At 42.8% G+C, this 118968-nt stretch overlaps 4 protein-coding genes and 2 long non-coding RNA genes across 6 annotated transcripts; all 6 read right to left on the bottom strand.

Moving 5' to 3' along the window:
- Positions 1-4799: 4799 nt before the first annotated feature.
- LOC144604214 (uncharacterized) lies at positions 4800-61366 on the bottom strand. Its single transcript, XM_078418427.1, has 46 exons — positions 61283-61366; positions 59945-60074; positions 58591-58781; positions 57373-57460; positions 54088-54208; positions 53335-53513; positions 51775-51921; positions 50869-50996; positions 48883-49016; positions 48577-48671; positions 47653-47812; positions 47020-47039; positions 46736-46757; positions 46575-46602; positions 44138-44219; positions 42737-42904; positions 41075-41286; positions 39924-40018; positions 38767-38885; positions 37158-37319; positions 35974-36182; positions 34853-34956; positions 33599-33717; positions 33133-33291; positions 32007-32209; positions 30236-30324; positions 29020-29150; positions 28247-28368; positions 27048-27198; positions 23826-24038; positions 22286-22456; positions 20998-21138; positions 20208-20260; positions 17993-18110; positions 16958-17043; positions 15321-15447; positions 14872-15056; positions 13584-13674; positions 12659-12779; positions 11145-11326; positions 9564-9710; positions 8590-8723; positions 6997-7130; positions 6162-6256; positions 5404-5590; positions 4800-5295 (listed from the first exon to the last, which is right to left on the bottom strand). The coding sequence occupies exons 1-46, from the start codon at positions 61357-61359 to the stop codon at positions 5192-5194; spliced, it is 5934 nt and encodes a 1977-aa protein (XP_078274553.1). The 5' UTR covers positions 61360-61366; the 3' UTR covers positions 4800-5191.
- Positions 61367-62208: 842 nt separating this feature from the next.
- LOC144604167 (uncharacterized) lies at positions 62209-89160 on the bottom strand. Its single transcript, XM_078418372.1, has 22 exons — positions 89139-89160; positions 87739-87758; positions 84742-84909; positions 83828-84039; positions 82762-82856; positions 81992-82110; positions 81048-81206; positions 79586-79788; positions 77366-77451; positions 75757-75884; positions 74970-75125; positions 73703-73902; positions 72903-72991; positions 72067-72197; positions 70902-71026; positions 69123-69270; positions 67905-68117; positions 67020-67190; positions 65516-65653; positions 63582-63631; positions 62390-62510; positions 62209-62313 (listed from the first exon to the last, which is right to left on the bottom strand). Exons 1-22 carry the CDS (start codon positions 89158-89160, stop codon positions 62209-62211), a joined length of 2859 nt encoding a protein of 952 aa, XP_078274498.1.
- An 88-nt stretch (positions 89161-89248) lies between these two features.
- Positions 89249-91250, bottom strand: LOC144603799 (uncharacterized). Its single transcript, XR_013548661.1, has 3 exons — positions 91123-91250; positions 90151-90245; positions 89249-89393 (listed from the first exon to the last, which is right to left on the bottom strand). It is a non-coding gene; the product is annotated as an uncharacterized LOC144603799 (long non-coding RNA).
- Positions 91251-92232: 982 nt separating this feature from the next.
- LOC144604166 (mesothelin-like) lies at positions 92233-109748 on the bottom strand. Its single transcript, XM_078418371.1, has 16 exons — positions 109724-109748; positions 108565-108689; positions 107481-107652; positions 107181-107393; positions 106265-106435; positions 105995-106132; positions 105543-105592; positions 104609-104729; positions 102961-103046; positions 102309-102438; positions 101201-101391; positions 98365-98455; positions 96000-96120; positions 95074-95252; positions 93444-93590; positions 92233-92364 (listed from the first exon to the last, which is right to left on the bottom strand). Exons 5-16 carry the CDS (start codon positions 106352-106354, stop codon positions 92233-92235), a joined length of 1476 nt encoding a protein of 491 aa, XP_078274497.1. The 5' UTR covers positions 106355-106435; positions 107181-107393; positions 107481-107652; positions 108565-108689; positions 109724-109748.
- Positions 109749-109758: 10 nt separating this feature from the next.
- On the bottom strand, positions 109759-113069 carry LOC144604213 (uncharacterized). The gene is made up of 3 exons (XR_013548702.1): positions 112967-113069; positions 110915-111003; positions 109759-109857 (listed from the first exon to the last, which is right to left on the bottom strand). It is a non-coding gene; the product is annotated as an uncharacterized LOC144604213 (long non-coding RNA).
- A 722-nt stretch (positions 113070-113791) lies between these two features.
- LOC144604165 (uncharacterized) lies at positions 113792-117834 on the bottom strand. The gene is made up of 7 exons (XM_078418370.1): positions 117805-117834; positions 117250-117331; positions 116461-116628; positions 115583-115794; positions 114928-115022; positions 114397-114509; positions 113792-113989 (listed from the first exon to the last, which is right to left on the bottom strand). Exons 2-7 carry the CDS (start codon positions 117322-117324, stop codon positions 113792-113794), a joined length of 861 nt encoding a protein of 286 aa, XP_078274496.1. The 5' UTR covers positions 117325-117331; positions 117805-117834.
- Between the last annotated feature and the right edge of the window lie 1134 nt (positions 117835-118968).

The raw sequence follows: 118968 nt of genomic DNA, 5'->3' as shown, positions 1-118968 counted from the left end.
AATTCACACTACCCCCCAGCTTAGTATCATCTGCAAATTTGCTAATGGTACTTTTAATCCCTTCATCTAAGTCATTAATGTATATCGTAAATAGCTGGGGTCCCAGCACCGAACCTTGCGGTACCCCACTGGTCACTGCCTGCCATTCCGAAAGGGACCCATTTATCCCCACTCTTTGCTTTCTGTCTGTCAACCAATTTTCTATCCATGTCAGTACCCTACCCCCAATACCATGTGCTCTAATTTTGCCCATTAATCTCCTATGTGGGACCTTGTCGAAGGCTTTCTGAAAGTCGAGGTACACCACATCCACTGACTCTCCCCTGTCAATTTTCCTAGTTACATCCTCAAAAAATTCCAGTAGATTTGTCAAGCATGATTTCCCCTTCGTAAATCCATGCTGACTCGGAATGATCCTGTTACTGCTATCCAAATGCTCAGCAATTTCGTCTTTTATAATTGACTCCAGCATCTTCCCCACCACTGATGTCAGACTAACTGGTCTATAATTACCCGTTTTCTCTCTCCCTCCTTTCTTAAAAAGTGGGATAACATTTGCTATCCTCCAATCCACAGGAACTGATCCTGAATCTATAGAACATTGAAAAATGATCTCCAATGCTTCCACTATTTCTAGAGCCACCTCCTTAAGTACCCTGGGATGCAGACCATCAGGCCCTGGGGATTTATCAGCCTTCAGTCCCATCAGTCTACCCAAAACCATTTCCTGCCTAATGTGGATTTCCTTCAGCTCCTCCATCACCCTAGGTTCTCCGGCCCCTAGAACATTTGGGAGATTGTGTGTATCTTCCTCAGTGAAGACAGATCCAAAGTAACGGTTTAACTCGTCTGCCATTTCTTTGTTCCCCATAATAAATTCCCCTGCTTCTGTCTTCAAGGGACCCACATTTGCCTTGACTATTTTTTTCCTCTTCATGTACCTAAAAAAACTTTTGCTATCCTCCTTTATATTATTGGCTAGTTTACCCTCGTACCTCATCTTTTCTCCCCGAATTGCCTTTTTAGTTAACTTTTGTTGCTCTTTAAAAGAGTCCCAATCCTCTGTCTTCCCTCTTCTTTGCTATGTTATACTTCCTCTCCTTAATGTTTATGCTGTCCTTGACTTCCCTTGTCAGCCACAGATGTCCCTTACTCCCCTTAGAGTCTTTCCGCCTCTTTGGGATAAATTGATCCTGCAACCTCTGCATTATTCCCAGGAATACCTGCCATTGCTGTTCTACCGTCTTCCCTGCTAGGGCCTCCTTCCAGTCAATTTTGGCCAGCTCCTGCCTCATGCCTCTGTAATCCCCTTTGACACCCGAACTAATCTTTGACACCTGAACTAATCATGAAGGTCCAAGTGCTTGGACTTGAGCATAACTTGCCCACAAACCAAGTCTGTTTTTGGTGCCTTTGGATTATTAAGTGTCTCTACAGCATCTCTCAAGTGCTGGCAGGATTGTGGAGAGAGGCTGGAGCTGAGGTCTCTCCAGGGGTCATCACATCTCAGCTTGAGCTCCCTGGGGAACAGTCACTGGCAGAGCACCTCATATTTCACTTGGGCAGCTTACACCTCAGCGGTATGAACATTGACTTCTCTAACTTCAAGTAACCCTCGCTTTCCCTCTCTCCATCTCCCTCCCCCTTCCCATTCTCCAACCAGTCTGTCTGACTCCGTCTACATTTTATCTCTGTTTGCATTGTTGTTACCTTCTCCCAGCTAACAATGATCTAATCTACATTTTCCTTGATCTCATCCCCTTTGTCCTGGTTTCACACCTTACACTTGCTAATCTATGTATCTCCCCCGCTCCTGACATCAGTCTGAAGGGTCTCGACCCGAAACGTCACCCATTCCTTCTATCCAGAGATGCTGCCTGTCCCGCTGAGTTACTCCACCTTTTTGTGTCTATCTTCGGTTTAAACCAGCATCTCCAGTTCCTTCCTACACCTTGCAGAGGTATGTGTGGGTGCTACTGAAGGAGCTAAGGCTGGCAATGATGTGTGTGTGTGTGTGTGTGTGTGTGTGTGTGTGTGTGTGTGTGTGTGTGTGTTGGAGTTCTTGTCAATGCTGTGTATGTGTTTGGGGTGCTACTGAGGGATCTGTGGTTGCCAATGGTGTATTCGTATTTGGGAACAACATAGGGAGCAGACTTGACAATGTATATGTAGACACAAAGTGCTGGAGTAACTCAGCGGGTCAGACAGCATTCCTGGAGAAAAAGGATGGGTAATATTTCGGGTGGGAACCCTTCTTCAAAATGTCACCCATCCTTTTTCTCCAGAGATGCTGCCTGTCTCGCTGAGTTACTTCAACACTTTGTGTCTACCTTTGGTTTAGTTTAGGAAAGAACTGCAGACGCTGGTTTAAATCAAAGATAAACACAAAATGCTGGAGTAACTCAGCATCTCTCAGAGAAGACAGCATCTCTGGAAAGAAGGAATGGGAGACATTTCTGGTTGAGACCCTTCTTCAGACTGATGTCAGGGGAGTAGGCGGTACAGAGATAAAATGTAGTCGGAGACGGTAAGATTGGTCGGAGAACTGGGAAGGGGGAGGGGATGGAGAGAGAGGGAAAGCAATAGACAATAGACAATAGGTGCAGGAGTAGGCCATTCGGCCCTTCGAGCCAGCACCGCCATTCAATGTGATCATGGCTGATCATTCTCAATCAGTACCCCGTTCCTGCTTTCTCCCCATACCCCCTGACTCCGCTATCCTTAAGAGCTCTATCTAGCTCTCTCTTGAATGTATTCAGAGAATTGGCCTCCACTGCCCTCTGAGGCAGAGAATTCCACAGATTCACAACTCTCTGACTAAAAAAGTTTTTCCTCATCTCTGTTCTAAATGGCCTACCCCTTATTCTTAAACTGTGGCCCCTGGTTCTGTACTCCCCCAACATTGGGAACATGTTTCCTGCCTCTAACATGTCCAACCCCTTAATAATCTTATACGTTTCGATAAGATCCCCTCTCATCCTTCTAAATTCCAGTGTATACAAACCTAGTCGCTCCAGTCTTTCAACATAGGACAGTCCCGCCATTCCAGGAATTAACCTAGTAAACCTATGCTGCACGCCCTCAATAGCAAGAATATCCTTCCTCAAATTTGGAGACCAAAACTGCACACAGTATTCCAGGTGCGGTCTCACTAGGGCCCTGTACAACTGCAGAAGGACCTCTTTGCTCCTATACTCAACTCCTCTTGTTATGAATGCCAACATTCCATTGGCTTTCTTCACTGCCTGCTGTGCGCAAGGGCTACTTGAAGTTAGAGAAGTCAATGTTCATACCGCTGGGGTGAAAGTTGCCCAAGCAAAATATGAGGTTCTGTACCTCCAATTCCCACTCTGACAATGGAGGACAGAAAGGTCAGTGTGGGAATGGGAGGGGGAGTTAAAGTGTTGAGCAACCGGGAGATGAGCTAGGTTTAGGCGGACTGAGCGGAGGTGTTCAGCGAAACGATTGCTGAGCCTGCGCTTGGTCTCGCCGATATACAGGGTTTGATACCTGGAACAATGGATACAGTAGATGAGGTTGGAGGAGGTGCACGTGAACCTCTGCCTCACCTGAAAAAACTGTTAAGGTCCTTGGATGATCAGCCATGATCACAGTGAATGGTGGTGCTGGCTCAAAGGGCCAAATGGCCTCCTCCTGCATTTATTTTCTGTGTTTCTGTGTACTATGAGTTGAGGGGGGAGGTATAGGGGCAGGTGTTGCATCTCCTGCGGTTGCAGGGGAAAGTACCTGGGGAGGGGGTGTTTTGGGTGGGAGGGGACGAGTTGACCAGGGAGTTGCGGAGGGAAAGGTCTCTGTGGAAAGGGGTGGAAATGGGAAGATGTGGCTAGTAGTGGGATCCCGTTGGAAGTGGCAAACATGTCGGAGGATTTTGTGCTGTGTGCAATGGTTGATGGAGTGGAAGATGAGGACGAGGGAGACTCTGTCCTTGTTACGAATGGGAGGGGGGCAAGAGCGGAGCTGCGGGATATCGAGGAGAACCAAGTGAGAGCCTCACCTATAATGGAAGAGGGGAACCCCGTTCCCTAAAGAATGAGGATATCTCCAATGGTTTAGTTTAGTTTATTGTCATGTGTACCGAGGTACAGGATAGTAGTTCAGCACTGCTCTCTGGTTGTGGTAGGATGATTCATTTGCCTGATAACAGCTGGGAAGAAACTGCCCCTCAATCTGGAGGTATTCGTTTTCACACCTCTATACTTTATGCCCAATGGGAGGTGGGAGAAGAGGGAGTGGTCAGGGTCCAACTGGTCCTTGATTATGCTGCTGGCCTTGCCGAGGCAGCGTGAGGTATAAATGGAGTTAATCGAAAGGAAGTTGGTTTGTGTGATGGTCTGGGCTGCGTCCGCAATTTGCTGCAGTTTCTTGCGGTATTGAATGGAGCTGTTCCCAAACCAAGCTGTGATGCATCCTGATAAAATGCTTTCTATCGGTCATCTGTCGAAGTTGGTGATTGTTGTTAGGGACATGCTGAACTTCCTAAGCCTTCTAAGGAAGTACACAATTATACAGACTTATGAGTAGTAAGTCATTAGATAACCGTAACTTAGTGCCTATATTTTGAAGAAGACAGGACACAAGTTAATATGCGGAATTCAAGTTTTATTTCATTTAAAAACACATTATTTTATTTTGGTGTAACAGATTATGAGTAGGTATTTAAAATATTGTCATATTTTCCATTCTGTTTGAGAAATTACATCCATCCTAGTTAAAGATAATTTGTTTACATATTGATTGAAAAATATATTTATTTCTTAGCTTTATTAACCAGCCCTCATGCCAAAATTTAAAAAACAAAAGTAAAAACCTAAATCAGAAAATAACATTTGACCCCGTACTGTGCATTTATTCACACAATTATATTTTAAGTATCATTTACACTTTTATCTTTATTAGCTTACATTCTAAATCACAGAACTCTGATTAAAAAGATTCTTATTTTTCTTTGTTATACATTAAATTAATGGCCTTTGACATGATTTGGTTTGCCTGGCAATTTATCTCTCTTCAATAATCATGCCATGATCATTTCTAAATTGCAAAGCCAGGTTTATAATAGAAAGTATTTATCTTGTTGGTTGAACGTTGTATACGATTAAATCTTACAGTAAATGCCAGCACTTGTCACATTTTAACTGTATTTACAACATGGAGTACATCCCAGTTTCTATCACAACCATGTTTGCAATGCATTGATTATCACACTGAGAGAGAGTGTGTGAATCATACACAGTAGGCAATTCTTGTTGATGGATGGTGATGCCGATTCTATCTCTGGGAAAGGAAACAAAAAAAAGAGTAATTTTTAATGCTTGAATTTACCTCAGATTTTATCATTTCTAATAATTATCAACATCTGTAATGGCAACAGACACCACTCACCTGGAATGACGATTACACCAGGAGGTGCCGGGATATTATTTCCCCCTGTCAGACCAATTCCCAGACGCGCCACTTCAGTTTTTGTGTGTTGTGAAATCCAGGTTTGAACTAACGTTGAATTTTCATAAGTTTTCATGGTTTCAAGATTAATTCCAAGCAGATCTTTCAAATCTCTTGTACTAAGATCCTGGAATAAAAAGAATTGGGCATGACTGCCAGGAAACCTTCTCTTGCCTCTTCACACCCAAGAACATATTTCATCAGGATTTGGTTTAGTTTAGAGATGCAGCCTGGAAACAGGCCCTTCTTGATGCGACTTTCCCATCCACTCGCTGCTGCAGAAGCCAATTAACCCACAAAGCCACACGTTTTTGGGATGTGAGAGGAAACTGGAGCACACGGAGGAAACCCACAGGGAGAATGTGTAAACTCCACAAAGACAGCACCCCAGGTTAGAATCGCGCCCAAGGTCAGGATTGAACTCAGGTCTGTGGCGGTGCGGGGTAGTGGCTCTACTAGCTGTACCGCTGGCCTGCCGCTGGTTGAACCGGACACTTGTCAGTGTGCAGGGGTCAGCAACATGACTGAAATTACATTTTGTCACTGATTGTCATTCTACACTAAAGCCAAAATATACAATTCTACAAGGTATCCATCATAGTCAACATAAATGTTATGAAAAATATTACTTGGTATTAACCATGTTAGCAACACAGACATTTTGAATGACAGAACAGAAATATTTAATGCCTTCATACTTTAAATTCGTCGGGATTCAGTGTCAGGAATACAGAGGGATCCATGCTGATTTTGCCGGATGCCAGAGTCCGCAAATGAGCTGTGATTGCACCAGCTGAAAGAAAACAAAAATAACTTGCAATATAAAAATAACTGCTGTGGCTCTTCCGTCAGTAAAATACCAGGTACTCAATAATACCTACCTACACCATTTCATCTCCATTGGACTGACCATGTCGTTTGTATGCCTAATACCGAACACTCCATTCTGAGCCCATAACCCTTGACACCCCAACCATCAAATAGGTGTACATAAGGGTGTCAGGGGTTATGGGGAGGGGGGGGGGGAGGCAGGAGAATGGGGTAGAGAGGGAAAGATAGATCAGTCATGATTGATTGGCAGAGTAGGCTTGATGGGCTGAATGGCCTAATTCTGCTCCTCTGACAAGTATCTTGATCTCCCCCTTAAAAATACCCTATGATTTGGCCTCTAAAGCCGTCTGTGGCAGGGATATTTTCCAAACAAAAAATGGAAGGCTATCTAATTCAGCACTAATTCTAATTGCATATATATTTAAAATATACTGATGTCTTGTTCTTTTGTTAATTCAATAAATCAATGGTTCCTTTATTATCACGTATACCAAGGTGCATCGAGATTCTTTTTTTGCATTCGGATCAGTAAGATTATTGCCATATATTAATTAGTACAATCTCCGGTTAATCTCATAATGCATTGAAACATATAAATATATTTTCCAGTATGTAGCCTGCAGATAATTAGTTTGTATAATACATTTTATAGAATTCAAAAGAACTTTCCTATTCTGATTTGCCAATCTCAGTTCCACTCACCAAAGTATGATTTCATCTGGCTGTAGTAGATGGCTGGATCACTATTTTGTATCTCGACTTCCCTCTTTACTTTGTTGTAAATTACGTTTATCTTCGATGGAGAGCATGAGGAAATATTCAATGGGTTTGCGTTGCTGTAGGAAAATAATTGCAAGGTAGTGAGTTAGGAAATATCTAGGAAAATATATGTTAGTGTTGAATCTATCAAAACATTATTCATTGGTGGATGTTGTACAGGAACAGTAATAATATTTCTCAGAACACTTAACAAAACTGTGAAGAGGTGTGACATTTGGCAGCACTGCGATGGAGTCTGAGGTCTGAGAATACGTTAAGAATGAAACACATGCCACAATAATCGTGTAGAAAAGGCACGGCACTGTGGCACAGCGGTAGTTGCTGCCTTACGGCTTCCATTTGGGTTGCTGCCCGGGTTCCATTTTACAGATTGAGAGGTAACTAAATTCCAGATTAGGAGCAGCCAATGAAAATGAGTGTTTCCACTATTTTATCAGTCAAATACTTGTAATATGCAAATCTGATGAACATGCTCTAGTTTCACTTCTGTCATTGGGAAGATTTCGGAGTCTGAAAACCATGTGTAGGAAGGAACTGCAGATGCTGGTTCAAACCGAAGATAGACACAAAATGCTGTAGTAATTCTGCAGGTCAGGCAGCATCTCTGGAGAAAAGGAATATGTGACCTTTCAGGTCTGAAGAAGGGTCTCGACCTGAAACTTCACCTATTCCCTTTCTCCAGAGATGCTGTCTGTCTCGCTGAGTTACTCCAGCTTTTTGTGCCTCACCATAAACATTATAGCTTCTTCCTAACAACCATCAGGCTCTTGAAGACTACACAACACTAACCTCAACTATGAACCTCTCTAGACTGTCTTTGGTTGCACTAAAGACTTTAGTTTTTTTTTGCACTTGCATGGTGGTTATTAATTTATTGATTTTTTTGTTTATTATATAGTCTATATTTACAGGCCTTTTATGCTGCTGCAAGTAAGAATTTCATTGTTATGTTGTTGGTTCATTTGACAACTAAACACTCTTGACATATGCAATTTGCACAATTGAACACAAAGTATAGGGGTAATTCGAAGATGGACACAAAAAGCTGGAGTAACTCAGCGGGTCAGACAGCAGCTACGTTACTTCAGCTTTTTGTGTCTATCTTTGGTTTAAACCAGCATCTGTAGTTCCTTCCTGCACATATAGGTAATTAGGTCAGTATCTCAGTAAATTTAGTTTAGTTTTTATTTAGTTTAGAGATACAACGCGGAAACAGGCCCTTTGCCCCATCCATGCCGACCAGCGATCCCTGCACACTAACACTACCTTGCACACACTAGGGACAATTTACATTTATACCAAGCCAATTAACGTACAAACAACCTATATGTCTTTGGAGTGTGGGAGGAAACGGAAGATCTCAGAGAAAACCCACCCAGTCATGGGGAGAACATACAAATTCCGTACAGACAGCCCCTGTAGTCGGATCGAATCCAGGTCTCTGGCGCTGTAAGGTAGCAACTCTTCCACTGTTGCTGCCCATTGATTTATTTTACTTTAAAGTAGGGCACTCACCTGATATTAGAGGGGCTGATTGACTGGATCTTGCTCTCGTCAAGAAGGCACAACACTCTACCGCCTATAATGTTCAGCGTGGCTGTATCTATTACTCCAGGTGCATTTAAGTACCTTGAAATAATGGCTTTGCTCTGAATGTTAAAAAGAACAAGTTGTTACGGAGAATATTTACAGCTCATCTTTTAAATTCACAGCAAAATAATGGCTAGATATCCCATAACAAATTTAAACTTTTACTTTGCAGTTTAAAAAAATATATAGAATTTAATTCTGCATGGGCCAACAAGTCAATTTTTGACAAGTTATTTCAGTGATTTATTTGCAGATTTAAAACCCACTCGCATCTTCAATTGTGACTCTCAAAACACCATCCTCAACTGTTTTAGAATGCCTCTGTTCATGAATGGCTCACCAGGTATGATTGGGTTAGCATATGGTGAGCATTTGACAGCACTGGACCTCTACCCGCTGGAGTTTAGATGGTTGAGGGGGGACCTCATTGAAACTCACAGAATAATGAAAGGCCTGGATAGAGTGGATGTGGAAAGGATGTTTCCACTGGTGGGACAGTCTAAGACCAGAGGTCATAGCCTCAGAATTAAAGGGCGAAGGAGGTGAGGAGGAACTTCATTAGTCAGAGTTCATTAGTTAATCTGTAGAACTCATTGCCACAGAGGGCTGTGGAGGCCAAGTCAGTGGATGTTTTTAAGGCAGAGATAACCAACTTCTTGATTAGAACGGGTGTCAAGGCTTATGGGGAGAAGGCAGGAAAATGAGTTTAGGAGGCAGAGATCAGCCATGATTGAATGCCATGATCAGCCAGTCTCGATGGGCCAAATGGTCTAATTCTACTCCTATAACTTGTGAACTTGTTTCTGTTTGAAAATCCTGGGCAGATAATGTGAGTTTCAAAGCAGGTTTTTATGAACAACAACAAATTGTCAATATATTTATTGCAAGGGCTAGTGTACCACGCCATCATTCGGGCTGTTTGGCAGAGTTGCTGAAAGGGTCTCCTGTTTGGTCACGCTCCAAGTGTTAATGTCAGTGGAGTTGAATACTGAAGTAGCGAATCCCAGTAATTGAATCTTGTCTTCTGGAATTCCATTAGGGTAAATCTACACAAGAAAGAGAGAATTAGAACATTTTGCTATATCTTTCCACATGCTTTGGGGAAAAGAAAATCACGTTTTAAAGTATTCCAGAGCCTTCGAATGTACTTGTGAATGAATAAAATTCCATTCGTGTTATCTATACGCTAAAACCCTCGTTTGTTTGTTCCTGAATTACAGCCAAAACGGTACACGATAGCGTAACGATTTTAGGTCCGCCTTACTCACCGTTGTCCCTTTAGTTCTAATGGAAGAAGTTTCATTGAAATCGGTGTTATATTTTAAAAGTTATTCACATTTTAAAGTTTAAATCTCTCCGAGGGAGGGAGGGAGGGTATGGGGGGTGGAGGGGGATCGAGTGGGGGGCGGGGAAAGGGGGGGAGGGGAGGGAGGGAATGGGGTGGAGGGGGGAAGGGAGGGGATGGGAGAAGGGGGAGAGGTGGAGAGGAGGGAGGGGGGAGAAGGAGGGGGAGGATGACGAGGTGGGGAAAGGGGAGGGGGAGGAGGGAAGAATGGGGGCAGGGGTGGGAGAGGGGTGGGGGAGGGGAGAGTGGGGTGGGAGAGGGTAGGGGGAGAGAGGGAGAAGGAGTGGGGCTGCTGCACCAATGCAGGAGAGGTTTGGGCCCAATGGGTCCACTTGGTCTAGTCCTAGTTAATATTGAAAAGCTGAGAAACAAGGTTGTCTTTGTTACAACCTAGCAGTATGAACGTGACTTTTTATTTTTGTAAACCAGCGGCTGCAGTTCCTCGTTTGTACACCCCTATTACATTGCTTTGGTTGCTGTGTGAGTAGGTTGTATAGTATTGTCCAAATTGTTTGGCTAAAAATAACCTCTTTAATAGCTTAATCATGTTATTGATGGTATTTCTCAAAGTAGCAGATGGTCGGTAAGAAAAAAACGACGGTGCATTGTTAAATAATCACACATGAGGATATAACAAGCTTCAGAGAGTAACTAAATCGGAATGGGAAGGAACTGAAGATGCTGATTTATAACGAAGTTAGATGCAGTGCATGAGTAGCTCAGCAGGTTAGGCAGCATCTCTGGAGAAAACAAATAGGTGACGTTTTGGATTGGGACCCTTCTTCAGACTGAAAGTAGGTGGTTGGAGGGGGGTGGGGGGGAAGAATTATTTTCCTCCAAAATTGTTCTTGCCTCCAGTTCTTCCCCCTGCCCTCCTCCCAGCTCAGTCTGAAGAAGGCTCTCAACCCGAAATGTCACCTTTCGTTTTTCTCCAGAGATGCTGCCTGACCTGCTGAGTTACTCCAGCACATTGTGTCTATCTGTGGTGTAAATGTGAAGTGTATGGTTGGCATGGAATCCTCTTAGACATAATTCCTCCTTCAGTAATAGGAAAATTGGATTCAGATTGTACATATACAGTGCATCCGATTTAAAAAAAAACTTGCAAAGCTTATTTTAAACTCATGCATTTTACCTGATTCAATTTTGTCTTTAAAACTCTAAGTTGCTCTTCATTGAATGCAAGGTTCCCCAGTTGAAACAGGTAATCCTTCAGGATAGTATTATTCAGACATTTCTCTAGTTCTGTTGCTCGGTATAGTGCAGGAAGCATTACGTCAAATGTCATAGATGCTGTGATTTCACCAACCGTACATCCTGCAAATGCAATAATATGGATCATTCATTTTGAGGAGCACATTTCAATATTTCTTTCTCTAGTTGCTCTCCCACCTTCCCTCATCGCCTCTGAAATCTTGTCCATGATACTTGCCTCGATCGCCAATCACTCAACCTCCCTCATGCCATCTGCAGACAGGGACAGTTTCTTCCCAGCTGTTATCAGGCAACTGAATCATCCAACCACAACCAGAGAGCAGTGCTGAACTACTATCTATCTATCTCATTGGCGATCCTTGATCTATCTTTGATCAGATTTTACTGGCTTTACTTTGCACTAAACATGTATCTATGTTTATCATGTATCTATACAATGTAACTGGCTCGATTGTAATCATGTATTGTCTTTCAGCTGACTGGTTAGCACGCAACAAAACGATTTTCACTGTACCTCGGTACACGTGACAATAAATTAAACTGAAACTGAGTTTTCTTTGAAACAATTCTTTCTCTAAAAGTACAAACACTGAAAGGCAACAGTTTGGTGAAGGAAGGGATTGTAGATGCTGGTTTAAACCGAAGATAAACACAAAAAGCTGGAGTAACTTAGCGGGTCACTCAGCATCTCTGGAGAAAAGGAAAAGGAAAGGTTTTAGGTCGAGATCGTTCAAGGTATTGCATTAGTCTTAACAAAACCCTCTTGAATCCTTCAGCCCATATCTCCAACAACCTTTTTAAAAATCTTCACACAAATTTTTATCCTTTCTATCCAGGGCGGCACAGTGGCACAGCGCCAGAGATCCAGATTCTATCCTGACTACGGGTGCTATCTGTATAGAGTTTGGTACATTCTCCCTGTGACGGCGTGGGTTTTCTCTGGGTTCTCCGGTTTCCTCCCACATTCCAAAGACGTGCAGGTTTGTAGGCTAATTGGCTGTGACAAATAATGCACTATTGAACTATTCTGTGAATTGTATTCTGTGTTCTGTAACTAGTGTATGGGTGATTGCTGGCCAGGGCGGACTTGGTGGGCTGAAGGGCCTGTTTCCACACTATACAGTATCATAAAGCTAAACTAAACCAGAACTCATTTGAACTCCTTCAATCAAGTTTAATTTCCTGTCACCATAATTAAAATGGCTCTAATAGTTACTGTTGATGTCCTAACATGAATGTCACAAATATAACTGTTCCCTCGTTTTTTTGTCTTCTTGACCTGTCTTTGTAGTTCGGCAACTTCTCAGAATTCAAGTCCAAGAAAAAAAGTGAGAGGGATGCAACAAAGGCAAGTTTTACATGGATAGAACGTTGCACAATTTTACAGGAATCCCTCCAACTAAAATTACAGACATGTAAAAAAAAACTATGTACCAGTTGCTTTTCTGAATCTTGCAGGTGATAAGAACAGTCTTTGGAGCAAATCTCTTTGTCTATTAATTTTGAACATTGATCTTCTCCCCACGTATGGTCTCAGACCTTCTAAAATAACACCCTGCAAGCAGAAAAATATCAGTTATATATCATCACTTCAAACAGACGACAGTTTTTTTAAAAAGAGCTATAAATGGAAGTTAGAAAAGTGAATAGTTTTCAGAACTGAAAGCATACTATAATCTCCTTTATTGTCAAATGAATATGGAACATTGGGTGGCAGAGTGGTAGGGCTACTGCCTCACAGCGCCAGAGACCCAGGTTCGATCCTGACTATGGGTGCTGTCTGTACGGAGTTTGTACGTTCTCCTCGTTACCACATGGGTTTTTGACATCTTCGGTTTCCTTCAACACTCCAGACGCACAGGTATGTAGGTTAATTGGCATGATATAAATGTAAAATTGTCCTTAGTGTGTGTAGGATAGTGTTAGTGTACGAAGTGTTCGCTGTTTGGTGCGGACTCAGCGGGCCTATTTCCGTGCTGTATCTCTAAACTAAACTGTACAGCCCAGGAACAGGCCCTCCGGCGCACAGAGTCAAGCTGTTTCAGAATGTATGACATTAAAACACTCTTGACTCTTGATACTGGATCTTCAGACTTTGATTACCCAGGTCTTTAGCTTTTACTTCAATATCTTTTATCCCATCCCTTAATTCCCAATTTTCAAATATTTGCTTAAAAACAAAAGGTATGTACCCATTGCTCTTCGTTAAGGACAGACTTTGCAAATGTTATATCTTCGCCACTTGACAAATCAATTAATTACTACATGAGACGCGAAACATTATTAGGCAAGGACTTAGCACACATTTGTCAAAATATTTTAATACAACACGTTCAAGGCTTGAAAAATAATGTTGTACCCTGTTGACTTTACTCCATGTAGTTCCATTCACAGCAAACACAAGTGTTTCCAGATTTTCGAGTGTGGATGTATTCCATGTGGAGGGGTTACTGAAGTCAAAAAATTATTTGTAAGGTTATAATACAGTATATAAATTATCATGCAAGCGTTTGTTTAAATACATTTACTGTAAATATTACGTGGTAATATGTAATTCAAAGGCTCTTTTTTATTTAAAGCTGAACAGTATGAAATTTAAATGTGTGTAGGAAGGAACTGCAGATGCTGGTTTAAACCGAAAATGGACACAAAAAGCTGGAGTAACTTAGCAATGACCGGCAGCATCTCTGGAGAAAAGGAATAGGTGATGTTTCGGGTCGAGACCCTTCTTCAGACTGGGTGAGTTATTTCGGGCAGGGGATGGGGATGGTGATGCAGGCCTCAGATTCTTTAGATTTGTTGGATACATTCCATTTACTACACACAGGCACTCCCCGACTTACGTAAATGCGCACTTGCATAATCAATCCTGGCAGTTTGTGATTTCCTCAACACTGTACGATCACAGATAGACATAAAATGCTGGAGTAACTCAGCGGGACAGGCAGCATCTCTGGAGAGAAGGAATGGGTGACGTTTCGGGCTGAGACCCTACGATCATTTAAATTTACATCGCCAACAAACTGGCAATGGCGGCGGTACTTACCCAGAAGGCCGCCTGCCACAGAAAGTGCCCCAACGGCGAGACAGAACTCGAGCCAGCAATCCTTTCCCAAAAGGACACACGCCGGAGAAAGTGTCCCGGATGCAGCTGGACACCACTGAGACAGTTAATACTCTCAGCGATGGACACACACTGCTGGAGTAACTCAGCGGGCCAGGCATCTCTGGAGAACATGGACAGGTGACGCTTCTGGTTGAGACCCTTCTTCAGACTCGGTGAGTTATTTTGGGGCAGGGGATGGAGATGGGAATGGGGATGCTGACTTGTGTAAAATCTGACTTGCCTAAAAGCTCATGGAATGTAATCCTTACGTAAGTTGGGGAGTGTTTGTATAAACAAAACCCTTAAATTTCACTATATAATCTGGTTCTTAAAAAATCCATAGCATCAATTTAGCCTTTTCGACCTCAATTCTCCAGAGTTACTTAAAACAAAGAAAGATCAGGAAATTAGCACAAAAAAACCCCGAAACATTACTCGATTTGAATAAAAACTGAAAACAAGAGACTGAAAGAGTACAGGCTAATTGACTGTCTCTAATAATAAAATTCAATGGGAAAGAGGTGGTGATTTAAAAACTCACCCATATCGTGTATCACGGTTAAGCTGGATATTAATTGCATATCTCTGAGTAGTTGTGTATTCGTTACAGTTTTTCAAAGCCTCTAATATGGAAATATCAGCATTTGTTATGTCTCCATCGTAGTCACAGACTAGATTATTTAGTATTAGCACTTGATCTCTTGACAGGCCTTGATTGGAAATATTCTGAAATAAAGAACAAGTATAAAAATTATAAGCGAGAAAGAAGAATTCTGCCAGATCCGGCAGATTCGTCCCCACAACTGACTTCCGCGGCCGATCGGTGGGTGGAATTTGCCCCCTGCGGCCGGGGATCAGGAACTCTGGCCCGGCCGGAGTAGGCAGATCCGTTCCGATAGCCGACTTCCACAGTCAACTTTGCGGGCCGATATCCCATATACAGGCAGACCTGTATTCGGGAATCGTTGTCAAATAGCAGTATGTACTCACCAAGCAGAGTTTAGCATTTTGCAACAGATTCTTTCTGACTTGAGATGCTGGTGATACAACGTTAATGTTGGAATGCCCAGCCGCACGGAAGAAGCTCGTACAGTTTTCAGATGGGAATGCTTCAGGTCTAAAATGTGAACATATCACAGAGTGAATCCCACTATTTGCGTTAATACATTTTTAAAAACTGCTTTAAGGAAAGAAATGCAGCGCAGGTTGAAGTGGAGACACAAGGAACTGCAGATGCTAGAATCCTGAGCAAAGCTGACAGTGCTGGAGGAACTCAGCATCGCCTCGCCATTCCTTCAACAGATGCTGCTTGACCCACTGAGTTCCTCCAGCACTGTGGTTATAACAGTTTAAATCCCACACAGTCGTGTCATTCACTTGATTCTGTTTTTGTTTTCTAGTTTGAAGCATGTTGTTTTCAATAAACTTGACAATATTTCCCCACTCCACTTTTAACAAAGGTTATCGGAAGATTGTAGAACTTGCAGAAGTTAAAGAAAGGCAGGGTGGAGGTAGAGAAATTGAACAGCAGAATGAGAATTTTATGTAGGATGTATTTGGGCATTTTGAGCAAATACAGATGTGATCGCAGAGCTATGGTAAATGAAGGTATATGTTATGAGACTAACAGTTGTATGAAAGGATAGGAACAATGAACTGCAGATGCGGGTTTACACCAAAGGACACAAAATGCTGGAATAGCTCAACGGTCAGGCAGTATCTTGGAAGAACATGGATAGGAGACACTTTGGGTCGGGACTCTTCTTCAGACCCTTTCAGGTGAAGGGGGGAAGGTGGTTGCTGGCCAGGAATGATATGAAACAGCCATGTCTTCAGGTAACATAAGTGAGGAGTGATACAAGTCAATAAATATTAAGATAGACACAAAAAGTTGGAGATATCATTTCAAATGGAGATATCATATCAAATGGATGAGATACAGGGCAAGATTAGCAAATTTGCTGATGATACAAAAGTTAGTGGTTTTGCAGATAGTGAAGATGGTTGTGAACGATTGCAGCAGGATCTGGATCGATTGGCCAGGTGGGCGGAGGAATGGTTGATGGAAATTAATACAGAGAAGTGTGAGGTGTTGCAGGTTGGGACATCGAAAAAGGGCAGGACCTACACAGTAAATGGTAGGCCTCTGGGCAGTGTTGTAGAGCAGAGGGATCTAGGAGTGCAGGTGCATGGTTCCTTGAAGGTCGAATCGCAGGTAGATAAGGTGGTCAAAAAGGCTTTTGTCACTTTGGCCTTCATCAGTCAGAGTATAGAAGTTGGGAGGTCATATTGCAGTTGTATAAGACGTCGGTAAGACCGCATTTAGAATATTGTGTTCGGTTGTGTCGGTGAGTTGGGCCGAAGGGCCTGTTTCCACACTGTATCACTCTATGACTGTGGAGATCAAGTCAATGGATACTTTTAAGGCTGAGATAGATAGATTCTTGATTAGTACAGGTGTCAGGGGTTATGAGAAGAAGGCAGGAGAATGAAATTAGGAGGGAGAGAATGATCAGCCATGATTAAATGGCAGAGTAGACTTGATGGGCCGAATGGCCTAATTCTGCTCCTATCACTTATGACCTTATGATCTACAAAAACGGGAATAAAAGTACTGGAAATCTTACGTGTAGAATATCAAGATATCTGTAGGTAGGTCAGAAATGTTTGATGGCGTTCCACTGGCATTCAGTTTTCTAAACATGCAAATCAGCTGAGGAAACAAGTTTTCATTTGTTAAATAAAATTCATAAATCGCAAAGCAAGGCTCATTTATTTTTTAGCCATTTAATTATTTTTACAGGTTACACTTCATTGGATGTTATCTTAAAATCGTATTTTCTTTACAGCAAACAAAATTAAAAGAGATGCAGGGAGACTTTGTGCGGGGGGGGGGGGGTGTACACAGATTAATTGAAGGGCACATGAAATGTAATAGGGAACAAAAGTAAAATCATCCATTTGAGTAGAAAATGTAGGCCTAGATAAAGTGGATATGGAGAAGATGTTTCCACAAGTGGGGGAGTCTAGGACGGGAGGTCATAGCCGCAGAATTAAAGGACATTCCTTTAGGAAGATGAGGAGGAATTTCTTTAGTCAGAGGGTGGTGAATCTGTGGAATTCATTGCCCCAGAAGGCTGTGGAGGCCAAGTCAATGGATATTTTTAAGGCAGAGATAGAATCTTGATCAGTGCGGGTGTCAGGGGTTATGGGGAGAAGGCAGGAGAATGGGGTTAGGAGGGAGAGATAGATCAGCCTTGATTGAATGGTGGAGGGTCCTAGACTCTCCTCAGTGAAAACATCCTCTCCACATCCTCTCTATCCAAGCCTTTCACTGGTCATCTTTCACATAGGGATGCTGGTTTGGTCTCATCACTGAAGGACGCATACACTTGTGATGGAGGAAATGCAACAAATATTTCGAAATTGAGCCCTCGAATTAAGAGGATGAAATGTATTTATAAATTTAGTGGAGAAAATACTTTCATATGTTTGCACTGCTAGTGTAGACTAGCACTTTTTAAACTAAGGGTGCAGATTGACGCTGTGCTCTTAAAAACTTCAAACATAAATCAGTCAGAAACCAGCACTCGTATCACAATAAATCACATCCTCCCATGTTATACGGGTGAACAAAGAGTTTAACTTGGATATGAGTTTACCTGATCACTGTCCAGTGAAGCTTTACCCCTTGTGGCTTTAACAAACTTTCTTAATTGTTTAATGTCCAAATTGTTTCCTGCTGCACAACTAAATCCTTGCAGAACGGAAGAAGAAGCACTGTAATGAAGATTAAAATGGTTAATCTTTTGTCTCAAATTTTTCAAAGGCTCTGCATTTAGAAATCAGCATGGATTACAATATTATCTATTAGACTTTGCATGTGGGAGCTGGAGGATGCACCGCTGGGAACAAAGGAGAAATCGTCATGGGGGAACCGCTGTGGGGGGGGGGGAACAAAGGAGGACCCGTCATGGGGGAACCGCTGTGGGGGGGGAGTCGTAGAGCTGTACAGCGCATAAACAGGCCCTTTGTGTCAACTCAACCGTGCTGAGTAAGTTGTCTAACCAAGCTAGTCCATTTGCCTGTGCCTGGCCAATATCCCTCCAAACCTTTCCTATCCACGTACCTGTCCAAATGTTTTGTTTTAGTTTAGAGATGTAGCACTGAAACAGACCCTTCGGCCCTTCGAGTCCACGCCGACCAGCGATCCCTGCACATTAACACTATCCTACACCCAGACTAGCGACAAGTTGCAATTATACCAAGCCAATTAACCTACAAACCTGTATGTCTTTAGAGTGTGCGTGGAAACCGGAACTCCCGGGGAAAACCCGCACAGATCACGGGGAGAACGTACAAACTCCACACAGACAGCACAGTCAGGATCAAACCCATATCTCGGGCGCTGTAAGTCAGAAACTCTGCAGCTGTGCCATCGTGCCGCCCAAATGTATTTTAAATGCTTTTATTGTACCTGCCTAAATTATCTCCTCTGGCAGCTCATTCCATACAAGCACCACCCTCTGTATATAGGAAAAAAGTTGGCCCTCAAGTCCTTTGTATACCTTTCCCCTCTCACAAACTTATACCATCCAGTCTAAGACTCCTCGATTCTGAGGAAAATAATGTACCTATCCACCTTATGTTGGGGGAATCCAGAACAAGGGGCCACAGTTTAAGAATAAGGGGTAGGCCATTTAGAACTGAGATGAGGAAAAACTTTTTCAGTCAGAGAGTTGTGAATCTGTGGAATTCTCTGCCTCAGAAGGCAGTGGAGGCCAATTCTCTGAATGCATTCAAGAGAGAGCTGGATAGAGCTCTTAAGGATAGCGGAGTCAGGGGGTATGGGGAGAAGGCAGGAACGGGGTACTGATTGAGAATGATCAGCCATGATCACATTGAATGGCGGTGCTGGCTCGAAGAGCCGAATGGCCTCCTCCTGCACCTATTGTCTATTGTCTATTATCTATGCCCCTTTTGATTTTATAAACCCCTAAAGTCTTCCCTCAGCCTCTTATGCTCCAGGGAGAAACAAAATATCTGAGCCCATCTAACCTCCCCTTGTAACTCAAACACTTCATACCCGGTAACCTTCTCGTAAATGTTTTTTGCACACTTTCCACATGGAAGCCAGCCTTCATATAGTATAGTATGGTGACCAGCACTGTCTGTGCACAGTATTCCAAATGTTGCCTTATTGTGCCTTTTGCAGCTGAAACATGATGTCCCAACTCCTGTACTCAATACCCTGGCCGATAAGGCAAACATGCCTGTTGTTAACATCCTGTTGTCGACACTTTCAAGGAACTAAGGACCACAAGTACACAAGTTATAGGAGAAGAATTAGGCCACTCGGCCCATCAAGTCTACTCCGCCATTCAATCATGGCTGATCCCTGCCTCCTAATCCCATTTACCTGTCTTTTCCCCATAACCCTTGACACCCATTCTAATCAAGAATTTGTCTATCTCTGCCTGAAAAATATCCACTGACTTGGCCTCCACAACCCTCTGTGGCAATGAGTTCCGCAGATTAACTACCCTCTGATGCAAGAAGTTCCTCCTCGCTTCCTTTCTAAAAGAGTGCCCTTTAATTCTGAGGCAATGTACCTGTACCCTTAGGTCTCTCTCTGTCCTACAGCTTTCCTCAGGGCCCTACCATCTACTTTAGAAGTCCTGCCCTGGTTTGTCTTACCAAAATGCAACACCTCACATTTATCGGCATTAAACTCTGTCTGCCATTCCTCAGCCCGTTGGGCCAGTTGATCAATATACAGTTGTAATGTTGGCTAACCTTCTTCACTGTGCCCAATTTCTTTTGCCATTTACGTTGAGAGAATAATTACTTCAATGCAAAGGTAAACATTATACTTACTCATCAAAATTTAAGGTAGAATTTCGTATCAAAGTCCTAAAAAACACCGCAGCCTAAAAATAAACATAAATACAATGTTGACTGCACACCAGTTTCAGGAATATTAACAACAGAAATTGCTCAACGGTTTTCATCTATTTTTGTAAATATGAATGGTCAGTTGTGGTTTTATTAACAATTTAAGTGGGAAACCCTGTTGGCTTCCAAATTAAACCAAGTAGCAGTAGTTACAGTAAGTTCTGTTTTCTTTCTCCTATTATGAAAAGATGTTAATGTATCACAACATTTTGCCTTCTGCCCTCAAGTCAATTTCTATTCCACATTGCCACTGGTCTTTCTTTTCATCCAAACTCTTCAATCTTGCTCGCCAGCCTTATTTGTGACTTTGTCCAGCATCTGAACATCAGTAGAACAAGAAACTGCAGTTTCTGGTTTACTACAAGAAAGACACGAAGCGCTGGAGTAACGTGGGGAAGGGTGTCAGGCAGAATTGAAGGAGAACATGTATAGCAACGTTTCGGGTCGGGATCCTTCATTGGACTTGAGGGTCTGAAGGGTTCTGACCCAAAACATCGCTTATCCAGGGTCTCCAGAGATGCTGCCTGATCTGCTGAGTTACTCCAGCACTTTGTGTCTTATCTGAAAATTGGGTAAGGGATGAGATGGACAGATCACCTTCATCAACCTTGGTAACTTAACGAAATACGGTAATCATGCACGGTTTACCATTAACAATTTCATTTAGTCCTCCCTCTACTAATTGACGTTGTCAAACAATTCACCAACTTACTTGGAAGGGGTTCCATTGCTTTTTGTTCACAAGATTAAGAGTGATATTTCTAGAACTCAATCGAGGCAAAGCGATTTCAGTAGCAAGTTTGGCTGGAACTCTCTGTAAAAATATACTGGAGCTACTCGAAATCTGAGAAATCTACAGAAGAATCAAACAGATGGAAATGTTTAGTGAGTAGGAAACAAAGCATCATTTTTTAAATGCAATAAATACTGCAGGTGATGGAAATCTGAAATAAAAATAAATGCTGGGGATATTTAGCAGGTCAGGAAGCATCTGTGGAGACAGAAATAGAGTTGGAGGTTCATGTCAATGACCTTTCATCCGAATGATGAGCCTCTGATGAACCCTCATTGATCTCAAACATGAATTCTCTTTCTCTCTCCCATTAGTGCTGCATGATCTGCTAAATGTCCCCAGCATTTTTTCTTATTGCACTATTTTCAAACTGGGACATTGAGATTCTTCTTAAGCCAAAGATTTAAAAATATTGAAACCCAAATGGGTGACTAAATTGGAGATTAGTTTAACATACTATTTATTATATTTGGTGCAGCCAAAGGGCCTGTTCTTGTGCTGTATTGTTTTGTGTTCAAAGAAAGTATAAACATCAGTACCCACGAGCCCAAATTCAAAAGACATATGATACCATACAATGTAAAATGGTCATTTTTAATGCCCATGGTACACAAGTTTATCAAGGACTCTTATAAACTTCAAGAGATGCACCATAGAAAGCATACTGTCATGTTGCATCACAGCTTGGTTTTGGAACAGCTCTGGCCAAGACCGCAAGAAATTGCAAAGAGTTACGGATGTAGCTCAGTCTATCACACAGATCAGACTCCCCACCTTTGACTCCACCTATACGTCACACTGCCTCAGAAAAGCAGTCACGGTATTCAAAGACTTGTCCCACCCTGGTCATTCCTTGTCCCTGCTCCTTTTGGGCAGAAGATACAGAAGCATGAAAGTGCACACCACTAGACTCAAGAACAGCTTATTCCCCTCTGTTATAAGGCTTCTGAATGGTCTTTGCATAAGCTAGGCTACTGTCCAATTCCCCTGTACCCCATTGCGGACATTGGACATTTTCTATGGAATGGGTACTCCACAATGCTGAAATCTATTCTGCACTCTCTATCCTTTGCTCCACCTTTTGTACTTGTATTTGACTTGACTGTATTTATGTATAGTATTATCTGATCTGTCTGGATTGCATGCAAAGCAAAGCTTTTTACTTTACCTCGGTACACATGGCAATAATAAACCTAAACCCACTTACCTTTTGGACCACGATTTGTTGTGAAGGTGCAAAAGCAAGCAGTATGTTGTCTACAAATGTGCTGTCATTAACAACATTGACGATCACACTGTTATTGACATTCTTCAACATGTCACTTGAAAGACCAGATACCAAGGTTCCCATTGACAATAGGTTGTTGGCATTGTTAAACTAGTAACAAAAATAAATTAAAACATAGTTAGATGTCAGATTTAGAAATTCTAGGATTTTGCTGGCTATTGGGCCTATAACCTGTTGCTCCACTTATCATATCATATCATATATACAGCCGGAAACAGGCCTTTTTCGGCCCACCAAGTCCGTGCCGCCCAGCGATCCCCGTACATTAACACTATCCTACACCCACTAGGGACAATTTTTACATTTACCCAGCCAATTAACCTACATACCTGTACGTCTTTGTAGTGTGGGAGGAAACCGAAGATCTCGGAGAAAACCCACGCAGGTCACGGGGAGAACGTACAAACTCCTTACAGTGCAGCACCCGTAGTCAGGATCGAACCTGAGTCTCCGACGCTGCATTGGCTGTAAAGCAGCAACTCTACCGCTGCGCTACCGTGCCGCCCTTGTTGGCAATATTAGGTACCAGTGATTCTAGTAATATTAGGCAATATTCTAGTAATCTTAGGCAATAGTGGTTCAAGTAATAGGGCTACTTTGCAGCTAATTTGATCTCAAATAATAAATGATAGCAATAGGCATCACTGGTATGCTGCAGCCAATTACACAGCGAGCCAGCAAATGTGAGCATCTAGAGTGGATTTTTTTAAAAGGGCCCATCCTCTCCTTCTGGAAATAAGAAATGGCTTAAATGTGGAACAACATCAGGGCAGTGTTTGATTCCCTGTCAAGTAGGAATAATTACAATTTGCACCAGATCAAGCCTTCACTATTGAGTAAAAGCCAACTCCAGCCTAGGGGGACCCGTGCCTCCAGGAAGGAAAGGGGAACACGGGGGGGGGGGGGGGGGGGGGGTGACCGAGAACGAAGGAGGGGGCGCCCCTACAGCCACATGTGGAACCAGGCCTGGATCGCCGCTGCGACCAGAAGATAAAACTGTTCGATTAACTTTTTGCAACTTTGTCCGTGCCAGAAATGTGGCGACTCTTGAGCGCTGCCACGGTGAGGTCGACTGTATGATTTTACGGGTTGTACGCAAAACAAAGCGTTTCACTGGCCGAGGTACATGTGACAATAACGTATCATTGAATCTAGGCTTACACCATTCCCAAAGCACATCTTCACTCTAGATATCACAATGCCAGAAGACATTATGCCTTGCATGTCAGTTGGCATTACTTCTGCATGTAAAATGGCCTTCATGCTCCCTGTACAAGCTACACGGTGAACCACAGTACAATTTCTTGAATACCGATTATGTTTAATGTGTTTTTTAAGATTGAATAAGTGATATAGGCCATTAAAAAGTTATATTTCTCTACAGAATCACTTGGCCAGTATTATTAAATGGAAATATGGAATTAGTTGTATTAGCACTCTCTTGATAATTAAATCTTACCTGGAAGTTTGCACTGATTAACTTTGAGACCAATGCATTGGTTGCTCCAGGAGTCCACCCTTGCACCGTGCCCAAGTTTCCCAGGGATTTCAGTACATCATTATCATTGATGGTATTGATCTGTGTTATTGAGAGGCCAACAGCCGACTGGCCCAGTGCAGCAAGATTATCCGATGATAAGACATCAATTTTACTCACAAGAGCGTCTGCAAGCTGTTTAAAAAACACACACACACACATTCAATCACCATGAACATTTTCCAATGTTCTATAGATTCAGGATCAGTTCCTGTGGATTGGAGGGTAGATAATGTTGTCCCACTCTTTAAGAAAGGAGGGAGAGAGAAAATAGGAAATTATAGACCAGTTAGTCTTACATCAGTGGTGGGAAAGATGCTGGAGTCAATTATAAAAGACGAAATTGCGGAGCATTTGGATAGCAGTAACAGGATCGTTCCGAGTCAGCATGGTTTTACGAAGGGGGAATCATGCTTGACTAATCTTCTGGAATTCTTTGAGGATGTAACTAGGAAAATTGACAGGGAAGAGCCGGTGGATGTGGTGTACCTCGACTTTCAGAAAGCCTTCGACAAGGTTCCACATAGGAGATTAGTCGGCAAAATTAGAGCACATGGTATTGGAGGAAGGGTACTGACATGCATAGAAAATTGGTTGACAGACAGAAAGCAAAGAGTGGGGATAAATGGGTCCCTTTCAGAATGGCAGGCTGTAACTAGTGGGGTACCGCAAGGCTCGGTGCTGGGACCGCAGCTATTTACAATATACATTAATGACTTGGATGAAGGGATTAAAAGTACCATTAGCAAATTTGCAGATGATACAAAGCTGGGTGGTAGTGTGAACTGTGAGGAAGATGCTATGAGGTTGCAGGGTGACTTGGACAGGTTGTGTGAGTGGGCGGATGCATGGCAGATGCAGTTTAATGTGGATAAGTGTGAGGTTATCCACTTTGGTGGCAAGAATAGGAAGGCAGAGTATTATCTGAATGGTGTCAAGTTAGGAAAAGGGGACGTACAACAAGATCTGGGTGTCCTGGTGCATCAGTCACTGAAAGGAAGCATGCAGGTACAGCAGGCAGTGAAGAAAACCAATGGAATGTTGGCCTTCATAACAAGAGGAGTTGAGTATAGGAGCAAAGAGGTCCTTCTGCAGTTGTACAGGGCCCTAGTGAGACTGCACCTGGAGTACTGTGTGCAGTTTTGGTCTCCAAATTTGAGGAAGGGTATTCTTGCTATTGAGGGCGTGCAGCGTAGGTTTACTAGGTTAATTCCCGGAATGGCGGGACTGTCATATGTTGAAAGACTGGAGCAACGAGGCTTGTATACACTGGAATTTAGAAGGATGAGAGGGGATCTTATCGAAACGTATAAGATTATTAAGGGGTTGGACACGTTAGAGGCAGGAAACATGTTCCCAATGTTGGGGGAGTCCAGAACATGGGGCCAGTTTAAGAATAAGGGGTAGGCCATTTAGAACGGAGATGAGGAAAAACTTTTTCAGTCAAAGAGTTGTGAATCTGTGGAATTCTCTGCCTCAGAAGGCAGTGGAGGCCAATTCTCTGAATGCATTCAAGAGAGAGCTAGATAGAGCTCTTAAAGATAGCGGAGTCAGGGGGTATGGGGAGAAGGCAGGAACGGGGTACTGATTGAGAATGATCAGCCATGATCACATTGAATGGCGGTGCTGGCTCGAAGGGCCGAATGGCCTCCTCCTGCACCTATTGCTATTGTCTGTTGTCTAAGGCTTGTGAAAAATTAGATGAGATCTTGCTAAATAAATTTAACATAATAAATTTAAATTTAGGGGAACTTAAACTATAGTTCAGAAGATGATATGATAAAGCTTTAAAAGCAAGGAGTGAGATGGAGAGATGAAGGTGTTCAGGTAAAGGATTCCAAACAATGACTAAGCTGCTGAAGATACAGGAGACAGAAAAACTGTAAGGGAAATCGAGCATCCCATATCGATCTCATATTGGGAAGCAAATCTCTGTGTGAAATAAGGCAAGACATTTCAATATGGGCTGACTGCACTCTAGATGAAGGCATGTTGATCCTGTACTGCCTTTGCAACTGAACGCTTCAATGACTTCAACACAGATGCAACCTATGTAGGGAGGATCTGCGGATGCTGGTTTAAACCGAAGACAGACGCAAAAAGCTGGAGTGACTCAGCGGGTCAGGCAGCATCTTTGGAGAGAAGGAAGAGGTGACGTTTCAGGTCGAGTCCCTTCTTCAGACTGAGAGTCAAGGGAAAGGGGAACGAGAGATATAGACGGTACTTAGAACAAATGAATGCAACCTATTAGTATGCAGGAGAAATATGTAGGAAGGAACTGCAGATGCTGGTTTAAACCGAAGATAGACACAAAAAGCTGGAGTAACTCAGCTGAGTTACCGGCTTTTTGTGTCTAATAGTTGGGAGGTCATGTTGCAGTTGTATAAGACGTTGGTGAGACTGCATTTAGAGTATTGTGTTAAGTTCTGGGCACCATGTAATAGGAAAGATGTTGTCAAGCTGGAAAGGGTACAGAAAAGATTTATGAGGATGTTGCCATGACTAGAAGCTATAGGAAGAGGTTGAATATGCTGGGACTCTATTCCATACGTGCAGGAGGATGAGGGGTGATCCTATAGAGGTGTATAAAATCATGAGAAGAATAGATCGGGTTGATGCCCAGAATAGGTGACTCGAGGACCAGAGGACATAGGTTTAAGTTGAAAGGGAAAAGATTTAATAGGAATCTGAGGGGTAATCTTTTCACACAAATGGTGGTGGGTGTATGGAACAAGCTGCCAGAGGAGGTAGTTAAGGCTGGGACTATCCCAAAGTTTAAGAAACAGTCAGACAGGTACATGGATTGGACAGGTTTGGAGGGATATGAACCAAACGCAGGCAGGTGGGACGAGTGTAACTGGGACATGTTGGCCGGTGTAGGTAAGTTGGGCTGAAGTGCCTGTTTCCACGCTATATCACTCTATGACTCAAACTGTTGTAATGAAATGGACAGTCAGGAACAGAACTACAAGATACACTGCAGTCAATCTTTCCCCAGTGGCACACTGTACCATCGTTATGGAAATGACACAGAGGTGAGGGATCGAGGGATATCGTGATGAATTGTGGAAGGTCTACAACAGAGACATATGAATATCTCACAAAAATGTATTAAACACCCCCTTCCATCTTGCAAATTCCTACCTGTAACTGAATGTCGGTGGGTGCAGTTCCATTTGTGCTGGGACTCAAGCAGGCACGGTTTGCCTTTTCAAGCAAAACTAGAGCCTGCTGAGCGTTTAAAGATTCAACTGCCGAGGTGCCAGCAATAAAACAGACCAAGCTGTCAGGAATGCTGTTTAAAGACAAAAGAGCAAACAATTCAGCAATCAATGTATAAACATCGGTGAGATGTAAAGCATAGAACATGGAATAGTTCAGCAGAGGAACGGGCCCATCGCCCCAGGGTGACTGCATCAAACATGATGCAATTAATCTCATCCATCTGTACATGATCCTTATCTCTCTCTCCCTTGCACTTCCATGTGTCTATCCAAAAGCCTCTGAAACAACACCTCCACCACCACCCCGTCAATGCATTCCAGGCCCCCACCAGGCTCTGCGTGAAAAGCACGCGGACCCACGCAGTCACAGGGAGAACATGCAAACTCCACACAGACAGCAACCAAGGTCTGGATCAAACCCGGGTCTCTGGCTCTGTGAGGCAGCAGCTTTACCAGCTGTGCCACTGCACTGCCATTTTCTGTTACAGATTCTTGTTTAATCGAGCTAGTTAAAACCAGTATATCTGTAAGTTTGGTTAACTTTTGTTACTTGTTCAGAAAATGCTTTTCTGACTGGAGAAGGATGAATCATTCCAGTATTTAGATTAGTTTTATTCACACTCAAAGCCAAAAGCAAATTGGAGGAACAACACCTCATATTTCGCTTGGGCAGCTTATAACCCAGCAGTATGAATATTGATTTTTTTAACTTCAAGTAACCCTTGCATCCCCTCTCTCTCCATCCCTCCACACCCTAGCCATTGTACTAATTGTACTGTGGACCTGCTGAGTTCCATTGTCTGTATAACTCACCTAGCCCACAGCAAACAATGGCCCGTTTCCTTAATCATCGTCACGTTTTTGCACCTTTCATTCATTTGTTCTATATCTCTCCACATCACTGTCTATATCTCTCATTTCCCTTTCCCCTGACTCTCAGTCTGAAGAAGGGTCTTGACCCGAAACGTCACCTATTCCTTTTCTCCAGAGATGCTGCCTGTTCCGCTGAGTTACTCCAGCATTTTGTATCTACCTTTGGTTTAAACTCCAGCACTCTTTCCTACACCTATACAAAATATTCCCTTGGCTACAAGTTTGCAAGTTGAAGGTAATACACACCCTGTGACATTAATGGCTCCATTTGCGAACAGTGCACTGGCATAAAAGCTTTGGATTTCTTTTGGAAGATTAAGATTCATCAGAAGATTCAGATTGCTCTGGTCGGCTGCAAATAGCTTCAACTGTAGAAAAGAGATAGTAAGAGTATTAGAATTTTCACAACAAATGTAATGTTTAATTAACAGTAATGTCAATTGGAACATAGGATAGTACAGAAAAGGAACAGCCCCTTTGGCCTACAAAGTCCGATTAAATTATCTCTCTGCATGGGATCTTTATCCCTTGTTCAATGCATATCGTTGTGCCATCTAAAAGAATCTTAAACGCCCCTTTGGGGCAGTACAGTGGCGCAGTGGTAGAGTTGTTGCCTTACAGGCCCGGGTTCGATTCTGACTACGGGTGCTGTCTGCACAGAGTTTGTACGTTCTCCCCGGGATCTGTGTGGGTTTTCTCTGGGTGCTCCGGTTTCCTCCCACACTCCAAAGTAGTTCAGGTTGGTAGGCTAATTGACTTCTGTAAATTGTAAATTGTCCCTAATGTGTGTAGGATAGTGTGGGACATGGTGGGCCGATGCGCCTGTTTCCGTCCGGGCTGTATCTCTAAACCAAACTAAAACTAAAGCCACTATCATATCTGACCACCAACATCCTTGGGAGCACCTTCAAAGCACTCTCTGTGTAAAAAATAAAAGCACACCCTGCACATTTTCTTTAAATTTGTTCAAGTATAGATGAAGGATGCAAAATAACTAAAGCTGAAGTAGTCGTACGTACTGTTGCATTATCAGTCAGTAAGGTCAAGTCATCTCTGCTTGTATAAACCAGAAATTTCCCAAAGTAATTGGCAAACCAGGCAGTTGAGTTCAAAGCCGGGTCGCTTGCATTATAACATCTTGTTTTGGGGCCTAAGCAAAAAATAAGCAACAATTAAAAGTGTGCAACATTGACTTTTCTTCCGAACTAGTGGCTGTCTTGTGGCCTAGATAGCCATTAGCATCTAAAAACATGCATTGAAATGGAACCACACAGGGCGAGACCCATTTTGATCCAATACCAGCAGCGATGGAGTTTTACACACAGGCTCCACTTTTCCTGAGTCATCGGTGCAGGCTCCAATTTATTCAGTACCTTTTCATACCTCTAGTTTCCCTCTCTCCCGACTCTCAGTCTGAAGAAGGGGCTCGACCCGAAATGTCACCAATTCCTTTTCCCCAGTGATGCTGCACCAGCACCTTGTTTCTACCTTCAGTCTGCTCTGGAATTCCTTTCAATTTCTCACTATGCAGAACACTCAGCGGGTCAGGCAGCATCTCTGGAGGACTTGGAGAGGTGACGATTTGGGTCGGGACCCTTCAGACACTCTCTGAAATGTCACCAATCAATTTTCTCAAGAGATGCTGCCTGAGCTACTCCAACACTTTGTGTCTTTTTTACAAAGTAAAGTGTTGTTGCTGGTAATATCACAGAATAGGTTGGCACTTGGGTGGATTTAGACATGATTAATTTCTTTGAATACCTCATCGGGATCCTTCTTCAGACTCAGACATGATCCCTATTGCCTGTTGAGTGGGAGCAATTTCATGTTGCTGGCACTTTGTCATACTTTGTCCTGCCTCTCTCTTCTTCCAATTTTCTTCTTCCCCTTCCCCCCTCACCTGACTAGTAAGGGTGTCAGAGGTTATGGAAAGAAGGCAGGAGAATGGGGTTAGGAGGGAGAGATAGATCAGCCATGATTGAATGGCAGAGTTGACTTGATGGGCCAAAAGGCCTAATTCTGTTCCTATTTCTAATGATCTCATGACCTCAAACCTATGTCCTCTGGTTCTCGATTTCCCTACTCTGGGCAAGAAACCCAGTGCATCTACCCGATTTATTCCTCTCATGATTTTGTACGCAATCATAGATTTATTCCTCTCATGATTTTGTACGCAATCATGGAGAGCAATAGAATTCCAAAACACAATGACTGAACAAAATACAAGCTGAATACCTGCTCGGAGATAATCTCTAATGCTCCTATACAGTTGTTGCTGAATCTTCCTTGGAAATTCGGAAATCCGTGCACTCAGAGTCCGTATTCTAAATGGGAAAGTCAAAAGTTGTCAGTACTCAATCTTTTACTCAGTATCATAAAGATTTTTCTTAAGGAATATTTTGACTTTGAATGTAAATGTAAAATGGCCATTATCTGTGATAGAAAGCTGAATCAAAAGTCATAAAAACATTAATCCTTCCACCATCTAATAAATCAGATCTAATAAAGATATCAAATTGAAGGATAATTCTTCACTAGCACTTGACAACATCACCTGCAAAAAACATTACTTTTCAACATTTGCCTTTAAAATGACCAGTATATTTCCCTGTCAAGTGAAAGGAAGACACAAAGAGAGAAGATTTCCCACATATATTAATATTAACAAATTTAGTTTGTCTTCATCTTATTTGTCACTCCAGATCACAGAGTCATAGAGATACAGAGCACACAAACAGCCCTTTGGCCCATCGAGTCTGTGCCAACTATCAAAGAAGCCATTCCTGCACTAATCCCAGCCTAACCCATTTTATTCTCTGCACACTCCCATCAACCCCCTCCTCTCAGATTCTACCACTCACCTACAAATTGGGAGAAATTTAGTGGCCAATTAATCTTCCTGGGTGGCACGGTGGTAGAGTTGCTGCCTTACTGCGCCAGAGACCCGGGTTCGATCCTGACTACAGATGCTGTCTATATGGAGTTTGTACGTTCTCCCTGTGACCACATGGCTTTTCCCAGGGTGCTCCAGTTTCCTCCCACATTCCAAAAACGTACACGTTTGAAGGTTAATTGGCTGTGGTAAAGGTTGTAAATTGTCCCTAGAGTATAGGATAGTGCTAGTGTACAGGGGTCGCTGGTTGGTGTGGACTCCGTGTGCCAAAGGCCTGTTTCCACGCTGTATCTCCAAACTGAACTAAACCAGCATGTCTTTGGCATGAATGGGGAAATTAGAGCACCCAAAGGTAGCCTATATGTTTTCAGGGAGAACTTGCAAACTCCATGTAGGTAGCACTGGTGGTCAGGATTGAACCTGGGTCGCTGGAGGTGTGAAGCAGTGGCTCCACTAGCCGCACCACTGTGTCTGGGGTGTAGAACTGTAATGGTTAAAAAGTGCTGAGCAGAATACCTGCTTTAATTGGCAGTGTGGAGCCTTGTGCACATGAGTTGCAGAGAAGACACAAATACCGCAGGGAAAGCAATTGTGTTTGCTGTACTTCAAATCTCAAGAGTAGGTTTTTTTTTAAACAGTCACCGACAAAACCAACTCAACATTCTTTGCAATGTCTCATTGTAATTAAATTGTCAAGAAAACAGTTCTTGAACACAGACGACACAGTGGCGCAGCTGGTAAAGCTGCTGCCTCAAAGCGCCAGAGACCCAGGTTCGATCCTGACCTTGGTTCTGTCTGTGCAGACTTTGCACGTTCTCCCTGTGACCGCATGGGTTTTCTCCGGGTGCTCCGGTTTCCTCCCCCATCACAAATGCGTGCGGGTTTGTAGGTTTATTGGCTTCTGTAAATTGAGTTCTCCACTGTGCTGGGAGTGGATGTGAAAGTGGGATAACATAGAACTGGTGTGAGTGGGTGATCGACAGTCGGCATGGACTCGGTGAGCTGAAGGACCTGTTTCTCAGCTGTATCTCTAAACTAAATGTAAACTAAACACCATACATAGTTAATACTTCAGAGAGAGGAATTACTTGAAAACCAAAACTGAGAACATACATGATCTGAGCTGCATTGCAGCTGCTGTTAGTCAGAAGTATGTTGGTCAAATTTCCATTCAGTTGTGGAATCAGGAGTTGGAGTCTAGTATCAAGCCAGACCTGAAGCTCATTTTCATCAGAAGTGGAAATGACTGGTTCAGCCCGGGTTAGAACTTCACTTAATAACCCAGTTGCCACCTCTGGAGCCAACGGTATATTGTTCTAGAAAAGTTAGTAAAACAGAATTAGAAGTACCAAGTTATGTCAAAATAAAGATGTACCGATACTAACATTTACAAGCAAACATTTCTCGATGCATACATTCTGTAAGGATTTCAGCTGTAAGGCTTTAGAGCGGCACAGCGATAGAGTTGCTGCCTCACAGCACCAGAGACCCGGGTTCAATCCTGACTATGGGTGCTGTCTGTACGTAGTTTGTACGTTCTCCCCATGACCTGCGTGGGTTTTCTCCGAGTGCTCCGGTTTCCTCCCCCACTCCAAAGACGTACAGGTTTATCGGTTAATTGGCTTGGTAAAATTGTAAATTGTACCTAGTGTGTGTAGAATAGTGTTAGTGTACAGGCATCGCTGGTCGGCACGGACTTGGTGGGCCGAAGGACCTATTTTCACTGTATCTCTCAACTAAACTTTCAGCTCATCAGCAATGTTTCCATTTACCACATTCTGTGGTACTTTATTAAATATGTCTGGCTGTGATAACAGGTTTTAGTGAAGGCACGTTGGATTTATCCTTGGAATGGTGGATGAAAAGGATAGTGAAATTATCATTGAGTAGAGATGAAGCTGACTGGGCCTATAGTTTAGATTAACCAGACACCCTTTCACTGGAACAGACGGCATTCTTACAATCTTCACAGGCTAAATGAATAACCATAAGGGGCGAGACCCTTCTTCAGACTGAGATTACTGGAGTAACATTTTGTGTCTAAATTTTCAGTGTAAACCAGCCTCTGTAGTCTCTTCCTACACATTCCCTCAGGCAGGTTATGCTCGTTAACTTTTCAAACGTTTTCAGTTACTCCAGCACTTAGTGTCCTTTTTCCCCACAAGTATATCTGGTTCTCAAAGTGAAGCTTCACTCTAGTAGACCCAGAGTTTGATTTGCTGCTGCTGATATTTCCTACCTGCCGGGCATCACGACTGAAGATGTCCATAAACTCAGTAATGTTGTCAGCTGAGATACGGTTCATGATCTTCTGTACATTAACCATACTGTTGAGAACTCCACTGCTGGCAGATAACTGTGCGAGCTGTCTGACAGTGAGCAAATCTACAACATTGACCTAGAATAGAAATAACACATTCAGTTTATCCATAGGTTTTTTTATTGTCTCCCTGAAGGATAGTCCTTCAAATGTTACTCATTGCTCATGCATTCAATTGTTGGAGGGCCAAAGGGCCTGCTCCCATGTTGTATCTCCAAAAAAATCCCATTGGAATATACAGCCGCACTGCACACCATCTCATCAGACTGCACAGTTTCTCACCCACTATACAAAGAACCCAGAAATGGCTGGTCGTGCAGATTGTTTTACAGGATACAGTATAACAAAATCCTTTATACTTTCTTAGGTGATCTAACAAACTTACTCCTGTAAAGTTGCTGTTCAGAGAGATTAGTTCACTGTATTGAGACTGCGATCGGAATTTGCCGAAGTTCAGTAGTATCCAGTCTCGGCTCTCGGGAGCATTTCCAGTGCATGCAGCACCTGCAAACAGAAGGTGGATCAGGGTTACTGCTTTTCACAATTCATTCAGTCACAGCGAAGCTCATAACTTTGCACAATAGTAGACTGGTGAACCATAGTAGGTATGGTGTAGCACTCTGGGAAAACAAAGGGTCACATTGCCCCTTGATATCTCCGTTACTTCAACCACAATGGACTTCTTTGCCCCACTCATCAAACATATGCACAGGAAGCGGGCCCCTCGGCCCACAATGTATGTGCAGAACATGATGGCAAGTTAAACTGATCATCAGTTCTTTTAGGAAGGAGATGAGGAGGAATTTCTTTAGTTAGAGGGTGGTGAATCTGTGGAATTCTTGGCCACAGAAGGCTGTGGAGGCAATCAATGGATATATCTAAGGCAGAGATAGATGGATTCTTGATTAGTATGGGTGTCAGAGGTTATGGGGAGAAGGCAAAATGGGGTTAGGAAAGAGAGATAGATCAGCCATGATTGAATGGCGGAGTAAACTTGATGGGTGGAATGTCCTAATTCTGCTCCAAACACTTATGATCTTCCTGTACATGATCCATATCCCTCGATTCCCTGCGTTTCCATGTGCCTATCTAAAAGCCTCTTAAACTCCACTATTTATCTGCCTCCACCACCACCCCTTGCAATGTGTTCCAGACCCCCACCACTCTCTGTGTAAAAAAGCTTGCCCTGCACATCTCCTTTAAACTTTCCTCTTCTCACCTTTTAGGTTTGCCCTCCAGTGTTCAACATTTCCACCCAGGAAAAAGGTTTTGAATGTCTATCCTATCTATGCCTCTGATAATTTTATATACTTCTATCGTCTCCCCTCAAGCTCTGATGTTCCAGGGAAAACAACCCAAGTCTTTCCAACTTTCTGTGGCTGAAGCCCTCTAATCCAGGTAGCGTTCTGGTAAACCTCCCCTGCACCCTCTCCAAAACCTCCACATCTTTCCTATAATGGGGTGACCAGAACTGCATGCAATACTCCAAATGGGACCTAACCAAAGTCCTATAGAGCTGTCTCATGACGTGATCTAATGAAAATTAGTTCTTTGTCCTGCAACCACCATCTACAAACACTTTTTTCATTCCCCCCTTCGTAGCAGATGTACCATAAAGCCAAGCATCAGTGCACTTTACCTGTTGAATTAAGTTGGAGGGACAGATAATTTGATGTAAACGTGTAGATGGTCCTAATCTGAGCCGGTGATAAACTTGGATAAATGTTGTCCAGTCCTTTGATTCTGCATAGATTAGAAATGATAATTAACAAAAAAATTCAATGAATTAAATAGCAATTTTGCAAAAAGATCTTAATAGTAGTATACGCCAGGTATCTCTATTTGAAGCAGAGATGGAAAGATTTACATTTGCTTTATTTTCATATTATTATTTCATATTTCATATACAGCGCGGAAACAGGCCTTTTCGGCCCACCAAGTCCGCACCGCCCAGCGATCCCCGCACATTGACACTATCCTACACACACTAGGGACAATTTTTTAACATTTACCCACTCAATTAACCTACATACCTGTACGTCTTTAGAAACAAGGAACTGCAGATGCAACCAAGACTCAAATTCCAAATAAATATGTAGGAGAAAAAAGAGATTGGTGTCCATTCTTTAACAATCTTTATCTGGAGAGAAGGAATAGGTGGCGTTTTGGGTTGAGACCCTTCTTCAGACCTGAAATGTCACCCATTCCTGCTCTCCAAAAATGCTGCCTATCCCGCTGAGTTACCTCAGCATTTTGGGTCTATCTTCGGTTTAAACCAGCATCTGCAGTTCCTTCCTACACACATTTTATATATGTTTCTTATAGAAACTAATAAAATTATAAAAGGACTGGACGAGCTAGATGCAGGAAAAATGTTCCCAATGTTGGGTAGTCCAGATCCAGGGGCCACTGTCTAAGATTAAAGGGGAAGCCATTTAAAACTGAGATGAGAAAATACACAGTACACACACACACACACATATATATATATATACTGAACTTTTTTCTTGTTTATTATATTGTTTACTATATTGTTTGGAGTACAATGTTTTGTGATACTTCTGCAAGTAAGAATTTGTTCGATCTGGGACAAAGCAAAGTAAAACACTCTTGACTCTTTTTGCACAATCAGAGTCTATTTGCCTTTGTCCATTCAGTGTGATGTCATTCCAGTATGGTTGAGGGTGAGCAATGGAAGGAGGGCGAGCAAACGGACAACAGCACCAAGATACAAGGGGTTTTGATGCCCTGAGTACTCACATAGCTTGGTTCGATTCACAAGTTCTGTTGGAATGTATGAGGGCAAGATTTTGAGATCCAATACTGGGCAGCAGAAGTGTTAATTTAGTCTGGAACCAGTCGGCATAATCCTGGGCATTAAATGCTGGAAACTGGGCTTCTAACTGTTGCATGATCCTATTGAGCATCACGTCCCTCACTGTAGTGTTCCGAATAACTTGAATATCCATCTGAAAGAAAAGAGAATTACATTTTTTTAAATTCTGACAGCCCTCTGAAAATGATTTAGCTGGTGCTAAAACAATTTCAAGGATAATTACTTATCATTTTTAATACATTTAAAATTCTTAGGATTTTAGTTTAGTTTAGCTTAGAGATAACATGCGGAAACAGGCCCTTCAGCCAACCGAGTTTGTGCCGATCAGCAAACCCCGCACACTAACACCATCCTACACACACCAGGGACAATTTATAATTATACCAAGCCCATTAACCTACAAAATTGTACGTCTTCAGGATATTGGAAACCGGAGCACCCAGAGAAAACCCATGCAGGTCACGGACAGCATGTACAAACTCCATACAGACAGCACCGGTAGTCAGGATCGAAACTGGGTCTCTGGCACTGTAAGGCAGCAGCTCTACCGCTGCCCTACAGTGCCATCACTTTATCAGAAGTATATAGGGAAAGATTTATGTTTGGGTTGATAAGGGGTTTAGAATTACTTTTACTATTGACCGAAATGACCATAAAATATTTTTGCCCGAGATATTGTACCAGCATCAACCTTTACATGACATTGCCAATGTGGGGATAATAGAGGGGATATGACTATGTAAACTTATGGGCATAAATAGGTTAGACCGCAGGAAAATTTCCAGCTTAATGTAGGTGAATAAGACTAGAGGCCGTAAATGTAGGGTAAGGGGTAAGAGGTTTCGATGGGATCCGAGGGGGTGTTTTATCACCCAGAGATTGTTTTATGAAAACCTCAACAGATTCAAACCTGTCTGTAAGGAAGAAAACTCGTATGGCTGTTGTGACCCTTGTCCTATACCAACATTTGATGCTGAACAGCTCTCTCAGATGGCCAAATACTTGAAAGGCAATTGTATAGGGCAGCTGGGATGGACAACAAATGCTGGAGTATAGTGGCAACATTTACATTCCAGGTAAAGAATGATCAAAATATCGACTGATTTACCATTTGTGTGTTGATGACAAAGTAGTTCATGTATTCCCTCAGTCCCGTGAAGTTTCTGCTAAAAACTGCATTGAGGATTTCATTGATGTCGTTAAGGTTGTTCAAAGAGCCGACGGTTAGCTGGGACAGATGTCTTGGATTGAGAATGTCCAGAACATCAAACTATGGAAATATAAAGTTAATAAAGTAGATCATTTGGTGAAATGAGCATCAGAGGACAAGATTTCCCATCGCATAAATGTCACAAATCAACATTCTCCAGAGATGCTGCCTGACCAGCTGAGTTGCTCTGGCACTTTGTGTCCTTTTGTGTAAAGCAGCATCTGCAGTGCTTGTTTCTACATTGCTGTGCTAGCCCATCAACGAGATTGCTTCACTTAACCACCCAGGAACTTTGCTCTTTTAGCTTCACGACCATAAGACATAGGAGCAGAATTAGGCCATTCAGCCCATCGAGTCCACGCGGCCATGGCTGATCTATTTCTCCCTCTCTTGCCTTTGCCGCATAACATTTAACACCAATCAGGAACCCATCAATCCCTGCATTAAAAAGTCCCAATGTCTTGGCCGCCACAGAGTGTGATGATATAAGGGAAACACTTTGTTTGACATGGAAAGTGTTATAGTTTCCATTGGTAACTGACAACGATGGAGAGGTGAACAACCCCCTTTACGAGGATTGTATTTCTAGAAAATGTGTCGCATTGCAATGTTTTGTATTGCAAACTTGCGCCCGGGTCAGGCAAAGCAAGTTAAAAAATAACAAACAATTTGATTAATTTACTTCTTTTTCACATAAACGCCTGGACAAAGTTCTGTAACACGATTAGTAGTAATGTGGGGATTGCCTGTATATCAATTGCAAGATATTTCATGATGGAGTACAAAAAGACTGGGAGACATGTATTGGAGTAACTCAGTGGGTCAGGCAGCATCTGTGGAGGGGATGGACAGACAACGTTTCAGATCAAGACCCATTCCTTCTCTCCCGAGATGCTGCCTGACCCACTGAGTTACTCCAGCATTTAGTGTGTAGTTTCAGATCAAAATCCTTCTTTAGTCCCAACTTGAAGTGTTGTCCGTGAGTCCGAAGTAGGGTCCCGATCTGAAAGGTCATCTATCTATTTCCTCCACAGATGTTGCCTGACCCACTGAGTTACTCCTGCCCTTGGGCTATTGCTCAACATTCCATCATCTGCAGTGCCTTGTATCTCTAAGAGGCATCCATCTCAAATCTATGCAAATGTTTCTGCTGTTCCTGGCTCCAATTTTGAATTTTTGACAGTATACAGTGATGGTTTAATGTCATATTATAATTTTCAGTCTAAAATAGTGCAGATCCCATCCAATGTCTTCAGTCTGAAGAAGGGTTTCCATGATGTCACCTATCCATGTTCTCCAGAGATGCTGCCTGATCTGCTGGGTTACTCCAGCACTTTGTGTCTTTTTGTGCATTAACCAGCATCTGCAGTTCTTTTGTTTCTACATAATATTTTTTAAATTGGACTGGTAAAGAGCCAAGATTGATCAATAATATATTCTGCAATTTAAAAAATACAACATGTTTTACACAGCATCACAGTTTCCATAAAAAGATTCCATGACTTACTCCACTGAAATTAGAATTCAGGTTGACAAAATCCTCTATGTTGACAAGGTCTTTGAACATTCCCCAATTTTTCATGAGCCAGTCTCTTGATCCATTTGTGTTGCTGATACATCCTGCACCTGTGATTGAAGGATAAAGGTTAGGTCTGTGGAGAGGATATAGTCCAGCCGATCATTATGCCTTACAGCACAAAAGACCCCGGTTCGATCCTGACTACGAGTGCTGCCTGAATGGAGTTTGTGCGTTCTCCCCATGACCAGCATGGGCTTTCTCTGGTAGCTCCAGTATCCTCCCAAACTTCAAAGACGTAGGCTATTGGCTTAGTAAAATTGCCCCTAGTGTGTGTAGGATAATGTCGACGCAGACTCAGTGGGTTCCACGCTGTGTCTCTAAACTAAACTAATCAGGTGTTTACAACAATTGATGTTTGTATAATAATAAACTTCTATTGAGCTCACAAGGCCGTGGAAGTTATCAACTTCATTCAAAACTGAGATGGTTGGATTTTTGGATATTAGAGGAACAAAGGTATTTTATGATGGAGCAGGAATGTATTGAGGTGCAAGATCAGCAATGGGCTAGTTGAATAGCAGAACATTTTCGAGGGGGAAAATGGCCTGTTTCTGTCTCATATGCTCTTTGTAAGAGTATGTGTTTGAATACTCAATTCAAGACCGCCTTCAATGAAAAAAAGAAAACCTTTAATCAATGGCATTGTATTTACAGATGTGCTCGGGGAGATCATAAGGTTAATCTTGTGAGAAACATGGACTTATCTCACAACAAACGTTGTAGAGTTTAGTTCTGTATAGGTTAGACATACAGCGTGGAAACACGCACTTCAGCCCAGCGAGTTCACACCAACCAGCGATCCCCACACACTTACACTATCCTACACACAATGGGGACAATCACCAACTATACCAAGCCAATTAACCTACAAACCTGTACGTCTTTGGAGTGTGGGAGCAAACTTGAGATCCTGGGGAAAACCCATGAAGGTCACGGGGAGACCATTCAAACTTTGTACAGACAGCACCCATTGTCAGGATCGAACCCTGGTCTCTGGTGCAGCAAGGCAGCACTCTACCGCTGCGCCACCGTGCCAACCTTGATATTACTTTTTTCCATGTGATAAATAGGAGGAATCATCTTACCTGTGGTGTTGAGGTAGCCAAGAATCCATATTTTTGCTACAGCCTTTCTTGTTATCGGTAGCATTTCTCCATAGGCATCGTTGAGTCCTTTTAAGCTAATATAGGAATATATTTATCATTTATTAGACAGGCTGATCTATAGTATTCATTCATCCAATGTACAATAATTTGGAGTAGTACAATAGTTTAGAGTTTAGTTTAGAGATACTGGGTGGAAGCAGGCCAATTAATCTACAAACCTGCACGTCTTTGGAACATGCGAGGAACCCAGAGCACCTGGAGGAACCCACAGTCACAGGGAGAACGTGCAAACTCCACACAGATAGCACCTGTAGTCAGGATCGAACCTGGGTCTCTGGTGCTGTGAGGCAACAAGTCGACAGCTGTGCCACTGTGCCGCCCTGATTATGTTTTATAATCTGATATGGTCCACGTATATTTGTATCCAAAGCCTGAATATGGCATCCCATTGTAATGAAACCTTTCAACAATTAGCAAAATGGCATCCTGTGTGCGCTATTGCAATCTCAGTATGATATTTAAGATGGGTCATCTTGGGACTAGTTTCGAGCTTCGTTGGTGCTACTGATTGGAGACAAATCAATGTTGTAGCTGGCCCCTAAGCAGGCGTTAGGTCTCAAAACTGACAATAAAAATAGTTACGATAGACACAAGATGCTGGAGCTACTCAGCGGAACAGGCAGCATCTCTGGAGAGAAGGAATGGGTGACGTTTCGGGTCGAGAATCTCCAGACTGTGAAACAGAGGAGAGGGAAACTAGATACATGGAAGGGTACAAAGAGCATGCAAGGTGTGAAAAGGACATTTTCTTAAGTTCATGAATTTATGAAAAGGACAGATCAAAGCAGATGCTGATCAAGGAAATGTACAATGGTTCATTGTTGGCTGAGGGGAAGGTGACAACGAGGTATACAAACAGTAAAATGAATCAGGACAGTGAAACTAGTGGGAGAACTAGGGTGGGGGAGGGACGGAAAGAGAGAGGGAAAGCAAAGGTTCCTTTAAATGAGAGAAATCAATATTCGTACCACTGGGTTCTTGGCTTTAAAATAGTTAAATGTGTGCCGAGCTTTAATTATTATTGGCATGAACCTGTTGCATCAGATAATGAAAGTGTGTCATTCTCTTACACTGCTTGGTATCCTTGGCAAGTTATATTTTGTATCAAAAGACAGTTCAGCGCTTGTTGGGAGACGGCGGCATTGAACGGTCTGAAACGCTGCTGGAACCACTTTGTCAGGACGTCAGAACTGTTTAAGTTTTCATTGGTCCTTACCACCTCCCACAGAGCATTCACAAACGTGATCTTCGACATCAGAGGAATCAATGTTGTGTTCTGAGTCTGAAACAAACCATGACATTTGCTTAAATACTGTTAGCAAGATCATTTATCGCAAAGAAAATAAATTCCCCATTTCAGAAACAAATTACAATTACTTTAAAAAAAAAATTCACCATGCAATATTAGGCAAATTTACTGAAAAGTTGAACCTCATCTAAACCTCTCTTTTGCCTATATGATAAACCGTAATTGTTAATACTATTGTTTTACCAGAAATGGCATAACAACTGTAAACCAGGCAGTATTTGTAAAGTGGGTAGGAAGGAACAGCAGATGCTGGTTTAAACTGAAGTTGCACACAAAAAGCTGGAGTAACTCAGCGGGTCAGGCAGCATCTCTGGAGAAAAGGAATAGATGATGTTTCGGGTCAAGACCTTCGGTCCTTCAGAACGTAATATATTCCTTTTCACCAGAGATGCTGCCTAACCCGCTGAGTTACTCCTGCTTTTAGTGTCTATCTTCGGTACTTTTAAAGGATCATTACTTCAAAGGCAGTTCATTTTCAGCAGAGAACACTGAAATTCAATAAAACCCATAGCAGCCTGATACAGTTTTATTGATCTTTCCAAAGAAACTGGGTTGCCTCCTGCTGAACGAAGAAAGGACAGAAGAAAGGTGACTTTTCAGGTCAGGACCTATCAAATATCCAGGTGCTTATGCTGGCAAAGTACCTTCTACTAATTCGTTTTCATTATATTTAAGTGATAAATTGTATCATCACAGTAAATTTCCAAAAAAGCAATTTTAATCCCCAAACAAAAGCAATGCAAGTCTAGGAAGTTCATTTGGGTTCTTCCACTGATGTCTTACGAATTGAGTTTAAGTTTAGTTGAGTTTAGTTTATTGTCACATGTACTGAGGTACAGTGAAAATATTTTGTTGCGTGCTATCCAGTCAACGGAAAGGCAATGTGTAGACAGGAACTGCAGATGCTGGTTTACACCGAAGATGGACATAAAATGCTGGAGTAACTCAGCGGGACAGGTAGCATCTCTGGAGAGAAGGAATGGGTGACGTTTCGGGTAGAGACCCTTCTTCAGACTGAGAGAAGGTCTCGACCCGAAACGTCACCCATTCCTTCTCTCCAGAGATGCTGCCAGTCCCACTGAGTTTCTCCAGCTTTTGGTGTCTATCTTTAGCGGAAAGACAATAGGCGATTACAATCGGGCCATCCACAGTGTACAAAATCATGATAGAAGGAGTAACGTGAATAACATTTAGTGCAAGATAAAGAATAATTCATGTTGTTGGTATTATTCAGCATTCCTTCACATTTAATATATCACAAAACTTAGGTTAGTTAGTCTTCCATATCATGATTTCTTGTAGGAATTTCAATGCAAAAAGGGTCACCATCTTTGAATACAGTAGGTACACTGAAAGTAATACTGCATGCTTAATGCAATGTATCAATAAAGATATTTCCATCCTTATGAATTATTTTTTTTACCTTGTTATTAAATTTATCCAGTGCCTCATTAAGGATGGTTTTGTCAAGCTTCTGAACAAATATACCCAGTGCAGTTTCATCTTGGCTGGAGAGAGCCCTCGTTGATGTGTAGCAATTGAATAAAGTCGTCAGATGGCCACTGGTTAGACTTCCCATAAGTTTATTACTCTGCATAGGAAAGCAATTTAGAAACATGTTTAGTTTAATTTAGTTTATTGTCACGTGCACCGAGGTACAGTCAATTTTGTTGCACGCTACCCAATCAGCGGAATGACTACACTTGATTACAATCAGGCTGTCCACAGTGAAAAGATACAGGATAAAGGGTACAACATTTAGTGCAAGATAAGTCGAGTAAAGTCTGATTAAAGATAGTCCGAGGGTCTCCAATGAGGTAATGGTAGCTCAGGACCGCTCTCTAGTTGGTGATGGCATGGATCATTTGCCTGATAACAGCTGGATAGAAACCGTCCCTGTATTTGGAGGTGTTCGTTTTCGCACTTTTGTACTCTTGCCTGATGGGAGAGGAAAGAAGAGGGAGTAACCGGGCTGAGACTGGTCCTTGATTTTTCTAGTGGCCTTGCTGAGTCAGCAACAAGTGTAGTTGAAGTCAATGGAAAGGAGGTTGGTTTGTGTGATGGTCTGGGCTGTGTCTGCAACTCTCTGCAATTTCTTGCGGTCTTGGATGGAGCTGTTCCCCAACCATGTTGTGATGCATCCCAATAAAAATTGACCTGAAGACTTTGCAACGACTGTCCAGCCTACTCAGCCACGTCATGTGCAGCAAGTATAAATCTCGAGAGTGATCTATATTGTAAACCTATTTTGTATTTCTTGGCTTGCTTGTCTTCTTTTGTGAAGTTAACACTGCCTTTCTGAGGGGAGGAAATGTCTTCAACAGGCGGATATGAAATTGGATTGCAATAAAGCCTTCATATTTGTGAAGGATTTTTCGGCACGTTATATCTCTTGAACATTAGGAAGCAGGGGCAGCGGTAGAGTTGCTGCTTTGCAGCACCGGTGACCCGGGTTCGATCCCTACTATGGGTGCTGTCTGTACAGAGTTTGTACGTTCTCCCAGTGACTGCGTGGGTTATCTCAGAGATCTTCGGTTTCCTCCCACTCCAAAAACGTACAGGTTTGCAGGTTAATTGGCTTGGTATAAATGTAAAATTGTCCCTAGTGTGTGTAGGATAATGTGAATGTGCGGGGATCACTGGTCGGTGCGGACTCAGAGGGCCGAAGGGCCTGTTTCCACGCTGTATCTCTAAACTACACTAAATTATTTCAGGAACACCTACCATCACCCTTCGCATGAAGAAGTAACGATATCTGAGCAGACGGAGTGAGGCTTTCACAAGACATTTATTCTCATGTAAAATTCTAGATAATAGAGCTTACCTGAGCACAGGCGTAGTCTGTAATGTTGAAACTGCAGAGCTGTGTCTCATTAACAGACATCAAGAAATTATTCACAGCAGAACTGTCAGAGATCGAAGGAAGGGAGATGGGGAAGAAATGTTTATTAGGAGAGAAGTTGTACTTGGATGTAATTTAAGCAAAATACGAATCAACACAGTAAAAAAAAAGACAAAATGCTGGAGTAACTTAGCAAGTCATGCAGCTTTTCTGGAGATCATGGATAGGGGACGTTTCAGGTCGGGACCTTTCTTCAGACTGATTGTGGTGGGGGTGGAGAGGAAAGATTAAGCTGGGAGAGAGAAGGGGCTGGACAAAACCTGACAACTGATAGGTGGATACAAGTAAGGAGGCAGTTTGATGGGCGGATGGTTGGACAAAGGCCAAAGATGAAAAGATAGAAGGTGTGACCAGGTCAACACCGTCTTAGGTTTATTTCTTTACATTTGGAATCACCGCATTGAGAGACTTTACTTTAACATGGTTGAAGATAATATACCAGTGTTGTGGTAGGGAGTCTCGAAGACCAGCAAAGACCTAGGTTTGGATCTTGGATTACATCAAGCCATTTCAGGTCGTTGATTATAGGGCTGATATGTTGGCCCTCAGCTAAGCAAGGCAAAAAGAATAATCTCTGAACATCTGACTGTTGATTAAACTCCATTGGTTCCATACAAGACTCATGTACAAAATCATGAGAGGAATAGAATAGTAGACACACAGAATCTCTTGCCCAGAGTAGGCGAATCAAGAACCCGAGGATATAGGTTTACAATAGACAATAGGTGCAGGAGTAGGCCATTCAGCCCTTCGAGCCAGCACCGCCATTCAATGCGATCATGGCTGATCACTCTCAATCAGTACCCCGTTCCTGCCTTCTCCCCATACCCCCTCACTCTTTTATCCTTAAGAGCTCTATCCAGCTCTCTCTTGAAAGCATCCAACGAACTGGCCTCCACTGCCTTCTGAGGCAAAGAATTCCACACCTTCACCACTCTCTGACTGAAAAAGTTCTTCCTCATCTCCGTTCTAAATGGCCTACCCCTTATTCTTAAACTGTGGCCCCTTGTTCTGGACTCCCCCAACATTGGGAACATGTTTCCTGCCTCTAATGTGTCCAATCCCCTAATTATCTTATATGTTTCAATAAGAACCCCCCTCATCCTTCTAAATTCCAGTGTATACAAGCCTAATTGCTCCAGCCTTTCAACATACGACAGTCCCGCCATTCCGGGAATTAACCTAGTGAACCTACGCTGCACGCCCTCAATAGCAAGAATATCCTTCCTCAAATTTGGAGACCAAAACTGCACACAGTACTCCAGGTGCGGTCTCACCAGGGCCCAGTACAACTGTAGAAGGACCTCTTTGCTCCTATACTCAACTCCTCTTGTTATGAAGGCCAACATTCCATTGGCTTTCTTCACTGCCTGCTGTACCTGTATGCTTCCTTTCAGTGACTGATGCACTAGGATACCCAGATCTCGTTGAACATCCCCTCTTCCTAACTTGACACCATTCAGATAATAATCTGCCTTTCTATTCTTACTTCCAAAGTGAATAACCTCACACTTATCTACATTAAACTGCATCTGCCATGTATCCGCCCACTCACACCACCTGTCCAAGTCACCCTGCAGCCTTATTGCATCTTCCTCACAATTCACACTACCCCCCAGCTTAGTATCATCTGCAAATTTGCTAATGCAGGGGGAAAGATTTAATGGGAACCTGAGAGGTAACCTTTTCACACAAAGGGTGGTGGGTTGTATAGAACAAGCTGCAGGAGGAGGAAATTGAGGCAAGTACAATGGCAATGTTTAAGAAACATTTAGACAGGTATATGAATAGGACAGGTTTAGAGGGATATGGGCCAAATTAAGGCAGGTGGGACTATTGTTGATGGGGACTTGATGGTCGGTGTGGGCAAGTTGGGCTGAAGGGCCTTTCCCCCCACTGTTTATGACTGTATGACTCGGTATCGAATTATGCAGGCAGGATTGTCCAGGGTGGCAATTCCCTACACAGATGACTGTTCTCCCATCATGGAGCCATAGAGCCATACAGCAGGGAAATAGGCCATTTGGCCCAACTCGCCCATTCCCCTGAGGCCCCATCTAAGCTAGTCCCATTTGCCAATTCTATATCATTTGTCATTCTATGCTTGTACTAAAATTGCTCCCATTTAGTTCAAAATATAAAAAATGCATACAGACCTAATTTAATGGTACTCCAAAACAAGTCAACATTGTTGGGATAGTGGGAAAATAAAAGCAATGTCGAAGATTTCTAGCCAAGGACATGATTTGACCATACATTTATTTTGAGAAGCCACAGGAACACAGGAACAAATCAATAATTTCAACAAATCAATAATTTCAGCAAATCAATAAAACGTTGATTGAACACAAATGCTTACCTGTTTATAGTTGCACAGAAAGTGGTTTCTATTTGATGAAGAAGAAAGGATATTAATAAAAATTTAACTTTAAAGAAAAATTTAAAGGATAATAATTAAAAATTTAATTTAAATTGAAAAAACTGTTCATTAAATGTTACAACATTTAAAAAAAATCTTACCATTGTATATATTGCTTCCACACTAATAAAGAAAAAACAAAACAAGTTTAACAATTTTAGTTTTCTTGTGCCAACTATTTATTGAATAGAGATTGGGAAACAGGTTCAACATTTAATACCCAACAATATGAAATAGGAAGATGAAACATATCTACAATCTCTTCAGTCAGTTTGGGTGACGGGAGTACAAACTTTGCTAAGTAAGGAAATATTAAAAGGACATTTTTTAAATTAATTCTTATAATAAAGTCATAACAAAGGAAGAAACACCATTTCCAACTTACCATAAAGTTAAGTTGGGGTTCTGAAAAAAAAGAAATATATTATTAATGGAATATACTTTAAATGCTGATTTGCCGAGCAGCAGTTTTACTTTTTAACACAAATACGTATTTATATCTGAACAAAACCATTTTGCTTTTACACAACTTGTGATGTAGCAGGTCAAATGCATTGGCTTTTAAAATAAAAGTTATAAAATATTCTGGTCAGCCTTTCATATTCCCTTCTTTTACTGTTTTAGCAGAAGAAATATTTAAACGTCAAATATGCACCGTCATCTTTAACACGCTCATCGATGGAATATAGAATAGTACAGCACAGGAACAGGCCTTTCAGCCCACAATGCCCATGCCAAACATGATGCTAAACTAAACTAATCTCCTCAACCTGTACTTGATCCACATCCTTCCATTCCCTGCATAACCTCTGGCAGCTCGTTCCATATACCCACCACCCTGTGTGTGATAACGTTACCTCACAATACATCTTGCTCCTCTCACCATAAAGCATGTGATAATGGAAGCAAAACATACAGAAATGTTACCGCTATTTTCATTTTTTTAACTTTATTTTGAATTATGCCAGTAGCAGTGATTTTTCTCTACAAGCTTCTCCGCACTAGTTAGGGTACGTACCTGGTAAAGGATCTGATATTCCTCCCCTTAACCCAAGAATCGCTACTTCAGACTCGGAGTGTGAGTTCACCCAAGCTAACACCACCGTTTCGTTCTCTCCAGCTTGAAGTCCAGGAACGTTAATCCCAAGCAAGCTTTGCAACTGATTAACATTAAGTTCCTGGAAAAAAATAGAAAATGCATTTGAAAAATGAGCTCTTTCACATTTCAGTTCAGAGACAGGTCCTTTACATCCCTTAGCTGGAGAACAATGGCTTTAGTTTAGTTTAGTTTAGAGATGCAGCGTGGGAACAGGCCACCGGGTCTGCGCTGATCAGTGATCCCCACACATTAACGCTAACACTGGGGACAATTTTTACTTTTATACCAAGCCAATTGACCTACAAATCTGCATGTCTTTGGAGTGTGGGAGGAAACCGAAGATTTCGGAGAAAACCCTCGCGGTCACAGGGAGAACGTACAAACTCCGTATAGACAGCACCCATAGTCTGGATTGAACCCGGGTCTCTGGCGCTGTAAGGCAGCAGCTCTACTGCTGCGCCACCGTGCCATGCTTGTTTCATAATCTACGAGTTATAGAGTTACCATGCATAGGAAGGACGTGTAGATGCTGGTGTACACCCAAGACAGACACAAAGTGCTGGAGTAACTCAGTGGGTCAGGCAGCATCTCTGGAGGAAAAGGATGGGGGATGTTTTGGGTCGGGACCCTTCTTCAGACGACATGGAGTTACCATCATGGATATGCTTTTTCTAACTTAGGTATTTAATTAATTTCATGGGAATGAATTTCCAGGTGGGATTCAAGTTCATGTCTAAAGATATATCAATGGTCCAGATTTTCAGATATTCCATACTCTAGTCAGTTTCCGACTTTAAATGGCTTTATTCTACTAAAACTTGTGAACTTGCAACATATACGTACCACCACCTCTTCAGGGTTCAGATTTACAAATGTTGCAAAGTCCATGTTGACACTATTATTTGCAAGTTCACTCAGAACACTTGCACTGGCACCACCTAAAGAAAATGATAAAAGAACAATGAATTATGAAATAACTGCTCTGAAATGACAGCTCACGGCACGGACAAAATTTAATTCACCAAACTCCTTGTCCCGTCACAAATGCCCAAGATGAAATCTGTCAATCACCCAAGATTAATGAATATTTCCAACATGAACAAAGATATTTTACAAATACGATCAACCTTAAAAATTCAGGTAACATACCAAGGAATGGCTTTATTAGATTGAAGTAGGCGATGGTGCTGTTTGGCTGAGATACTAATTCATTCAGCGCTAGTTTGTAAAGCAGGTTCTTCTTTGACTGAGTGCATGTAGAGATATCCAGTGTACCAGCATTCCTGTGGGATAATGGAGAATGTTGTGGTTATGAAAAACATGTATTCATTGTTATTGTTTCTAACAATGTCTTTCTACTCTCAACAGTCACATGTACACAATTACAGAATCATAGAGTCATACAGCTTTTAACCCGTCTTAAAACACTATCCATTCCCTCCACAGATGCTGCCTGACCCGCTAGGTAACTCCAACACTTTGTGTTTTGCTCAAAATTCCAGCTTTCGCAATTCCTTGCTTCTCCGTCTTTGCTTAAAATTCCAGCATCTGCAATTCCTTGTGTCTGCCTTCATCCAACAGTTGATCTTGGGTTAGTGGCAGATTGGGGTAAGTCGTGGAGATATCTGATAATAACTTCACAACCTTTGGAGTTGGAGAGGTATTATCCATCCATGTTATCTCCACAACTTGCCCCAATCTGCCACTAACCCAAAAAATCATCTGTTGGGTAAAGGCTGCCACAATAAAATGGTGAATGGAGTCCCTTGACATCTTCCGCTGGACACAACTGTGATTATTCCTAATAACCCATTCCTTCTCTCCAGAGATGCTGCCTGTCCCGCTGAGTTACTCCAGCATTTTGTGTCTATCTTTGGTTTAAACTAGCATCTGCAGTTCCTTCATACACAACTGTGATTAAATATTGTTTGACCCACAGTGGACAACCCATCACTGCTTCAACATACTCCCTCAGAAGGATTGAGCATAACTGATCTTCACAGGATCAGGTGAGTACTACTTCCTTCGCCAGTTCCACCCATCAAGTCTCTCAAATGTATCTACATCCAAATGCTCAGTTTGAAGAAGGGTCTCAACCCGAAACGTCACCCCTTCCATCTTTCCCGAGATGCTGTCGGACCCGCTGAGTTACTCCAGCATTTTGTGTCTACCTTCGATTTATACCTGCATCTGCAGTTTTTTTCCTACAGAAAAGTTCATAATGTCAGTTGGAGGAACCACATCACCAACGCCTAGCTCTATGGGGAGATTCCACCTCTGACTGAGAAGATCAGGTCGAGAAGGATGAGGCTCGCTGGTCATTGCCACTGCCATCCAGAAATACCTGCAAACAAGGTTGTGCTGTGGGAACCCACCCATGGAAGTCGGAACAATCAAACATGACAATGCTGAAGACGTTGATGGAAGAAGTATATGTAGAGACAAAAGAGGAGCTTGCCAGCTGTATGGAGGACAGAGATGTGTGGTACATCCGTCACCATGCCCCTTGGAAACCAGCACCACTGCGTCGTTAATGTTTTCAACGATTTTCATTCATTAAAATTAGATGTGTCTAATCCAAAGTCACCCTCTTTTACGACTTCACATCTAGCTCAGGTTTGTGGAAGAACTACCAGGTTTCGAGTCCCCATCAAACTGGTAATTTGTTCGACAATGCTCATTCAAAAGAGGACTGTCGTGCCCATGACAGACTCTTGCGAATTCTCACAAGCAGCTTGGGCAATAGGTTATCAAGATAAGTTCTCAGAACAAGTGTTTAAGATGAATAATCACAGACTTCTGGACACTTGCCACAGCAAAGCTAGAATAGGGAGTAATGACGAGGATTCCAAAACTCAAATCTTTTCTGATCCCATATGAAATGACTAGGCAAAAGAATTTGCAATGGTAGGACATCTGTCTTCTCAGGTTTAACACATCTCGTCTGCATTGGAAATGCCAAATTAAACTGTTTTTAGAAAGTAGAATACTTTTTCACACGGTTTACCAGCCAGGAACATTTGTACCGTTAGCCTTTTCACCGTTGCCAATTAATCGCGAGAAATCATAGACAGTTCTGTATATGGTCATTGGATGGAGGTAAACAAATAGATATATAAAAAAGACACCACTTGCATCAGTTCTGTAATGGTCATGAGTTGGCTCTCGCTCAGGGTGCACAGGTTTGGTCCACCAATAGCTTTCAATGAAACTGCGTTTAGAGTTCCACCACTCTGAAGATATTTTGTAATGATGGTTTCAACCTGAAAAAGAGTTCAACTTTTTTCAATTAAAGTTAGCAAATGCATACGATGTAATCCTCCCCCGACCATCCCTGAGTCGCCTGCTTTTAATGTTCATAAGTTCTAGGAGCAGAAATAGCCCATTCGGCCCATCAAGTCTAATCCACTATTTAATCATGGGTGATCTATCTTTCTCTCTCAACCCCATTCTCCTGCCTTTTCCCCATAACCCGACACCCGTACTCATCAAGAATCTGTCAATCTCGGCATTAAAAATACCCATTGACTTGGCCTCCACAGCTGTCTGTGGTAATAAATTCCACAGATTCACCACCCTCTGACTATATAAATTCCTCCTCATCTCCTTTCTAAAGGTATGTCCCTTTATTCTGAGGTTATGGCCTCTGGTCCTAGACTCTCCTACGAGTGGAAACATCCTCTCCACATCCTCTCACTTTTCAGTAAGTTTCAATGAGGTCCCTCCTGATCCTTCTAAACTCCAGCAAGTACAGGCCCAGTTTCATTTTCTCCCAGTTATCTTCCTTGCCTTCTCATTTAAAAAAAAAACCCCTCTGGTACTTTGTAGAAAACTCTACTTCAAATCCATTCTTCAGGTTGGAATGCATGTTGTAAGCACTCAGATTTATATGTTTGGATAAAGCATCCATAATGCAAGAAAATGGTAACATTAGGCTGTAGGGATTTAAAGCTCGTCAAAGGTCTCAAAAAGGTTGGATTCTAAATTTACATTAGGACTATCCCTGCATGTTTTTAAATAAATTATTCATGCTTTTAATACCGTTGTGTTTTCCAGTTCTTGGGCCATTAATGCAGCAAGTGTTTCAACTTGAGTGATATTCCAGCTGCTTATCTCGGTTACATTGAACACAGTGGAGATGTTTCCCAGCAGCTGAATCTGGTTTTCAGGTAGACCGTTGGGGTAAATCTGTTTCAGAAAATCAAAATCAGTAAAATTCAGTCATTCAATCCATCTCACTTTGTTACACCTGAGACTAATGCCTTCATGCTAAAAGACATTGGTCAACCCAATGGTGAACTTTGCTTTCCGATTAGCAATTCAACTTGAAGGATACAACATCTCTATGGACCTGAGAAAAAATAAACCTTTCAGTTTCAGTCAACATGGAAAAAGGCCATTCGGTCCAACAAGTCCACTCTGACCATCGACCTATTCACACACTTCTTCAAAAAATATTAAAACACCTCCTGCTGATTAACTAGCAGCATAATGCTGTAAAACTTGCTGTAATGCTGTAAAACTTGATTAAAAACCCATATTTGTTCAGATTATCAATGACAACTGTATATTTCGTTTAGTTTAGAAATACAACATGGAAACAGGCCCTTTTGCCTAACAGGTTATGCTGTTATGCAAGTAGAAGAGAAAAAACACGAAAATATCATATGTAATCAGAGAACTCCACAGTGACAGAACTGGTAAAGTTGTGCTCTGTGTAGAGTCTATAAGTTCTCCCTTTGATTGTGTGAGTTGCCTCCGGGTGCTCTGCTTTCCTTCTAAAGACGTGCAGGTTTGTAGATTAATTGGCCTTTGTAAAAAATTGCTCCTAATTCGCAGGGAGTGGATGAGAAAGTGGGATAAGACAGAACTAGTGTGAATTAGTGATCGATGGTCGGTACGGATTTAGTGGGCCGAAGAGTTTGTTTCCATACTGTATCTCTCAACTAAACTCTAAACTAGAGTATAACACAAGAAAACAACTTCATTTACAATGTCACTCTGTCGTAGAGCAGTTCCCCATTGGGATGAATATCAGATTGGTTCTACAGTAACAAAAACACCAGAGTTTTGCTCAAGCTACATTAAAATGCACGCATCCTAACAATTTGGTTAATTTCTAACTAATTCTCCTACCACATCAGATTTTAAAGAATATTTTCAATTATTGGTGTCAGTTCTGAATCAATCATCTGACAAAGGGTGGCATGGTGGACACAGTGGTAGAGCGGTAGTTCAGGATTGACCTGGGTTCCATCCTGACTGCGGGTGCTGTCTGTATGGAGTTTGTATGTTCTCCCCGTGACCTGCGTGGATTTTCTCTGGGATCTCCAGTTTCCTCCCACATTCCAAAGATGCAGGTTTGTAGGTTAATTGGCTTTGTTCAAATTATAAATTGTCCCTCGTGTGTGTAAGACAGTGTAAGTGTCCGGGATCGCTGGTCAGCGTGGACTGGGTAAGCCAAAGGGCCTGTTTCTGCACTGTATCTCTAAACTAAACTAAAATAAACAAATAACCATCCTGATATTACAAGATCATTTTAAAATGGTAAAACAATAACAGGGCGGCGCTCTGTAGATTATAGACAATCAGATTACCTACCATGTTGAGTTTAACTTTCAGAACTTCAAGCTGATCAGTGTCAAAATCCAGAGTTCCCAGTAACTCTATATTATCCGTTAATACTGCATTACACAAACAGGCTTCCAGTTGGGCAGCATCATAATTCACTGGAGTCAACTCATTAATGCCACCGACATTCAACTCTCCAATAGTACAGCCTGAAGGACAAGTGTTGCATGATCAATGAACTCAACCTATGTAAAAATGTTCTAAAACCCCAAAATGGTTGGTACATGCATCTCTGAGGTCCAGTTATTATTATTAGTTGTGTAGAAAGGAAATTGGTTTACACCGAAGATAGACACAAAATGCTGGAGTAACTTAGCGGGTTAGGCAGCATCTCGAGAAAAGGGATGGGTGACGTTTTGGGTCGAGACCCTTCTTCCGACTGTGAGTCAGGGGAAACGGAAACAAGAGATATAGGCGATGATCTAGAAAGACATAGAACAAATGAATGAAAGTTATGCAAAAAGTATCGATGACCAAGGAAAGGTGGAGCCCACCTTTGTTGGCTGGGGGCTAGGTGACAACGAGTTATGCAGACAGTTAAAAGATGACTTAAGGGTTATTAACATTGCTATTTGCGATGATTATTGCGAAGTAGCATTAACATTGCTGACCTGCTGAGTTACTCCAGCACTTTGTGTCTTGCTTAAGATTCCAGTATTTGTGGTTCCTTGTCCCTCCAGTGGTGCTTTAGATTGACTTGCTTGAGTGTTAATAATGACTTACCTATTGCTCGCCTTGATCTTCTGTGTTTTCTGAGCTGCCCCATAAACCGAACGATCTCTTTTGATTTTTTAACCTTTTTTACTTTCCTGATGAACCTTGGGAGGGCAGCGTTGAAAGTAAACTGCAAGGTACAAAATAGAGGTATAGTTAGCAAACAATTAATTATGAATCTTTGGACTATCTTTGATCGGGCTCTACTGGACTTCATCTTGCACTAAATGTAATTCACATTATTCCCTTTATCATGTATCTGTACTCTGTGGATGGCTCGATTGTAATCATGTATAATAATAATAATAATAATACATTTTATTTATATAGCGCTTTTCATATACTCAAAGACGCTTTACAGAGATTTTGAGAACATAGGGAAATTAATAAATAGATAAATAAGTAAATAAATAAATGAACAGAGAAAGGAGACAGTAGGTGAGGTGACCTTCAGTGGTTGAAGGCAGTGCTGAACAGGTGAGACTTCAGCGATGTTTTGAATGTGGTGAGTGTGGGGGAGTCTCTAACGGTTTGGGGTAGTGAGTTCCATAGGGTGGGAGCAGCGATGGAGAAAGCCCTGTCCCCCCAGGATCTGAGTTTAGTCCGGATGTGGGGGGATAGGAGATTGGCAGCGGCAGAGCGGAGGGTGCAGGTGGGAGTGTGCCTGTGGAGGAGGTCGGTCAGGTAGGATGGGGCCAGGTTATGGAGGGCTTTGTAGGTTATGAGGAGGATTTTGTACTGGATTCTCTGGGGGATGGGGAGCCAGTGGAGTTTATAAAGGACGGGGGTGATATGGTCACGGATCGAGGTGTGTGTGAGTAGACGGGCAGCGGAGTTTTGAATGTATTGAAGTTTATTGATGATTTTTGAGGGTGCGCCATAGAGGAGGCTGTTGCAGTAGTCCAGACGGGAGGTGATGAAGGCGTGGATGAGGGTTTCTGCAGCTGTGGAGGAGAGGGATGGACGGAGACGGGCAATGTTTTTGAGGTGGAAGAAGGCTGTCTTTGTGATGTGTTTGATGTGTTTGTCGAAGGAGAGGGTTTGATCAAGGATGATTCCAAGATTCCGGATGTGAGGTGAGGTGGATACTGGGAGACCATCAATGTTGAGGATGAAGTTTTGGGTGGATTTGGTGAGCATTTTTGGACCAATGATGATGATTTCAGATTTGTTGCAATTGAGTTTGAGGAAGTTTGATTGAAGCCAAGATTTTATTTCAGTAATGCAGTTTGTCAGTGTAGAGTGTGTGGTGGAGGAGATTGACTTGGTGGAGATGAGGAGCTGGATATCATCGGCGAAGCAGTGGAAGTTGAGACCATGACGGCGGATTAATTGACCAAGGGGGAACAGGTAGAGGATGAAGAGGAGGGGGCCAAGGACTGAGCCTTGTATAGTCTTTCCGCTTTAGAGATAGAGTGCGGAAACAGGTCCTTCGGCCCACCAAGTCCGTGCCGACCAGCGATCCCACACACTAGCTCTTTCCTGCACACTAGGGACAATTTATAATCTTTACCAAAGCCAAATGACCTACAAACCTTTACGTCTTTGGAATTTGGGGAAAACCCACATGGTCCCAGGGAGAACGTACAAACTCCGCACAGACAGCACCCATTGTCAGGACCGAACCTGGGTCTCTGGCGCTGTAAGGCAGCAACTCTACCACTGCGCCTCTCTGTCGCCCATTTCTTGCCCCTTTCCTAAAGTATATATTGCTCTCATTCACTGCTCTCCAAGGCTTTCTGATGGGCCAGAAGGCTTCCTGATGGGCCGCAGCTGTGGACAGGGAATGCCTCCTGGATCGCCGAGAGGTGAAGCCTCGTGGCGGTGGCGATGCCTAGCGTATCGACCCACAGTCGACGGCCGATGAGAGCGTGGAGGACCACTGTGAGGGAGTGGGAGGGGGAGGACAATGGAGGAGCCCGCGTAGGGGGACTGCCGTGAGGGGGAGGGGAAGAACAATGGAGGAGCCGGCGTGGGGGGACCGCCGTGAGGGAGGGGGGAGGACAATGCAGGGGGGGTGGGGAACAAAGGACAATGGGGACCCGGCGTGGGGGAACAGTTGCGGGGGGGGAAGAGAGAGTTAGATTTAGCTCTTAGGGATAAAGCAATCAAGGGATATGGGGAAATAGCAGGAACGGGGTACTGATGCAGGTGGAGCAGGCAGTGAAGAAAGTTAATGGAATGTTGGCCTTCATGCGAAAGTTAATGGAATGTTGGCCTTCATTCATTCGCAGGCACCAGCAGGCCCTCTCTCCCTCCATCTTCATGCGAGAGGATATGAGTTTAGGAACAAGGAGGTCTTACTGCAGTTGTACGGGGCCCTGGTGAGACCGCACCTGGAGTATTGTGTGGAATTTGAGAAAGGACAATATTGCTATTGAGGGAGTGCAGCGTAGGTTCACCAGGGTAATTCCCGGGATGGCGGGACTGACATATGATGAAAGAATGGGTCGACTGGGCTTGTATTCACTGGAATTTAGAAGGATGAGAGGGGATCTTATAGAGACATATAAAATTATTAAAAGATTGGACAGGCTAGATGCAGGAAAAATGTTCCCGATGTTGGGGGAGTCCAGAACCAGTTGGGGGAGTCCAGAACCAGGGGTCACTGTTTAAGAATAGGGGGTAGGCCACTTAGGACTGAGATGAGGAAAAACTTTCTCACCCAGAGTGTTGTGAATTTATGGAATTCTCTGCCACAAAAGGCAGTGGATGCTAATTCACAGATGTTTTCGTGAGAGAGTTAGATTTAGGGATAAAGGAATCAAGGGATATGGGGAAAAAGCAGGAACGGGGTACTGATTTAAGATGATCAGCCATGATCATATTGAATGGCAGTGCTGGCTCGAAGGGCCGAATGGCCTACCATGTATTTAAAGTACACAATCACTTCTTGCTCTCAACCACCATGTACGTCAACCTTTAATGAATCTTAGTTCTGGGATTCATTTAAATAAATCTAACAAGGTAATTACCATGAGTAAAGGTGATAAGATTTTAACAAAAGGAGCTAAACTACAGTTAAATTACGAATATTAAATTCAATTGTCTCAATCTGATTTGTGATATATTGATACTTAAAATAATTTGAAACAAAACATTTTAACGTATGGAATCAGTTCTTTGATTAAATAAAGGTGAAATATTTGCGATTAGGATATTTTTGGCATTTTTACAATTGATAGAAATTTTGAAAATATTAACTGAGAATTAATCAAGAGTTCACAAAAAATGCTTTAGTGCTCTAACGCATGAAGCTTCACATATATTGGTACATAATTATTTAAACGGTACCGGATTCACTTGTCCCCATGTTGTTGTTAAAGCCAAAGGAAGATTTCCGAGATCAGTCACTGTGTTGGAGGACCATGAACGTGGAAAACTAGGAGACAAAAAAACAACGTGCTGATTATTTAAGGATGCCATTAAGCTCAAAAGAATGCGCAGAATTATTACAATGATGTTGCCAGGACTCAAGGGGCTGAGCTATAGGGAGATGTTGGATAGGCTAGGACATTATTCCTTGGAGCGCAGGAGGCTGTGGGATGATTTTATAGGGTGTATAAAATCAGGACAGTAATACACAGGGTGAATGCACATAGTCTTTCCATAGATCAGCCATGATCACAATGAATGGTGGTGCTGGCTCGAAGGGCCGAATGGCCTCCTCATGCACCTATTTTCTATGTTTCTATGTCTTTTTCCTAGTGCAGGGAAATCGAGAACAAGAGGACATAGGTTTAAGGGGCAAGATTTAATAGGAATCTGAGTGGCAACTTTTTCACACAGAGGGTGGTGAGTGTGTGGTGAGTTGCCAGAGGAGGTAGTTGAGGAAGGGACTATAACAGCAATTAAAAGATACTTAGACAGATACATGAATAGGAGAGGTTCAGAGGGAAATTAGGCCATTTCTGGGCAAAACGGGACTAACAGATTGGGCATCTTGGTTGGCATGGATGAGTTGACTGAAGGGCCTGTTTAAATGCTGTACGATCAAATGATAATTACCACCTTATGTACGAGTAGAATTTTCCACTGTAAAACTAGTTCCGAAAGATAAGATTAGTCCTTAAAGTTTGTACAATCATTGTGCATTCCCTGGAATTATAGGTAAAGCAGAAAGAAAACGAAAAACCATTTAAATCTGCTGGAATACAAGGCTGTATTGTTGGAGAATGTAGCACTGCATATGTTAATTCCTACAGCACTGAACAAACAGGGCTCTGTTTCAAGTGTCTATAATGAAGTTGTTACAGGTAGGCTTAAGATATATGACATGCTTCATTGGAAAGAAGAAGTGGTTATATCAATTGCATATATTTTTAAAATAGGTAACAATGGAATAATAAAATTCATGTCTGACTTTGAAAGTTGCCAAGTTGATTCCACAAGTTGATTGTTATTCACCCACACCATTACCTTCAAATTTGGGGAAATATTAATCATGACAATGCAACTCCTCTGCTCTTATTAAGAGAGAGAGAGAGAGAGAGAGAGAGATTGAAGACCCACCCATATCTGCTGGTTCCGGTATTGATCAGGGATTCAATTGCAATCATTTGATCGTCTGAGTAGGAGGTGCATTCCTTCAATGGATCCAAGATGGTAATGTCACATTTAGAGATGACGGTCCCTGGAAGGTCACAGGACAAGCGGCCTAAAACTGCTACATCCTCTCTTGTCAGCCTTCTATCAGCAAAGCCCTGAAATCATAGAACAAAGCACTAATTTCAACTGTCAATTATTTAATCTGCAAACAATTAACCCAAACCGTGCCAAGAGTGTGACAAATACTTGAAAGGAGATTTTGAACCTTAGTCTGGAGAATCTGCTCTGCATCTTGTACTGAGTTGAACTAGGATTGAAGGGCAGCGGATAAAAAAGATTAAAATAAAGTAAAGGGGCGTCCGAGTGCCATCAGGCAAGAGGTACGGAAGTGTGAAAACGCACACCTCCAGATTCAGGGACAGTTTCTTCCGGGCTGTTATCAGGCAATTAAATGGTCCTTTCATCAACTAGAGTGCGGTTCAGAACTCCCATCTACTTCATTGGACACCTTGGATTAATTGAACTTTATCTTGCACTAAATGTTGTACCCTATATCCTTTATCTGTACACTGTGAATGGCTTGAATGTAATCCTCTAGAGTCTTTTCTTTAACTGGACAGCACGCAAACAAAAGCTTTTCACTGTACCTCGATATACGTAACAATAATAAACTAAACTAAACTAAACACTTGTCCCTCCCTTCCCCTCCTCCTTCCCAGATCTCCCTCTATCTTCCTGTCTCCACCTATATCCTTCCTTTGTCCCACCCCCGACATCAGTCTGAAGAAGGGTCTCGACCCGAAACGTCACCCATTCCTTCTCTCCCGAGATGCTGCCTGACCTGCTGAGTTACTCCAGCATTTTGTGAATAAACTAAACACTTGGTTGATTTCTCCTTTTAAAAACATTTGCGGTTTATTGAAAGGGGTTACAAGGGTTTTTAACGTTATCTTACGTTCCTTACTCAATCCTATCCTAGTTGCTGACCATGTTGGAAATTCTGAAGATAGACACAAAATTCTGGAGTAACTCAGTGGGACAGGCAACATCTCTGGAGAGAAGGAATGGGTGACTTTTCAGGTCGAGACACTTGTTCAGAAGTCTGAAGAAGGGTCTCAACCCGAAACAGAGTCTGAGGAAGGGTCTCATCCCGAAACGTCACCCATTCCTTCTCTCCAGAGAGGCTGCCTGTCCCGCTGAGTTACTCCACCATTTTGTGTCTATCTTCAATGTAAACCAGCATCTGCAGTTCTTTCCTCCACATGTCAGTAATTCCTGTACGTTTCCAATTTGTGTCTACTGTGCAAAATGTTCTTACCAGGCACGAGAAGGCATTATCCAACAGCCTTTGTCGTCGAGATGATGTTTTTCGTAAGAGATCTAAGTTTGACCTCCCAACTGCTCTAAAGTATCTCTTACAGCTTCGAGGTGTTCTGAAGTCTGCAGAACTAAAATATAACAGAGGTTGTCATTTTAATGTTGACCTACGTGATTTTGTTTAAAACAGTCTTTAACTACAAAGTCACGATCAATGCCAAAATATGAGGGCCAAATACTAAATTATTAATTACTCTTTTTGTTTACATTACTTCTCACAGCATTCAAAGGGTAGTACCATGAACAACGAGGTCTATTCCTGCTTAAATACATTGTGTGCAAGAAAACTATATGTTTAAATAAAAGCCAGGCACATGTACAAATAAAGTTCATTATTTGTGGAGGTGGTGTTCACAATAGATAGGGTGAGTGCACAGTCTTTTACCAGGGTTGGGGAATCAAAAGCAAGAGGACAGAGGTTTAAACCGTAGACCCAAAAAGCTGGAGTAACTCAGTGGATCAGACAGCATCTCTGGAGAAAAGGAATAGGTGATGTTTCGGGTCGAGACCCTTCTTCAGACAGAGTGCCAGGGCAAAGGGAATCACGAGATATAGACAGTGATGTAGAAAGTCATAGTGCTAATGAATGAAAGATATGCAAAAAAGTAACGATGATAAAGGAAACAGGCCATTGTTAGCCGTTTGCTGGGTGAGAACGAGTACAGACAATGAGACTTGCTAGGTGAAAACGAGAAGGGCAAGATTTAATACAAACTTAAGGGGCAACCTTTTCACTCAAGAGAGTGGGGGGGTGGGGTATATAGAACGAGCTGCCAGAGGAGTTAAGACAGCACTAAATCAGGCACCTTTTCATTTCCAGCTGCAGCAAGTAATTGGGAAAATTAACAGAATGTTCTTATTTATTGCATGGGAATTTGATACTAAAGTGAGGAATTAACAAGGCGAAAACAGGAGACAGACTAGACAATTCTCAAGAAAAGGGGCAGCACGGTGGTGTAGTGGTAGAGTTGCTACCTTACAGTGCCCGAGTCCTGGGTTCGATCCTGAGTACGGGTGCTGTCTATACGGAGTTTGTATGTTCTCCCCGTGACTGTGTAGGTTTTCTCCGGGACCTCTGGTTTTCCCCCACACTCCAAAGACGTACACGTTTGTATGTTAATTGGATTGGTATAATTGTAAATTGTCCCTAGTGTGTGTAGGATAGCGATGATGTGCGGGGATCAATGGTTGGCGCGGACTCAGTGGGCCTTAAGGCCTGTTTCCGCGCTGTATCTCTAAACTAAACTAAACTAAAAATACTCATTGTAAAAAATCATACTTGAAAAACAACAGAAGATCCTCAGGGAAACTGTCTATGTTTGATGGTGTTCCATTGGAAGTCAGTCTGTAAGACATACAGCTCAGCTGAAAAGAGACAAAAGAGGTAAATTTAATGAATAATTAGCAGAAAGCCAACATTTTGCAAAATAAACATACGATTATCAAGGTAGCCAAAAAATTCTAATTTGGCCATTAATTCATTTACCAGTCATGGGAGTTGCTGTGTTTACATTGTTGTTAGCTAGAAATGCATAGTAATCAATGACTGAACTTCTAAGTTAATCCAAAACACAAGGAGCCGGAAGAACTCCAAAGGCTAGGCAGTATCTGCGGAGAGAATAGACAATATATCAACGTCCATTCCCTCCAAAGATGCTGCCTGACCCACTGAGTTCCTCCAGCACTTTGTGCTTTGCTTAAAATTCCAGGGTCTGCAGTTTCATGCATCTCCATTTTGAAGTTAATCCATTGGTGCAGTTTCACACCCTACACACTAGCGGAAATTTGTTTATTTCTAAACTAAATTAAAACTAAAACGAAATCTGCCTTTGCCCTTTTTCCTCAGGTCTGTTGATATTTAGCAATGATTTTGGTCGATGCACAGAGTCTCTTGCCCAGAGTAGATGAATCGAGAACTAGAGGACATAGGTTTAAGGTGAAGGGGAAAAGATTTAATAGGAATCTGAGGGGTAACTTTATCACACAGTGGGTGGTGGGAGTATGGAACGAGCTGCCAGAGGAGGTTGTTGAGGCAGGGACTATCATAACATTTAAGAAAGAGTTAGACAGGTACATGGATAGGACAGGTTTGGAGGGATATGGACCAAATGCAGGCAGGTGGGACTAGTGTAGCTGGGACATGTTGGCCGGTGTGGGCAAGTTGGGCCGAAGGGCCTGTTTCCACACTGTTTCACTCCATGACTCTCAATCAAGTGGAATTTTAGCTTCAATGCATGAAACAAATACTGCAAGCATTGTTTCAATTATGGTTGATATTGGAATAAGGTTCTGGTACCCACAAAGCAGAACCTTGAAGAAAGAAATATGAAGATGCTACAAAGTAATCAACGTTTTTCTGGGATGAGGTATTTGTGGATGACCTCACCTGACTTTCGTCAAGCACGGCCCTTTTGCTCCTCATGGCTTCAACGAGCTGAAGAAACAAGGTGTCATTCAGGGTCACTGCTACACCACAACTGAAGCCTTGCAGGACAGACGGCGAGAAGCTGAAACAAGCAATAACACAATTAATTCACACTGGAATTGTTCACCCACTTCCACATGGTTTTGATTCACAAAATATATATGATGTTTACATATATTACAATCGTACTGGGGCGGCACGGTGGCGCAATGGTAGAGCTGCTGCCTTGCCCGCAAGAGACCCGGATTTGATCCTGACTATGGCTGCTTGTCTGTATGGAGTTTGTACGTTCTCCCTGTGACCTGCGTGGGTTTTTTCCAAGATCTTCGGTTTACTCACACACCAAAGATGTACAGGTTTGTAGGTTAATTGGCTTGATATAAATGTACATTGTCCCTGGTGTCTGTAGGATAATGTAAGTGTGCGGGGATCACTGGTCTGTGCGGACTCGGTGGGCCTGTTTCCGTGCCGTGCCAAAAAATTTAGCGAGTTAGTTTCCACCTACTTAGAACAGAACAGTACAGCACAGAAACGGGCCAGACACAAAATGCTGGACTAACTCAGCGGGTCAGACAGCATCTCGGGAGAGAAGGAACGGGTGATGTTTCGGGTCGAGACCCTTCATCACACTGAACTCGGGCCATTCGGCCCACATTGGCCCTGCTAAACTTGATGCCAAGTTAAACTGATCTCATCTGCTTGAACATGATCCAAATCACTCTATTCCTGCACTTCCATGCCTTTTAAATGCCACTATCGTATCTGCCTCCACCACCATCCCTGGTAATATGTTCCAGGCTCCCATCACTCTGTGTAAAAAACTTGGCCCGCACATCTCCATTAAACTGCTTCCCCACTGACCTTCTAGCTCTGTCCTCTAGTGTTGGACATTTCCACTCTGGGGAAAAGATTCTGACCGTCTACCCTATCTATGCCTCTCAAAATATAATATACTTGTATCAAATCTCCAACGTTCGTGAAAAATACAGTCAGATTATTTGGTTAACTAAATATAACTTAAAAATAGTCTGAAGAAGAGCCTCGACCCGAAATGTCACCCATTCCTTCTCTCCAGAGAGGCTGCTGAGTTACTCCAGCATTTTGTGTCTACCTATAACTTAAAAATATATCGCTTCAAATAAAAATGACTTACGTTTCAAATCTTTTATCTTTAAATACAATATTTTCAAAGAACACAGCTGCCTAAAAGAAGAAATAACAAAAAAATTAGATTGACGACTTGTAGAAAATTGAAAGGTTAAAAAAGCAAAATCTAACATAGCGCAGCGGTAGAGTTGCTGCTTTACAGCGAATGCAGCGCCGGAGACTCAGGTTCGATCCTGACTACGGGTGCTGCACTGTAAGGAGTTTGTACGTTCTCCCCGTGACCTGCGTGGGTTTTCTCCGAGATCTTCGGTTTCCTCCCACACTCCAAAGACGTACAGGTATGTAGGTTAATTGGCTGGGTAAATGTAAAAATGTCCCTAGTGGGTGTAGGATAGTGTTAATGTACGGGGATCACTGGGCGGCACGGACTTGGAGGGCCGAAAAGGCCTGTTTCCGGCTGTATATATATGATATGATATGATAACATGTTGTTAGGCTAATTCTATTATAAGTGAAAACATGTGTAGATTTATTATTGTCGTGTGTACAGGGAAAGGCTTTGTTTTGTATTCTATATAATCCAATCAGGTAATAGTCTGAATAAATGCAATCAAGCTAAATTCGAGTACAATACGTGCAGGTGTAGGCCATTCGGCCCTTCAAGCCAGCACCACCATGCACTGTGATCATGGCTGATCATCCACAATCGGTACCCCGTTCCTGCCTTCTCCCCATATCCCGTGACTCCGCTATCATTAAGAGCTCTATCTAACTCTCTCTTCAAAAGCATCCAGAAAATTGGCCTCCACTGCCTTCTCAGGCAGAGAATTCCACAGCTTCACAACTCTCTGAATGAAAAGGTTTTTCCTCATCTCCGTTCTAAATGGCCTACCCCTCATTCGTAAACTGTGGCCCCTGGTTCAGGACTCCCCCAACATCGGGAACATGTTTCCTGCCTCTAGCGTGTCCAATCCCTTAATAATCTTATACGTTTCAAATAAGATCCCCTCTCATCCTTCTAAATTCCAGAGTATACAAGCCCAGTCGCTCCAATCTTTCAGCCTGGAATTAACCTCGTGAACTTACGCTGCACTCCCTCAATAGCAAGACTGTTGCTCAAGTTTGGAGTCCAAAACTGCACACAATACTCCAGGTGTGGTCTCACTAGGGCCCTGTACAACTGCAGAAGGACTGCTCTTGTTATGAAGGCCAACATTCCATTGTGTTTCTTCACTGCCTGCTGTACCTGCATGCTTCCTTTCAGTGATTGATGAACTAGGACACCCAGATCTTGTTGTACTTCCCCTTTTCCTAACTTGACACCATTCAGATAATAATCTGCCTTCCTGTTCTTACCACCAAAGTGGATAACCTCACATTTATCCACATTAAACTGCATTTGCCATGCATCTGCCCACTCACACAACCTGTCCAAGTCACCCTGCAACCTCATAGCATCTTCCTCGCAGTTCACACTGCCACCCAGCTTTGTGTCATCTGCAAATTTGCTAATGTTACTTTTAATCCCTTCATCCAAGTCATTAATGTATATTGTAAATACCTGCAGTCCCAGCACCGAGCCTTGCAGTACCCCACTAGTCACTGCTTGCTATTCTGAAAGGGACCCATTTATCCCTATTCTTTGTTTCCTGCCAACCAATTTTCTATTTTAGGGGAATCGAGGACCAGAGGACATAGGTTCAAGGTGAAGGGGAAGAGATTTAATAGGAATGAGGGGTAACCTTTTCACACAAAGGGTGGTGGGTGTATGGAACAAGCTGCCAGAGGAGGTAGTTGAGGCTGGGACTATCCCAATGTTTAAGAAACAGTTGGGCACCTACATGGATAGGACAGGTTTGGAGGGATATGGACAAAGCGCAGGCAGGTGGAACTAGTATAGCTGGGACATGTTGGCCGGTGTAGGCAGGTTGGGTCGAAGGGCCTGTTTCCACACTGTATCACTCTATGACTATCACTCACCTGATTGGGCACCCACGGTTTATTATTGACGTCATCAAGCTTCAGATCAGAGGAGAGCAGCACGGATGGGATATTTTGAACTAAACCACTCGGAATCTTCCTCACAGCTTGTATGGGGTTACTTTCTGTTTGCAAAACCTGTGTTAGAACAAAAAGCAGAACAGTGTACTTCATCGGCGACAATTGCGGATTACATTATACGTTCATAAGTGATAGGAGCAGAATTAGGCCATTTGGCCCATCAAGTCTACTCTGCCATTAAATCATGGCAGATCTATCTTTCCCTCTGAACCCCATTTTCCTGCCTTCTTCCCAGAACACCCGAAATCCGTACTAATCAAGGATATATCAATCTTCCCCTTAAAAAATAACCATTGACGGCCTTCACAGCCTTCTGTGGTAATGAATTCCACAGATTCACCACCCTCTGACTAAAGAAATTCCTCCTCTGCTTCTTTCTAAAGGTAAATGGTAAATTACATCTAGTGAACGGTCCTGAGCCACCAACTATCTCATTGGACAATCTTTAATTGGATTTTACTGGACTTCATTTTGCACTAAACATTATTCCCTTTATTCTGTATCTGTGCATTGTGGATGGCTCGATTGTAATCATGTATAGTCTTTCTGCTAACTGGTTAACGTGCAAAATAAGCTTTTCACTGTACCTCAATACGAGCGACAATAAACTAAACTAAAACTAAAATATCGATTATCCATGCGTTGGTGTAGGGTATTCCCTGTCAATAGACAAACTCACAAGTTTTATTAACATCAAATCATATGTGATGCAAATCATAGAACATAGAACTGTACAGCACAGGAACAAGCCCTTCGGCCCACAATGTTTGTGCCGAAAATGACGTCAAGTTAAACTAAACTTATCTGCCTGAATTTGATTCATATCCCTCCAATCCCTTGTACCTATCTAAAAGCCTCTTAAATGTCACTAATCATATCTGTTTCCAGCACCATCTCTGGCAGTGTGTTGCAGGCCCCCACCACTCTCTGTGTAAAACTCTTGCTCTGCACATCTCCTTTAAACTTCAAATAGACACAAAATGCCGGAGTAACTATGGCGCGTTCGTAGAGTTGCTGCCTTGCAGCACCAGAGACCAAGGTTCGATCCTGATTATGAGTGCTGTCTGTAAAGAGTTTGTATGTTCTCCCTGTAACTGCCTAGATTTCCCCCGGGTGCTCCGGTTTCCTCCCACACTCCAAAGACGTACAGATTTGTAGGTTAATTGGTTTCTGTAAAAATTGTAAATTGACCCTAGTGTGCGGGGTGATTGCCGGTCGGCGCGGACTTGGTGGGCTGATGGGCCTGTTTCCAGCTGTTTCTTTAAATAAACTAAACTCTGCGGGTCAGGGCAGCATCTCTGGAGAAAGAGTATGGGTGATGTTTCGGGTCGGGACCCTTCTTTCATCTTTAACTTTTTCCTTTAAACTTTGTCCATGTAGCCCGATTTGTCTGAATCTATCAGAGACTGTTCATAACACTCACCTTCAGGGTGATTATCTGCTGAGCAGATGGTGATGCATCTTGAATATTTCTGACAAATTCAAGGTTGGTGGTGACATTGGCAAGTACGGTGGGTTCAATATTCTCTAATACATTGATTGGAATACCAGCTGCCAAGGTTCCAAGCCTGAGCAAGTTATTTGTGGTATTGAACTAATGAAAGGAAAAAGAGAACATAAATTCCAAGCATCAGAACAATCTGCAACATTGATAGTGAATGGGGAATTCATCACAAGTGTAGACCGACATGAAATGGATCAGGAAGCATTGGTGACTCACCCAAAGTGCTGGAGTTACCCAGCAGGTCAGGCAGCATCTCTGGAGAACATGGATAGGTGACATTTCGGGTCAGGACCCTTCTCCAAAGTAAGTTATTCTCAGTGTATTTCGCATTGTTAAAAGTAATTATATTACTTTAGTTCAGACAGAAACAGGTTTTGCAGATACTGGTTTACAATGTTTGGGGCCGCATGGTGGTGCAGTGGTAGACTTGCTGCCTTGCAGTGCCAGAGACCTGGGTTTGATCCTGACTGCGGGTGCTGTCTATACAGAGTTTGTATGTTATCCCCGTGACCTGCGTGGATTTTCTCTGGGTGCTCCTGTCTTGTCCCACATTCCAAAGATGTACAGGTTTGCAGGTTAATCGGCTTTGATAAAAACTGTCCTTAGTGTGTCGGAAAGTGCTAGTGTAAGGGGTGATCGCTGGTCGGAGCGTACCCGGTGGGCCGAAGGGCCTGTTTCCACGCTGTATCTCCACTGTCTAAAGTGCTGGAGTAACTCAGCAGGTCAGGCAGCATCACTGGAGGACATGGATAGGTGACGCTTCGGGTTGGGACCCTTTTTCAGACTTCCTTGTTCGGATCTTACCTGGTAACCCACAGTGGATAACTTGGCTACAATTTGCTTGGATTGGCCAGATTTCCACCCTCTGACATTGCTCAGACTGTGCAAGGCTTGCTGAATGTTGGTGGCGGGCATAACTTCAATCTGTGCCCTGGAGAGTCCGACAGCAGCTTGTTCCAAGTTTGTCAGAGTACTGGCGGAAAAATTGGAAACCCTCAACAGCAACAAACTTGTCAGCTGCAGAAAGAGAAAGAAATAAAAGAAAACAGTTAATAAAACCAGGTTTCTTGCACAGTTATTTAGGAAATATGTAAAATATTCATGGCAAGGTGGAGCAGCGGTAGAGTTGCTGCCTTACAGTGCCAGAGACTCATATTCGATCCTGTCTTCAGGTGCTATCTGTACGGAGTTTGTACGTTCTCCCCGTGACTGTGTGGGTTTTCTCCGGGTGTTCCGGTCTCCTCTCACACGCTAAAGACGTACAGGTTTGTAGGTTAATTGGCTTCTGTAAATAGTAAGTTGTTCCTAGTGTGTAGGATAGTGCTTGTGTGTGGGGATCGCTGGTCGGCATGGACCCGGTGGGCAGAAAGGCCTGTTTCCACGCTGTATCTCTGAATTCTAATGTCTTAATTATTATGTCCTAGCCTGTTTAACCTCTCCCTATAGCTTAAGCCCTCAAGTCCTGGCCACATCCTCGTCAATTTTTTCTGTGCACTTTCCAGCTTAACGACGTCCTTCTTATTGCAGAGTTCCCAAAGCTAAACACAATACTCTTAACACAGCCTCACAATGTAACATAACATCCCAACCTCTAACCTCAATACCCTAGCTGATTAAGGCCAGTGTATCAAAAGCTTTCTTGACCACCCTAGCTGTGGTGCCACAAGTTTTGAATTTGAATGGAACTGGAATGGAACTCAAATTGGTTTCAAAAGAAACTAAAATCAAGCTGGACGTTTAAAGTGTAAATGGTCAGATATAACTCATTTTCCACAAATCACTGTCTCTCTCGCGCAGTCTCTCTCTCTCTCGCTCTCTCTCTACCTTGTTCTCTCTCTTTACTCCTCCCTCCCACAACCTCTTCACCGAGTCATTCTTACCGATCATGCGTTGTGACAACTGACGGCTTAAAAGCTCTAAGTGCAAGACCTGGTTCTGCCAGGCACCCAACCTTATTAATGCAATGCAAGCAAAATGGGTTAATTGTTTGTTAACTTCTGAAGCCTTTTTTCAATTATTTACCTTGTTCAGTTCATCATCTGCTGCATCCGATGACACATTGTTCTGACAGATTTGGTTCACCTTTTCAAGAATAGTCAAGGCTTGTTCCTCAGTCACATTTTGAATGACATTTCCATCACCAATGAAGCAAATAAGAGAGTCTGGAATCCTAAAAGAAAATGTTAGAGATGTATTGTCAGCTCAGTGATAGTAGACGTGAAGATTCAAACATACAAGAACACGTGTATAGGAAGGAATTGCAGATGCTGGCTTACACTGAAGACAGACACAAAATGCTGGAGTTAACAGCGGGTCAGGCAGCATTTCTGGAGAAAAGGAATGGGTGACATTTAGGTCTTTCTGCAGACTCATGTATGATGAACACATGTATGATGTAAAGAAGGCATATGTTTGCCTTCGTAGATCAGGCCATTGAGTGCAAGAGTCAGGAAGTCATGATGCAGCTTTATAGGTCTTTGGTTAGGCTGCATTTGGAGTATTGTGTGTAATTATCATATATCATATCATATCATATCATATATATACAGCGCGGAAACAGACCTTTTCGGCCCACCAAGTCCGCGCCGCCCAGTGATCCCCACACACTAACACTATTAACACTATCCTACACACACTAGGGACAATTTTTACATTTACCCAGTCAATTAACCTACATACCTGTACGTCTTTGGAGTGTGGGAGGAAACCGAAGATCTCGGAGAAAACCCACGCAGGTCACGGGGAGAACGTACAAACTCCTTACAGTACAGCACCCGTAGTCAGGATCGAACCTGAATCTCCGGCGCTGCATTCGCTGTAAAGCAGCAACTCTACCGCTGCGCTACCGTGCTGCCCCATTCTGGTCACCCCATTACAGGAAGAAAGTGGGGGCTTTGGAGAGGGTGCAGAAGAGGTTTACCAGATGCTACCTGGGTTAGAGAGTTTTAATTATAAGGGGAGGTTGGATAACTTTGGATCTGAAGAAGGGTCCTGACCCAAAACATCACTTATCCTTTTTTCTCCAAAGATGCTGCCTGACCTCCTGAATTACTCCAGAACTTTGATTTTTTTTTCTCCTGGAGCTTTAGAGGCTGAGGGGAGGCCTGATAGGTATATAAAATTATGAGAGGCATAGATAGGATAGACAGTCAGAATTGTTTTTCCAAGTTAGAAAAAAAAAAAAGATATAGAGCATAACTTTGTGTGAAAAAGTTACCCCTCAGATTCCTATTAAATCTTTTCCCCTTTACCTTAAACCTATGTCCTCTGATCCCCCACCTACTCTGGGCAAGAGACTGTGTATCTACCCGATCTTTACCTTTCATGATTTTATAATCATGTTTGTCATAATTTTATAATAGATGTTGTTTAAAGATGCTGTGTGGAAACCCACCGAGTCCATGTTGACCAACGATCACCCGTTCACACTAGTTCTATGTTATCCCACTTTCCCATCCTCTCCCTACACACGAGGGGCCAATTAATGTACAAACCCACGTCTTTTTGTTGTGGGAGGAAAGTGGATCACCCAGAGGTAACCCATGTGGTCACAGGAGGAACGTGCAAACTCCACACAGACCAGCACCCAAGGTCAGGTTTGAACCCGGGTCTCTGGTGTTGTGAAGCAGTGGCTCTTCCAGCTGTGCCACAGTGCTTCCCTGATGAATCCTTTCAAATTCAGTTTTAGAATTTTCTAACAGCATTTAGTAACATTTTTGAAAAATGTGCACATTATGCATATTTTCAAAATATATTAATTTCTTTATGAAAGCGCAAAGATATAACCTGTTGAATACATACCCTGAAATAGTAATAGTTGGATCGTTAGTCTCCAGTAAATTAATGTAGAACTTTGAGACACCAATGGGAAGTATCACTTCATTTAGAAGTGCCTTGTTTTCAGGGTCTGCTGCAAAGTCTTGAAGCTGTAAAAAGTAGATAAAGCAAAATTACAAATACTCTCTGAGGTTCTGGTTAGGTATACATTAAAAATAACCTTTAATTAACCTTAAGCTTGAATATGGCTGATGATGTCTTTGCATTTATGAATTAGCCATGAAGCTCTGAACTGCATAGTCTTGGGGCATTGGTTTTTATTTTTAGGTGTATGCATGTATGCGTGTGCGTGTGTGAGATATATGTGTGTGTGTGCATATATATGTGTGTGTGTGAGATATATGTGTGTGTGTGCATATATATGTGTGTATGTGTATATATATACACGTGTGTGTGTGTGTATATATATGTGTGTATATATATATATACTGTATGTGTGGGTGAGTATATATATGCTTGTGTGTGTGCATATCTGTGTGTGTATATGTGTGCGTGTATGTGTATATATGTATGTGTGCGTGTATGAGTATATATGTGTGTGTATATATGTGTGTGTATGTACATATATATGTGTGTGTGTGTGTGTGTATATATATATACTGTATGTGTGGGTGAGTATATATATGTTTGTGTGTGTGCATATCTGTGTGTGTATGTGTACGTGTATGTGTATATATGTATGTGTGCGTGTATGTGTGTGTGTATATATGTGTGTGTATGTACATATATATGTGTGTGTGTGTGTGTGTATGTATGCGTATACATATATATTCAGACCTTTTTACATTATATTGTTTACAGAGTACTATGTTATCATATTCTGTTGTGCTACAACAAGTAAGAATTTCATTGTTTTGTCTGGGACATATGACAATACAACACTCTTGACTGTTGAAGAGAATAAAGAAAACCCCCAAACGTTCCATGTTCCTTTCAACTGCAAATAAGAACAATAATCCCAATTTCACAAGCTTAATTTTTATCAATCATTCTTTAAACCATTTATTTATTCCATTGTTGCCCGTTGACATGTTCTCTGTTTCACCCCTCTAACTGTGAAAAATACAGAAGGGCTGGAATAACAAATTATTTCTGTATTCTAACCCAGAGTAAACCAAGAGTTACGTACAATTGATTCGTTGGCAAAAGACAGAAGATCGGCTACTGACACGCGATTCATAAAAAGTCCCAAGTATTCAGCAAACCAGGCAGTGGAGTTCAGGACTGGATTAGTGACGTTGTAGCATCTTGGTTTAGGATCTGTCCCACACAGCAAGCAAACGGTTAAAATGATAAATACAAGATTTTAAATTGGCTTTAGAAATGATAACTTTGAACCATTCAGACATAAAAATCCTATGTATTTCTTACAAGTCCATGCAAAACTTATGGGAGGTGCATTTGACAATTTTACAACAAAAGTTTAAATTTTAAGGTGAAGGGGGAAAGATTTAATAGGAACCTGAGGGGTAACCTTTTCATGTGTGGAATGAGCTGCCAGAGGAGGTAGTTGAGGCTGGTATTATTGCAAGTTTAAGAAACATTTAGAAAGGTACATAGATAGGACAGGTTTACAGGGATAGGGGCCAAATGAGTGGTGAATCTGTGTAATTCTTTGCTACAGACGGCTAAGGAGGCCACGTCAATGAACAGAGATAGTTAGATTCTTGATTGTTATGGGTGTCAGATGTTATGGGAGAAGAGGAGAATGGGGTTAAGAGGGAGAGATAGATCAGCCATGGCCCAATTCTCCTTCCATCACTCATGAACGTATGTAGACAGATGGAACTAGTGTAAAAGGGGCATGTTGGTCGGCATGGGCAAATTGGGCTGAAAGGCCTGTTTCCGCACTGTATGACTCTGTAACTAATTCACTCTGCGTGCAACTTCAAAACTTATCCCGGCAGAAATTATCAATATATTCCTATTATATCAATTTGGTATGAAATAAGAATGTCACATTACCTTGCTGTAGATAGGTTCTGATGCCACTGTAGATTTCTATTTGTTTGTCAGGGGTAAAGTCACTGTAACGACCACTCAAAGTTTTCACACTAAACATGTAATATAAATTGGAAATATTAATTATCTGAGTTGTTAAGTTGTTACAATTTGTTTCTAACTATAAATAATATATATTAAATATCTGTAACATTATCAGACAATAATAATATCGAGATGGGTTCAGTGGAAGGGACTTGGTCAATATACCTAAAACTGAAAACATAACCCATGTTCTTCTTGGGTTTGTGTATTCTTAAACCAATGGCTCCTTGCAAAGGAGTAAATTGACCACATTACTGCTGAACAAGCCAATAATGGAATTTGGATTCTTGTAAATAATATTTTTATTTTATTCATTAGACAATGCATGAAGCAACTCAGATGCAGCTCTGTAAACCCATTATGCGAGCAAATAAAATTTCAGGCACCAAGTCTGGAGAAAAAGAATAGGCGACGCTTCAGGTCGAGACCCTTCTTCAGACCCTACTCGACCCGAAACGTCACCCATTCCTTTTCTCCAGAGATGCTGGCTGACCCGCTGAGTTATTCCAGTCTTTTGTGCCTGTCTTTGGCTTAAACCAGTATACCTACACAAATAATTTTTCAGGTTGGCTTGGAATCATAGCTAATAAATAGTCTCCAATGCAGGCTGGTTGGTAATTTTGATATTGTGACGCTTGAACTGAAATTTCACCAACTTCGAATTAAGATGGAATTTGCTGAAAGAAGAATAGATTATAAGTGGGTGCAACTACACTTACATGTTCCTGAATGGAAGGCATGCGATTCCTAGGGTTTCGTTGGAAGTCAGGAGATCAATGGTGATGAAGGACAGGTAGGGATTTAACCTAGAGTTCAGCCATTCATCCTGTTCTGTGTCATTGAGAGCAGGTAAGTTGTTAACATATTGAGGCCAAAGACCCATTATGATGGCAGCTTGGTTAACATCAGTCAGATTATCCTAAAAATGAAAAAAAAAGAATAGGTTTTGTTATTATTTTAGACATACAGTATCATGAAAGCGATGCTCATGTCGATGGTTGATGTGGACTTGGTGGGCCGAAGGGCCCGTTTCCATTCTGTACCTCTAAACTAAACCAAACTAAATCACAAAGTGCTTGAGTGACTCAACGGGTCAGGCAGCTTCTGTGGAGGGAATGGGACAGATGCTATTTCGGGTCAGGACCCTTCTTCAGATTGATGGAATGGGGGGGGTGGGGGGGACAAAGTTGGAAAAGAGAGGTGGGAATGGAGCAAAGCCTGGCAAGTGAAAGGTGGATACAGGTAAAGGGGGGAGAGTGATGGGCAGATGGGTGGAGTAAGTGACAAAGACTAAGGGTGAAAAGGGGACTAAAGGGTGTCAGAAAAGGAGAGAAGAGTTTTTAGTTTTTGTTTTAGAGATACAGCATGGAATCATGCCCTTCAGCCCACCGAGTCTGCATTGACCCGCAATCACCCATACTCTAGATCTATCCTACACATTAGAGACAATTTATAGAAGCCAAATGACCTACAAAACTGTATGTCTTCGGGGTTTGGGAAGAAACCCAAAAGAAGAAACCTTAAGGATAGCGGAGTCAGGGGGTATGGGGAGAAGGCAGGAACGGGGTACTGATTGAGAATGGTCAGCCATGATCACATTGAATGGCGGTGCTGGCTCGAAGGGCCGAACGGCCTCCTCCTGCACCTATTGTCCATTGTCTATAAACCGGAGCACCCAGACAAAACCCATGCAGTCACAAGGAGAAGGTACAAACTCCACAGAGGCAGCACCCGTAGTCAGGATTGATTCTGGGTCTCTGGTGTGATGAGGCAGCAACTCTACCCCACGACACCTTGCCGCCACAAGAGGAGGAGTGAAACGTAAAGCTGGAGGGAGGATTATGGGGGGGATGGGAAAGGGAGAAGATAAAAGGGAAATATGGGACTTGGAGATGGGAGAGAAAAGGTGCAGTACTATGGGGGTGGTGAGAGATATTGGGAGAAAATGGTAGAAATTCCAACAAAAATACAACATTGGCAGCTCACATTGAGCGTCTCCTGGTTGAACAGATCTACAAATGCTGCCAGGTTCTGGATGGGCTGGTAATTCGTTAACACCGTGATCAGTAAGTTGCTGTCGTCAATGATCCCTGGCCTGCTCAACAAATTAGCCAGATCGCTGGGGTCTGTGGCTTGTAACACCTACAAAAACATAATTGGGAAAATGTTTCGAGACACACACATAAAGACAATAGATGCAGATCCTTGGTAACAACCAGCGGACGCGGAACTTGCCCGAAGGCTCGTCGGACCGCGGTACCGGGAGGGAGCTGCTGGAGACGTCGGATGCGAGGAGCAAGGGCCAATAGGAGGGTGAACCGGGGTAATGCCTCCATCACCTTCAAGGTCGGTTGCAGGAGGCACCCCCGAGACAAGAAGATGGCCGGGCGAGAAGAGGAGAGGGACGTTAGTTTACAGGCCGATCCAGTCGAGGATGACTTAGGAAGACCTGGCAGGAGCCTAGGGAACCGCTCCAGTAGACCGAGCGCACAGGCCGACCGGACTTTGTAAATGGCGCCAAAACATGGCGGCGCCCACACATGTAAATATGCAAAAGGAATTTCACTGTGCAGTTCACAAGTGACAAATAAAGCAGCATTGAATCTATAATGGAACCTACCGTTAACAATACAAATTATTTATGGAACTATTGTGAACTTGATTACAAAAAGGTAAGCTCATCGGATCACAGGATGGAGGACCGTAACTGGACCAATAAGACCCGTCACTGACCCTGCCCCATCCTCCACGGAGAGATTGCCACTGCTTTTACCTCAGCAATGCGGTTTGATGGAACCAACGATAAGGCATCAGACAGAGTTAGAAAGTCGGAGAAATTCTGAAACTGGCTGCTCAGGTAAAGGGTAAAACTATTATTTTCATAGCAGCGAAGAGGGGTTTCTGTGAAAGGAAAAAACAGCGGTAAATATTTTCTTTACTTGCCAAACATTGATACCCAACACACAAATGTATTAAAGATAGACACAAAAAGCTGGAGTAACTCAGTGGGACAGGTAGCATCTCTAGAGAAAGGGAATGGACAACGTTTCAGGTAGAGACCCTTCTTCAGACTGAGAGTCAGGGGAGAGGGAAACGAGAGACTCTCAGTCTCGACCCGAAACATCACCTGTACCATTTCTCCAGAGAGGCTGCCTGACCCACTGAGTTACTCCAGCATCTGCAGTTCCTTCCTACACACAAATGTATTATCTTGTGACTGGACACCTGTCACCATAGGTACACCGTGAACCTGTAAAGCTCAATATCAATATTTCGATACACAAATTTATACTTGTTTCATCATACTTGGATTTGTTTTCTCCAGAATACGAGATTTAAGAGATTTTTGGATAGGCATACGGATATGCAGGGAATGGAGGGATATGGATGATGTTCAGACCGATAAGAGTTAGTTTTGGCATATCAGGGATGACCTGATATAAGTATGTACAATTATGAGAGGCACTGATAGATAAGGTAGACAGTCAGAAGCATTTTCCCAGGGTGTAAACATCAAAGATTGGAGGGCGTAGCTGTGAGGTAAGAGTGGCAAAGTGTAAAGGACAACACAGAGGGTGGTGTGTGCCTGGAATATGCTATCAGGGATGGTGGTTGAGAGAGATATGATTGTGGTATTCAAGATAGGCATACGGATATGCAGGGAATGGAGGGAAATGGATGATGTTCAGACCGATAAGAGTTAGTTTTGGCATCATATTCAGCACAGACATTGTGGGCCGAAGGGCCTGTTCTTGTGTTATACTGTTCTGTGTTCTATGTTTGAAATGCTGATTCTATGCTGAAATGCTATGAATGCCTTGCCTCCTGTTTGTCTAATATGGGGGATAAAGAACTTGCAGTTGGAAGTGTACAACATTCCTTGCCCATTAGTTCAGAAATTCTAATGGCTGCAGAATCCCTTAAACATGTGGGCTGTGTGGTAGAGTTAAACTACATCTGAAGAGGCAAAAGAAGAATTAATCAATATGATCAATATTACAGTGGAAGCAGATGGCTGCAGAGGATGGCACAGCAGTAGAGTTGTTGCCTTACAGCGCCAGAGACCCGGGTTCGATCCTGACCACGGGTGCTGTCTGTACAGAATTTGTATGTTCCCCCGTGGGTTTTCCCCAGGTGCTCTGGTTTCCTCCCACACTTCAAAGACATAGTTTGTAGGTTAATAGGCTTCAGTAAAAACTGTAAATTGTCCCTAGTATATGTGTAGGATAGTGTTAGTGTGCGGGGATTGCTGGTCGGTGCGGACCCGTTGGGCTGAAGGGCCTGTTTCCGTGCTGTATCTCTAAACTAAACATTATTAGCGAGTTAGAAAGTAGGAAAAGGCATCTGAGCTCAAATTACCAAGATGTCAAATAAATCCATACCTTTAGTGTAAGCCAAGATTGATTTATAAACAGCTACTTGAACACTAGTATCCAGTTTCTCTTTGACTCTGGTCAATGCTGAGACTCTACAAAGGAAAAACAAATGAATGACATGTATAACAATGTTCACTTCCAGATCAGTACCGATGTCAGGGGTAATGGGGAGAAGGCAGGAGAATGGGGTCGAGAGGGAGAGGTAAATCAGCCATTATTGAATGGCGGAGTAGACTCAATGGGCCAATTGGCCTAATTCTGCTCCTATCACATGAACCTATGAACTTTTCAACATACATTTCAGATTTGCGATTCCGGATAGAACTTCCATGGAATGGAATCAGTGATTGGGAATATTTTCATTGAAGACGACCAGGTACCAACAGGGACAAGGTTGGCGTCTGAAGGGGCCCATTGCAAAACATCGCTTCTCCATGTTGCCTGACCTGCTGAGTTACTCCAGCACTTTGTGCTCTTTGTTTGCTAATTCTTTGGATGGAAAATCCAGCAGGTCCCAACATACACAAAAACCAAGCTAATGGCACCAAAAATCACTAAATCCATCAGCTCACCATTAAATAAAGGTAGACACAAACTACTGGAGTAACTAGCATTTTGTATCTATCTTTGGTAATAAACCAACATCTGCAGTTCCTTCCTACACATTAAATAAAGGTATTTTTCTTATTGAATAACAGGAGAAAGAATAGGGTTTTTTTTTTCTAGGACTTTCTTTTAATGTTTTCATTCTTAGCAAAGGAACTTTCTGTTGATGAAGCAGTGCCATCATCATGAAATTCTAAGCTCCTGTACATTCGCAAGCTGGCTGGAATCAGATTTATTTTGGTCTACAACTCCTTTAATGAGACACAAAGGCATTCAGTATCTTGTCCAAAACAAGTTCAATATGATAATCTAGACCATTCCAAACTGAGCCTCATATTGTATTTATCTAACAGCGACATTAGCACTTTCTAGTTATAAAACTCAATTACCGAGTTTGCTGCTAAGAAACTCCAATCTTACTACTCCAGCTGAGATCAGCTGGTTCCTCTTAACCCAAAGCTCTGTTTCACTGAGTGCAAAACCTAATGTGGTTCAGTGCCACAGCTAGTGGAGCTGCTGCCACACAGCGCCAGAAACCTGGATTCGATGCTGACCTCGGTTTTGCACATTCTCCCTGTGACCTGTAACCCAGTGCTCAGGTTTCCTCCCACATCACAAGACGTGCGGGTTTCTGGGTTAATTGGCCTCTGTAAATTGCCCCGAGTGTGGAGGGAGTGGATGAGAAAGTGGGATAACAGTCGGCATGGACTCAGTGGGCTGAAGGGCCTATTTCTATGGTGTCTTTTTAAATAAATAAGCATGGCCAAGGCAGGTCACATCAAGATTAGACACTGACTGACAAACAGCAAGCAATAAGTACCAGGCAATGCAAGAACAAGTCCAAAGTCCTGCTGACATTTAATTTCTGATACTTTTCACTACAACAAAGTAGTTTTTGTTCTTGTACAATCCCTCCTTTCTTTCCCCCCCACACTCCCCTGTGCCCCACCTGGACGTGCACCTATTTCTCCCCTCACCTCCATTCCTTCCTCTGGCTTCACAATCACAACCCTTCAATCCTTTTGTCTCACACCTTTTTTTCCATCTCTGGCCATTGTCCAATCATATGCCTATCAATAACCTCACTCGCCTGTGTTCACCTGCTACCTGCCAAGCTTCGTCCTGCCCCTCCTCTCTTCTAGCTTTCTTCCCCCCCCACAATCAGTCTGAATAAGGGCCCTGACCCGAAGCGTCACCTATCTGAGGTGAGATGAGGAAAAACCTTTTCAGTCAGAGACTTGTAAATCTGTGGAATTCTCTGCCTCAGAAGGCAGTGGAGGCCAATTCTCTGAATGCATTCAAGAGAAAGCTAGATAGAGCTCTTAAGGATAGCGGAGTCAAGGGGTATGGGGAGAAGGCAGGAACGGGGTACTGATTGAGAATGATCAGCCATGATCACATTGAATGGCGGTGTTGGCTCGAAGGGCCGAAAGGCCTCCTCCTGCACCTATTGTCTATTATTGTCTATCCATGTTCTCCAGGGATGCTGCAAGACGCGCTGAGCTACTCCAACCCTTTGTTTCTCTCTTTTTTTGTAAGCTAGCATCTGCAGTTCCTTGATTCTACAAAAAGTGGTGTCTGGTTATCAGCGTTATCATTTCCTCGCAGAGCAAAACTTACATGGCTTGAAATCCTTGACAATCCTCCGTGACAAAGATCAAGGGCAGCACGTTTTCCGAGAGTCCTGGTAGTAAACCTTGCAGCCTTGTGTCAAACCAGACCTGAAGTTCCGCGACGTTGGCGTTTGAAAGAATTGGCTGCGTAAGGTTCAGAATTTCTTGCAGCAACGTTGTTCTGACACCAGGAGGGAAAACCACGTTATTCTGAAGAAAAAAAAATGTTTCCAAGAATGAGTGGTTGGGGAGTGAGGCGAGAAGGGGGATATAGCCCAGAAAGTGGTGGAGTGGGGAAAAAGGTGCAAATCAAATACAATGACATTGGTCTAACATTTAAACTAGCATTGAAAACTAACATTATAAGGGATAGGAGTAGAATTATACCATTTGGCCTATCAAGTCTACTCCGCCATTCAATTATGGCTGATCTATCTCTCCCTCCCAACTCCATTCTCCTGCCTTCTCCCCATAAAGGGCGGCACGGTAGCGCAGCGGTAGAGTTGCTGCTTTACAGCGAATGCAGCGCCGGAGACTCAGGTTCGATCCTGACTACGGGTGCTGCACTGTAAGGAGTTTGTACGTTCTCCCCGTGACCTGCGTGGGTTTTCTCCGAGATCTTCGGTTTCCTCCCACACTCCAAAGACGTACAGGTATGTAGGTTAATTGGCTAGGTAAATGTAAAAATTGTCCCTAGTGGGTGTAGGATAGTGTTAATGTACGGGGATCGTTGGGCGGCACGGACTTGGAGGGCCGAAAAGGCCTGTTTCCGGCTGTATATATATGATATGATATGATAACCCCTGACACCCGTACTAACCAAGAATCACATTAGTTTTACGTGCATCAAAACCACCCTTATATGCTGCAAATATATGGTACGGAAAATATAACATGCTCTACCTTACTGAGAATCTACTTGACATACTCTTAAAATGTTTAATTTAAAGTCAAAGAGTCATACAGCGTGGAAACCGGCCCTTCGGCCCAACTTGCCCACACCGAATAACATGTTCCATCTACATTGGTCCCACCTGTCTGTGTATGGCCTATATCCTTCTAAACTAGTCCTATCCATGTACCTGTCTAATTGTTTCTTAAACATTGCGATAGGCCCTCCTTCAACTACCTCCTCCAGCAGCTGGTTCCATACACCCTCCACCCTTTGTGTGAAAATAATTACCCCTCAGATTCCAATTAAATCTTTTCCCCTTCAACTTAAACCTATGTCATCTGGTTCTCGATTCCTCTACTCTGGGCAAGAGACTCTGTGCGTCCACCCGATCTATTCCTCTCATGACTTTCATTTAAAGTAAAGCATTCATTCTCTGTTTCCATGAGCATTTGAGGAGAATCAAGATGATTAGAGATTACCTGATGCGCTTCGTATTGGTGATGAATTCAATGTAAAACAGGTGAGTTTTTTGTGAACAGGTGCTGGCCTTATATGGAGTGATGCAGTGTCCTACCTGGTTGTGAGCTATCCTGAATGCCTCGACGAACTGGAGAACAGTATCAGTGGTGATGCTGTTGATAATCTTCCGAACATCGTCAGCATTACGCAACGTTCCGTTCCCACCAGCGAACTCTCCCAGTTGTGAAGGTGTCAGTAATTCTGCTGCATCGAGCTGTTTAAAACAAAATGAACATCTCACCTACTGCTCAGATCAGAACCCTGTGGATCAACTAATAATGATCTATTCTATATCTTCCTTGACCATTCGTCCTCTTTGATGTCTCGTTTTCACACCTTACCCTTCCATATCTCTGTCTCCCTCTCCCCTGACTCTCAGTCTGAAGAAGGGCCTTGACCTGAAACATCACCCATTCCTTATCTCCAGAGATGCTGCCTGTCCCACTGAATTACTCCAGCGTTTTGTGTCTATCTTCGGTGTAAACCGAAGGAATCTGCATTTCCTTCCTACACAACTAATAACTATACCTCACAGAGATACCGCACAAGAACAGGCCCAAAATGTCTGTGCTGAACATGATGCCAAGACTAACTCTTATCTACCTGTTCATAATCCACATCCCTCCATACCCATATCCCTATCCAGAGGTCTCTTAAATGCTGTTAACGTATCCGTCTCACCCACCTAACTGTAAACTCACATATTTAAAAAAGTTGCCCTGCACGTCTCCTTTAAACTTTGCCCCTCTCACCTTAAAGCTATGCCCTCCAGTATTTGATATTTCCATACTTTGAAAATGGTTCTGCCTTCCCTATCTAAGTCAAATTGGGTTTGATTGAAGCTTCCGAATAAAATACTAACACAAAAGCTTTTCTGTATAAATATTTTCCATATTAAATTCCAAACAAACAAATTTAATCTCACTTTATCAAACTCTCGTCAGAAATATTGTTTTTAATCTTCCATTTTAAAAGGCCTGGACTTATTCTATAACTTACTGGGTTGAAGCTTGGGTTCCTCTTGGTTAAATTGTCTAATTGAGCAAGAGTACTGAACATTCCCCAGTTCTTCAAAAGCCAATCTCTGGATCCATTAGTGTTGCTGATACAACCAGAACCTGGAGAGATAAAGGACATTGTGAATTAGCCTTGGCATTTAATCTCATAGTCTATAGCATAAGAGTCATAGAGTGAAACAGCATGGAAACAGGCCTGTTCAGCCCAACGTGCCCACACCGACCAACACGTCCCAGCTACACAAGTCCCACCCGTCCGCATTTGGTCCATATCCCTCTGAACCTGTCCTATTCATGTACCTGTCTAATTGTTTCTTAAACAGTTAGACAGCACCACACTGTTTTTACTGCTGAAAGGGGTTGGGAATTGCTGAGAACAGAGGTAACCAGCATGGGGGGTTGTTGAGAACAGAGGGACCCAGCATGGGGGGGGGGGGGGGCTCGAACAATGTGGGACCATTGAAACTACATTGATCACTTTGTAACTTTGTCAGCACCTTTACATGGAGACTCTTTGCATACTTTAAGTATGGTATGCAAACAAAGAATTTCACAGTGGCATGTCACATGTGATAATGAAGTATCATTCATTCCTTCACATTGTGGCATTATTGAATTTCCTAGCCATTAAACTTTTAATCCATCTTATCCTTGCTTTAGTTTATAGAGACTTTTATCAAGAACTACTATAGCCCCCATTCAAACAGATATGAATCTAACTTCCTCACTTACTCAAAGGCCTCTGTAGCTTACCTGTGGTGTCAAGGTAATTAAGGATCCACACATTTAATACAGTCTTTCTTGTCTCTTGCGGCATCTCCCCGAATCCATTACCTAGGCCTTTTACACTAAATAGATAAATAAGTACAAAATTATTAATGGTAGTGTTTCATCTGGTGGAGAACAGGTTAGAAATGTTTCATTTACTCAGTAATTTACTCAGTAATCAAGTCATAGAGTCACACAGCATGGAAATAGGACCTTTGGCCAAACTCTTCCATGCCAACCCAGATGCCCTATCTAAGCTAGTCCCATTTGCCCGTGTTTGGCCCGTACCCCTCGGAACCTTTCCTATCCATGTACTTGTCCAAGTGTCTTTTAAATGTTGTCATGGTACATGCCTCAACTACCTCCTCCGGCAGCTCGTTCCATTTACCCACCACCATCTTGAATGGAAAAAGTTTCCCCTCAGGTTTGTATTAAATCTTGCCCCTCTTACCTTAAACCTATGTCCTCTGGCTCTTGATTTCCTTACCCTGGGTAAAAGACTGTGCATTCACCCTATATAATCCGTATTTCCCTCCCATTATAATGAATGCCTGATAGTTTGTTGATCCTGTATAGATCACTTTGTATTAAGTGTGCTTCTGAAGGGTCTCGACCCAAAACATCACCCATTCCTTCTATACAGTGATGCTGCCTGTCCTGCTGAGTTACCTCAGCATTTTGTATCTATCTTCAGTGTAAACCAGCATCTGCAGTTAACATCCTACACATTGTGTCTATCAATGGCAATAATATTAGCTGTTTTGATGTAGAAACAAAGAACTGCAGTTGCTGGTTAATACACAAAAGGGCACAATGTGCTGGAAACTCAGCAGAATCTCTGGAGAACATGAATAGGTGACGTTTCAGGTTGAAACCCTTCTTATGAAGAAGTGTCCCGACCCGAAATGTCACCTATTCATGTTCTCCAAAGATGATGCCCAACCCGCTGTGTTACTCCAGCACTTTGTGTCCCTTGTAGCTGTTTTGATGCTGCTTTTCCTAAATAAAAAATTCAGAAGTGGATTATTCTGAAAGAGAATCATTCACTCACACTGCTTGGTAACCTTCACAGCTAATGTTTCTTGTCAGTAAAGGGTTTAGCACGAACTGGGAAATGCCGGCAACGAACAGCCGGAAGCGATTCTGGAACCATTCCCTCAGGAAAGATACGCTCGTTAAGTTGTCAAAGGTCTTCACAGTCTCCCACAGGGCATTCATAAACGTGATCTTTGTCATCAGGGGAATTGAAGACGAGTTCAAAGTCTGAAACGAAAAACATGGCATTTGTTTAAACACTGACAAAGAGCTTGTTAGTCCTCACATATCTTAACATTGATATGGATGCTCCCTGGCTTACATCCCACAGACCCTTGTGTAAATCAGATGTTATGCAAGTCAGTAATGGAAGCGCTACTGTGCGCTTGTGAATTTACTATACGATGTGGAGACCACAGGGGGAGATCTGACGTGAGGACCACGGGGAGAGCTCCGTGCTAAGACCTTGGGGGAGCTCCGTGCTGTGACTGCGGGGGGGGGGGTCTCCGTGCTGAGACCACGGGAGGCTCCGTGCTGGAGACCACAGGGGGAGCTCCGAGGTGGAGAACATGAGGGAGCTCTGTGTAGAAACCATGGGGGGGGGAGCTCGGAGGTGGAGACCATGGTGGGAACATCCAAGACGCACAACTGGGAAATAAAGCAATGGGATTAAAGCATTGCTTACATAAGTGCGAGTTTACGTGAGTCACCTATAACGCACGTCGGGGAGTGCCTGTTCTGCCGTTTATTAGAGAACTAATAATTAGAGAATTCCCGTATTAGTTCAAAAGTACTTTGTTGGCTGTGCCTTGGGATGGGATGTTATGAAGTTGCTGTACTATATAACTTTGCGACTCTTTTAACATTTCCTACAAATATTATTTTTTCTATGTTGTCCCGATGAGATGATTCTGTGTAGTAATTAGTTACCTTGTTGTTGAACTTGTCCAGTGCCTCAGTCAGCAAGGTTCTGTTAAGTTTCCGAATAAAAATGGTCAGTGCACTTTCATCTGACCTGTTCAATGGTTTTGGACCAACGAAACAATAAAGTACACCAGCTACATCATCACTGCTTAAACTGGAGACAAGTAGATCAGCCTGAAAAGGAATCCATTTGCAAAGACATTTGTTAATTTGCAGCATTCCTTTATTCTGATGCAAAATTTTGATTAGATTGTGCAATATGTTTACATTAAGTTTATTAAAATGTGTAAATGCAGGTTTAGGTTTATTATTATCATGTGTACCAAGGTGCAGTGAGAAGTTTTGTTTTGCATGCTATCTAATTAGATCAGATAATACCACACATAAATATAATCAAGACAAACTCAAGTACAATAGGTAGAGCAAAGGAGAAGATAGGGAGTACAGAAGATATTTCTCAGCATTGTAGCGCATCAGTTCCTTAGACAAAGTCCAATGTCCGCAATAGGGTGGATGTGAATTGGATAGTATCCTAGCATATGGAATGATCTTTAAGAAGCCTGATAACGGAGAGGAAGAAGCTGTTCCTGAGCCTGGTGGTGCACACTTTCAAGTTTCTGTACTTTCTGATGGATGAGAGAAGGAGGAATAACTGGGGTGGGACAATTCTTTGATGATGTTGGCCGCTTTTCTGCTTTTCTACATGCAGTGTAGATGGAGTCAAAGGTGGGACATCTGGTTCGTGTGATGGCCTGGGTGTATCTACAACTCTCTCCATCACCATTCTTGTGTGAAACTCTCCTTTAAGGTGCTTACCTCAGCGCATGCATAGTGTGTAATGCTGAAGTTGCAAAGTTGGGTCACATTAACATCAAGCAGGAACGTCTTCAAAACTGAACTGTGGAGAGAGAAATGCATTGGGGTTATGTGTAGGAAGAAACTGCAGATGCTGTTTAAACCTAAAATAGACACACAATGCTGGAGTAACTCAGTAGGACAGGCAGCATCTCTGAATAGAAGGAATGGGTGACGTTTCGGGTCAAGATGACTTCTTCATCTCTGAACCGAAACATCACCCATCTCTCCAGAGATGCTGCCTGTCCCGCTGAGTTACTCCAGCATTTTGTGTCTATCTGCATAGGTTATTGTGAGGAACAATTAATAGCACAATTTCCTTCAGATTACTTTGGATTTTTGGAAACTTGGATTGTTTTCTTTGGAACGCCAGAGACTGAGGGTAGACCTGATTGAAGTACATAAAGTGTTGAGAGGCATGGGCAGGGAAGACAGTCAGAACCTTTCTCCCAGGATGGAAATGTCATAGTTTTGAAATGAGAGGAGCAAAGATTAATGGAGATGTGGGGGGGGGGTAACCGTTTTTTTAAAAATGCAGTCGGTATGGGTGTCCGGAACGTGCTGCCAGGAGTGGTGGTGAAAACAGAAAGGTCATTGGCCTTTAAAATACTTTTAGATAGACACATAGATATGCAGGGAATGGAAGGATATGGATAATATGCAGGCAGAGGATTAGCTTATTTCAGCATTGTGTTCTGCACAGACATTGTGGGCCAAGTGGTCTGTTCGTGACCTGTAATGTTCTACGTTCTATGGTTTACATCACAAACGACTTGATGTTAATAAAACCTGAGATTTAAGTTTTCTTGCAGAGTCTTTCACACAAAGGGAGGCTAGAATGAGCTGCCGGAGGAGGTAGTTGAAGCAGGGACTTTCGCAACCTTAATTAAACATTTTGACAGATACATGGATAGGACAGGTTTAGAGGGATATGGGCCAAACGCAGGCATGTGGGACTAGTGCAGATGGGACTTGGTGGTCGGCGTGGGCAAGTTTGGCTGAAGGGCCTGTTTCCACGCTGCATGACTCTATGATTTCTAAATATTATGCACTAAATATTTTGAGTATCATTCATGTCGGGGGAAACCACACACAAACACATTGATGGAGTCAGTGAAATTGGGACTCAAATGAAGCAAGACAAGAGATAATTTTTCTTAAATTCCTACCTGTTTATTGTTTTACACAGGGTAGTTTCTGTTTGAGAAATTAAAAACAAAAGCATAATTATTATACACAAATTGAAATCAAGTCAAATCGGTAGGAAGGAAGGCAAATTCAATGGAATACAAAAACAGAGATGTAATGCTGAGGCTCTATAAGGTGCTGGTCAGGCCGCATTTGGAGTACTGTGAGCAAATTTGGGCCTCTTATCTGAGGAAGGATTTGCTGGCTTTGGAGAGGGTACAGACAAGGTTTACAAGACTGGGGCTGTAATCGCTGGAATTTAGAAGATTGAGGGGGGACCTCATTGAAACTTACAGAGTCATGAAAAACATAGATAGAGTGGATGTGGAAAGGATGTTTCCACTGGTGGGAGAGTCTAGGACCAGAGGTAATAGTCTCAGAATTAAAGGGTATTCTTTTAGAAAGGAGGTGAGGAGGAACTTCTTTCATCAGAGCGTAGTTAATCTTTGGAACTCATTGCCATAAAGGGCTGTGGAGGCCAAGTCAGTGGATATTTTTAAGGCAGATTAACAAATTCTTGATTAGAACGGGTGTCAAGGGTTATGGGGAGAAGGCAGGAAAATGGGATTAGGAGGTAGAGATCAGCCATGATTGAATGGCAGAGTGGACTCGATGGGCCAAATGGCTTAATTCTACTCCTGTAACTTTTGAACTTGTGAAAATACTAGAATGGATGAAGTTGTAAAACAATGTGGAAAATACACTTACCATTAACTATAGCATTACCTGGCTGAGGAATAGAAAATAAGATAAGTATTTGAGACTAAAGCATTTTACATTTACACAATGGAGGTAACTGGTAAATATTGTTGGAAGTCATGAACAAATATTAAATCAATAACTTTTTCTTAATCATGCAAATTTAAAAATAACAGGTATGTAGATAAGAGCTACAACTATAAAACTCAATACAAAATTAAGTTAAAACAATTGACATTCTGAAAAGACAAAGTCTCTTACTGTATCATCAACTTGAGGTACTGAAAAGAAAAAGAAAACAATGTTAAAAGGTGTTCCGGATTTCATTATTATAAACATGATTAAATCACATCATTATGATAAATGACACTCATAATTATCCAATACTGGAAACATCCTGAAATATTACATTTAGTTTAATGTAGAGCAACAGCGCGGAAACAGGCCCTTCGGCCCACCTAATCCACGCTGACCACCTATCACCGCACACTAACACTACCCTACACACACTAGGGACAATTTTTTTTAAAGCCAAAGCCAATTAACCTAGAAACTTATATGTCTTTGGAGTGTGGGAAGAAACAAGAGCACCAGGAGAAAATCCACTCAGTTCACGGGGAGAATGTACAAACTCTGTACAGACAGCACCCGTAGTCAGAATCGAACCAGGGTTTATGATGCTGTGAGGCAGCAACTCTACCACTGCGCTATTTGTTTTGATAAGATCACCCAAATTCTGCAACACAATAAGTCTACACCTGAAATTTGATATGTATTATTCTATATAACGACGGGTTAAAATAATGTAATTTGGCCTGTTAAGTATTCATCACAACCCTAATGGTATTTGGCATCTATAGCTCATATACCATTAATGATCAAAATGTGCAAGTTGCACAAAATGGCAACACAGCCAAAACTACAGAACCTTTACCCAGGGTAGGGAAATTAAGAATACAAGGACATATGTTTAAATACAGAAGGGTAAAATTTAATACAAACTCGAGGAGAGATTTTTTCATGCAGAAGGGGGAGGGTATCTGGAACGAGCTGCCAGAGGAATTAGTTGAGGCAGATACTAAGACTGAATTTAAAAGTCACTTGGACAGGTACATGGATAGAAAAGATGGGGCTTTGCAGGGATATGGGCCAAACGCGGGCAAATGGGACTCGCTTAGATGGGGTCGGCATGGATCTATTGGGCCAAAGGGCCTGTTTCGTGCTGTATGACTCAATGACTCTATTAACTATCTTTAGACTTTAGAGATACAGCGTGGAAACCAAACCTTCGGCCCGCCGAGTCCAGCGATCACCCCGCACACTAGCACTATCCTACACACTAGGGACAATTTACAATTTTTAGCAAAGCCAATTAACCTACAGACCTGTATGTCTTTGGAGGAAACCGGAGCACCCGGAGGAAACCCATGTGGAGACATGGAAAATGCACAAACTCCATATAGACAGCACCCGTATTCAGGAAAGAACCCCTGATTCTGGTGCTGTAAGGCAATAGCTCTACCGCTGCGCCATCGTTGAGTCAAACAGCACGAAACAGGCCCTTTGGCCCAATAGAGCCATGCCGACCCCATCTAAGCGAGTCCTATTTGCTCGCGTTTGGCCCATATCCCTGCAAAGCCCCATCTTTTCTATCCATGTACCTGTCCAAGTGACTTTTATCATCTTATTTCATCAGTTGGAATTTTGTCGAAACTTAATGAAGGTTTTGAAATTTGACTGATAGTAAGCACTGTACCTGATGTGTTGTCTGGAATACCTCCTGTCAGCCCAAGTCTCCTCACTTCAGACGCGGGGTGTGAAGCCACCCAAACTATCACCACTGTTTCGTTCACTCCGCTTTGTAGAGTTGGAAGGTAAACTCCAAGTAAATTGATCAGAGTATCAGCACTCAGTCTCTGAAAGCAAATAAACATTTAATGAACGACCACAACCTAAAAGACTTTGCATCTTATTGAGACATTGATTTTATAGGGCGAAATGGATGAAGATCAAAGTGGAGACACAAAGAACTGCAGATGCTGGAATTTTGGGCAAAACACACTTTGCTACACTCGTTAGCTATGCAGCAAATTGCCAGCAACTCAATAACACTCAGAGTGTATTGTCTTTCCATTGACTGGTTAGCACGCAACAAAAGCTTTTCACTGTACCTCGGTACACGTGACAATAAACTAAGAAGGCAACTCAAGTGGTCTTGAGTGATGCACTGTGAGTTTCATTGAATTGCTGACAATTCACTGCAAAGCAAGATGATGCAGAAACAGTGCTGGAGGAACTCAACGGGTCAGGCAGCATCTGTGGAGGGAAATGGATACTGGAGGGAACTGCAGATGCTGGTTTACACTGAAGATAGACACAAAATGCTGGAGTAACTCAGTGGGTCTGGCAGTATCTCTGAAGAAAAGGAATAGGTGATGTTTTGGGTCAGTTTGACGACCCAAAACGGCACCTTTTCTCCAGAGATGCTTTGCCTTTCCCGCTGAGTTACTCTGGCATTCTGTGTCTATTTATGTTAAGCTTAATTATGCTCAATCAAGAAAATTATTGAGGAATTAGAGAGTTGACTTAATAAACAGAGATTGAAATATGAAGTTATGAAACTGTAACCATGACAATGATAATGCATTAAGGACACAGGTAGTCTGTACACACCTTGACTTCCTCAGGATCCAACCCTCTGAAGGTGGCAAAGTCCATGTTAACGCTGTTATTTGCCAGGAACCTCAAATCATCAGCTCGGGCACCACCTGAAGAAAAGAGAAACATTTTCTAGCTGCACGTAGAGAGTTGGGCAAAGACAGTAAACTATATATTAACGGAGGTGAAGGGAAGAGTAAAGTAGTACCCTAGGAAGACATAAAACACTGGAGTAACTCAGCGAGCCAGGCAGCATCGCTGGAGAAATAGGATAGGTGACGTTCCGGGTCGAGACCCTTCGTCAGACTGAGAGTCGGGGAGGGGGAAACTAGAGGTATGGGAAGGTACAGAATAAAGCAGAGAAAAAGGTGAAGCCCACAATGGTGCATTGTTGGCTGGGGATGAGGTGATAACGAAGGAATTCAAACAGTGAAATTAGCAAGAGGATCAGGGTGGAGGAGGGACAAAGAGAGGGAACGCAAGCATTAATGGAACTCTTTGAAGGGTTTGATTTACTTTGAGGGGTTTACTTTGAAGGGTTTACTGAAGGGTTACATAAGGAACATGCATTTTTAAAGTCATTGACACAAGGAACTGCAGATGCTGGTTTACAAATAAAAGCACAGAGTGCTGGAGTAACTCAACGGGTTAGGCAGCATCTCTGGGGGTCAGAGAGCAGGAAAGCGTGGACTCGGTGGGCCGAAGAACCTGTTTCCATTTAATAATGGATCTAATCTGATTGAGGAATGAATTACAGAGGAGTAGCCATGAGAGAAGGTCGCACAGAACTCCCATGGGAAGGAGGAGAATTATTTCCTCAGATTAGGAGATTTTGTCGTGGAGCAGTAAAATGAAGGCACAAGGAACTTTTTTTCCATCCATGTGACACACATGTTTATTAATGGAACACACCGGCACATTTTTGTCACCAAAAATGTGCACAAATACAGACAATTATGCATATAAAACAAAAACGTTTTAACCTACCAACATATGCCTTTATCAGCTGAAAGAAGGGTATTGGGTCATGTCTTTGGGAGCTCAGAGTGGTTAAGGCTGAGTCGTAAAGTAAACGTTTCTTTTGCTGTGAACATGTAGAGAGATCCAATGCTCCAGCATCCCTGTGGAGGGAAGGTACAAGTGAGTGACTCAGTGGTTCAATGGTTCCTTTCTTATTACCTGTCGCAAGGTACAGTGAAATTCTTCTTTTGCATTCAGTTTAGTTTAGTTTAGAGATACAGTGTGGAAACAGTCCCTTCAGCCCGCTGTGTCCATGTCGACCAGCGATCCTCGCACACTAACACTATCCCAAAACACACTAGGGGCAATTTACAATTTTACCAAAGCCAATTAACTTACAAACCTGTACATCTTTGGAATGTGGGAGGAAACCGGTGCACCCGGAGAGAACCCACGCAGTCACAGGGAGAACGTGCAAACTCCATACCGTCAGCACCCGAAGTCAGGATCAAACACGGGTCTCTGGCGCTGTAAAGCAGCAACTCCGCCACTGTGCCGCCCATACAGATCAGTAGGATTATTGTCAAACATAAGTACACTCCCAGTTAAGTACATAATGCATAGAAACAGCCCACTGAATCCATATGCAAGAGTCGCCAGGTTTTGGTGCCATTTCCAAAGATGCAGCTCCAGCTAACCATGAAGGCTTGTTGCAGCCATCGCCTCCATCACCAGCGAAACATTGTCCCTCTCCTTGCCCGCCCAATGCATATATAAGGAGGAGAAAGGCTTGCAGAAATAAATTATAATTGCAGATGTGAGAGTCGTTCTACTTCATGCTGGTGAAAACTGGAATAATTTTAAATGACACAGGATTCAAAGAGCTATACATCATGGAAACAGCACCTTGGCCCCACGCCAACCAAGTTGCCCAATCAAGCTAGCCGCACATGTCTACACTGACCCATACCCCTGCAAACCTTTCCCATCCATGGGGCAACAGAGATAATGAGAGCCACAAAGTTGGATTATAAGGTGGCTCTTCATTGCTGCATATTTACTTGCACGAGTTGCTATTTAGACCAAGTTTTGTGCAGATGGCATTATCAGAAAACTTATAATTAAAAGATGTGATACTTACGTCAAGTTTGAAATGGTCTTCAGTTTTTCTTGGTCCAAAAAGCACAAATTGGCTCCACCAATGCCTTTCAAAGATACTGCATTTAGATTACCGTCTAACTGGAGAAATCTTGTAATAATGGATCTGACCTGTTTGAAGAATATTTGAAGAGCACTGTTAGTTTAGTTTAGTTTAGAGATACAGAGTGGAAACAGGCCCTTCGGCCCACCGAGTCCGTGCCGACCATTGATCACCCATTCACTAGTTCTATGTTATCCCACTTCCGCATCCCGCACACCAGGGACAATTTACAGAAGCCAATTAACCTGCAAACTTGTAAGTCTTTGGAAAGTAGGAGGAAACCAGAGCACCTAGAGAAAACCCACGCAATCACAGGGAGAATGAAGAAACTCTGCACAGACAGCATCTGTAATCAGGATTGAACCCGGATCTCTGGCACTGTGAGGCAGCAGCTCTACTGCTGTGCTACCGTGCTGCCCACTAGTTTACTCATTGTCAAATAGAAATAATTAGCGTGATTTTTGATGTTTGTTCCTGACATTTCTGAAACATTAAATAAAATGTTTAGGATGGAATTATTCTTTTAAAAATATCCATTGGTAAATGACCCTCATTAGCTCAAATTGATTGTACTCCATGTACCATTTTGTGCACGTTTTCTCAATGTACTATTTTGCCCATTCCCAGTACCCATAAACTCTACCTTATTGCAAGGAGCTGGTTGCAAATCAATTTCAACTAACAATGTAGATAGACACAAAATACTGGAGTAACTCAGCGGGACAGGCAGCATCACTCAATAGAAGGAATGGGTGATATTTCAGGTCGAGACCCTTCTTCAGATTGATAGTCAGGGGAAAGGGAAATGAGAGATATAGATGGTGACGTAGAGAGATATAAAACAAATGAATGAAATATATGCAAAAAAGCAATGATGATAAAGGAAACAGGCAATTATTAGCTGTGTGCTAGGTCTTGACCTGAAACGTTACCCATTCCATCTCCAGAGATGCAGCCTGACCCACTGAGTTACTCCAGCATTTTGTGTCCATCTTCAGTGTAAACCAGCATCTGCAGTTCCTTCCTACACATTTCTACTAACAAAGTCCCAAGTATGTCACATTTTAGAAAACTATCTCCCAGATTACATCATCCTATGTCTGTAGACGGCAAAATGTTTGCATTTATATTTTCCTGGTTTTCGTACCATTGTGTTTTCAAGCGGCTGCTTCATTAGTGCACCGAGTGTCTCCACTCGAGTGATATTCCAGCTACTGACTTCCGTTGCATTAAACACAATGGAGATGTTGCCCAACAGTTGGACCTGGCTTTCCGGGAGTCCATTGCGATAGATCTATTTCAGAAAATGCAAGATAATAAAATAATCATTTCGTGTAGTCGACGTACTCTGTATACTTGGTCTGCATGGTCCCTCATTAATGATTTGATCAGTGGCCTCAATTAGTTGATCCTTTATCCTTAATTAGCCCCACATCCAAAATATACTTCAGCCTTGAATATGTATCATGAATCAGCAAACATAGCACTCTGGGATTGAAAGAGAAATAAGGATGTACATCCTTGGTGTATAAAACCATGAGAGGAATAGATCGAGTAGACACACAGAGTCTCTTGCCCAGAGTACCAGAGGACATAGGTTTAATCTGAAGGGTAACGTTTTCACACGAAGGGTGGTGGGTGGATGGAATGAGCTGCCAGAGGAGGTAGTTGAGGCAGGGACTATTGCAACATTTAAGAAACAATTAAGACAGTTACAGGATAGGGCAGGTTTAGAGGGATATGGGCCAAAGGCAGGCAGGTGGGACTAGTGTAGCTGGTATGGCCGGTATGGGCAGTTTGGCCGGTATGGGCAGTTTGGCCGGTATGGGCAGTTTGGCCGGTATGGGCAAGTTGGGCCGGTATGGGCAAGTTGGGCCGGTATGGGCAAGTTGGGCCGAAGGGCCTGTTACCGCGCTGTATGACTCTATCACTCTATCAAGCTTAAATGGGCAAACCTTTATTTTGAGAAACATCTGGTCTCCCCTCAACCTCCAGCATTCTGGAGAAAATAATGCAAGTCTGTCCAATCCCTCTACCCCCAAACGTAGGCACCAATGACAATTAAAGCTCTGCCCTCTAGTCTTTGACGTTTCGTACTGTAAATTTTTATACATTTTCAATATATTTAATAAAGTTCGTAAAGTTCAAAAATCAGCCACAAATATGCCGTAGAAAGCATTTTACCGGGATGCATCACAGCATGGTATGGGAACAGCTCCATCCAAGATTGCATGAAACTGTAGAGAATTGTGAACATTGCCCAGACCATCACACAAACTAACCTCCCTTCCATTGACTCCATTTATACCTCACGCTGCCTCGTCAAGGACAGCAGCATAATCAAGAATGAGTCACACCCTGGCCACTCCCTCTTCTCCCCTCTCCCATTGGGCAAAAGGTATAGAAGTGTAAAAATGCACACCTCCAGATTCAGGGACAGTTTCTTCCCAGCTATTATCAGGTAACTGAACCATCCTACCATTAAGGCAACTCAGGCAATCCTGAACTACTATCTGCTTCATTGGAAACCCTCGGACTATCTTTGATCGTACTTTACTAGTTTTATCTTGCACTAAACATTATTCACATTATTCCCTTTATCATGTACCTGTACACTGTGGATGGCTCGATTGTAATCCTGTATTGTTTTTAATCACACAACAAACACTTTCCACTGTAGCTCAGTACAGGCGGCAATAAACTAAACTCAGCTAGTTAATTTGTCTTGAAGCTGTGAAAGACATCACAGAAATAGCATTTTTACAATGCCTACTCACTTGCAGTAGTCTGTTTTTCAGCACTTTCAGCTGTGTTTGATCAAAGGCAAGAGATCCCAGTTGGAGAACATTATCTTTCAGCACAGCATCACTCAAACAAATGTCCAACTGGGCCGCATTGTAGATTGCAGGCGTCAGGTCACTGATGTCCTCGGGACCTATCACTCCCTCTGTACAGACTGCAAATACAAACCTCTGTTAGTTGTAATATTTCCGTTTGGCTGAAACTGATAAGACAGTTAAGCAGCCTTGACTCGTGAAGTTTACATTTCTCGAACCTGAGATGCAACTTTTTTCACAAAAGGGAGGTGGGCGTATGCAACGAGCTGCCAGATGAGGTAGCTGAGGCAAGTACCATCACAACATTTAAGAAACAGGTACATGGATAGGACAGGTTTAGATGAATATGGGCCAAAAGAAGGCTGGTGGGGCTAGTGTAGATGGGATATGTTGTTTGTTGTGGGCAAGTAGGGCCGAAGGATTTGTTTCCATGCTGCATGACTCTATGAATGTATTTGATTGAATTTAATTTTTCCAGCAGTCATGGTGTAAATTGATCACTGTCTGCAAATCATTGCTAGGAATACCTGCATAGTAACAGATTAGTTGTACGACCATATCACTCATTTGTGATGTGTGGTCATATACTCATACGTATGAGCGTGTAAATATAAAAAGAGGTACTTTGTAACTTTGTCGACACCCTTTACATGGTGACTCTTTGTATGCCTAGGTATGCAAAACAAAGCATCTCACTGTGAATTGTCACATGTGACAATTAAAGTATCATATATATATATATATATATATATAAAAATAAATATATAAACATATACACACAAGCACACACATACATACACTTAGCACTTGTGCTGTCAAGCACACACTTGTACACTTGTATTTGTACACTTATGCTGTTTACATACTTGCTGCAATGTTCGATCTTCCTCGCAAATTGAACTGGTTGATCAATATCACCACCTCGCCGGCAGGTCTCATTCTTTTGACCTTCTTGATAAATCTCGGCAGAGCTTCAAAAAGGACAGACTGCGTGGAGAAGAATAGGAAAAGCTGAAGAGTCTCATCAAACATCTAAATGGACAATACCCCTGAATTGCCAGTGGAAAATGAGCATGAAAATATTATTTAAAAACGCATTGTAAAAATGTACCAATCCATTCCACCAATATCCCAGTATCAGTTTGCACCTCCATTAGTGACCACATTGGTGCACAAGGACAGGGCTTATCCAATTCTAATTTCATATAATTTCAAAGAATGGAACTGCAGATGCTGGTTTACATCAAAGATGGGTCTTGACCCGAATTGTCACCCATTGCTTCTCTCCAGAGATGCTGCCTGTCCCGCTCACTTACTCCAACACTTTGTGTCTATCTTCATATAATTTATGGAACAACCTCTCTCCTGGTACCTGTGTTCTAACTCTGTAGAATCTGCTGGATCTTATACTACAATATATTCTTCTGGAATCAGTTTGAAGAAGGGTCCCGCCCCCAAAGGTCACATATCCATGTCTCCAGAGATGCTGCTTAACCTGCTGAGTTCCTCCATTACTTTGTGTTTTTTTGCTTCTGTAAACCAGCACCTGCAGTTCCTTGTTTCTATTTCCTTTTGGGTGCATTTTCTCACCTCAACATCATGTGATAATTCATTTCACTGTCTATTTACTTTCTCCATTTTATTCTGATTCTCCAGATATTCATTCACAATATTTATTAGCAATTCTATGTCTCAGGTTTGCAGTATACCATCAGGATGAAATTCCGGTTAGAAATACGTCAACATGCATATCATGTGGTGACAACAAAGTAAAAGGCTGCTTGGGTCTAAATTGTTACAATCAACCAAGTGCAAAAGTGGATAGTTTTGGGATGGCACAGTGGTAGAGTTGCAGCCTTACAGCTCCAAAGACCCAGGTTCAATCCTGACTGTGGGTGCTGTCTGTATGGAGTTTGCACGTTCTCTCTGTGACCGCATGAGTTTTCTCCAGCAGCTCCAGTTCCTCCAAAGACGTACAGGTTTGTAGCTTAATTGGCTGCGGTAAAATTGTCCCTAGTGCGTAGGATAGTGTTAGTGTACAGGGAGATTGCTGGTCAGCGCAGGCTCGGTGGGCTGAAGGACCTGTTTCTGCGCTGTATCGCTAAAAATAAATCAAACTTGAGCATGGTGAATCGTGGAATAGGCTTTGCCTCCCTTGGCAGATGGAGGAGAATTGAAGGAAGGGAAGGGAATGAAGTTGGAGAGATGATAAAAGTGGGGAGGTGAATTAGATTGTGAGGGTGATCAGAAGATTGGGTTGTTTTAGGAGATTACAGTAGGATAATGAGCTCAGGGCGGTGGCTGAGGAGAAGGAGAACAGGAGGATAGAGAGAACAAGGGAACCAGATTGGAAGAAACAGACGAATGTCAGGGGTCATGAAGAGAAGGCAGGAGAATGGGATTAGGAGGGAAAGATAGATCAGCCATGATTGAATGGCGGGATAGACTTGGGCCGAATTGCCTAATTCTGCTCCGATCACTTATAAAAACTGAAAAGGGACGAACAATGGTGAAGGGTCCCACCAAAAGTGTTCTCCAGGGATTGAATAAATTTTTTGAATTGAATAAATTTTATTAGCCAAGTATGTATACAAACAAGGAATTTGCCTTGGTGCTTTGCTCGCAAGTAACAACACGATGTACAGTAAACTACTGCCTGACCCACTAAACTATTCCAGCACCCCGTGTCTTTGTTTTGTAAACCAATTCCTTGTTTCAACAAGAATTTTGCTGCAATTCCTTGTTTCAACAAGACTGGTGAGATTTAAACATAGAAAATAGGTGCAGGAGTAAGCCATTCGGACCCTCAAGCCAGCATCTAGCCTGTCCAATCTTTTAAGAATGTTATATGTTTCTAGTAGATCCCCTCTCGTCCTAAATTCCAGTGAATATAAGCTTAGTCAAACCATTCTTTCATCATATGTCAGTCCCGCCATCCCGGGAATTAATCTGGTGAACCTACGCTGCACTCCCTCAATAGCACTAATGTCCTTCCTCACATTAGGAGACCAAAACTGCACACAATACTCCAGGTGCGGTCTCATCAGGGCCCTATACAACTGCAGTAGACCTCCTTGCTCCTAAATTCAAATCCTCAACTCAACTCAAATTTGTATCATGAAGCGATTCTTATGACAAAGCTTCAGCTGAACCATGTTCCAGTCTATGGTTAGAAGTTAACCTGGTTATTTTCTCACAAATTTAGATGTACTAATCCATTTTCAAACATACCTTATCCACTTGCCCCAAAGTGTTGTTTGTGAATGTCAAAGGAAGATATCCCAGATTTTGAAATGTCGTCGATGACCATGATGAAGGAAGACTACAAAGAAGAAAGTTCATTATTAAAAAATACCTCACAGTAAGTGCAGGAAGGAACTGCAGATGCTGGTTAAAACCGAAGATAGACACAAAATGCGGGAGTAACTCAGCAGCACAGGCAGCATCTCTGGAGTGAAGGAATGGGTGACGTTTCGGGTCGCTGATTCCTTCTCTCCAGAGATGCTGCCTGTCTCGCTGAGTTACTCCAGCATTTTGTGTCTCACCTCACTGTGAGTAGCAAATTAGTAACTGACTTCTATGCACCAGAGTTTTGAGGGATAATGAAATACAATTAAGATCCTCATATTAGTCATTCCTGAGATTATATAAATTACATGAAACCTTTGAAATTATAAAACCAAAAACCCAAATGACATAATAGTAAATGCATAAAATGCAGCATTTTGTGTTTTTATCTCACATTGCCAGCATCTTAATTATTTTTAAAATTTCAATCCAAACTCTTTCAAATTCCCACAGAACTCACTTCATATTCTTTGAGATTGCGGGAAAGATATCAAAATTAAAAAGAATCTTCACAGGTTAATAAAACTTATATCATAGTTTACGTCTTCCATTTACTTGGTATTGTCAAAAAAAGAGGAAATTTTCACCAAGCGAATGCACCAAAATATGCTCCACCATTAATCATCGCTGCCTGTTCTTGACAGAATCTGAATAATTTATTTTCTAAACTATTCTAAGTATTGTGGAACTAAAATATCAAAGAGGTAAGATTTTTGAAGTGGAGGATACTGATGTTTACTTATGTTCCTGATTTGGAAAAACCTTTGGATATGTAGGTGTTACTATTAGATAGGGTGGCACAGTGGAGCACCAATAGGGCTGCTGCTTCACAGCACCAGAGACCCGGGTTCGATCCTGACCTCGGGTGCTGTCTGTGTGGAGTTTGTACATTCTTCCAGTGACCGCGTGGGTTTCCTCCGGTTGTTCCAGTTTCCTCCCACATCGCAATGACGTGCAGGTTTGTAGGTTAATTGGCCTCAGTAAATTGCCCCTAGTGTGTCGAGAATGGATGAGAAGGTGGGATAACATAGAACTAATGTGAATGGGTGATCGATGGGCCGAAGGGCCTGTTCCCATGCTGAATCTCCAAACTAAACATAAACATCAAAAGTAATTTGCAGAATTCCAAGAGGTGATTAAAAAATTCTGAGACTTAAAAAAAATATAAAATTAATCTTATTCTCATTCTGCCATCCTGATAAATAAATGCACGAGGTTAACGTGTACCTGCACTAAAATGATTTGTTGATTGTTTTACAACCAGTGAAGTAAATGAACAGATTAGTATTTTCTTTTCTTTCTAAAGGAGATTACATCGTATCAGCACTTAGATGGTATTTACAAACCTCCTTGCAAAATTGGACTTTACTGGCTTTATTGGACGTTGCCCCCTCTGACGACTCTGCCATCATCGGCCTCATCGCGGGCGACGAGGACAGGGCTTACAGAGAACTGATCAAGGAGTTTGTGGACTGGTGCCAGTGGAACTGCCTCCGGATCAACGCGGGGAAAACCAGGGAGATGGTGGTAGATTTCCGCAGGCGCAGCCAGGTCCCCCCGACACCGGTGAACATCCAGGGAATGGACATCGAGAGGGTGGATTCTTATAAGAACCTGGGTGTCTACCTCAACAATAAAATGGACTGGACTGAAAACACCGATGCTCTATACAGAAAGGGCCAGAGCGGACTTTATCTGCTAAGGAGACTCAGGTCCTTTGGAGTGCAGGGGTCACTACTAAGGACCTTCTACAACACGGTGGTTGCATCGGCCATCTTCTATGGAGTGGTCTGCTGGAGCAGCAGCATCCCAGCGGCGGAAGGGAAGAGACTCGACAAGCTGGTCAGGAAGGCCAGCTCTGTCCTGGGTTGCCCCCTCGGCTCAGTGCAGGTGGTGGGAGAGAGGAGGATGATGGCAAAGCTAATATCGCTGCTGGACAACGACTCCCACCCCATGCAGGACACTGTCACTGCACTGAGTAGCTCCTTCAGTGACAGACTCCTTCACCCCAAGTGCGTGAAGGAGAGATAGGAGGTCCTTCCTTCCCGCTGCTGTGAGACTGCACAAGCAGCACTGCTCTCAGCAGACGAGTCAACAATAACAGCTAAGAACACACAGAAAACTGATGACAATTTATGTATCTTTTATTTATAATGAATGATCTCTTGCTCTCTTGCTGTCCACTTTGCTGCTGTAACACTGTAAATTTCCCCGGTGCGGGACGAATAAAGGAATATATTATTATTATTTACCTTGCACTGAACATTATTCCCTTATCATGTATCAATACACTGTAAATGGCTCGATTTTAATCATGTATTGTCTTTCCACTGACTGGACCACACGCAACAAAAGCTTTTCACTCACCTCGGTACATGTAGACAATAGACAATAAACAATAGGTGCAGGAGTAGGCCATTCGGCCCTTCGAGCCAGCACCGCCATTCAATGTGATCATGGCTGATCATTATCAATCAGTAGCTCGTTCCTGCCTTCTCCCCATACCCCCTGACCTCCGCTATCCTTAAGAGCTCTATCTAGCTCTCTCTTGAATGCATTCAGAGAATTGGCCTCCACTGCCTTCTGAGGCAGAGAATTCCACTGAGGCAGAGAATTCCGCAATAAACAATAAATTAAACTGTACTACTAGAAATAATGAAACATGAAATTAGGACTTCAGTCAATACGGTAGACACATATATAGATATTTTACGAGTACCCGTATTTTGTGGTTCCATTTATTAGCAGATTTTCAATGGCTTTCTTCTGATCGTTTCCAAATGAGGTGCAAAACCTCAACGCATCCAAAACCGAAATGTCAGATTCACTTATAACGGAACCTTCGAGGTCACAGACCAATCTGCCCAGTATCATCACATTTTCCTTCCTTAGATTTCTGCCAGTAATTCCCTGAATTTTTAAGCAAAATCAGTAGTGTAAGTTCAGCAGCAGATATATTTCCCCATACAAATGAAAAACAGTTCACAGACCAAACTTCCCACCGTTGATTCCATCTACACTTCAGGCTGCCTTGGAAAAGCAGCCAACATAATCAAAGACTTATTCCACACTTGTCATTCCTTCTTCTCCCTGCTCGTCTGGCTGAAGATACAGAAGCTCGAAAGTCCACACCACCAGACTCACTAACAACTTATTCCTCTTATGGTCCTCTTGTGGTCTTAAGGGGGAGGGGGGAGGGGGAGGGGGAGGGGAGAGGGGGGGAGGTGCGGAGGGGGGAGGAGAGGGTGCTGCACCAATGCAGGAAAAGTTTGGGCCCGACGGGTCCACTTGGTCTAGTGGACTCTAAAATCTTACCAACCACCAAAGTCAGACTGGTCTAATTCCCACTATTCTGCCTTGCTCTCTTTTTGTGCAGTGGAAAAGTGGAAATAAATATTCCAGTGAGGAAATCTGAAAGTGAATTGTGAAGATTATTGAATTGTTACTTTGCTTTGAACAGAGCTTTGCTTTTACATAAAGAGGTGCCAGTGTGCACAAATAATAAACAAAATAATAATGTTGAGCTTTTTAGAGGTGCTATTATGCCGTACCGTCATAAGGAAAGCACTGGTTATTGTTACAGTAAATAGATCAAAGAAAAGTCGAGACAGACATAACTGACATTTAAGAACAATGTTATTGCGACTGTGCTTATTCACTTATGTTTGTCTTGGAAAGCCACCCCTGGAAGAACCATCCTCATTCTTTCAATATCTATAAAGAGCAAGAAGACATTCCTGCATTGTCCAAGTCTGCAGTCATTATTATCTCGGAACACATCGTTTTCAACAATCTCCAACTTGAATTGCTGAGCATTTTGTCCTTACCAAACAAGCTTTGGCATCATTCAAAATATTCCGCCTTCTTGCCGATCCTTTCTGCAAGATGTCAATGTTGGATTTCCCGACTAATCTGAAGAAATCTTGGCAGTTGAGAGAACTTCTGAAGTCTGCAGAGCTACAAAATGAAACAAGAAGAGGAAGCTATAGAAGTGGGTTCAATTAGGACTTTGAAAAGACTTGGATAGGAAGGGCTTAGAGGGATATGAGCCAAATACAGGTAAATGAGACTAGCCCAGTGTGCCAACTTGGTTGGTATGGGAAAGATGGGCAAAATGCCCTGTTTCCATGCTATATAAGATCTATAACTCTATGAGTAACATCGGATTATATTAAGGCATTGGAACTCCTCAATACCCAATTTACACTTAATACTTCACCTACTTTTTTTCTCCTTGTTCCCACACTGTCAAAAAAAACTTGGATGTGCAGTATTAAGAGATGTAGTTCTTATATAATATTCACTATGATATTGTTGATTTTCTCCATGCCACCGAGGAGAATGACCACGATTATGGGTAAACTGGACAATCTGGGTCAGCATCATGCAGTTATATCCTTGAGTAAATTACATTCAATGGTTGTTGGAGAACATGGTCAAAGCTCTATTCATTACAACAATTGGCAAAATATAACTTACTTGAAAAACAGAAGGGTGTCCACAGGCAAGGTGTCCAAAAGGAGCTGTGACCTATCAGACGGTAGTCTAGCCGATATACAGACAAGCTGAAAAGGGACGCAATAATTTCAGACAAAATGTGTAAGAAGGAACTGCAGATACTGGTTTACACTGAAGATAGACACAAAACGTTGGAGTGACAGATGGTCAGGCAGCATCTCCGTAGAAAAGTAATAGGTGACATTCCAGTCACTTAGGCAGCTAATAACCCAGTGGCATGAATATTGATTGCTCTAACTTCATGTAACCCCTCTCTCTCCATCTCTCCTCCACTCTAGTCTTCTTGCTAAAATCACCGCTTGTATTCCTTTGTTATCATCTCGTCCCCAGCCAACAATGGACCATTGTGGGCTCCACCTTTCCTGAGTCATCTTTGCAGGCTTTGCTTTGTTCCATACCTTCCCAGACCTCTAGTTTCCCGTTCCCTGACTCCTAGTCTGAAGAAGGGTCTCAACTGCGGATGGTTTGATTGCCCTGCCCGCGGGAGAACAAAGAGGAAGCAGATTGAACTATATTGCCTTCCATCACAGTGAGGAATGTGGAATCCGCTGTGGTGAACGTTTATGTTAAATTTTATGTGGTTGTGTGTCTAGTTGCTGTTCACTTAGTATAGCTGCATGGTAACTCAAATTTCACCGTACCCTAACTGGTACATGTGACAATAAACTGACCTTGGAACATTGAACCACGAAATGTCACCTATCCCTTTTCTCCAGAGATGCTGTCTGACCTGCAGAGTTACTCCGTCATTTTGTGTCCATTGTCGCAATAATTTCAGAACAATAGTGCATAATTCTAGATTTTGGGGTTATTTATTGCTATATCCTATAGTTGTCCATTGCCAGCATTTGATTGAACAGTGGAGTTGTCGTTTTGAGGTTGATGAATAATAGAAAACTGTTGAAAGATCTGAAGAAGGGTCCCCGACCCATAATGTTACCTATCCAGTATGGGAATGGGAAGGGGAGTTAAAATGGTCAGCAACTAGGAGATCCAGCAGGCCTTGGCGGACCGAGTACAACTGTTAGGCGAAATGCACTTGTAGACTAGGCTTGGTCTCGCTGATGTAAAGGAGTCCACATCAGGACCACCAAATGCAGTGAATGAGGTTAGAGGAAGTTTATGTGAACTTTGGCCTTCTGATTGACATTTCCGTTTTGCCACATACTAATTCTGTATGATTGACAGCACTGGTACCTTAACAAGTATATTTTCTGGTTCTAACCGTTGGTGTTAAAAGCTATATTGTGATTTGGCTGTGAAGGCCAAGTCAATGGATATTTTTAAGGCAGAGATAGATAAATTCTTGATTAGTACAGGTGTCAGGGGTTATGGGGAGAAAGCAGAAGAATGGGGTTGAGAGGGAAAGATAGATCAGCCATGATTGAATGGTGGAGTAGACTTGATGGGCCGAATGGCCTAATTTTGCTCCTATCCCTTGTGAATTTATGATTTACAGGAAAGAAGGCCTTAGAATCCCTGAGGACATTTCACTAATTAGAATGACATTGCTTTGTACAGTCTATCTTTAATGTTTACCTTCAAACCAAGACAGCAGCAAAATTGAACTCCAGCATTATGAACATGGAAATGTTGTGAATGTTCTCACCTGCCCTTCATCAAGCGAAGCACCTTTGCCCTTCATCGCTTGCACAAGTTGAAGAAAAGTGGTATCGTTCAGGGACTTCACCGCTCCACAACTGAAGCCTTGCAGTACAGAGGGCGAGAATCTGAAACGTCATGAAGTAACTTGCTTTATTTGAGTACATTTTCACTGGGATGGCCGGCACCGAAGAAATGTGAGTTAATGATGCTTTTAGTGATATGGGCGAGGAAAAATTCAGAATGCACTTTTTTTTAATGATTCAACGTACTTTAAAATTTTGATTAATAAATGAAATAAAATATGAATTGCCTCTCTAATCATTTATAATGTAGTTCCAAATTCTCAACTTGTCTCTATCTTTCAATGTCTTTCCTGTATCCCACCACCTCCAACTGCACCTCCAACAACCTGAGGCTGGTAGAGCTGCTGCCTCACAGTGTCAGAGGTTCAATCCTGATCTTGGGTACTGTCTGTGTGGAGTTTGCACATTCTCCCAGTAACTGCATGGGTTTCCTCTGAATGCTCCGGTTTCTTCCCACATAGAAAAGTTGTTTGCCAGCCCTTCTCTTTATAGAATCATAGAGTCGAACTGCATGGATATCAGCCCTTCGACCCAACTCGTCCATGCATACCAAGTCACCCCATCTAGGCTAGTCCCATCTCCCATCCCTCTAAATCTTTCCTGTCCATGTAGGTATTAAATGGTGCGACTGTATCTACCTCAACCTGTTTAATCACTGATTAATCATTGGCCGTCACACAAATCATCGGCTGTGTTAGAAACTACACGAGAAAGCTCAAACTCAACTCAATTGCACAAATGATGACATCAACACTCAAGCTAAATAGACGGACAACAATGCCACATTGGGAACTCAGGCATGGCAACCCTGATTTAGGCATCAAAAACGGCAGAAATTAAAAGAGCATTGCTTACGTCTCAAAATTGTTGTTGGATCTGACCACATCTTGAAAGAAAACGGCAGACTATGGAAAAAAACGATTTGAATTAATAACTAATGTAACAGGGTTATGGAGTGTTCATACATTCACCGCTCACACAACATGAATGGGACAATATTCCTAACATCTAACGTACAATGGCATGAAGCAGCTGACTTTCATAAGTTTGATAGATTATAGGAGAAGAATTAAGCCATTCAGCCCATCAAGTCTCTTCCACCATTCAATCATGGCTGGTCTATCTTTCCCACTCAACCCCATTCTCCTGCCCACTCCCCGTAACCCCTAACACCTGTACTAATCAAAAATCTGTCAATCTCCACCTTAAAAATCTACTCTACCGCGGCCTTTCACTCTTCAGTAAGTTTCAATGAGATCTCCATCATTACAGCCGTCGTCCCTGCTGTAAACAACCAGATCATCTACCTGACTGGGAGTCCACCGTTTATTGTTGACGTTGCTGAGGCTTAGGTTAGAGGTTAACAGCACAGGTGGAATCTCTTGGACAAGAACAGATGTGATCTTCCTCACAGTGGCAGCTGGGTTGTTAACGTTTCTCAGCACCTGATTTACAACAAAATAGGATAGAATTTACGAGAAGACGAGAACTGGTATCACACAACAGCATTAACGTTGATAACATCTAGATAGCCCGTGAGAAACAGATCGCGTTTTGTACCCGTGACCATTGCTCACCTGCAGAACACAGATCGTCCGTATAGATTGTGGTGCACTTCTAATATCCTCACCAAACCTACTGCTTGCGATGACATTGATCAATATCATAGGATTAATACGTTGGAACACATTGCTGGGAATACCGACAACCAGGCTTCCCAGACCCAGCAGTCTATTCGTGTCATTGACCTGGGTGAAAAGTGAAAGGCAAATGTCACAAATTGACCATGCTATCAAGAATTCATTTTCAAGATTGGTGGCATAATTTTGTGATTACCTCCCCCATTCCCCATGTCAGAGAATATTTAGTGAGAAATGACTGAAAATATTGGCTGATCTTCCCATTGCTTGCACCATTGTACATTTGGCATTAAGACCAAATACTGCTGTGGAAGAACTTAGCTTCTGCATGGGTCTACATGGTAGGCTGCTCTGGAAGGATAGATCCCATGGGATTCAAGGAAAGGTAGCTGAATGGATAGAAAATTGGCTTCATGGACTGGAACAGGGGGTGATGGTGGAAGGTTGCTTTCCGGACTGGAGGTCTGTGATTAGTGGTATGCCTCAGGGTTTGGTGCAGGGTTCATTTCTATGATTTGGATGAGAATGTACATGGCATGGTTAGCAAGTTCGCAGATGAAACAAAAGTGGGTGGTAATGTCACGAGTGAAGATGGTTGTCAAAAATTGCAGTGGGATCTTGATGGGTTGGGTAAATGGGCTGAGGAATGGTTGATGGAATTTAATACAGAGAAATGTGTGGTGTTGCACAGTCAATATCTTTACATCCAGCTCTTTGAAAATTCTTTGCTCAGATACAGATTTTAACCTTGTAAAGCAAATTCACTTAATCACCAGAGGCTCGAGATAATATGAGCATTCATTTTATTCACTTGTTACTAATTGATTCATTACTGTTTTTTTCATTAACTTACTTGATAACCGTCTTGTAGTAGCCTGTTGATGATGGAATTAGCCTGGCCAATGTTCCAGCCTCTGATGCTGCCCAGGTTTGGGAGGGCTCGCTCCAGAGTGTTCCCATCAATTTTGTTAACCTGTGACAGCGACAGTCCGACTGCGGTTTGCCCCAAAGCGTTCAAAGTGCTGACTGAAAAGGTGTCGATTTTGCCCACTAAAACTACCGCCAACTGAAAGAACAAACAGCAAGGCATTAACACCGAGCATCTTTCACAACACCTGCTTCAGCAAAATGTTTTACAGGAAGTATTTCTCACCTGAAGCTGTTCATCTGTCGGACCTTCAGCGGGTGAGGTCCCATTGGCAGTTGTGTTCGGGGACACACCAGGCTCACACACTTGGTTTACCTTCTCGATCACAGACAAGATTTCCTGTCCACTCAAGGGCAGTGAAGTACCGTCAATGAAGCAAAACAGAGAGTCTGGGAGGCTGCAAGAGATAGATGCCAGTCGCACAATGTGTGAGCCAATCTTACAGAGATGGAGTATTCTCCCTCCCTGGAGCTATTATAGAATTGTTACACAAGCAAACTTTGAAGAATCATCAAGATACTTTACACATCATCCCCCAACTTGCATCAGTTCCTAAGTTTTCCAATTAATATCTAGTTTTACTGTGAAAGAGGAACTACCTTTAGACTTTATAGATATTGCTTGGAAACTGGCCCTTCAGCCCATCGAGTCTGCGCCGACCAGTGATCACCCCGTATATGAGCACTAACTTAAACACGAAGGGCAATTGACTATTTCAGAAGCCAATTCACCTACAAACCTGCACATCTTTGTAGTGTGGGATAAACCGGAGCAACAGGAGAAAACCCACGTGGTCACGGGGAAAACGTAAAAATTCTGTACAGACAGCACCCGAGGTCAGGATCAAACCTGGGTCCCTGCCACTGTAAGGCAGCAACTCCGCCACTGTGTCACTGTGCTGCCCCTTCATGAAAATTGGCTTTACTTAGTCTCTCTATATTTCTCAGTTGCTGGTAATTGGATTATTTACAGCTTCAAACTCAAAACAATGCAAAGCCTTGAACTTGAGGAAGGAAGCCCCTCTCAACAGGCAAGACTACAAATAAGGTGACAAGATTATTGTGGCATCGACTGCAATGCAATGTGACAATCAAACCATTTTAAATGGCAGAGTGGTCAACTCTGGGACGACTGTGTACATTGGTCCACACATCATGAATGGTTTAAGGAAGTGACCCACCACCACCTTCTCAGGGGAAACCCGGATGATCAAGAAATGTTGTTCACACCCGCAATGCCCCCAGCCTTTTCACAATACAACATTAAACTGCTTCACTCCTGTCAGGGAGAGATGATGTCAAAGACCTACCTTAAGACAGTCACATTAGAGTTGTTTCTGACCAGCAAGTTGAGGTAGAACTTTGAAACTTCACTGGGTAATGTCAGATTTGCCAAGAGTGCCAGGTTTTCAGGGTTTTCAGCAAATCGTTGAATCTGCACAAGGTTGAGAAGAAATTACAAATATTTAACTGGAAGAAGTCTTTTGATGACTAATCTTTGAAAGAAATAAAGATTCAGCTTCGTGTTGGTGAAACACACTATGATGGATAACATGGATTGTAAGAAAGCTTCCAAACCACAGATGACGTTTAATAGAATATTGTGTGGTTGTATCAAACTTGAAGCTTATTTTGCACTCCCATCAATTTTCTTATCCAAAGATTTCTGAAATGTGACTGGTTTGTAAGTTCCACTTTATTTGCTACTTCTAACAAGGATTTATACCTCTGGAAGGCTAACACTTAAATTTGAGATATAAGAGACTGTAGATGCTGGAATCCCGAGTAAAATGAAAAGTGCAGGATGAACACAGCGGGTCAGGCAGCATCTGTGGGAGCAAAATACAGGCGACGTTTCCGCAAGAAATAGGAGCAGAATTAGGCCATTTGGTCCGTCCAGTCTACTCCACCATTCAATCTGGCCGATCTACTTTCCCCTCTCAACCCCATTCTCTCGCCTTCTCCATATAACCTTTGACAGCCTTCCTGAGCAAGAATTTCACATTAGGATCTTACTTCCAAATTGAGTCGACCAGAATTGTCGACTGTCCATGCCCTCCCCAGATGCTGCCTGACCCACTGACTTCCTCCAGCACTTTGTGCTTTGTGAAATAGTTCATAAGTTCATAAGATGTAGGAGCAGAATTAGGCCATTCTGCCCATCAAGTCTACGCCATTCAATCATGGCTGATCTATCTTCCCCTCCCAACCCCATTCTCCTGTCTTCTCCCTATAACCCCTGACACCCATACTAATCAATAATCTGTCAATCTCCGCCTTTAAAATATCCATTGACGGCCTCCATAGCCTTCTGTGGCAATGAATTTCACAGATTCACCACCCTCTGACTCAAGAAACTCCTCTTCATCTCCAGTTACATTTTTCAAAATTGATTTCCACAAGTAGCTGGTTACCCGGGCAACTCGATGTTTGACAATTCCAATCAAAAGTTTAAAGGAGAATATGTACCTCAGATTCATTATTGAAGAAGGACAGAAGATCCACCCTGGATATGTGATTCATGTAAAGCCCCAGATATTGAGCAAACCAGGCAGTGGAGTTCAGGGCGGGATCAGTAACATTATAGCACGTGGGCTTGGGACCTGTAAGAAAAATAATTCCACGTTAATTCTGTGGAAAATGAAAAGTCATGCCGAACATCATTTCCACAATCAAGCAGGAATTGCACTTCCACGACCAACAGCTGAGACCGTTTCTTCCCAGCTGTATCAGGCAACCGAACCATCCTACCGCAACCAGAGAGAGTCCTGAACTATTATCTACCTCATCGAGGACCCTTGGACTATCTTTGATTGGACTTTACTGACTTTATCTTGCACTAAGCGTTATTGTACCTCTACACTATAAATGGCTCGATTGTAATAATGTATTACCTTTCTGCTGACTGGATAGCAAGCAACAAGAGCTTTTGTCGCACCTCGGCACACAAGACAATAAACTAAACTAGAATTAAACTAACTAACCATCACATACTTTGCTTCGGTGAAGCACAGCTTATCTGGTTGACGGTCAGGGTATTGGTGAGTCTGGGGTAGATGGGGGGTAAAGGGGGAAGAGAAGGTAGACAGAGTGGTTTACGGTCACCCAATAACATTCCATAAGTGGGGATACCGTCTCATTCACCTCGATATCTACCTCACTGTAGAGATTAGACATTGTCTATGGAACTGTTAGGCTACAATACTGAGAACTATATTCCACATTCTGTATCTTACAGTGTGACATGGTGGCACAGCGTCAGAGTTGCTGCCTTACAGTGCCAGAGACACGGTTTTGATCCTGACTCTGGGTGCTGTCTGTACGGAGTTTGTACATTCGCTCCATGACAGCATGGGTTGTCCCCGGGTGCTCTGGTTTCCTCCCATAGTGCATAAATGGACAGGTTTGTAGGTTAATTTGGCTTCGGTAAAAATAGTAAATTGTCCCTAGTGGGTAGGATAGTGCCAATGTACGGGAATCGCTGGTTGGCATGGAGACAGTCAATCTCTGTACCCTGGGGAGCAACTAGAACTCTGCTGATGGTTGATGAGAATAAGCTGTTCTTGAACCTGGATCTTATGGTTCTCGGGCCATCTTTGACTACGACGGGTCATAACAACTCCACCTCTGGAGCTTTTCAACAAGAAAGCGTAACGTCACCTTGCTGGAGATAAGATTTGATGCCCTCATAGATTTCCCTCTGTTTGTCTGCAGTAAGTTCACTGTAGGGAGCATTCAATGTTCTGACACTAAAGGAGAAATTCAAGAAATGTAATAACATTTAGAATATCATCATCAGCTTGACTACAGTTACTAAAGAAAACAATATAACTCACGACAATAGAACTGAAAGTGTAGCACCATACAATCTAATGGTAACATTCAATCAGTGTTTCGTTACATGTACACGTGGTGAGAGATACTCGATCAGTGCCAAGAATGACCAGGAACAAAGGAGGATGGAGATAGTGTTGGACATTGTCTGGTCCATCACGGGTATTGATCTCGCCACCATTGAAGAGACCTACAGGATGCACTGCCTCAAGAGGGCAGCCAATGTCAAAGATCCACACCACCCCAGCCACGCTCTCATCTCACTGCTGCTGTCGGGAAGAGGCATGGCCCAGAGAACCATAAGATCCAGGTGCAGGAACAGCTTCTTCTCATCAACCATCAGGCTCTTGACCCAAACCACACAACCCTAACTACAACCCTGCATCAAACTACTATGGATTTTGTATAAAATTGCTCAATTAGAGTCTGGTTATCTAGTCTTAATATTGATATGGTCATAAGTGATTGGAGCAGAATTAGGCCATTTGGACCATCAAGTCTATGCCGCCATTCAATCATGGCTAATCTATCTCTCCCTCCTCACCACAGCCTTCTATGCCAAAGAATTCCCCAGATTCACCACCCACTGACTAAAGAAATTCCTCCTCATCTTCCTAAAGGAATGTCCTTTAATTCTGAGGCTATGACCTCTAGTCCGAGACTCTCCCACTGGTGGAAACATCCTCTCTATGTCCGTGATCCATGGATAATCATGGGTTGATCCATGATCATTTGTGGTATTATGTTTTATTATATATTTAGCTGTAGTGTTCTTGCATTAATGCGGCTGTAAAGCTGCAACAATAAAGAATTTCCCTGTTCCATTCCCAGTGTATTATAGATAGTCCCAGACAATTAAACAATCACGACTCTTGATTTGTACACATACCCGCTGAAACAGACTCTCCATTCCTCTCTCACATTCGATGATATGTAACACATTCAGTAACTAAGACATGAGATAGACACAAAATGCTGGAGTAATTCAGGCGGACAGGCAGCATCTCTGGATAGAAGAAATGGGTTACGTTTCTGGTCAAGTCTCTTCTTCGGACGTTTCGGATAAAGACCCTTTTTCGAGACCCGAAACGACACCCATTCTTTTTAACCAAAGATGGAATACGTTATTGTCACGTCACAAGGCACAGAGAAATTCTTTGCTGGTATACCCAATGTATACAAATAGCGGCCACCTACGGCACTGACAAATTTACAACAAGCACGTCGGGTTCTCCTTTTGTCCTCCCCCCTGCCCTCACGGCGGTCCCCCCATGACAGGTCCTCCATTGTTCTTTTCCCTCCCTCATGGTGATCCCTCCAAGCTCTCATCGGCCGTTGACCTCACTGCCGCCGCTGTGAGATCTCACCGCCAACGTGAGACCGCACCACAGTCGACACCCCACTTCACGTGTCCGTCTCATCCGTGGGTCAGCCGCACCCAGCTGTCCACAAAGTTACCGAGTCCTCTCCCGAGGCCTCCATGGTGCCGACCCGCGAGGCCTTGGCCGGGCTCTGACCCGGGCTTCTTCGCGGCCAATCCACAGCCAACTTCTGGCTGCACGACCCGGCGGGAACCCTTTCAAGTTCACACCCAAAAATCACCATGACAATTCCCTTTATAAATCTACATTCTTTTTGTCAAAGCAGGATGTTGCCTGTCCCGCTGAGTTACTCCAGCATTTTGTGACTACGCTTTAAACCAGCATCTGCAGTTCCTTCCTGCAAGACATGGGATTTTTTTTCAACACAATGCTCAGTTTCAATCAATCAGTTGACTGTACCTCAGAGATAACGCACTGAGAAAGCCAATCACTTGGGATGACTGACACACTTGAGGGGTTTACCCGTGGAATGTACATTCAACGTAGGTGTACTTACATTTTCCGGTAGGAAAGGCAGTCGATCCTCAGGCTGTTGTTGGAAGCCAAAAGGGCAGAAGTGATGAATGGCACATATGCAGTTAATCTGAACTGAAGCCATTGATCCACCTGGGTGACATTGAGCACAGGCAGACTGCTGGTGAACAGAGGCCACACACCCTCCAGGATCGCAGCTCGGTTAGCGGCTGAGAGTTTACTCTGGCAAAGGGAGAGGAAACAGGCTTCTGTTAAAATTGTACACCTTCAATTTAACAGAATGATGTGACACCTGAAGCTTTTGGCTTCTGTAAATTGTCCCTAGTGTTTAGGATAGAACTGGTGAACAGGTGATCGTTGGTCGGCGCGGGCTTATTGGGCCTCTTTACCTGTATCTGTCAAACTAAAACTAAAGCCTAGGATGGATCCTGATCTCGGGTGTTGTCTGAGTGGACTTTGCACATTCTCCCAGTGGCAGCATGGGTTTCCTATGGGTGCTCCGGCTTTCACCCACATCCCAATGCCCTGTGGGTTTGCAGGTTGATTGGCCTCTGAAAGATTGCCCCTAATACGTAGGGAGTGTGAACGGGTGATGAATGGTCGACGTGGACTCGGTGGGCCGAAGGGCCTGTTTCCATGTTGTGTCTCCAAAACTAACACATCTTGTAAATTCTACAAATTCTCTTCCACAAGCACTGTGTGCTTTCAGTCAAAGCCTCCACACCCAGGACCAGTCCTATCATTATTCCTTCTGCTTACGAAGCACTGGACCAAACACAAGGGTCACAAATCACACAACAACTTAAGGTGTCCCTATCTGTTTGAAAACCCCTCCATGTGATCAACACTACAACGTATGACAGGAAACATAAAAACAGCTGCTGCTCACGTCTTGGGTTCTTTCATTGAATCGGTCCATGAATGCTGCCAGTTTGTCAATGGGTTGGACAAGGACTAACACTCTGGTCAGGATCTGGTTGTCATTAATGAATCCAGGCATGCTCAGCACATCAGCCAAGTCACGGGGATCGGTAAGATTGATCACCTGTAACAATAAGAATGACAATTTTACCTCCATGACCAGAAATAGTCCACATATCACACTTGGACACAGGGTCAAGGTTCCATTTACGTGTAAATGTATCGGAAAGCATCAGTGCTGTTAATAGGCACAAAAAGCTGGAGTAACGCAGCGGGACAAGCAACATCCCTGGAGAAAAATGGGTGACATTTTGAGTCGAGACCCTTCTTCAGACACGAAACGTCGCTCATCCTTTTTCTCCAGAGATGCTGCCTGTCCCGTTGAGTTACTCTAACATCTTGTGTCTATCTTCGGTGTAAACCAGCATCCGCAGTTCCCTCCAACGCATCCGTACAGTTAATATTGTCTCAAAAGATAAATTAACAATCACTCATACTTGCATAAACCCAAAGGAATAATTTTGCTTTTACCTCAGGAGTCAGGAAAAATGCATCCGTCAGATTGAGCAAACCGGCAAAACTTTGGAAATAGTTTTTCACGTAGATGGTAACGCTGCCATTTTCAAAACAACGCAACGGGAATGCTGAGAGGAAAGAAAATAAATATGATACATTTGACAAAAATGATACTTTATTAATTGTAAATGCTTAGTTTAGTTTAGAGATACAGCGTGGACACAGGCCCTTCGGCCCAAAGAGTCCGCGCAGTCCAGCGATTCCCAAACTATCCTACACACACTAGGGACAATTTACAATTATACCAAGCCAATTAACCTACAAACCTGTACGTCTTTGGAGTGTGGGAGGAATCTGGAGCTTCCCGGAGAAAACCCACGCAGATTACTGGGAGAACGTACAAACTCCACACAGTCAGCGTGCGGCCTAAACGTCTGGAAGCTAAATTATGCCGCAGACTAACAACGACAGGGTGAAAGACTGGGGCATTGAGAATTACAAGTCAATTTCTCTTTGTTATCATTTACGAATGCCTTTCCATCTCACCTGTATTGTTGAGGTAACCAAAGATCCATAGTCTCAGCACAGTTTCCCGTGTTTCACGCGGCATTTCAGCAAATCCATAATTCAGGCCATTTAAGCTAAACAAATAGATATTAATGTCATTATTTGTCAAGCACCAGATCAATAGTCACCTTTCAACTGGTGAGAACAATTTTAGGATCCTTCCCAAATGATGCCTCAAACTTCAGCTAAATGAAAGGTAGTTCACCATAAAGATTGCCTGTTATACTGTCAGAAAACTCTGCCAAAGATTAGTTTCGAAATAGCCTGAAAATGTTCCTGAGCTTAGCTCATCTTCCTCTTTCGTTTCACACCGCCTCTCATCTTCAGAAGGATTGTCTCCTCACTGAAAAATAACCCTAAAGGCAATCTGCGACTTGCAGACGTGTAAAAGGCACCCGAGTGATTCTACTCACTCCGACCTGCGCGAGATAACCATTTATGAGGTGTTTGCGCAGTACTCAACCAAAACCAGAAACAGAATTACTGTTGGATCTTGGAATGACCCTTGCCTGTGTAAGGCACTGTGTACTGGGTGCTCCATGGCAGTGAACAAGTTAAATTGCCTTCCGCAGGGTCTGCTTCCGCGATACAACATGCAGCAACAGATGATTGTAAAAGAGAGGTGTCCACTCACACTGCTCGGTAACCTTCACAGCTGATGTCCCTTCTCAGCAGCGGCATCAGCACCGACTGGGAAATGCCAGCAATGAACGGCCGGAATTGCTCCTGGAACCACTTCCTCAGGAAGGCGGGACTGGTCAAGTTATCCCTGGTCCTCACCATCTCCCACAAGGCATTCAGAAACGTCATTTTTGTCATCACGGGAATTAATGTTGTGTTCCGTGTCTGAAACAAACCACAACACGTCAGCAGTGGAGACAGAGCTTCCTTTGTAGATACGACATCACACCTTTCATTAGTTCATAGGTTCTAGGAGCAGAATTAGGCCATTCGGCCCATCAAGTCTACTCTGCCATTCAATCATGGCAATCTATCTTTCCCTCTCAACCCCATTCTGGGGTCCTGCCTTCTCCCCATAACTCCTGAACACCGTACTAATCAAGAATCTGTCAATCTCCACCTTAAAAATACCCAATGACTGTGGCAATGAATTCCACAGATTCACCACCATCTGACTAAAGATTTTAATACATTTATTACCAACAAGAGGTTAACAGCACAGGTGGAAACTCTGGGATGAGAACAGATGGGATGTTCCTCACTGGTTGTCGACACTTTTTGTGCTATGTTTAGTAACTTATTAACTTTATTTATATGCTGTAACTGTAATTATTTTTGTGCACAACCCGCAGGCATTGCCACTTTCATTTCACTGCACATCGAGTATGTGTATGTGACAAATAAATTTGACTTGACTTGTCTCCACATCCACTCTATCCAAGCCTTTCACTACTCGGTTTACAAGGTGTTGACCGTGTATTTTGAACCATACCAGAGATTCTTACCACATCACTGAAAATGGTTCCCAAGTTCCCTCCCTGGATGAATTACCTTGTTGTTGAACATGTCCAGGGCCTCCATCAGTCTGGTTCCGTCAAGCTTCTGAATGAAAACAGTCAGGGCCATTTCATTCGACCTGTTCAGAGGCTTCAGGCCAGTGAAGCACTGAAACACATCTGACAAGAGGTCACTGCTTAAACCGAAAAGCAATAGCTGAGGCTGCAAAGGAAAAACGCTGCCTTAGATTATAACATCCCAGCATATTGGTGTTCACTATCAACGATGAGCAATAGTTCACCAACCAGCCATTCAAAGCACAACAGTTAAATGTACTCATGGAAGTCAGACACACATAGTCTTAATAGAGCACCTCTACAACATTTAACATTATTCATGGTGATCTTATAGAGGTGTACAAAATCATGAGAGGAATAGATTGGGTGGATGCACAGAGCTTCTTGCCCAGAGCAGGGGAATTGAGAACCAGAGGACATCAGTTTAAGGTGAGGAAGAAAAGATTTAATAGGAACCTAAGAGGTAACTTTTTCACATAAAGGCTGGTGGGTTTATTGAACCAACTGGCAGAGGAGGTAGTTGAGGCAGGTACCATTCCAATGTTTAACAAATATTTTGACAGGTACATGGATAGGACAGGTTTAGAGGGAAATGGGGCAAATGCAGGCAGGTGGAAATATTGTAGATGGGACATGTTAGTCGGTGTGGGCAAGTTGGGCCGATGGGCCTGTTGCCACGCTGTGTGATTCTATAACTATGACTATTATTTAAGTGCAAACTGCCATTGACGTCTTTGTGTGAGATTCAAGTCATGAAAATGCTTACCTCTGCACAAGCAAACTGTGTGATATTGAAGTTGCACAGTTGGCTTGCATTAACTGCAGTCAGGAAATCATTCATAGCCGAACTGTGCAAAGAAAATTAAAATTACTTTTACAAATGGAGAATAGTTGAGAAACAAACAACAAATCAACCTATTTTTATTGCTCAGAGGGGGACATAATTAAAAAATAATCTTTAATTTCATGTCATCTGTCATTCCCAAGTGAGGCACAATAGTAATTGGGCACCACCAGTGATAGATGTAAGATAGAGGCAAAGTGCTGGAGTACCTCAGTGGGTCAGGCAGCATCCCTAGAGAAAAAGGATGGGTGACATTTCTTCCAAAGAAGGCTACCGACCGGAAATGTCACCAGTCCTTTTTCTCCAGGGATTCTGCCTGACTTGCTGAGTTACTCCAGCACTTTTTGCCTATGTTTAGTATAAACCAGCATCTGCAGTTCCTTATTTCTCCACAATGACAGATGAAGTCAGGCACCAACAAGTTAACAGCGTGTCATGGGGGGATAGATAGAAAAGGCATTCACGTCAAATTCTTACCTGTTCACACTGCCGCACAATATTGTTTCTGTAGGAGAAAGTATAAGAAGTTAATAATTTGAATTATAACACTTGGATTAACTAGAGTAATCATTGTGTGTGATTATTTTTGCAAAGTAGTACTGATAATGTTTTATTATTCTTCATAAGTTCATAAGCTGGAGGAGGACAATTAAGGTATCCAGCCCATCAGTATCCAGTCTTTTTTTTGTTTTTGTTTTTTGTCTGTCATCGTTTAATTGTACGTTTTATTTTATTTTTAACTCTGTGTATGTGGGGGGGGTGGTGGGGGGGGTTGGTGGAAACCTTTTTTCAAATCTCCTCCTCAACGGAGATGCGACCTTTACCGTGTCGTATCTCCGTTCGCGCTACGGCCTAACATCGTGGAGTCGGCGGCCTCCAGCTGGGATCGACCTTGAAAACTCCGGTCGCAGGGCCTGGACTTACCATCTCGGAGGCTTCGGCCGTGGGCCCTGCAGACCGCAACATCGGGAGTTCGCAGGTCCCTGGCTGGCGACCGGCTTTCGGGAGCTCCAGCCGTAGCAGCTTCAACCGCCCCGAAGTGCGAGGTATGATCAACCCGCTCGCAGGCCCTTCATCGTCCTGCGTGGCTCGGCCGCAGCACTTTCCATCGCCCGGTGGGGGCTCAAGACTTTCATCGGCCTGCTTGGCTCGGCCCTGGGACTTTCCATCGCCCGGTGGGGGCTCAGGACCTTCATCGGCCTGCTCGGCTCGGCCCTGGGACTTACCATCGCCCGGTGGGGGCTCAGGACCTTCATCGGCCTGCTCGGCTCGGCCCTGGGACTTACCATCGCCCGGTGGGGGCTCAGGACCTTCATCGGCCTGCTTGGCTCGGCCCTGGGACTTACCATCGCCCGGTGGGGGCTCAGGACCTTCATCGGCCTGCTCGGCTCGGCCCTGGGACTTTCCATCGCCCAGTGGGGGCTTCAAAAAGTTGGGAGCCTCGATCACCTCGTGGCACCACGGGAGAAGAAATCAGGAGGAGATAAGACTTTGCCTTCCATCACAGTGAGGGTGTGCCTAGAGCAATCACTGTGATGGCTGTTTGTGTAAAAAATTGTGTAAAAATTGTATCTGTGTGTCCTGTGCTTTTTGTTCTCTACTGCCGGACCCTGACGTGAGAGGACGCTGGCGTTGTTTATT

Source organism: Rhinoraja longicauda, chromosome 21 (assembly GCF_053455715.1).
Source record: "Rhinoraja longicauda isolate Sanriku21f chromosome 21, sRhiLon1.1, whole genome shotgun sequence".
Classification (NCBI taxonomy): domain Eukaryota; kingdom Metazoa; phylum Chordata; class Chondrichthyes; order Rajiformes; family Arhynchobatidae; genus Rhinoraja; species Rhinoraja longicauda.
The sequence above is the reverse complement of the archived record's forward strand: the minus strand, read 5'-3'. Positions and strand labels throughout refer to the sequence as shown.

What these genes read in the sequence shown, in the direction of transcription:
- LOC144604214 (XM_078418427.1), bottom strand. Translation starts at nt 61,359, where the DNA reads ATGTCTTACAGACTGACTTCCAATGGAACACCATCAAACATAGACAGT. An exon ending in TGAAAGTTAAACTCAACATG is followed by an intron (nt 51,922 to 53,334) that starts GTAGGTAATCTG and finishes TTTCTGAAACAG; the next exon opens with ATTTACCCCAACGGTCTACC. An exon ending in AGCAATGGAACCCCTTCCAA is followed by an intron (nt 20,261 to 20,997) that starts GTAAGTTGGTGA and finishes GTTTATTTTTAG; the next exon opens with GCTGCGGTGTTTTTTAGGAC.
- LOC144604167 (XM_078418372.1), bottom strand. Translation starts at nt 89,160, where the DNA reads ATGATAAAAGTCACTTGGACAG. An exon ending in TGCCTTCCATTCAGGAACAT is followed by an intron (nt 72,992 to 73,702) that starts GTAAGTGTAGTT and finishes TTACATGTTTAG; the next exon opens with TGTGAAAACTTTGAGTGGTC. An exon ending in AAAGATAAAAGATTTGAAAC is followed by an intron (nt 62,511 to 63,581) that starts GTAAGTCATTTT and finishes TGCTTGTTTCAG; the next exon opens with CTTCTCGCCGTCTGTCCTGC.
- LOC144604166 (XM_078418371.1), bottom strand. Translation starts at nt 106,354, where the DNA reads ATGATATTGATCAATGTCATCGCAAGCAGTAGGTTTGGTGAGGATATT. An exon ending in CTTTGGGGCAAGTGGATAAG is followed by an intron (nt 96,121 to 98,364) that starts GTATGTTTGAAA and finishes TTCTCCACGCAG; the next exon opens with TCTGTCCTTTTTGAAGCTCT. An exon ending in TGAAAAACAGACTACTGCAA is followed by an intron (nt 93,591 to 95,073) that starts GTGAGTAGGCAT and finishes TTTCTGAAATAG; the next exon opens with ATCTATCGCAATGGACTCCC.
- LOC144604165 (XM_078418370.1), bottom strand. Translation starts at nt 117,324, where the DNA reads ATGAATGATTTCCTGACTGCAGTTAATGCAAGCCAACTGTGCAACTTC. An exon ending in CACAGTTTGCTTGTGCAGAG is followed by an intron (nt 116,629 to 117,249) that starts GTAAGCATTTTC and finishes TTTCCTTTGCAG; the next exon opens with CCTCAGCTATTGCTTTTCGG. An exon ending in TGTGAAGGTTACCGAGCAGT is followed by an intron (nt 115,023 to 115,582) that starts GTGAGTGGACAC and finishes CTATTTGTTTAG; the next exon opens with CTTAAATGGCCTGAATTATG.